This window comes from Procambarus clarkii, chromosome 5 (assembly GCF_040958095.1).
Source record: "Procambarus clarkii isolate CNS0578487 chromosome 5, FALCON_Pclarkii_2.0, whole genome shotgun sequence".
Taxonomy (NCBI): Eukaryota; Metazoa; Arthropoda; class Malacostraca; order Decapoda; family Cambaridae; genus Procambarus; species Procambarus clarkii.
The window spans coordinates 18,031,876-18,176,054 of record NC_091154.1 but is presented as its reverse complement, the minus strand read 5'-3'; the positions used below and the strand labels follow the sequence as shown (position 1 = coordinate 18,176,054).

General features: G+C 44.3%; 1 protein-coding gene and 1 non-coding gene across 2 annotated transcripts; one reads left to right on the top strand and one right to left on the bottom strand.

Moving 5' to 3' along the window:
- The first annotated feature begins 40,229 nt into the window (after positions 1–40,229).
- LOC123763947 (uncharacterized) lies at positions 40,230–100,431 on the top strand. Its single transcript, XR_011231190.1, has 2 exons — positions 40,230–40,367; positions 98,368–100,431. It is a non-coding gene; the product is annotated as an uncharacterized protein (transcript).
- Positions 100,432–103,642: 3,211 nt separating this feature from the next.
- LOC138351224 (uncharacterized) lies at positions 103,643–104,017 on the bottom strand. The gene has a single exon (XM_069302862.1). The coding sequence runs from the start codon at positions 104,015–104,017 to the stop codon at positions 103,643–103,645; it is 375 nt and encodes a 124-aa protein (XP_069158963.1).
- Between the last annotated feature and the right edge of the window lie 40,162 nt (positions 104,018–144,179).

Sequence of the window (144,179 nt, the reverse complement as noted above, 5' to 3'; positions counted from 1 at the left end):
TAGTATAAAGTTTTAGTCTTAGTGTTTTTCCTGCCCGAAACGCTTCGCGTAATAGTGGCTTTAGGCATTTTATGTACGAGCTCTATCTATAAATCCATCAACTTTTGTATCGTACCTTGCATGTATGTACTTTATCTGAATAAAAATTTGTATTTGTATTTTAATAAAGGATGTGAGAATAATTTTGAAAAGGGAATCTTTTCGGAGGGTGTGCGAATAATTTTCTTGATACAGTTTACATTTGGTCAGGTCTACATCAGTAGGTAATGAAAATTCCAATAGATACTTGTAACCGAGTCTAAGCCGAGCAGTAGTAACATCTAGAAGTCTGCTGATTTTATTAGATGATCCATAGATGTGTGGCTCCTCTTGCATGATAGTATGATGAGAGATGGAATTACTGGTGTCGATTTCACTTTGCCTCAGATTTACAAGATCTTGTTGAAGTTCTCGGTGTACTGCTGCTCTCAGATGGCTCGTTGACAATCCAAGGTTACACTCAACGGCTCCTTTAAAGGCAGGTTCTTTGGCTAACTCATCAGCTCTATCATGCATTCGGAGGCCAACATGAGATGGAGACCACATCCACATAAGAGGTTGTTCTGGAAACTGGAAAATATTGGAGGGGTGACAGGTAAGCTGATGATGATACTACCCTTATCTACTCTAACCCCAACCCACATACACTAAATAATGTTGTTAATAATGAACTAAAAAAAGTCCAGTTATGGATGTCAACCAACAAACTAACACTTAACATAGAAAAGACCTACTACATCTTATTTGGAAGCAAATCTACAAATGCAATTCAGCCTCAGATAGACAATGTAAACATTAGCAATAAAAATGAGGGAAAGTTTCTCGGCCTATTCCTAGACAAGAGACTCAACTTCAGTACCCACACACAACACATAACTAAGAAAGTCTCTAAAACAGTTGGTATACTCTCCAAAATCAGATATTATGTACCTAACTCTGCTCTCATCTCTCTACATTATGCACTAATCTATCCCTATCTTAATTATGGAATCTGCGCATGGGGTTCAACCACTGCAAACCACCTCAAGTCCATCATCACTCAGCAAAAATCTGCTATCAGAATAATAACAAATTCTGCTTTCAGACAACACTCAGCCCCTTTATTTAACTCCCTAAACATGCTAAATATAATCTAACTCCACAAATTCTCTTGTGTCAACTACATTTACAAAACCCTGTTCTTAAATGCAAATCCTGCTCTGAAACTCTCCCTGGACAGATGTAATAGGACCCATTATCACCACACCAGAAATAAATATCTCTTTGATATCCCCAGAGTCAAACTTAATTTGTGCAAACACTCTATGCAAATAAAGGGACCCAGTCTATGGAACTCACTCCCTATTGAATTGAAAAGCTGTCCAACTTTTGCGTCATTCAAAAACAATACTAAAAAATACCTAATTTCATCTTCATAGTTTTTAACCTATTGCTTTAAAATTGTACTGTATCTATTGCTACCCAATCTCCCAATCTTTATGTACCCAATCTGAACATCTTTATCATTGTGATCATTGCTGTCTTCTTATATGTGCTGTCAATCTGTTGTATGGTGTCTATTAATCTTGTTTAAATTACCAATGAAGCTGTCAATGTAATCAATCAGAGCTTTAATATACCAATGTGCTTTATTACTTACTATTCTCTCTCATCTCATTTTTTTCTTGCAATGTATTTGTTATCATTTTATTAATTCTGAGAATTTACCTACTTAAAATTATCTGTTAGATTAAGGACCTGCCCGAAACGCTGCGCGTACTAGTGGCTTTACAAGAGTGTAATTACTGTACTATCCAATGTATTCTCACAAACCCAATGTACCTTCTTGTATATAAATAAATAAAATAAAATAAAATAAAATAAAATAAAATAAAAAAAAATAAAATAAAATAAAATAAAAATGGATGAAAAATTTTCTGACTGATAGAAAAATGAGGGCCGTAATCAGAGGCAAGGTATCGGGTTGGAGGAATGTTACGAGTGGAGTACCACAGGGTTCAGTTCTTGCACCAGTGATGTTTATTGTCTACATAAATGATTTACCAGTTGGTATACAGAATTATATGAAGATGTTTGCTGATGATGCTAAGATAATAGGAAGGAAAAGAAACTTAGATGATTGTCATGCCCTTCAAGATGACCTGGACAAAATAAGTATATGGAGCACCACTTGGCAAATGGAATTTAATTTTAATAAATGCCATGTTATGGAATGTGGAATAGGAGAACATAGACCCCACACAACCTATATATTATGTGAGAAATCTTTAAAGAATTCTGATTAAGAAAGAGATCTAGGGGTGGTTCTAGATAGAAAACTGTCACCTGAGGACCACATAAAGAATATTGTGCGAGGAGCCTATGCCACACTTTCTAACTTCAGAATTGCTTTTAAATACATGGATGGCGATATACTAAAGAAATTGTTCACGACTTTTGTTAGGCCAAAGTTAGAATATGCAGCGGTTGTGTGGTGTCCATATCTTAAGAAGCACATCAATAAACTGGAAAAGGTGTAAAGACATGCTACTAAGTGGCTCCCAGAACTGAAGGGCAAGAGCTACGAGGAGAGGTTAGAGGCATTAAATATGCCAAAACTAGAAGACAGAAGAAAAAGAGGTGATATGATCACTATATACAAAATAGTAATAGGAATTGATAAAATCGATAGGGAAGATTTCCTGAGACCTGGAACTTTAAGAACAAGAGGTCATAGATATAAACTAGCTAAACACAGATGCCGAAGAAATATAAGAAAATTCACTTTCGCAAACAGAGTGGTAGACGGTTGGAACAAGTTAGGTGAGAAGGTGGTGGAGGCCAAGACCGTCAGTAGTTTCAAAGCGTTATATGACAAAGAGTGCTGGGAAGACGGGACACCACGAGCGTAGCTCTCATCCTTGTAACTACACTTAGGTAATTACACTTAGGTAATTACATGAAATGGACTCTGTTACCATCCTTAATAATTTTGTTGTATTTGTGTCTAGCTTCGGATACGAGCATGTTTCAGTTATGTCTTAAAGAGTTGAGAGCATTTAAGGATGATAAGGAGTCACTTACAATTAATGTATCAAGTTTGGAGACTTGTACACATTTCAGTGCAAAGAGCAAGGCAAATAGTTCAGTTTGAAGGGTAGAGGCCCAGTTGTTTATACGGACTCCCCACTCAAAGTACAAGCCATCGCCCATTGTCAGAACAACTGCACTTCCACCTGCACCCGTGGTGCGGTGTAGGGAACCATCAGTGTATATAATTTGAGAGAGAGAATGCTCTGTGGACAGAGCATCAATATGGCTTAAGGCGTTGAGCTTTGCCTCAAGACGAAGCTTCGGCTGATCTCTAATTTGCTTCTTGGGTGGAAAGGGGGGGATTAAAACTGGAAAGGGTGTAGCCTCCCACGGTGCAGGAAAGTGCCGTTGTTGTTTCTCTTGGTACAAATCATGAACCTGGTACATTCTGAGTTGAGTTCCAGTTTTTGTTGTCCATTTGGAACAATGCTGATCTTCAATAAAGAAATTCTGGAGGGCTTCTGTGCAAGGGTTAGGATGAGTTAGCCTAAGCATTTTTATACCAGTTTGAGTTAATTTCAGTAACACGATCAACAACGCTCGGAATATTATGTTCCTTTCTCATATTAAGTATCTTTGTGGTACGAGGGCACCCAAGGATTATCCTCAAGACTTCGATCTGCAATTTTTCAAGCCCTCCAAGCTTTCTTTCAGGCATCAAAACAAGCAGAAGTGCAGCATAATCCACTAAAGATCTGATGTGTGCAAAGTACATCATTTTGACAATTCTGACATTGGCACCATAGCCTGAGTGATAACCTACATCAGCCTTGAGAGCTCGGAGCCTCTCTTTATACTGACGACAGAGTCTGAATACAACAGGACCATACAGTGGCACCTCAAGGCCAAGGTATTTGAATCTGTTTACATAGTCAAGCTGGGAGCCATCAGACAGTTACATCTTGCGAACAGCTCCTCCCTGCCTGGGTGGGCGCCGATTGTGTATCTTTGTTTTCTCTGCTGAGATAATTAAACCTAGGTCCTGACATGAGTCTAATACAGAGTTAAGAGTGTTCTGCGTGTTAGCATACCCAGTGGTGTGTATCATTATATCATCAGCATAGCTAATGATGTGGACGTTGGGTTTGCTCGGTATAGAGTTTAACAGCGTGTTTATTAAGATGTTAAATAAGGTAGGACTGAGGACACCACCCTGCGGGGTACCTAGTTCAAAGTCTCTTGTTACACTCCTATACCCCTGGAAAAATACAGATGACTTCCTGTTGGATAAGTAACCCCTGATCCAACAAAGAAGCCGACCACCAATGTTCATTCTTGCAAGCTCACTCAAGATAACATGTCTATTTGCAATATCAAAGGCAGACTTAAGATCTAAGAAGGTGATATATGACTTTTCAGTGTGCAGGGTAAGAAAAGTGGTGATGCAATGATACACACTCCTTCCATGCATGAAGCCATATATCTGGGGGGATAGCATGGTTCTTACTCTATGGAGGAGACGGTTTAGGACCATTCTCTCGAATGTTTTGCAAATGCAACTAGTAAGGGAAATTGGGCGGAAAGCATTCTCTTGATTTGGCTTGGGAATTGGAATGATTATACTGTTGGTCCAAGAGTTAGGAAGTTCCCCAGTAACATAGCTCATATTATACAGCTCAAGCAGGGGATTCCCTGGTACTAAAGGGAGCAGACGCAATATGTCATAAGTGATACCATCTTCACCGGGGGATGTGGCTTTACCTTTGTTTAGGGCCGAAAGCAACTCAAACTCAGTAAATGGCACGTTGCATTCATCTTCCTTATGGAGCATGAAGTCAACGAGCCTTTCTCGATCTCCGTAACCAGCATTTAATCTAAATCAACAACAACCTTCCAAATGCCTCCCAACACCTCAAACCAATTCTATTTGCTGACGACACAACCTTCATTTACTCCAGTCCTGACCCCCTTGGTCTAAATGCCACAGTAAATACTGAGCTAAATAAAGTCCATCTTTGGCTAACTGCCAACAAACTCACCCTTAACATTGACAAAACTTTCTATATTCTGTTTGGCAATAAATCCTCTAGTCAAATAAATCTCAAAATAAACAATACCCAAATTTGTAACAAATTAGATGGCAAATTCCTTGGCATTCTCATTGACCACAAGCTGAATTTCCAGGGACACATTCTAAATATATCAAAGAAAGTTTCAAAAACTGCTGGCATTCTTTCTAGGATCAGATATTATGTAAATAAATAAATGTTTATTTAGGTAAGGTACATACATACAAGAGATTTTACAAAGTTTGTTGGATTAATAGATAGAGCTAGTACATACAATGCCTAAAGCCACTATTCGCAAAGCGTTTCGGGCAGGAAAAACATTAATGACTAAAGCTTAATACTAATGGGTATAAAGAATAAAATGTGTCGAGAACAAATAAAATTAGAGGTAAAAGAGGAGGGAACATGACTGAAAAAGCAGCACAAATACCATTACAAATTGAAAAAGAACCCTTAGTCGCAAACTAGATCTTCGTCATGGATTTATCTACCAGGTTTCCAGCATACAATGCAGAGGAACCAGAATTTTGGTTCATGCAGATGGAGGCTATTTTCGACCACCACGAAATTACGACTGAGAAAGCCCGATATGCCTGTACCCTGCCAACACTTCCCTCGGAGGCTATTCACACTGCCTCCGCTGTCATCACCAGACACCAGGACGTACACCGCATTGAAGGCCGCTCTTCTACAGGCAGCGATGAAACGCCGAATTCAACAAAGGGACCAACTCCTCACTGACAAAAGATTAGCAGACAAAACACCAGCCCAGCTTCTGCGGCATATTCAATATGTGATGCATACTGCAACTGGCCCAGCCTCCAGCGAGATTGAAAGATCACTCTGGATACAACTCTGTCCAAAACACATTCAACCAGCCTTATTCAGTCTGGCTGACGACACCCATTAGCCTAGCTGGCTACACTGGCAGACCGGCTTCATACGACGTCTGATAACTCTATGCTGTCCCACCTCAGTGATACACAGCAGACTACAGACACCCAACAACTCGACGTCCTCCAGAACCTGCGTTACTTCCGCCCAGGGAGGACGTACCAAGCGAATCCAGTATCAGTCTCTAGGCGACAGCGAGAACATCGGGGAGAGCTTTGTTCTTACCACCAGAGGTTCGGACACCAAGCCCGCAACTGTAGGGCTCCTTGTTCCTGGTCGGGAAACTACTTCGGCGGGCACTGTTAACGGCCAGTGACCCCGCTATTTCAAACACTACACTGCTCTACATATCTGACACCATAAACCACGTCGTGACAAACCCAGCTCAGGTGGACTATTGTGTAATCAGTAAGGCCCAGCGGGAAGACCCTGATCTGCAGCGATTACGAACATCTGACACAACTCTCAGGTTCATCGAGATTCCCATGGAAGGTGGCGGTAGTATAATCTGTGACACCTCACGGACGGGAGCACTTAGGCCCTACATTACTGTCCAGTTTTGCTGGAAAACGTTCTCAGTATTTCACTCCCTAGCACACCCAGGAGTACGTGCTTCCCAGAAACTACTAACGGAGCGTGTCGTATGGCCAGGAATCAATGCCGATGTTATCGACACAAAGAACCCTCTTCAACAGTTCCCATTACCTTCAGACCGTTTCGAGGTGGTGCATGTAGACATCGTTGGACCATTACCGTCGGCAAGAGGATATTCTTATCTACTCACCTGCATCGATCGATTCTCCAGATGGCCGGAAGCAATCCCATTAATCAACATCTCAGCTGAGTCAGTGGTCCAGGCTTTCCTCTCTGGATGGGTCGCCCGTTTTGGCAGCCCCTCTGTCATCATCACCGACCAAGGACGACAGTTCGAGTCATATCTATGGAAGGAACTTATGGAATTCCTCGGTACCACACACAACCGAACCACAGCATACCACCCTGAGTCGAACGGAATGGTAGAACACTTTCATAGACAACTAAAAGCTGCCCTAAGAGCTCAAGCACGCCCTGATGATTGGATCGACAACCTTCCATTAGTCTTGCTTGGCATCCGTTCGGCCACGAAGGAGGGCAGTGGATTCTCGGCAGCAGACTTAGTATACGGATCTAGCCTGCGGCTTCCGGGCGAATTCTTAACCCCAACGCCACTTATCACCCCCCCAGACCCCACTTTTGTCCAGAAATTACGGGCGGCCATGACAAACATTTGGCCTACACCACCACGCCAACCGACAACTCGTGCTACATATGTGCCTCATGAGCTCCACACAACTGAACACGTGTTTGTAAGAGTCGACGCTGTTCGACGCCCTCTACAGTCACCTTACGAAGGACCATGTAAAGTGGTTTCTCGAACACCGAAGTTCTTCACCATTGAACGCCGAGGACAGCGGGTAAACATCTCCATCGGTCGCCTTAAACCAGCACACTGTGACGCTGCCCCAGACATCCCTCCAGAGACACATCCGCCGACTACGCAGTTCACTTTTCGACCACAGTTACCAGCTGCACCACCACCTGACCCTACGACGACGGACGACCCTGTACGACCTCCCACCCTACAACCCCAGTTACCAGCGGCACCACCACCTGACCCTACGACGACGGACGACCCTGTACGACCTCCCACCCTACAACCCCAGTTACCAGCGGCACCACCACCTGACCCTACGACGACGGACGACCCTGTACGACCTCCCACCCTACAACCCCAGTTACCAGCTGCACCACCACCTGATTATACGACGACGGACGACCCTGTACGACCTCCCACCCTACAACCCCAGTTACCAGCTGCACCACCACCTGATCATACGACGACGGACGACCCTGTACGACCTCCCACCCTACAACCCCAGTTACCAGCTGCACCACCACCTGATCATACGACGACGGACGACCCTGTACGACCTCCCACCCTACGACCCCAGTTAGATGACATCAGCGAAGAGGAGGAAGTTAACTTTGATGGTTATATAAGGCGAGCAGGGCGTACTGCTCGCTGGTTGTTACCAGCTGGTTACACCGACCAGCCAGGTTCCTTCATCAAGTATTTTTCCTTCCATCTCCTGGGAGGGGGAGTTCTGTAGCGAGTACATTATCCCAATAATATACTCGCTCCAAATGTATTGTTAAAATAAATAAATAAATAAATGTTTGTTTAGGTAAGGTTTGTATTTGTGTTTGTATTTCCTGTGTGAGCGTGCAGTATGACCTCCTGTGTGAGCGTGCAGTATGACCTCCTGTGTGAGCGTGCAGTATGACCTCCTGTGTGAGCGTGCAGTATGACCTCCTGTGTGAGCGTGCAGTATGACCTCCTGCTACTGGAGCCATTTCACCGAGTTCATGTTGAATATATATAATTATCTGCGATTTGCAACATGTCATCCAGCAAGAGTGGATAGGATGGAGCCGGTAAAGGTAAAAGGAACTTCCTTACCATGGATAAAAAGGTAGTTATTAGAGAGAGTAGATTATGGTGTGGCGAGCAAACGATTGGCAGAGTATGTTACACCTCACCGGGTTGCTCGGGCAACACCTCACCGGGTTGCTCGGGCAACACCTCACCGGGTTGCTCGGGCAACACCTCACCGGGTTGCTCGGGCAACACCTCACCGGGTTGCTCGGGCAACACCTCACCGGGCTGCTCGGGCAACACCTCGCCGGGCTGCTCGGGCAACACCTCGCCGGGTTGCTCGGGCAACACCTCACCGGGCTGCTCGGGCAACACCTCGCCGGGCTGCTCGGGCAACACCTCGCCGGGCTGCTCGGGCAACACCTCGCCGGGTTGCTCGGGCAACACCTCACCGGGTTGCTCGGGCAACACCTCACCGGGTTGCTCGGGCAACACCTCACCGGGTTGCTCGGGCAACACCTCACCGGGTTGCTCGGGCAACACCTCACCGGGTTGCTCGGGCAACACCTCACCGGGTTGCTCGGGCAACACCTCACCGGGTTGCTCGGGCAACACCTCACCGGGTTGCTCGGGCAACACCTCACCGGGTTGCTCGGGCAACACCTCACCGGGTTGCTCGGGCAACACCTCACCGGGTTGCTCGGGCAACACCTCACCGGGTTGCTCGGGCAACACCTCACCGGGTTGCTCGGGCAACACCTCATCGGGTTGCTCGGGCAATACCTCACCGGGTTGCTCGGGCAACACCTCACCGGGTTGCTCGGGCAACACCTCACCGGGTTGCCCGAGCAACCCGGTGAGCAACCCGGTGAGGTGTTGCCCGAGCAACCCGGTGAGGTGTTGCCCGAGCAGCCCGGTGAGGTGTTGCCCGAGCAACCCGGTGAGGTGTTGCCCGAGCAACCCGGTGAGGTGTTGCCCGAGCAACCCGGTGAGGTGTTGCCCGAGCAGCCCGGTGAGGTGTTGCCCGAGCAACCCGGTGAGGTGTTGCCCGAGCAACCCGGTGAGGTGTTGCCCGAGCAACCCGGTGAGGTGTTGCCCGAGCAACCCGGTGAGGTGTTGCCCGAGCAACCCGGTGAGGTGTTGCCCGAGCAACCCGGTGAGGTGTTGCCCGAGCAACCCGGTGAGGTGTTGCCCGAGCAACCCGGTGAGCAACCCGGTGAGGTGTTGCCCGAGCAACCCGGTGAGGTGTTGCCCGAGCAACCCGGTGAGGTGTTGCCCGAGCAGCCCGGTGAGGTGATGCCCGAGCAGCCCGGTGAGGTGTTGCCCGAGCAACCCGGTGAGGTGTTGCCCGAGCAACCCGGTGAGGTGTTGCCCGAGCAACCCGGTGAGGTATTGCCCGAGCAACCCGGTGAGGTGTTGCCCGAGCAACCCGGTGAGGTGTTGCCCGAGCAACCCGGTGAGGTGTTGCCCGAGCAACCCGGTGAGGTGTTGCCTGAGCAACCCGGTGAGGTGTTGCAGCAACATATATGCCTGTTGTAGATTTTCTAAATTCGGGAGATCCAAAAGCGGTTTTGCTTCGTTGCAGAGCCAGGTTTTGCATAGTTGGAGAGAAGTTCGATTCCTCGGGTGTTTGAGCTTTAACATCAACAGAAGCAGTAGAATCCATCAGCAGATGATAAGCGGAGGTCACGTAACGAGTAAGCTTTTTCTAGTACAGGAGAATTTTTCATTGAGTCAGTTGAGAGGTCATGCTGAAGAGGTATAGGATCATCTGGAGTGGCAGCTTGCAGAGGTGGTGCAGTTGTAGCAGGTTGCAGAGGTGGTGCAGTTGTAGCAGGTTGCAGAGGTGGTGCAGTTGTAGCAGGTTGCAGAGGTGGTGCAGTTGTAGCAGGTTGCAGAGGGTGGGCGTCAGCAGACAGGATATCTGTAAGTGCAGCTGGAGAGATGGTGATGTCAAAGGCTGAAGTCGTAGCGGTGGCATTGGCTGAAGCTGTAGTTGTGAAGAGTTCGTCAGGAACATTAAAATATTTGTAGACCATTGGCAGCATATGTTTAGAAGTCTTACGAATTCCTTGTAGTTTGTGTCTGCCATCATTTCAGCCAGACGTATGAGTCCAAAGATGATACTCTGATCGATGTTGATGGGACAGCAACTGGTGTGGTGAAGAGGAGGGTAAAGTTGATGATTAGCCAGAGAGAGAGGTACATAAAACAAAGGTAACTGCAGAAGGCCTATTGGCCCATACGAGGCAGCTCCTATCTATAACCACCCCAATCCCACTCATATAGATGTCCAACCCGCGCTTGAAACAATCGAGGGACCCCACTTCCACCACGTCACGCGGCAATTGGTTCCAGAAATCAACAACCCTGTTACTGAACCAGTATTTACCCAAGTCTTTCCTAAATCTAAACTTATCCAATTTATACCCATTGTTTCGTGTTCTGTCTTGTGTTGATACTTTTAATACCCTATTAATATCCCCTTTGTTATGTCCATTTCATCCACTTGTAAACCTCTATCATGTCACCCCTAACTCTTCGCCTTTCCAGTGAATGCAACTTAAGCTTTGTTATCTTTCTTCATGTGAAAGATTTCTAATTTGGGGAATTAACTTAGTCATCCTACGCTGGACACGTTCAAGTGAATTTATATCCATTCTATAATATGGCGACCAAAACTGAACTGCACAATCCAAACGGGGCCCAACCAGAGCAAGACATACGTTGAGAACCACACCAGGTGTCTTGTTACTAACGCTGCGATTAACAAATCCGAGTGTCCGATTTGTCTCACTACGAACATTTATGCATTGATCCTTTTGTTTTAAATTCTTACCAATCACAACTCCCAGATTCCTTTCGCAATCCGACTTCGCAATCTCAACACCACCCAGCCCGCATCTTGCAACTCCACCACCACCACCCAACTCCAGAGCTTTACTTTTATCAGCATTAAACTGCATCTGCCAATCCTTTGACCATTTCAAAACCCCATCTAGATCAACTTGAAGTGACAGTGAGTCCTCCTCCGAATTAATTTCCCTACCGATTTTCGTATCATCGGCAAATTTGCAAATGTTGCTACTCAAACCTGAATCTAAATCATTTATATATATTATAAACAACAGAGGTCCCAGGACAGAGCCTTGAGGAACACCACTTACAACATTTTCCCACTCTGACTTGACTCCATTTATACTAACTCTCTGTTTCCTTTGGTATAGCCACACCCTAATCCAGCTTAATATAGCACCCCCAATACCATGAGACTCTATCTTTTTAATCAGTCTTTCATGTGGCACTGTATCAAAAGCTTTGCTAAAGTCAAGGTACACAACATCACAATCCTTACCACTATCAACTGCCTCAACTATGCTAGAATAAAAAGATAACAAATTTGTTAAACATGAACGGCCATTTATAAAACCATGTTGCGACTCAATTATTAATTTATGTTTTTCAAGATGAAGACGAATTTTATTTGCTATTATAGATTCGAGTAACTTTCCCACAATAGACGTTAGGCTAATTGGTCGATAGTTACACGCAAGTGATCTATCTCCTTTCTTAAAAACTGGTATCAAATTAGCAACTTTCCAAAACTCTGGTACTCTGCCCGACTCTATTGATTTATTAAATATGGTTGACAGTGGGTCACAAAGCTCCTCTTTGCATTCTTTAAGCACCCTGGCAAACACTTCATCCGGCCCTGGGGATTTGTTTGGTTTGAGTTTTACTATTAGTTTAAGAACATCCTCCCTGGTAACTGATAAACTCGTCAACCTGTCCTCGTCAACCTTGATAAACATAAATTAATAATTGAGTTGCAACATGGTCTACTTTTCCCATGATTCACTGTTTGTTTCTTTATTTGTTCAGCTTAAATACAAGTACATTATATTACGGTCTTATTCTATTTCTTGTTCAGTTTCAGTTTGTCTGGTATTCACACCGCTATTTATTCTGTTTCCTAGCTTTGCTTACGCCCATGCCTTGCTTGCTGTTTTGGCTTCGCTATGTTATTATTTATTTAAGTTTACTAAAAATTATTTTGCTACTAGTCCAGCTCCAGTTATGTCCGGTATTTACTTAATAATACTGTTGCAGTGTTAAAGCAGTGTCCAATGCTTACGTTTTCACCTTTCCACAGTGGCGAGAAGCCGGATCACGCAGCAACTGCAACACGGAAGAGGGCTCGGGCGGCGTCGACGCGAGGACAACAGCGCAGTGGTGCAAGGACGCAGCCGGCCAGGGCCAGGACGAAGCCCGCCCGTTTAGCCTCCCCCTCCTCGGGGGGCTCCTCGGGCGGCTCGGATACGGACGGCGACCACACTTCCCAGAGGCCCACTGCCGGCAAAGCGGTGGGTGGCACAGCATCGCAGCCTCCACCCCTTTCGGCCGACGATTGGACGACGCTGCAGGCGCTCATCGCGCAGGCCCGGGGGCCCTCTCACGCCACAAGCCTTCCGGCCATGGGGACCTCCGAGGCCGACCCTGCCGCGGCTGCCACAGCCGCCCTGCCCCCCTTCACCGACCGTCGCCCATGGGCCAGGGCCAGGGGGCATACGTCGAGGCGACGTGCGAGCACCTCCAGTCCGTCCTCCTTCAATGAGTCCCCCGAGGAGAGAGCGCCCCCCACTTTTTCTAGCCCTTGACCGGGGCAACTCCGGGCGACCACGGGCTCCAGCATCCCACTCTTGGGCGTGCACGTCCCGCAAGCCCTTCGGGAGAAGGTCTGGGCAAACAAGTATGTGGACCTCGGGCACTTGCTTGCCTATGAGCGGGAATCAGGTTCTTTCGAGTCCCACTCTGCGACAATCCCTGATGCAAAGGCGGCTGGTAAGAAGCAGCCGCCCCTGACGCCGGACCAGTGGGCGCATGGCCTTGACATCTACGCCACTATCTACGTCGAGAAGCACCCAGCGGAGGCTCAGGCGCTGTTTACCTATGCGCGTTACGTGAAGACCATGAAGACGACCCTCAAAGGTGACTGGATGTGGTACGATAAGGCCTTCAGATGGGACAGGGAGAGGTCGGGCTGTTCTTGGTTGGACTACAGGCTGGACTTGGAATTTCGCTCGGTGCAACGCATCGCCCAGGCCGCTGCTCAGCCGACGAGGCAGGAGGCAGGGCGACCGGCAGCACTTACTCTCTCCAGCGCCTGGGCAGCTGGGCTCCCCCCGGGCTACTGCTTCGCCTACCAGATTCAGATTTCAGATTCAGATGTTTATTCAGGTAAGGTATATACATACAAGTGATGTTACATTAATGGATTGATATATAGATAGAGCTAGTACATACAATGCCTAAAGCCACTATTACGCAATGCGTTTCGGGCAAGAAAAACATTAATATCTAGAACTTAATACTAATTGATAAAGAATACATAAGTGTTACGATAAGTGATACATAATATGTATCACATATTATGTATCACAGTATGATAAGTGATACATAAAGAATAAAAAGTGTTGAGAACAAATACAAATAAAGATAAAAAAAAAAGGGGAACATGACTGAAAAAGCAGCACAAATACAATAGGTTGACAAACAGTGTTGATTAAAAAAAAAGAAAATAACAGACATGGGTTGACAATAGAGGAGTGAGGTAGATTACAGGGAATTTATTAGGTAGTGTTTAGTTTTTATCTTAAACTGGTTGAGAGAGGTACAGTCTTTAACATGGTTGGGAAGGTCATTCCACATTCTGGGCCCCTTGATTTGCAGAGCATTTCTAGTTAGATTAAGACGTACTCTAGGAATATCAAAACTGTATTTATTTCTGGTGTGGTGCTCATGGGTTCTGTTACAACCTTCTATGAAGCTTTTAAGATCAGGATTGGCATTATAGTTTAGCATTTTATATATGTATAATACACATGAGAGAATGTGCAGTGACTTAATATCTAACATATTCAGAGATTTGAGTAGGGGTACCGAGTGATGTCTGGGGCCAGAGTTGGATATTGTTCTAATAGCAGCTTTGTGTTGGGTAATTAGAGGACGTAAGTGATTTTGGGTAGTAGAACCCCAAGCACAAATACCATAGTTGAGATAAGGATAGATAAGGGAGTAATAGAGAGTCACCAGGGCAGGGCGTGGTACATAATATCTGATCTTAGAAAGAATGCCCACAGTTTTTGAAACTTTTTTTGATATATTTAGAATGTGTCCCTGGAAATTCAGCTTGTGGTCAATGAGAATGCCAAGGAATTTGCCATCTAATTTGTTACAAATTTGGGTATTGTTTATTTTGAGATTTATATGACTAGAGGATTTATTGCCAAACAGAATATAGAAAGTTTTGTCAATGTTAAGGGTGAGTTTGTTGGCAGTTAGCCAAAGATGGACTTTATTTAGCTCAGTATTTACTGTGGCATTTAGAGCAAGAGGGTCAGGACTGGAGTAAATGAAGGTTGTGTCGTCAGCAAATAGAATTGGTTTGAGGTGTTGGGAGGCATTTGGAAGGTCATTAATGTAGATGAGAAAGAGGAGAGGGCCAAGTATGCTGCCCTGAGGAACACCAATGTTGATGGGTAGGGTGGGAGAAATTGTATTATTCACAGAAACATATTGGAGCCTGTCAGTAAGGTAGGACTCGAGGTATTGTAGGGAGTGTCCTCTGACTCCATAATGATGTAATTTAAGAAGAAGGTTATGGTGGTTGACAGTATCAAAAGCTTTACGCAGGTCCACAAATAACCCAACAGGAACTCCTTTTTATCAAGAGCTGTATGAATCGAGTTAAGCATACTAATAAGTGCATCGTTAGTGCTTTTTTTGGGTCTGAAGCCATATTGGCAAGGGCTAAGTATATTGAGTTTGGCTAGATATGAGTAAAGCTGCTTATATATAAGTTTTTCAAAAATTTTTGACAAGTTTGGCAGGATTGATATAGGTCTGTAGTTGTTAACATCTGTGGGGTCACCACATTTGTGGACAGGCGTTACTCTCGCTTTTTTTAGAATATCTGGAAAGGTTTGGAGTTCAAGTGACTTGTTGAAGAGCAAAGCAATAGCAGGGGCTAAAGATCTGGAGGCTTTTTTGTAAATTAAAGTTGGTATCTCCTCAAGGGCACCAGACTTGGTTTTAAGGGAAAGGAATATCTCATTGACGTCAGTGGAGTTAATAGGCTTTAGGTACAGAGACTGTGGATAGTTACCTGTAAGATAGTCCTTAATGTCAGTACTGGAAGATGGAATATCATTTGCAAGGGATGAACCAATGGAAGAGAAGAACCTATTGAACTCAATAGCAGAATCAGAGGCTGAAAGCTGACCATCGTTATTAGACAGGAGAGTCGGTTTGTTATTTAAAGATTTCTTTGATCCCAATATTTGTGAAATTGTGCTCCAAGTTTGTTTAATGTTGCTCTTTATTTGAGTAAATTTATCTTCGTAGTATTTAGTTTTGGCACGTCTAATTATCTTAGATAGCAATAATGAGTAATTCTTTGAGAATTCTTTGGAGACAATTCCTAACCTATACTTCTTCTCAAGGTCGTGTTTTTTGTTAATGGATTTCAGTATTCCCTTTGTAAGCCAAGGATTGTTAAGCCTTTTGCTTGTGACTTGTTTTGTAAGCCTAGGACAGTGGGTGTTATAAAGGCTAAGAGTTGTTTGTAGAAAAGATTGCACTGCTAGGTTGATGTCCCCTATGTTACCTAACTCGGACTCCCAGTTGACATTATCAGCAGCAGTTATAAAATTGTTTATAGCAGTTTCATTGTGCAGCCTAAAGCTTAACTCCCTTGTTTCTAGAGGTGGTTTGCTAATGTTAGTTAAGAGAAATGTGGGGTAGTGGTCTGTAGTGCTATCGGTGATTATACCTGAAGTAAGCGGAGAGGTTATGTTGGTCCAGATGTGATCTAGAGTCGTGGCAGTGCTATCAGTGATTCTAGTAGGTCTAGTGATTAAGGGTATGAGGAAGCAGGAATTCATACAGTTGAGGAAGCTAACAGCAGTAGGGTGTACTGGCTCGCAGAGGTCAATATTAAAGTCCCCTGCGATAATTAGGTGGTTTTTGTTCAGTCTGTTATCAAGTATTAGATTTCTAAGGTTTGAGTTGAATACAGACACATCAGTGTTGGGAATTCTATAGACTGCACCCACAGACAGGACAGACTCGGCACCCTTGACTCTGAAGCTGGCGAAGATATACTCCCCATAGCAGTCTCTAGTTCTAATTTCTTTTAAGCATGTTAGTTCTTGGTGGTAGTAAAGAGCAGTGCCACCACCTCTCTGAAGTTGACGACAGTTGTGAATTGCTGAGTAGTTAGGCATGTTAAGGAGTTGAGTAGTATCCTCTTTCAACCATGTTTCAGTAAGTATAATAAAAGAGAATTTGTTGCCAATAGTTTCAATCAAGGCACTAACATCATCTAAGTGTTTACCTAGGGATCTAACGTTCAAATTGATTACAGAGATATTGTGATTATGAGTTAATACATTGTTGACATCATGTGCTGCAAAATATCTGCAATTTAGATCATTAAAGTGATTATTGTCATAGATAGTGGATAAGAGGTTAAGTTCTGGGTCTATACTTGACTGCATAAAAAAAGCTGATTGTAGAATCAGAAATAAGTAGAAATAAGCTATAAAATAGGGAAAAATATATACACAATACTGTACAAAACAAACACAAAAGGGGCTTACAGGGGTACAATGGAGTAAGGGAGTATGGCTAGGCTAGGCAACCTAGGCAATTAATGAGATTAAAGAAAAAACATGTAAACATGGACTATACAAAACACAAGATATAGAAATACAAAACAAAAAATATAAGCAAGACTAAGCAATACAAAAAAACAAATTGAGCAAAAATGAAAAAAAATGAAAAAATGAGGTAGATTGCTTACGAGTACTCTCAGGTACACTGTAAGTAACAATTTGCAATTTGAGATGCAGGCAAAGCCAGGGGTACAATGGAGTAAGGGAGCATGGCGAGGCTAGGCAACCTAGGTAATAAATGAAATCAAAGAAAAGTTGAATAATAAACATAGGCAAATTTAAGCTAATGATTAATAACTATAGATAGTTCAGTAATGACTGTATAATTAAAAAGACCTGAAGAACTACTTAATAACTCAATTAAATAATTTCGGTAAATGACTAGGTAAGAGTAAGTTAAAAATTAAGTCAGAAAATGAACCAAGGAGACTTAGGATACCTAGCCCCACTAGTTGACAGGGGGTTAATTAAGTTAATTCATTGGGAGTGATAATAAGGTGAGACAAACCACATTGGGAGAGGAAAGTGTTGAGGTTCTCTTCTTTAGTAATTGTAAACATTTTGCCCTCTGCGGTTTTTCTCACCTTTATCAGACCATCTCTAACGAAGCACTGATGAATCGCATCTGGGTTTTGTTGACGGATTTGACGCAGGCGGTAGAGGATTTGCTGTCTGTTCCTAGTCAAGCACTCGTTGATGTATAATCCCTTCCGTTGGGATGCAGCTGTCCGGACTAGATGGGATTTCGTGAACTGGGAAGACAGCTTCAGGCGAATTTTCCGTTGATTTAGACCTGATGGATTCTTTTTGCCTACTCTGTAGGCAGCAATAACGTCAGTTTTGTTTAGACTGAGCTGCAATTTGTTTTTTAAGAGATCCTGAGCTATTTCGACACAATTTTCACCTTCATGTTCCACAGGTATATCTTGGGACGACACGATAACAGAGTCTAGCAGCTTTTGCTGGTCTTGTTCCTCCTGGGAGACGGAACGTTGAGCTGAAAATGTACTGATACATGCAGTCATTTTGCTGAGAGCTTCCTCCTGTTTTTTTTAAGGCTTCATCAGTTTTCCGAAGGTTGTTTTCCTCATGGAGATCATTCAAATCATGCTGTAGTTGGTCTTGGCTAGCCTTGTAGTTTCTAATATCCTCGCGGAGGAGGGTTATTTCTTGTTGTTGTTGTTGGAGATTAGCGCGGTTCGCTAGATTCTCGTTGAGAAGACTCAAGATGATAGTATTTTGTGACTCGAGGACTAGGCACAACTTTTTGAACCACTGATTCTCGGTCCAGTTAGTGAATTCCGGTGAGGGACCGGAAGCTCGCTTGAGTTGCTTATACTGGGATGCTAGCATGTTCATAGGAGAGGGTTGAGAGGACTCTGCTCCCTTGCTCAATGGGGTGGAGGGGAGGGCAGCCCCGCCACCCCGGACCCCAGAGCTTCCAGACGGAGAAACACGGATATTGTTAGAGTTGGCCGGGATGGATGTCTTGTTAAGGGGTTTGTTGCCCTTATTTCCCTGCACAGTCACATTTTTAGGAGACATGATTGGTTAGAATGGACTGGGGGTATATGTTGAGAAGAAACTTGCGTCAGGCAGCGCGGTGGCGGCAGCATGCACTGGTACTCACACCGTAGAGGATTGTTTTGAAATTTATTTGAGATGGAATGAGTTGATTTTGGTCGGTTACTTTGGTTTTGCTATAACATGCTTGGACTCCATGTACTTAGCTGCCTGTGGGTGGTGGTCTACATCATCTGGCGTAAGTTTAAGGGCTGATATACAGCTTAGAGTGAGGAGCGTAGCGTGCACGTATACTACGTATCGTCACCCACGTCGTCGTACCACTCGAGGGGACCCGGCTGCACTTTCACCTCGTGTTCATTCAAGCACTACTGCCCGCGCTGCCGAAGGAGGCACCCTTCCTACAACCCATGCCCTCCAGCACGGCCTCGCGACGAACCCACACAGGAGTAGCGCCCACGTCGCCACCCGCAAGTTACGGCTTCGAGGAGCTAGGCTGGGCTCCAACTGGTTACGCCCCTCTCTTTCTGGACTAGGCGGGGCCCTCAGCCGCCTCTAGAAGGGCTTGCCGAACAGTACTATCGCGGTCGGCAGGTGGGAGAGTGACGTTTCCTTCCCAGTTCGGTAGCTGTAGTTGCTCTGCCACCCTGAGGTTTCCCTCGCGGCCAGCGGGCACTCGCCCTTCTGGGGGGGGGGGGGTCCGGCCTGCTGGCCTGCGGGGTGGGGGTGCAGCGCCCGTCCCCAAGTGTTCCGCTGTCCGCAGCTACTACTTTGACTTTACAGCCATTCTACTAGTAAGCCCAACCTTGTCAGGTAATTCCTTCTTCCTTGGCGGCTCGGCCTCTGGCCTGGGGTTATTTTCTTCTCCAAATACATATCAGGCTTCCCCAGTCACTATGTATTATCTGCCGCCTGATTATTCTCCAGCTAGGGTTTCCCTTATGTTATGTTGTTCACTTTGGTGTCCTGTTATACTTAGAATTAGATTTGTTACATTCGCCTCACTGCTAATTCTAGACATTAGGACATTAGGTTTCTGCAGAGTTTGTTACTAGGCTATAAGATTATGTTATTTTACTACGGGTGTACAATTTAAGATGTTTTGTGTACTTTGAGTTAGCCACGGCTATGTTATACATTTGTTAAGTCCTATTTAGAAGCCTGTTTTACTTCTGCAGAATTATTTATCCTGTCTAATAAATTTACGCCCCCATGTGTTGGTGTCTTCCTTCCCCTGATCAGAAAATATAGTTGCTTTGTGCTTCCTTGCTGTTCTCCTACTGGCTTTTTCCCACCTTTGCTCCTAGCAAAGGTACTTCGCCCTTCCGTTTGCTGGAAGATTCTTAGAATTGTTAGCCCCCTTCTTTGCTACAGTATAGTTATTCGGAAAACTCTTATTCATCCAGGATTGTTTAATTGAGGAATCTCTTAATTCCTGCTGCTGGGCCCCCTCCCCCCGTTTTTCGTCTCCGTATTGATTCAGCTAGGGTTTACCTCTCGTCTGTGCTCTTGCCTGTCACGATAACACTGCATGCCGCTTCTGCCCACCCTTACTGCCTTATATCTTTCAGCCCAGGGGAGGTGATCTACGCGACAAAAAGTCGACGCACACTCCGACTGGACTAGGTATCGTTTACATGGTCAGGAATCAACAATCTTCGGATCCTACAAGCACAGCGCAGGACGCACGCATACCCTAGCCCAGCGAGCGCCCCCCCCCCTCCCCGACAAGTTCTACCCGGCCCGTGCCCCAGTGAACAGGCAACACTTTTTTTTTTTGAGATATATACAAGAGTTGTTACATTCTTGTACTTCTCCAGGGCGCTTAATTCGCGCCGCCCTCGCAGAGCTAGGCTCGTCTCCAGCCGACCACGCCCTCTTACCTTTAGAATTGGCAGGGCCACTCATCTCTCTTGACGGGCTCGCCAACGGAGATAATGGCGGGTCCAGCAACCAGCTGGAACCCCCAGCTGACTACGTCCGGGACGTTGTTGCTCTGCCACTCTGAGGCCTCCTTGCGGCCAGCGGGCCTCGCCCTTCGGGGGGGGGGGGGGGGGTCCGGCCAGCTGGCCTGCGGTGGGGGTGCATCAGAAATATCCCCATCAGAAATATCCCCGCTTGCGATCAAGCAGTGACCATTTTCTGATCAGGGGGAGAAAGATACTGGCAGTATGGGGCTTTAAATTTATTGAAGATTAAATTCTGCAGAACATGTAAATATATAAAGTTTCAAATATATAAAGTAAGTAAATATATAAAGTTTATATTAAACACGGTTTATATTATAGACTTATAACAAAGTTTATATTATATTAAACTTAATATTGAACATGTAAATATATAAAGTTTCAAATATATAAAGTAAGTAAATATATAAAGTTTATATTAAAATATATAAAGTAAATATATAAAGTAAGAATTAACAGTAACAATTCCAAGTCCGAGGACTAGATTTAACTTAAAAGGTACACCCGTAGTAAGTATGAGACCTTAGCCTATAGTGACGTGGAAAGTACTAATTCTGCAGAAACCTAAAGGTTAACTGGTACTAGAATTAAGGCCGAGTGCAAATGTGTAGTAATTATATAACACTAGGATATAACAGGCAGGACACAAAGAATAACTAATAAGTGAGAGACCACATAACACGTAATGTACCCGGCCAAGAGGCCGTAAAAGACCTAATGAATAAGGAGAAGGGGTGTGACTACAAGTAGGGCTTACTAGCACCTAGACTGGGCAAAGTATTAGCTGCGGACAGCGGGACACTTGGGGACCGGCGCTGCACCCCCACCGCAGGCCAGCGGCCGGACCCCCCCCCCCCCCCCAAGGGCGAGTGCCAGCTGGCCGCGTGAGGCACTCAAAGTGGCAGAGCAACAACGTCCCGTCTGACGTAGGATGTGAGAGCACTACTCTTCCACCTGCCGACTGCCATTATTTCTGATGTGGCGAGCCCGTCCCGAGACAGCTGGGTGGCCCTGCCAATACGGAAGGAATGCGACGCGTAGTCATCTGGAGGCAGCCTAGCGCCGAGAGGGCAGTGCGTAGGATCCTGGAGAAAACTCGCCTGGTTGACAGGAGCGCCTGCGGCGTGTTTGAATATGGGCCCCGGGCCCAGGCCCCTGTAATTAAAGTATTTAGACAGAGCACGGACCGGGCGGTACTTGCTGGAAGGGTTCGCTCTCAGGGAGAGGGTGGGCGTGCGACCTGCGCTGTGCTTGTAGGTGTTGAAGACGATATCTATTCCTGCCGTCGTAAGTGATACCTGCTTAAGGTTGAGCGTGTGTCGTCCATGCTCCACGTAGACCGCCTCACCCGGGCGTAGGCAGGCGTGGAAAGCCAGGGAGAAGAGCGCCCTGTAGCAAGACTTCTCATAGGCGGAGTTACATACGCCTCCCAGTGCCCGCAGCAGGCGATGCAGGGAGCTCCTCGTCACAGGGAGACGCCGTGCAGGGGCCCGCTGTGCGGAGTTACGTGCCCCTTGAGGAGTTGGGTGACCAGGAACTGCCGAGTTGGGTCCCTCCTACCGTGTAGCTTGCGGACGAAGGCGATGGCCGCTAGATAGGCGTGCAGAGAGCGGTAAGCCAGGCCCCGCGAGGGCAGAGATTGCAGGAAGTTCACCAGAGTCGAAGGTGCAGCATCGAAGGGGCATTCTCCTCGCCGTCCTGCCGAGACGTAGGCGGCGTACTCCACCCACTTAGCCCTGTAAGTACGCCTCGCCGCTGGCTGCGGGGAGTTGAATAGGGTCCTCACTGTTGCAGGGTGAAGTTGCAGGGCAGGAGGTGCGCGGGAACTGTTGTCGGCGTCTCGGCGAGGCCTGCTTCTCGCAGGAACAAGGGCGGCAGCGTCACTGCACTGTTGTCCGATGTCACTGCACCTCCTCCGTCGCGGTGACCTGAGCCCGAGGAGGGCCCACGTGCTTGCGCAATGAGGGCCTGCAGCGTCGTCCAATCGTCTGCTGAAAAGGTGGGAGTTGTGTCACTGTGCCACCCGTTGCTTTGTCCGAATTGTCCAGCTGAGGTGTGCGCCCGGTGTCCGTGTCCGAGCCAGCCGAGGAGGGCTCTGTAGAGGGGGAGGCAAAGCGTGCGGGCTTGGTCCGCGCCCTGGCCGGCTGTGTCCGTGCTCCACTACGTTGCTGTCCTCGCGTTGACGCCGCCCGTGCCCTCTTCCGTGTTGGGTGCAGATGTTGGGTGGTCCGGCTTCTCGCCACTGCGGAAAGAGGGAACGTTAGTGACAGCCTGACTAACCTGGCGACAGGCAGGGGGGGAATAAACCCGGCTGCCGCGCCTGCTAGCATAACATACGCCGCCCCAACTAACAGTAATTAAGACACGTTGCCGAGGATAAAAACAGAATCCTGCAGGCACGAAGGAGGGGGGGGGATGGTAAGACAAGCAGACGTAGGAGGAACCAAGGAGACGTTTCCCACAGGCGTGCCTGCACGGCTGGGGGGGGGGGGGGCGGAAATAACAGTGGGCCGAAGAGAAGATAACGTCGCCGAGGCGCGCTGGACGGCACACAACCCGGTCTGAGAGGGGCATAGGCCCTAAAGCGAGAGGCGATAACGTAGAATGGGATGGAAGAATGCGGAAGTAAGAGGGCGAGACCGAGTAAACAGGGAACCAGGGGGGGGGGGCAACCGATAAGCCGCGGCTCGCGCACCGCTGGCCATACCTAAACATACCCAGACAGGAAGGGGAGAAGCATAAAAGTAACCCAGCAAAAGAGACAAGCAGCTGTCAAAACATAGCCTGCAGGAGGCGAATGACTGGGGAAGGCTGACGAACAGGCCCCAATAACTTCAGATGTTTATTCAGGTAAGGTATATACATACAAGTGATGTTACATTAAAGGATTGATATATAGATAGAGCTAGTACATACAATGCCTAAAGCCACTATTACGCAATGCGTTTCGGGCAAGAAAAAACATTAATATCTAGAACTTAATACTAATTGGGCATAAAGAATAAAAGATGTTGAGAACAAATACAAATAAAGATAAAAAAAAAGGGGGAACATGACTGAAAAAGCAGCACAAATACAATAGGTTGACAAACAGTGTTGATTAAAAAAAAAAGAAAAAAAAAAAAAGAAAATAACAGACATGGGTTGACAATAGAGGAGTGAGGTAGATTACAGGGAATTTATTAGGTAGTGTTTAGTTTTTATCTTAAACTGGTTGAGAGAGGTACAGTCTTTAACATGGTTGGGAAGGTCATTCCACATTCTGGGCCCCTTGATTTGCAGAGCATTTCTAGTTTGATTAAGACGTACTCTAGGAATATCAAAACTGTATTTATTTCTGGTGTGGTGCTCATGGGTTCTGTTACAACCTTCTATGAAGCTTTTAAGATCAGGATTGGCATTATAGTTTAGCGTTTTAAATATGTATAATACACATGAGAGAATGTGCAGTGACTTAATATCTAACATATTAAGAGATTTGAGTAGGGGTACCGAGTGATGTCTGGGGCCAGAGTTGGATATTGTTCTAATAGCGGCTTTGTGTTGGGTAATTAGAGGACGTAAGTGATTTTGGGTAGTAGAACCCCAAGCACAAATACCATAGTTGAGATAAGGATAGATAAGGGAGTAATAGAGAGTCACCAGAGCAGGGCGTGGTACATAATATCTGATCTTAGAAAGAATGCCCACAGTTTTTGAAACTTTTTTTGATATATTTAGAATGTGTCCCTGGAAATTCAGCTTGTGGTCAATGAGAATGCCAAGGAATTTGCCATCTAATTTGTTACAAATTTGGGTATTGTTTATTTTGAGATTTATAAGACTAGAGGATTTATTGCCAAACAGAATATAGAAGGTTTTGTCAATGTTAAGGGTGAGTTTGTTGGCAGTTAGCCAAAGATGGACTTTATTTAGCTCAGTATTTACTGTGGCATTTAGAGCAAGAGGGTCAGGACTGGAGTAAATGAAGGTTGTGTCGTCAGCAAATAGAATTGGTTTGAGGTGTTGGGAGGCATTTGGAAGGTCATTAATGTAGATGAGAAAGAGGAGAGGGCCAAGTATGCTGCCCTGAGGAACACCAATGTTGATGGGTAGGGTGGGAGAAATTGTATTATTCACAGAAACATATTGGAGCCTGTCAGTAAGGTAGGACTCGAGGTATTGTAGGGAGTGTCCTCTGACTCCATAATGATGTAGTTTAAGAAGAAGGTTTTGGTGGTTGACAGTATCAAAAGCTTTACGCAGGTCCACAAATAACCCAACAGGGAGCTCCTTTTTATCAAGAGCTGTATGAATCGAGTTAAGCATACTAATAAGTGCATCGTTAGTGCTTTTTTTGGGTCTGAAGCCATATTGGCAAGGGCTAAGTATATTGAGTTTGGCTAGATATGAGTAAAGCTGCTTGTATATAAGTTTTTCAAAAAATTTTGACAAGTTTGGCAGGATTGATATAGGTCTGTAGTTGTTAACATCTGTGGGGTCACCACATTTGTGGACAGGCGTTACTCTCGCTTTTTTTAGAATATCTGGAAAGGTTTGGAGTTCAAGTGACTTGTTGAAGAGCAAAGCAATAGCAGGGGCTAAAGATCTGGAGGCTTTTTTGTAAATTAAAGTTGGTATCTCCTCAAGGGCACCAGACTTGGTTTTAAGGGAAAGGATTATCTCATTGACGTCAGTGGAGTTAATAGGCTTTAGGTACAGAGACTGTGGATAGTTACCTGTAAGATAGTCCTTAATGTCAGTACTGGAAGATGGAATATCATTTGCAAGGGATGAACCAATGGAAGAGAAGAACCTATTGAACTCAATAGCAGAATCAGAGGCTGAAAGCTGACCATCGTTATTAGACAGGAGAGTCGGTTTGTTATTTAAAGATTTCTTTGATCCCAATATTTGTGAAATTGTGCTCCAAGTTTGTTTAATGTTGCTCTTTATTTGAGTAAATTTATCTTCGTAGTAATTAGTTTTGGCTCGTCTAATTATCTTAGTTAGCAATAATGAGTAATTCTTTGAGAATTCTTTGGAGACAATTCCTAACCTATACTTCTTCTCAAGGTCGTGTTTTTTGTTAATGGATTTCAGTATTCCCTTTGTAAGCCAAGGATTGTTAAGCCTTTTGCTTGTGACTTGTTTTGTAAGCCTAGGACAGTGGGTGTTATAAAGGCTAAGAGTTGTTTGTAGAAAAGATTGCACTGCTAGGTTGATGTCCCCTATGTTACCTAATTCGGACTCCCAGTTGACATTATCAGCAGCAGTTATAAAATTGTTTATAGCAGTTTCATTGTGCAGCCTAAAGCTTAACTCCCTTGTTTCTAGAGGTGGTTTGCTAATGTTAGTTAAGAGAAATGTGGGGTAGTGGTCTGTAGTGCTATCGGTGATTATACCTGAAGTAAGCGGAGAGGTTATGTTGGTCCAGATGTGATCTAGAGTCGTGGCAGTGCTATCAGTGATTCTAGTAGGTCTAGTGATTAAGGGTATGAGGAGGCAGGAATTCATACAGTTGAGGAAGCTAACAGCAGTAGGGTGTTCTGGCTCGCAGAGGTCAATATTAAAGTCCCCTGCGATAATTAGGTGGTTTTTGTTCAGTCTGTTATCAAGTATTAGATTTCTAAGGTTTGAGTTGAATACAGACACATCAGTGTTGGGAATTCTATAGACTGCACCCACAGACAGGACAGACTCGGCACCCTTGACTCTGAAGCTGGCGAAGATATACTCCCCATAGCAGTCTCTAGTTCTAATTTCTTTTAGGCATGTTAGTTCTTGGTGGTAGTAAAGAGCAGTGCCACCACCTCTCTGAAGTTGACGACAGTTGTGAATTGCTGAGTAGTTAGGCATGTTAAAGAGTTGAGTAGTATCCTCTTTCAACCATGTTTCAGTAAGTATAATAAAAGAGAATTTGTTGCCAATAGTTTCAATCAAGGCACTAACATCATCGAAGTGTTTACCTAGGGATCTAACGTTCAAATTGATTACAGAGACATTGTGATTATGAGTTAATACATTGTTTACATCATGAGCTGCAAAATATCTGCAATTTAGATCATTAAAGTGATTATTGTCATAGATAGTGGATAAGAGGTTAAGTTCTGGGTCTATACTTGACTTAAAGCAAGGGCAAGAGGCCCGTAACACAGCAACGAGCCCGACGCGTCGGAATTTACCCAAACCATAAAGGCAAAGCTCAGTAAACACCCGAAGGAGACCAAGAAAATATCTAGGCAACAGAAAGAAAGTTAACCAACCCAATGAAAAAACCCCAGAGAAGGGGGGAGAAAAGTAGCCTGAATAAACAAGCAAGAAGCAAGAGGCCCGCAACACCGATAGCAAGGCGAGCAGCAGACCTTACAGACGTAGTAGCAACAAGCGTAGTTGAACGACAGAGGAACCGGGGGAAGAACATAACTAACAGCGAGAGCTAGGCGTAAACGAGAATAAATGAAAGGAACCCAACAACTGCAGGGCCAGAAGCGTAAAGCTAGAGGCGAGTGCCCACAACTGCACCTCGCACATCCTGGCTGCCTTGAAAAACAACGGCGAAGGAAAGTGGACTACTAACTGTAGACACTGCCAAGGAAATAAACAAAAGATGGCAGAAACAAAATAACGTAAGGCAAATATAACATTTCACCCTACAGTAAAAATTGTTTATAACAAACATAAAGGATGCACGACACAAATGAACCAATTAAGTAACAGGGATTAAATAGTGGTAGGCGAATGGGACATTTCGCCCTATAATAAATAGATAACAAATTTAATGACAAACATAAAATGATGCACAGCACAAATGTTACCAAATAAGTAAGAGGTATTAAATTGTGGTAGGCTAAATGGAACATTTAATAAATAAATAAATAAATATGTTTATTCAGGTAAGGTACATACATACAAGTGATGTTACATTAATGGATTGATATATAGATAGAGCTAGTACATACAATGCCTAAAGCCACTATTACGCAATGCGTTTCGGGCAAGAAAAACATTAATATCTAGAACTTAATACTAATTGAGCATAAAGAATAAAAAGTGTTGAAAACAAATACAAATAAAGATAAAAAAAAGGGGAACATGACTGAAAAAGCAGCACAAATACAATAGGTTGACAAACAGTGTTGATTAAAAAAAAAAAAAAAAGTAATAATAATAAAATAAAATAACAGACATGGGTTGACAATAAAGGAGTGAGGTAGATTACAGGGAATTTATTAGGTAGTGTTTAGTTTTTATCTTAAACTGGTTGAGAGAGGTACAGTCTTTAACATGGTTGGGAAGGTCATTCCACATTCTGGGTCCCTTGATTTGTAGAGCATTTCTAGTTTGATTAAGACGTACTCTAGGAATATCAAAACTGTATTTATTCCTGGTGTGGTGCTCATGGGTTCTGTTACAACCTTCTATGAAGCTTTTGAGGTCAGGATTGGCATTACAGTTCAGCGTTTTATATATGTATAATACACAGGAGAGAATGTGCAGTGACTTAATATCTAACATATTCAGAGATTTGAGTAAGGGTACCGAGTGCTGTCTGGGGCCAGAGTTGGATATTGTCCTAATAGCAGCTTTGTGTTGGGTAATGAGAGGACGTAAATGATTTTGGGTAGTAGAACCCCAAGCACAAATACCATAGTTGAGGTATGGATAGATGAGGGAGTAATAGAGAGTAACCAGGGCAGGGCGGAGTACATAATATCTGATCTTAGAAAGAATGCCCACAGTTTTTGAAACTTTTTTTGATATATTTAGAATGTGACCCTGGAAATTCAGCTTGTGGTCGATGAGAACGCCAAGGAATTTGCCATCTAATTTGTTACAAATTTGGGTATTGTTTATTTTGAGATTTATCTGATTAGAGGATTTATTGCCAAACAGAATATAAAACGTTTTGTCAATGTTAAGGGTGAGTTTGTTGGCAGTTAGCCAAAGATGGACTTTCTCTAGCTCAGTATTTACTGTGGCATTTAGAGCAAGGGGGTCAGGACTGGAGTAAATGAAGGTTGTGTCGTCAGCAAATAGAATTGGTTTGAGGTGTTGGGAGGCATTTGGAAGGTCATTAATGTAGATGAGAAAGAGGAGAGGGCCAAGTATGCTGCCCTGAGGAACACCAATGTTGATGGGTAGGGTGGGAGAAATTGTATTATTCACAGAAACATACTGGAGCCTGTCAGTAAGATAAGATTTGAGGTATTGCAGGGAGTGTCCTCTGACTCCATAATGATGTAATTTAAGAAGAAGGTTTTGATGGTTGACAGTGTCAAAAGCCTTACGCAGGTCCACAAATAACCCAACAGGAAACTCCTTTTTATCAAGAGCTGCGTGAATTAAGTTAATTATACTAATAAGTGCATCGTTAGTACTTTTTTTGGGTCTGAAGCCATATTGACAAGAGCTAAGTATATTGTGTTTGGCTAGAAAAGAGTAAAGCTGCTTGTAGATTAGCTTTTCGAATATTTTTGACAAGTTAGGCAGGATTGATATAGGTCTGTAGTTGTTAACATCTGTGAGATCACCACATTTGTAGACAGGGGTTACCCTTGCTTTTTTTAGAATGTCAGGAAAGGTTTGGAGTTCAAGTGACTTGTTGAAGAGCAATGCAATAGCAGGGGCTAGAGATCTGGAGGCTTTTTTGTAAATTAAAGTTGGTATCTCCTCGAGGGCACTAGACTTGGTTTTAAGGGAAAGGATTATTTCAATGACATCAGTGGAACTAGTAGGCTTTAGGTACAGAGACTGTGGATAGTTACCTGTAAGATAGTCCTTAACATCAGTACAGGAAGATGGAATATCATTTGCAAGGGATGAACCAATGGAAGAGAAGAACCTATTGAACTCAATAGCAGAATCAGAGGCTGAAAGCTGACCAACGTTATTGGAAAGGAGTGTTGGTTTGTTATTTAAAATCTTCTTTGATCCCAATATTTGTGAAATTGTGCTCCAAGTTTTTTTAATGTTGCTCTTTATTTGGGTAAATTTATCTTCATAGTATTTAGTTTTGGCTCGTCTAATTATTTTAGATAGCAATAACGAGTAATTCTTTGAGAATTCTTTGGAGACTGTTCCTAGCCTATACTTCTTCTCAAGGTCGTGTTTTTTGTTAATGGATTTAAGTATTCCCTTTGTAAGCCAAGGATTGTTAAGTCTTTTGCTTGTGACTTGTTTTGTAAGCATAGGACAGTGGGTGTTATAAAGGCTAAGAGTTGTTTGTAGTTGTATTTCGCCCTAGAGTAAATAAAACCATTTTTATATTAAGAAAACGGAGGAGAAGCATAACATAAATATAACCATATAAGTAACGTGAATAAACTGCAAGAACTAAGCATAAACTACTGTGACTACCGATGAAACTAGGCAAAAGTGCAGGGCCAGGAAACGGGAAGCTAAAAGGGGGGGGCCCGCGAATACTGCAAATAGCCCAGCCTGTCTGACTTTACTTAATAATTTACTTAGGAACTCTGCAAATAGCACATCCTGGCTGACTTTACTTAATAATCTTAGTAACTCTGCAAATAGCACATCCTGGCTGACTTTACTTAATAATTTACTTAGGAACTCTGCAAATAGCACATCCTGGCTGACTTTACTTAATAATTTACTTAGTAGCTGCAAATAGCACATCCTGGCTGACTTTACTTAATAATTTACTTAGTAGCTGCAAATAGCACATCCTGGCTGACTTTACTTAATAGTTTACTTAGTAACTCTGCAAATAGCACATCCTGGCTGACTTTACTTAATAATTTACTTAGGAACTCTGCAAATAGCACATCCTGGCTGACTTTACTTAATAATTTACTTAGTAACTCTGCAAATAGCACATCCTGGCTGACTTTACTTAATAATTTACTTAGGAACTCTGCAAATAGCACATCCTGGCTGACTTTACTTAATAATTTACTTAGTAACTCTGCAAATAGCACATCCTGGCTGACTTTACTTAATAATTTACTTAGGAACTCTGCAAATAGCACATCCTGGCTGACTTTACTTAGTAATTTACTTAGTAACTCTGCAAATAGCACATCCTGGCTGACTTTACTTAATGACGTAAGGCAAGGAAAAATGAGAAACGTACTGAACACAGCAACGCAAAATTAAACATGCGACATGAGCAAAGCATCAACTGTCGGAGTAAATTAAGGTAGGCTGTTTGGGAAAAAGAATCCGTGGTAATCTGAAAGCAGGAGGCATGTTAGTGCTGAAATGTGGAACATAATTAAGAGTAAGGGCTAGGCATGTCGCGAGATGTTTGCAAGTACAAAATAAGAAACCTTCCATATAAAATGTGTGAAAATCTTAATTTACATTGTCTTAGGAAGGCAAAGAACGGGTTATCATTAAATATACGACGTTCCCGACGACGCTTCGACGCCGCCATCTGCTGGAGGGTACCGTGCCCCAGGCAACGTGGGGGCCCCCCCCTGTCCAGGGCACCTGAATAGGGGCAAGGCATGGCACGTGATATCTGCAAGTACAAAATAAGGGTATACAATCGGCGTGCATATATAACCATTTTTACATTAAGAGAACGGAGGTGAAGCATAACATAAATATAACCAAATAAGTAACGTGAATAAACTGCAAGAGCCAAGCGTAAATACTGTAACCACTGAGGAAACGTAAATACCAAGCGTAAATACCAAGATATTCCATCTTCCTGTACTGATGTTAAGGACTATCTTACAGGTAACTATCCACAGTCTCTGTACCTAAAGCCTACTAGTTCCACTGATGTCAATGAAATAATCCTTTCCCTTAAAACCAAGTCTAGTGCCCTCGAGGAGATACCAACTTTAATTTACAAAAAAGCCTCCAGATCTCTAGCCCCTGCTATTGCATTGCTCTTCAACAAGTCACTTGAACTCCAAACCTTTCCTGACATTCTAAAAAAAGCAAGAGTAACCCCTGTCTACAAATGTGGTGATCTCACTGATGTTAACAACTATAGACCTATATCAATCCTGCCTAACTTGTCAAAAATATTCGAAAAGCTAATCTACAAGCAGCTTTACTCTTTTCTAGCCAAACACAATATACTTAGCTCTTGTCAATATGGCTTCAGACCCAAAAAAAGCACTAACGATGCACTTATTAGTATGATTAACGTAATTCACGCAGCTCTTGATAAAAAGGAGTTTCCTGTTGGGTTATTTGTGGACCTGCGTAAGGCTTTTGACACTGTCAACCATCAAAACCTTCTTCTTAAATTACATCATTATGGAGTCAGAGGACACTCCCTGCAATACCTCAAATCTTATCTTACTGACAGGCTCCAGTATGTTTCTGTGAATAATACAATTTCTCCCACCCTACCCATCAACATTGGTGTTCCTCAGGGCAGCATACTTGGCCCTCTCCTCTTTCTCATCTACATTAATGACCTTCCAAATGCCTCCCAACACCTCAAACCAATTCTATTTGCTGACGACACAACCTTCATTTACTCCAGTCCTGACCCCCTTGCTCTAAATGCCACAGTAAATACTGAGCTAGAGAAAGTCCATCTTTGGCTAACTGCCAACAAACTCACCCTTAACATTGACAAAACGTTTTATATTCTGTTTGGCAATAAATCCTCTAATCAGATAAATCTCAAAATAAACAATACCCAAATTTGTAACAAATTAGATGGCAAATTCCTTGGCGTTCTCATCGACCACAAGCTGAATTTCCAGGGTCACATTCTAAATATATCAAAAAAAGTTTCAAAAACTGTTGGCATTCTTTCTAAGATCAGATATTATGTACCCCGCCCTGCTCTGGTTACTCTCTATTACTCCCTCATCTATCCATACCTCAACTATGGTATTTGTGCTTGGGGTTCTACTACCCAAAATCATTTACGTCCTCTCATTACCCAACACAAAGCTGCTATTAGGACAATAACCAACTCTGGCCCCAGACATCACTCGGTACCCTTACTCAAATCTCTGAATATGTTAGATATTAAGTCACTGCACATTCTCTCTTGTGTATTATACATATATAAAACGCTGAACTGTAATGCCAATCCTGACCTCAAAAGCTTCATTGAAGGTTGTAACAGAACCCATGAGCACCACACCAGGAATAAATACAGTTTTGATATTCCTAGAGTACGACTTAATCAAACTAGAAATGCTCTACAAATCAAGGGACCCAGAATGTGGAATGACCTTCCCAACCATGTTAAAGACTGTACCTCTCTCAACCAGTTTAAGATAAAAACTAAACAATACCTAATAAATTCCCTGTAACCCACCTCACTCCTTTATTGTCAACCCATGTCTGTTATTTTATTTTATTATTATTATATTTTTTTTTAATCAACACTGTTTGTCAACCTATTGTATTTGTGCTGCTTTTTCAGTCATGTTCCCCCTTTTTTTATCTTTATTTGTATTTGTTTTCAACACTTTTTATTCTTTATGCTCAATTAGTATTAAGTTCTAGATATTAATGTTTTTCTTGCCCGAAACGCATTGCGTAATAGTGGCTTTAGGCATTGTATGTACTAGCTCTATCTATATATCAATCCATTAATGTAACATCACTTGTATGTATGTACCTTACCTGAATAAACATATTTATTTATTTATTTAAACTAGGCCAAAATGCAGGGCCAGGGAACGTAAAGCAAAATAAGGGCCCGCGAATACTGCAAATAGCACCTCCTGGCTGACTTTACTTAATAAATTACTTATAACTCTGCAAATAGGACATCCTGGCTGACTTTACTTAATGACGTAAGACAAGGAAAAGTGAACAAACACACTGTAGCACAGCGAACGCAAAAATTGAACATGCGACATGCGCGAGGCAACGAATGAAGGAGTACATTAAGTTAGGCTGTTGGCAAAAGGAATCCGTGGTGACCTGAAAGCAGAGGCATGTCAGTGCTGAAATGTAGAACATAATTATGAATAAGGGCAAGGCATGTCGCGAGATGTCTGCAAGTACAAAATAAGAAACCTTCCATATAAAGTGTGTGAAAATCTTAATTTACATTGTCTTAGAAAGGCAAAGAATGGGATATCATTAAATATACGACGTTCCCGACGACGCTTCGACGCCGCCATCTGCTGGGGGGTACCGTGCCCCAGGCAACATGGGGGCCACCCCCCTGTCCAGGGCACTGCCCCTGGAACTGTACGCCGAGGACTTAACGAACACCGAGGGAGACGAGTCATCCTGGATTGCCGGCGGCAACGCCGAATCCAGGGCCTGTGGTGCATACCGTTAGACGTAAACCTGCAGACGTCGTCGTGCTGATCTCGGGTCCGTGCTTACAACGCCAGCGTCTCCCTCCGACGGTGAAGAACAACCGACGACACAAGGCGGACGAACGCTGAACTTGCAACGTAGGAGGAATCCCTGCTACAACGGACGGGCAGGGCGCTTAAGACAAACACACCGGGCTACACCGGTCAGGCGGGAACGCCTGGGAACCAACCTGCCGGTCGGCACCGGCCGGACGGAGGACATGGAGTAACGGTCCTGGCTACCCCCCAGGCAAGCAGGACACGTGCCTGAGGGCCTGGGCGACGGAAAGCTTTAAATAACACACCGGGCTACACCGGCCAGACGAACGTCTGGGTACCACATGCCGGTCTTACACCAGGCAGACGGACGTCTGGGGACAACTTGATCGGCGACAACTCCGGGGAAGACGTACCTGGGGACTCCGGGACTCCAAAGGGGCCTGGGACTAACTCCCCGGGCAACACGGCCGGGCGAGACGTCCGAGGGCGACGTGCCTAGCTGAGAACACACCACACACTCCAAGGACCCCGTGGCCTACCAACCACGCGCTGCCACACGGCATGCTCAGGGCCTAGTCGAAAGGGAGGGGGGGGGGGTTTCCGCACACAGGCGCGCCCGTACGGGCGCAAGACAGCCCGAGCCCCGACGTGGGAAAGCCGTGGCGCAAAGCCACGTGGATTAGCACCCAAATAAGGGAACAGGAAGGGCAGAACACAGCCCAGCCGTGCGCTCCGCGGAGCGCCGTGCCACGTGGCAGCACGACCAGGCGTGTGCCCCATAGCAGGCCCGGGCGAAGGGCCGGAACCTGGCCACGAGTCGTCGCCAGAGCGACGCTTGTCCGCACAGGGAGACCCGACCCCTGGGGACAGCCCAGGGAAACCGGCAGACCGGCAACAGGGAACACCCGAGGGAAACAGGAAAGTCGCAGAAGCACGCCCTGCCGGCCAGGCACGTGACTCCCCGGCAAGGCATGGGCCCCAAGGCGGGGCCCGCCAGAGGGCCGCCCACGCCTGGCCACGTGTCGCCGCCGCCAAGAACAAGCGCCCCGGGCGTAGGACCAAACCTGGCCACAAGCCGTCGCCGACGGCGACACATGTCCTCGGACAAGGGGAAAACCTGGCCCCCTGGGCCGGCCCAGGGAACCCGGCGGGCCGGCAGCGGGGAGCCCGAAGGAAAGGCGGGAAAGACGCCGACGCACGCCCAAACGACCAGACACGTGGTCGATGGCGGCGAGGCATGGGCCCCAAGGCAGAGCACGAAGGGCGTAGGGCCCTTCACGCCTGGCCACGTGGCGACGCCGGCAAGGGCACGCCTGGCCGCCGACGGGGCCCCGGGCAGGGCGCGCGCCTGGGCACGCCACGCTGCGGGGCCCCCTGGACACGTACGGGCGCGGCTGGACGGTGCCCCACCTGAAAGGAGACCGAACGCAGGCCCCTAGGGACGCGGCCCGGCGCACGCCGACCCTAAGCCAGCCACGCGACCTGCACGGCACAGGGGCACCAGACACGGGGCCAAGAAGGGCACCCCAGCTCTCCCGGGAACTAGCAGCAGAGAGCCCAAAGGACTAACTAAGTCGGCACACACGTACCGCGAGGGGATGGCGCTTGGCACACGCCGCACTGGGGAGGTCCTGACTAGAATTGAACAGAAAACCTCACCTTGGGGTTAAAAGTGTAGGGCAGGAGGCCCCTGCCGGAACGGTCTGGGGTGTCGAGGGCCCCATGATGTCCGTGAGAGAGAGGCCAGGTACCGAGGCAGCTGGCGTGATGTCCATCTCGTGCGAAGTCGGGCGGCCGGGGAGTGGTTGCGAGGGCAGCGGCGGGGGCAGGCGGAGTGAGGGCAGAGCCCCTCTGTGCCCCCGTATTTATACGCGCCCCAGACTGCCCGCGCAACGCCGCGGGACGCGCTGCGCAAATGTTTCTTTCTCCCCCATCAGAAACATCCCCGCTTGCGATCAAGCAGTGGCCATTTAATTTAACCTCATCTATCATTAGGTTAGGGGCCCTTACCTCCAACTGCTATTCCTTCCCCTGCGCTCTGCCCGCTTGGCGCACAACGTCGGCTTCTTCTGTTCCCCTTTTTCGCAGCCACGACAAGCCGGAACTCCCCCCCCCCCCCTCCTCACCCTACTGCGGCGAGGAAGAGAACGCGAGCCGGATATTCCTCTTATCACCATTACAACGCACGCAGCGGTGCCGGGTTGCAGCCGCCCAGGGCCTACGTTAATACTATTATCTTCCCTTATTTGCTGGGCTATATGGTAGTATTAATATTATTCCGTATCGTTACTGTCATTCCAGTATTATTTTATTAAAAATATAAATTGTTATTATGGTTTGGCGTTGCTTTCTTAATTTCTTCCATTCTGCGGCACTTGCCGTCATCGGTTATTTACGATATTACATTGTATTCTTACATTGTACGATTATTTACGACATTGTATTCTTATTATTATCCTTATTACAGTTACTGAATGGCAGCTCCCTGCCGTCGATTTCACTTTGCTCTTGTTCTAAAGATGTTGCCGAAGTTCACGGCGTACTAGCTGCGGCTTGCAGACGCTCATTGACAACACAAGACTACACTCAGCGGCCACTTAAGGCAGACTCCTTGGCTTCTATCCAGCCCTATCACCCGTCTGGAGGCAGAGATGGGATGGAGACCAAGGGTAATGTTCCCCGCTCACATTCTACATCCGCTTAGGACACAAGCATGTTATAGATTTGGCTTTAAGAATTGGTTCTTATACCATTTTATTGTTTATGTATATATTGCTTTGTTGTATATACCCGTTCTTGGTATATGTATTGTTTATATTCAAGATTTATAGTGTTTCGTATTATCCCTGTTTATAGTTGCTTTGTGCTTCTTTGCTGTTCTCCTACTGGCTTTCTCCCACCTTTGCTCTTAGCAAAGGTACTTCCCCCTTCCGTTTGCTGGAAGATTCTTAGAATGGTTAGCCCCCTTCATTGCTACAGTATAATTATTCGGAAAACTCTTTATTCATCCAGGATTGTTAATTAAGGAATCTCTTAATTCCTGTGCCGGGCTCCCTCCCCCCGTTTTTCGTCTCCGTATTGATTCAGCTAGGGTTTCCCTCTCGTCTGTGCCCTTGCCTGTCACGATAACACTGAATGCCGCTTCTGCCCACCCTTACTGCCTTATATCTTTCAGCCCGGGGGAGGTGATCTACGCGACAAAAAATCGACGCACGCTCCGACTGGACCAGGTATTGCTTACATGGTCAGGAATCAACACTCTTCAGATCCTACAAGCGCAGTGCAGGACGCACGCATACCCTAGCCCAGCGAGCGCCCCCCGGCAAGTTCTACCCGGCCCGTGCCCAGTGAACAGGCAACACTTCTTCAGGGCGATTAATTCGCGCCGCCCTCGCAGAGCTAGGCTCGCCTTCAGCCGTCCACGCCCTCTTACCTTTAGAATTGACAGGGCCACTCGGCTCTTTTGACGGGCTAGCCATCGGAGTTAACGGCGGGTCCAGCAACCAGCTGGAACACCCAGCTGACTACGTCCGGGACGTTGTTGCACTGCCACTCTGAGGCCTCCTTGCGTCCAGCGGGCCTCGCCCTTCGGGGGGGGGGGGAAGGGTCCGGCCAGCTGGCCTGCGGTGGGGGTGCAGCGCCGGTCCCCAAGTGTCCCGCTGTCCGCAGCTAATCCTTTGCCCAGTCTAGGTGCTAGTAAGAGTAAGGAACCCCTTCTCCTTAATCCTTCTCCCGCTGGCCCTCCCGGGATTGGGGGTGCTCCGCCGGAACCCCCAAAGTGATAAGCCTGCAGATAGCTAAGAAATATTCCCATGAATTGTAATTAGTCTAATTAAATTAATGCAACTTTCATTTACTACCTATGGATGTAGTTATTAATTGTAATTGATCTCTACTTTATCATTAAGGATTATTCATTATAATTATTCCTTAATACTTTATTGTTATGCACTAGTCAATAATTATTTATCATTCATCCTAATTAGCTATTTGATTCATTAAAAATAATTGCTTATCATTATACTATTTGTTATTATTATTATTTACTATATAATAATAATTTTATTATTTATTTATTTATTATTTATTAATTTATATAATAAATTAATTTATTATATATTAATTTATTATATATTAATTTATTATATATTTATTATTTACCATTATAAAATAAACAAGTCCCCAATCTGAGCACGTTTTCTTCCAACCTCAGAAAAATAAAATTAACTTTCGCAAACAGATGATCTGCTACCAGAAATTTTAGCCAAATATCCCCAGTTTGCTAACTGTAGGTAGTAACTAAGTGATTGTAACCTATCCACCGCTGCTCACTGGATAGGGGGCGGTGTGCAGGACAAACATATAAATTGTGACACTAGCTCTCCACATATGTCAGTTGCTTAATTTAGAACCTGTACTTGAGGTCGATCTCGAACCCATCGTTGATGTAACGACTTATATTGAATTTTGTAACTAGCTCATCAAGATTGTAACTTGCTTAGCTAAAGGAATTGTGGGGTTCTGTCCCTGAGCCCATTATGTGCCTCTGTAACCCTTTCCACTACCGCCCACAAGATGGGTATGTGGTGCATAATAAATGAACTAAACTAACTAACGCAAACAGAGTGGTAGACGGTTGGAACAAGTTAGGGGAGAATGTGGTGGAGGCCAAGACCGTCAGTAGTTTCAAAGCGTTATATGACAAAGAGTGCTGGAAAGACGGGACACCACGAGCGTAGCTCTCATCCTGTAACTACACTTAGGTAATTACACTTAGATAATTACAGTAATTACACTCTTGTAAAGCCACTAGTACGCGCAGCGTTTCGGGCAGGTCCTTAATCTAACAGATAATTTTAAGTAGATAAATTCTCAGAATTAATAAAATGATAACAAATACATTGCAAGAAAAAAAAATGAGATGAGAGATTAGTAAGTATATTAAAGCACATTGGTATATTAAAGCTCTGATTGATTACAATGACAGCTCGATTGGTAATTTAAACAAGATTAATAGACACCATACAGCAGATTGACAGTACATATAAGAAGACAGCAATGATCACAATGATAAAGATGTTCAGATTGGGTACATAAAGATTGGGAGATTGGGTAGCAATAGATACAGTACAATTTTAAAGCAAAAGGTAAAAAACTATGAAAATGAAATTAGGTACTTTTTAGTGAATATGTTAGATATTAAGTCACTGCACATCCTCTCATGTGTATTTTATATATATAAAACGTTGAACTGTAATGTCAATCCTGACCTTAAAAGCTTCCTAGAAGGTTGTAACAGATCCCATGAGCACCACACCAGATACAAATACCTATTTGATATTCCAAGAGTACGACTTAGTCAAACTAGAAATGTTCTACAAATCAAGAGACCCAGAATGTGGTATGACCTTCCCAATTATGTTAAAGACTGTACCTCTCTCAACCAGTTTAAGATAAAAACTAAGTGCTACCTAATTAACTCAATGGTGTTACTAGTGGCTGTACAAGAATGTAACAACTCTTGTATATATCTCAATGTAACCTTACCTTACCCCTAAATGTCAACCCATGTCTACTATTTTAAACAATGCTGTTTGTTGACCAAATTGTATTTTTGCTTTTTTTCTGCCATGTTCCCCCCCCCCCCCTTTTTCATTTTTTTTCTCAACACAATTTATACTCTAATCTCAATTAGTATTAAGTTTTAGTCTTAGTTTTTTTTTTTGAGATATATACAAGAGTTGTTACATTCTTGTACACTAGTACGCGTAGCGTTTCGGGCAAGTCCTTAATCCTATGGTCCCTGGAATACGATCCCCTGCCGCGAAGAATCGTTTTTTCATCCAAGTACACATTTTACTGTTGCGTTAAACAGAGGCTACAGTTAAGGAATTGCGCCCAGTAAATCCTCCCCGGCCAGGATACGAACCCATGACATAGCGCTCGCGGAACGCCAGGCGAGTGTCTTACCACTACACCACGGAGACTGCTTAGTGTTTTTCCTGCCCGAAACGCTTTGCGTAATAGTGGCTTTAGGCATTGTATGTACTAACTCTATCTATAAATCCATCAACTTTTGTATCTCACCTTGTATGTATGTACTTTACCTGAATAAATATTTGTATTTGTATTTGTTGTTGCATTAAAAATAATTCGAAGTTCCCCATAGTGACCTCTCTGTGTAGCTAAGCCAGTTATTGAGTCATACTTGTGGTCTGTGTGCATATGTTGTCTTTGTATATTCTACAGGCTGCGACAGTGCGACCTGTTGACATTTAACTAAATATAAATATAAATTAACTAAATATAAATATAATTGAGTGCGCATGGCAGCTGTCACCTGCTCCCCGACGGCCATCTTGATCCAGCCGACCTCAGTGTCAACAAACACGGCCAATCAGTCTCGCCCTCTTCTCTTACGGAGACGTGAATGGGCACTCTAAGTCGTGTTCACGCACACTGCACGCAACGTAAGTAAGAAGGAGAAAACTTGTCACACTCCGTGAGCGCCGTGCTGCATCAAGACGCTGAGTTGCGCCGATAAGAGATGCGAGATGAGAGCGGCGTCGCGTCCTGGGGTGAGCTCTCATCTTCCTTGCTCTGGCCGTGGAAGGTTTGGGTATATTATTGGACGGTATACAGTTTTGCCAGTAGGTAAATGATACACCGGGGTCCTTGGCAGGTGTTGGTTGCTGTTGCTCGTGGCATCGCAGATGTAGATGCAGGTGTTGGTGTCCACTGCTGGCATCTGAGGTGTTGATACAGGTGTTGGGGGTTACTGCTACCAGTATCTAAGGAAGTGCTGATGCAGGTGTTGGAGCTGGGAGTTTCCAGCATCTTTGGTGTTGATGCAGGTGTTTGAGGCGGTTGCTTCCAGTGTCTGAAGTGGTGTTGATGCAGATGTTTGAGGCAGCTGCTTTCAGTGTCTGAAGTGTGTTGACGCAGGTGTTAGGGGATCTGGGGCAGTGTTAATGTTCCGAACCTTAATGGAATCTGACCCATATATCAATCAGGTCAACCCATGTGTTGCGTTTCCAAAAGGGTCGCCCATGTTAGAATCGGTGAACGCCCTAGTAATATTGTTGAAAACATCTAAATAACTTATTAAACCAAAGGTCTTTTTATGTCAGAAGAACGGCAGAAACTGGATCTATATATGAAAACTCTTTCAGGACAAAATTTAAAGTAAAACTGAAGATATTTGTAGTTGTATAAAAGTTGCATTTTTCATCGGTCGTAGAGCTGGAAATCCGCAATATTCATCTCAGAACAATGCTTATTTCACTCAGAATCGTTAATAAACGTAAGAGTTTTATACGTCTCAAGAAAGATAGAAACATAATCTTCATTTTAAATGCATTACCATGGGCATATTTGTATTTAAAGCGAAGATACGTGTATTTTTATAATCGGCGAGCTCCGATCCCGCACAGATCGAGCAACGGAGTAACTCTCTCTCAGAACAATGCTTATTTCACGTAAATTCGTTAATAAACACAAATGTTTTATATGCCTTATGAAAGATAGAAATATAAGCTTCATTTTAACTACTTTACCATAGAAATATATAAAGTTCTAATGAAGATTCATGTGTTTTAATAATCACCGAGTTCTGACCCCGCACAAACTGATCGACAGAGCAACTCTCTCAGAACAATGCTTATTTCACGTAAATTCGTTAATAAACACATATGTTTTATGTCTTCAGAAAGATATAAATATAAGCTTCATTTTAAATACTTTACCATAGACATATATAAAGCTCAAGTGAAGATGCATACGGTTTTATAGTGGCATTCAGTGGCTTGTCGGTCATGGAGTGCAGAAGCCTACGCACTTGCCAATATAGTGTGTAATTAACAAAGATATGCTTATAAAGCCTAAAATATTATATGCCTTCAGAAAGACAGAGATATGCTCGTTAGTGTGAGTGCACCAAAAGAAATATATCTTGTTGGAGGACAAAGATATATCAATTCTAAAATAAGTTTCGACTCTCGCCCGGGCGAGAGATAGCGCGACTCTCGCCCCATCTATTGGAGATTCTGTTCACCTAATGACCCAAAGCTACTCAAAGCCTCCTAGCATTACTTAAATAATGAAGAAATATGGTATATTTATTCACTATAATAGTGGTGCTTAATGCAGAACACGAGAAAACATATATCTACTATGAAATAATATACTTTCATTATGAAATAAGTAAATATGTGGCCTCACAGGAAGTCAACGGTCCAGGTGTTAATGTTGTGGAGCGACTTATCCAAGATATATTGTTGTCTGGAAAGTGTTTGTTGGCATATCAACCTTCTGTACACAGTGATCCAGTCGTCGCAAGTAAATACCTACTTTATGGAATACTTCTCTCCTTAAATGAACACAAATTTAATTTATTATATTAACAATTAGAATACGTATTTCTAATAATATCTAACATAACTAGCCAGAAAACATTTAAGACTTATTGAACAATATATGTCTGGAAGTTAAATCAACTTCATAGAACAATAGTGTTGATCTATAGATACTAATCGTTATTCGTTAGTATGCGTTTGCTACTTAAAACATTTACTGTACTGATGTAAAATCTCCCATGTCTCTTCGCACATGGAACACCGAACCCTACACACTCTCTGATATATTGTTTAATTAATAGAGATTCACTAATAAAGCTTATAATTGTATATGTTATCAAAAAGGCATAGATAAAGTTGTTCTTACGTTTTAGTCACAGAGATTAGATATTTGTAAAGTTCATTTTATTCACGAAAGTACATAAATAGTCGATTTACAAACATAATATTGGATTTATAAATAGAGCTAGTACATACAATACCTAAAGCCACTAGTACGCATAGCGTTTCGGGCATATTATTGAGAGAGGAAAGATATTTATATTTAAACAAAAATTTTTTTTTGGCTGACGCTCTCCCTATTTATGGGAACTACAACCTAATGAAGAACAATGTTAATTTTATGTAGATACTGTAATAAACGAAAGTTTTAATGTCAAAAGAAAAACAGAAATATAGGCAAATTTTAAATCCCTTGTCATAAATATAACTGAAGTGAAAGCAAAGATATATGCATTTTGATAGTTACTTGATGGCTAGCATGGAGTGTGTGAAGCTCTGCACTCCAGTTAATAAATTTTGTAATTTGCATATATGTTAATTAACCTTAAAAATCTATGTGTCAGAAAAACGACAGAGGTAAACGTTAATGTGACAAAATTTCAAGGAATATATAGGGGGGTACCACCACTGGTGCAATTATAGGGACCCACAGCCTCAGAGAAGGGAACACAGAGCATTCAGGGAAAAACTTGCCATTTAACTCTGAATACGAAAGAGTGTTCGCTTCTACCACCCCCCTTTTTTTTTTATTATGGTGTACACTTTATTATGCAAGGTTATACAGTTACATATCTGATTTTATACAAAAAATGAACATTAAGAGGACACAAGAGTATATATATATACTCTATTCCTCTATACTCTATTCCTCTATATATATATATTTATATATATATATATATATATATATATATATATATATATATATATTTATATATATATATATATATATATATATATATATATATATATATTTATATATATATATATTTATATATAATATATATATTTATATATAATATATATATATATATATATATATATATATATATATATATATATATATATATATATATATATATATATGTCGTACCTAATAGCCAGAACGCACTTCTCAGCCTACTATTCAAGGCCCGATTTGCCTAATAAGCCAAGTTTTCATGAATTAATGTTTTTTCGTCTACCTAACCTACCTAACCTAACCTAGCTTTTTTTGGCTACCTAACCTAACCTTACCTATAAATATAGGTTAGGTTAGGTTAGGTAGGGTTGGTTAGGTTCGGTCATATATCTACGTTAATTTTAACTCCAATAACATAAAATTGACCTCATACATAGAGAAAAGGGTTGCTTTATCATTTCATAAGAAAAAAAATATAGTAAATATATTAATTCAGGAAAACTTGGCTTATTAGGCAAATCGGGCCTTGAATAGTAGGCTGAGAAGTGAGTTCTGGCTACTAGGTACGACATATATATATATATATATATATATATATATATATATATATATATATATATATATATATATATATATATATAAATATATATATATATATATATATATATATATATATATATATATATATATATATATAACAATGTCAGACCACTGAGGAAAATGAAACAGGAATTTCCTTAAGTACTTTCGTATATTAAATACATCTTCAGAAGGAATGATTTTACAGATCGAGTGATGGGTATAAATAGGCAGGAAAGAGTGGTGAAGTAAGGTGAGGTACAATACTTGGACAACGCAGACGGCCCATTGGCCCATCAGATGCACCTAATTGGCCCATCCAATGTAGCCCAAATAGCAATGTAGCGATGTAGCACCTATAACAGAAACATAATTGAATCTGCTTTGATACAGATCACCAAAGAAAGTAATTTGAATATTAGCAGTGGTCTATATAACTTAGATCCATTTCTAATAGATCAGCTAAAGGGCGATTTAAGTAGGATCATTGGAAAACATTTGTCTCACTAATTCATTGTATATATTTACCTCTTTATGTTATAATTACCTATGTATTGTGCTTGTATGTCTGCGGTATCAGATGGGCCATTTTGCTACATTGGATGGGCCAATTAGGTGCATCTGATGGGCCAATGGGCCGTCTGCGTTGTCCAAGTATTGTACCTCACCTTACTTCACCACTCTTTCCTGCCTATTTATACCCATCACTCGATCTGTAAAATCATTCCTTCTGAAGATGTATTTAATATACGAAAGTACTTAAGGAAATTCCTGTTTCCTTTTCCTCCGTGGTCTGACATTGTCACATTCTTAATCACGTGTTTATTTTCATGATATACACACACATATATATATATATATATATATATATATATATATATATATATATATATATATATATATATATATATATATGAATGAAAAACTCACACCCCAGAAGTGACTCGAACCCATACTCCCAGAAGCAACGCAACTGGTAACTACAGGGCGCCTTAATCCGCTTGACCATCACGGCCGTCAAAAGGAAGTGATAGCCTTTTGACGGCCGTGATGGTCAAGCGGATTAAGGCGCCCTGTAGTTACCAGTTGCGTTGCTTCTGGGAGTATGGGTTCGAGTCACTTCTGGGGTGTGAGTTTTCATTCGCATATAGTCCTGGGGACCATTCAGGCTTGTTCGCATATATATATATATTAGTATATTTTGGTAGCAGTCTTTCCTGTAGACATATATTATTAAATATGACCGAAAAAGTAAGATTAATAATTCTAACACGAATTTTCTCAATCTTTCGTACATTTCTTTTCACTGTTGGAGGTAAATCAAAAATCAATTCTCCAAAATTCATTTTTATTTCTAGTCTGACGCGACACGAGCGCGTTTCGTAAAACTTATTACATTTTCAAAGACTTTACTTTACAAATACACAACTGAATAGAACTTAGGCATCTCCGATTTTATATCTACATTTGAGAGAGGTGGATGGGGTGAGGTGGCATTAATAGGGTATTAATTTCATCAACACAAGACAGAACAAGAGGTGGTATTAATAGGGTATTAATTTCATCAACACAAGACAGAACACGAAACAATGGGTATTGAATAGAAGTGATTGTAGAAAGCCTATTGGTCCATATTTCTTGATGCTTCTATATTGGAACGGAGTCTTGAGGTGGGTAGAATATAGTTGTGCATTAATTGGCTGTTGATTGCTGGTGTTGACTTCTTGATGTGTAGTGCCTCGCAAACGTCAAGCCGCCTGCTATCGCTGTATCTATCGATACAGCGATAGATACAGCGATAGATACAATTTAATCCGTTGCATGTTCGTCATGCGAAACGGACGTCATACAAAACGAGTGTCTCCCATGTAACCAGTGTGATGCACTGTGTTTATTGTGAAATTTCCCTAGTGTGCATGACATCAAATGTTCCCCAAAATATAATTTTTCTTTGTAAAATGATAAATTACCGTCCCTGAACATGTCTATGTAAAGATAATTACCAAATTCCACTTACTTTGGCTGTGAGGGCGTGGACAAGGTGCGCTGTGACGTCATCAGGGGCTGGTCGCCCGAGTGTGAAGCTCCCAGACACGGTCGCGCAGGCCATTCAAGCACCGCGTGTTGCCACAAATATATTTTCAAATATTTTTTCTATGCATTTCCAATGCGGTTTTATTTGTTTCATTTATCGTATATGATGCATATTTGTGACCTTTACAATATGTATACAGTAGAATGTTCATAATTTTCCATGAAACTGTGATACATGTGTCAGTAATGTGTCCACAATAAATGTTTATTGTCACAATATTACGTGGTAAAAATTCACTAATATTACAATATGTACAGTTTCACATACTATTTACACAGTAACACACTGTATTACACACTCAGTACTTTGGAGGTGCATAATAGTCAACGAAGTAGTCCATGGTACACAGCGCGACTTAGCTCTCCTTGCACCAGCTACAGATAGATTTTTGTTTCCTGTTTCATCGTTCTGTGTGCTTGCAAATAATGCACTCGCGTGCACCCTTGGGTTTAGTACTTGTAGGTGGTATGTAGCCAAGCTTGTAAAGCATAAAGTAGTATTGAAACGATTATAGGAAAAGCTCAATTTGTAAGGTAGTCTTGAAAAGATCGCTTTGTAAGGTCCCACACAGGAAGAGATTCAGCTAGCCTCAAAGAGTGTTCATCAGTCAGGAAGAGATTCAGCTAGCCTCAAAGAGTGTCCATCAGTCAGGAAAAGATTTAGGTATTCTTAAAAATATCAATGAACACCTCCACCAAGGAAGCCGCTAACACTGTTAATCTATGCTACTTGTATCAGATGCATCATCACTGAACGCAGAAAACGATTCATCTATGTATCATCTATATACATTAGAGATGGCAAGGGTGGGGCTCAGAGCTACACCTGGATACGCTCGCTGTATCATCCTCATAGGTGCTGTATCACAGGCATCCGACCGTTGTGTTAAGCCCTTATTGCGCCTAGCTTCACCAATGTTATGACCCTTATGTTCTTCAAACAATAGGGTCTGAATTGCACTGACTGAGTACAGTCTTTCAACACCGTGTGGGACAGGTGTTTGAGAGCCAGAGGCACGTGTGCTACAAATGGTTGCTCACGCACTACTAACCCAGCCAGCAGCCCTTGTCTTTCATATTCGTTATAGCAAAAGGTTCGTTCAGTGTTTGTTGGGTAGGCTGCTCCATTATGACAATCTTTCTTTGTTTCAAATGTGTTCCATTTGTTTTGAATTTATCACTTACGTCTCAATAATGGAGCAGCCTACCCGACAAACACTGAACGAACCTTTATGACATTTGTCCATTTTCCAAATTGTTTCAACAGTTTTTATTTTTTATTTTTTTTTTTTTTTAAGAAACATGGAGCAGTCGACCTGTAGACCACCGAACGAACCTTTTTGACATTTGTACTGGTTTTCAATATTCTTCATTTTTTTTATTATTTACGTTTTTTGTATGTAAGAAACATGGAGCAGCCTACCTGCCGACCACCGAACGAACCTTTTGCTATAAGGCAAATGAAAAATAAATATTGAACACATTTGAAGAAAGGAAAATGTCATAATGGTTTATTCAGTGTATGTAAGGTAGGCTTCTCCATTATTGAGACGTAAATGACAAATAAAAAACAAATGGAACACATTTGAAACAAAGAAAGATTGTTATAATGGAGCAGCCTACCTGCCGAACACCGAACGAACTTTTTTGACATTTGTTGTATATCAGATATTTCAATTCTTTTTTCCTACAAAAACGTCAATGCTTTGCAACATCTCAGCAGTCACCCTTTTATATCCCAGCATCATTAGCATCTTTAAACAAGAACAACATAATTTATGTGCATCGTCGGAGGCGTCTAAGAATGTGCAAGCAGCAGCGCGACCCCACCATGTGGTGTTGACGTTACTCAAACCAGCGTTCGTCATACGGGACGATTTGACGCCGATCGGGCCGTTCGTTACCCAAAATATTCGTCTTTTGGGGCAATCGTTATGCGAGGTACCACTGTATTTCTATATATTTCTATATATTTCTATATATTATATATATATATATATATATATATATATATATATATATATATATATATATATATATATATATATATATATATATATATATATATATATATAGCTAGCTATGTGTGTGTGTGTATGTATAGATATATATAGATATATATATTATATTTATATAGGGCATATGTTTTTGCATTTTTCCTGATTTGGCAGTAACTAATAAGTATCCAACTTATTTGGATCATGATTATCTTCTTCTCAACAATGAGAGTGTTGTTTGGGCAAAGAGAAACAGAGACAATAGAGGGTTTTCGTGGTGAAAAACAAAGCCAGGATGATGCTTTGGTAAAGGGTGATCGAGTCTCCAGATAGAATTTTTGTGCAAGGACTAAGTTACAGGAAAGTTGCAAAATACATTGAGGAGCCCATATTATGCATGAAGTGTTCTCGTTGGGAACATATTGGCTTGGAAATGCCAGTTTGACCCCAGGTGTTGATAATGTGGTAAGAAACACAACTCTCGAGAGTGTAGTTAAGATTAAAAACGGTGAAAAAATAGTACCATCTTGTGGCAATTGGCTGCAATGCTGGTTCCTATCTATGTCGCATGAAGCCTCATCTGAGAGACTCTAGGATGGGTGCTACAGGTAGGATAGATGTATCCTCGAAAGAAGGAAAGATTGTGCAGCAGGAACATAGAAGGAACAGCTGGAAGCCAATGGCAGTGCCTATGAACAATGTGTGTGAGAAAAGAGCGGAGACAATTAAGGCGAGCCTAGGGAAAGTAGGAAACGCAGCTGAAAAAATTAAACCTTGTGGAAACAAGGTTCAGGACAGTATAGTGAACTCGGCCGGAGGTTGGTACTCAAATATTGGAATATCTAAAAAAAAAAAAAACTCGACAAGAAGATCGAGACATTAGAAAAATTAGCTATGGAGGATAGACGGGGTGAAGATGGTGGTGAAACAGGACGTGAAATGGAAAGTGAAACGTGTGTAGAAGAAAGTAAGGAAGAACATGACGTATTGATGATAGAGGATAGTCAGGAAAAGGCACTTTCTAGTAGTGTTAGCGGTGTTCAACCTTCTGTAGTGACAGATGTTGAAACAAAGGTTAAAGTAAAATGGTATACAGAATTAAAAAAAATAGATATGAATAATATTACTTTTGATGTTAGAAGATGTTGTGCAAGTGAGGAGAAAGCAAAAATGTTACGGTGATGGAAGAGTGTCTAAGAAAAACTCGTATCCCATGGAATGTGACGGACAGGGCAATGGTAGTTTTATTATTAATCATTAAGTAGAGTGAGGATATTATCTTGGAACGTTAATGGGTTAAAATCTAGTGCGGTGGATGTACAGTATTACACTCTTAGCGAGTACTATATTAACCTGAAATGTTAAATGGGATTCTTGTATATTGTGATTTGTGTATTTGTACTCATAGAATTGTGCGCCCCTTGGTAGGGGGGGGGGGACGAGATATTACGCATTAAGGGGATTAAGGATAAATCGGTCATAGGTGTGGATTAGCGACTCCGAGGTCCATCATCCCCCCCCCCCCCCCGGTACATGGAATTAATGACGTTAGCCAGTTAGAACTGAGGGTGGGAATTTATTTTATTATTCCCTTCTGCCCTCCTAGGGAGATAGGGGAAACAAGAATTTTCCTTGTACTCACCTAGTTGTACTTGCGGGGGTTGAGCTCTGGCTCTTTGGTCCCGCCTCTCAACCGTCAATCAACAGGTGTACAGGTTCCTGAGCCTATTGGGCTCTATCATATCTACACTTGAAACTGTGTATGGAGTCAGCCTCCACCACATTGCTTCCTAATGCATTCCATTTGTCAACCACTCTGACACTAAAAAAGTTCTTTCTAATATCTCTGTGGCTCATTTGGGCACTCAGTTTCCACCTGTGTCCCCTAGTGCGTGTGCCCCTTGTGTTAAATACCCTGTCGATTCTCTTGAGAATCTTGAATGTGGTGATCATGTCCCCCCTAACTCTTCTGTCTTCCAACGAAGTGAGGTTCAATTTCCGTAGTACTCTCCTCGTAGCTCATACCTCTCAGCTCGGGTACTAGTCAGGTGGCAAACCTTTGAACCTTTTCCAGTTTAGTCTTATGCTTGACTAGATATGGACTCCATGCTGGAGCCGCATACTCCAGGATTGGTCTGACATATGTGGTATATAATGTTCTGAAAGATTCCTTACACAAGTTTCTAAAGGCCGTTCTTATGTTAGCCAACCTGGCATATGCTGCTGATATTATCCTCTTGATATGAGCTTCAGGGGACAGGTCTGGCGTGATATCAACCCCCAGGTCTTTCTCTCTCTCTGACTCTTGAAGTATTTCATCTCCCAAGTGATACCTTGTATCTGGTCTCCTGCTTCCTACCCCTATCTTCATTACATTACATTTGCTTGGGTTAAACTCTAACAACCATTTGTTCGACCATTCCTGCAGCTTGTCCAGGTCTTCTTGAAGCCTCAAGCTGTCCTCCTCTGTCTTAATACTTCTCATAATTTTGGCGTCGTCAGCAAACATTTAGAGGAATGAGTCTATACCCTCTGGGAGATCATTTACGTATATCAGAAACAGGATAGGTCCAAGCACAGAGCCCTGTGGGACTCCACTGGTGACTTCACGCCATTCTGAGGTCTCACCCCTCACTATTAACTCTCTGCTTCCTATTGCTTAGGTACTCCCTTATCCACTGGAGCGCCCTACCAGTTACTCCTGCCTGTTTCTCCAGCTTATGCATCAACCTTTTATGGGGTACTGTGTCAAAGGCTTTCCGACAGTCCAAAAAAATGCAGTCCGCCCATCCTTCTCTTTCTTGCTTAATCATCACAAAAGACAGAGAGTGTGGAGTAAATCGACTATTTTTGTACTTTCCTGAATAAAATGAACTTTACTAATATCTAATCTCTGTGACTAAAGCGTAAGAACGACTTTATCTATGCCTTTTTTATAACATATACAATTATAAGCTTTATTAGTGAAGCTCTATTAATTAAACAATATATCAGAGAGTGTGTAGGGTTCGGTGTTCCATGTGCGAAGAGACATGAGAGATTTTACATCAGTACAGTAAATGTTTTAAGTAGCGAACGCATACTAACGAATAACGATTAGTATCTATAGACCAACACTATTGTTCTATGAAGTCGATTTAACTTCCTGACATGTATTTTTCAATAAGTCTTAAATGTTTTCTGGCTAGTTATGTTAGATATGCCGGAACAACCGTGGACATCTTCAAGAGAAAACTGGACGGTTTTCTAAGAGAAGTTCCGGATCAGCCGGGCTGTGGTGGGTACGTGGCCCTGCGGGCCGCTCCAAGCAACAGCCTGGTGGACCAAACTCTCACAAGTCGAGCCTGGCCTCGGGCCGGGCTTGGGGAGTAGAAGAACTCCCAGAACCCCATCAACCAGGTATCAACCAGGTATATTAGATATTATACTGGTGGGTAGCAAGTGTTGTTTGTCCCTGGTGGGTAGCAAGTGTTGTTTGTCCTTAGTGGGTAGCAAGTGTTGTTTGTCCTTAGTGGGTAGCAAGTGTTGTTTGTCCTTAGTGGGTAGCAAGTGTTGTTTGTCCCTGGTGGGTAGCAAGTGTTGTTTGTCCTTGGTGGGTAGCAAGTGTTGTTTGTCCTTGGTGGGTAGCAAGTGTTGTTTGTCCTTAGTGGGTAGCAAGTGTTGTTTGTCCCTGGTGGGTAGCAAGTGTTGTTTGTCCCTGGTGGGTAGCAAGTGTTGTTTGTCCTTGGTGGGCAGCAAGTGTTGTTTGTCCCTTGTGGGTAGCAAGTGTTGTTTGTCCTTGGTGGGTAGCAAGTGTTGTTTGTCCTTGGTGGGTAGCAAGTGTTGTTTGTCCCTGGTGGGTAGTGTTCTAATCAAAGATGGGGTGGGGGGGCTTTGTACATACAGGGGTACCTCGGTTTAAGAGTTTAATCCGTTCCTGGAGACAGATCGTAACCTGAAAACGCGTAACCCGAAGCTAATTTCTCAATAAGAAATACAGTGGTACCTCGGAATGCGAGTGTCCCTGTATGCGAGTTTTTCGGAAGACGAGCAGGATTTACTCCAAAAATATGTCTCGGAAGGCGAGGGTTACCTCGGGACGCGAGTTTGTTGATACGTGTACAGGCCGACTGGCGCGTGGTGGCATGGCGATCGCGCCACAGTTTACCAGTGTCTCGTGTCCAGTGACTATCCCACCTGAATTCTTCACAAGGATTTACAGTTTTTTATCGTTTTTTTGGCCATTTGAGCATAAAAGTTGTCATTATATATCTTGCCATGGGTCTCAAGAAAGCCATTGGTAAGGTTCAACCTAAGAAAATAGCTGTGAGTAGAGGCAGTAGAGGATGTCCCTTCTTGATTAAGAAAATGTGTGAAGTATGGGAAGAACTGCAAAGTTTTGTTGAAAAAACTCAACCAGATAAAGCTGTAGCAGGCCGTTGCATTGACCTTTTAAATGACAATGTGATGTCTTACTACAGACAAGTGTTAAAATGTAGGGAAAAACAAGTGTCTTTAGACAAATTCTTAGTAAAACAAGCAAGTCCTAGTGGTATGCAGGCAAAATGTGCCAGAGTGTGCATACCAGTGAAGTCCTCACTGCCTGATGTGATAATGGAAGGGGACTCCCCTTCCAAACAGTAACTCCTCTCTTCCTCCCACCTCCTCACCATCTTCCATACGCCTACAGCATTCAACAGCAAGGTAAGTAATAACTTGAACATAGTTTTGTAGGTTTATTTAGATGAATTAGGTATAAAAATTTAGTTTGATGTGGGGTTTTTGGGGTAGTCAGGAACGGATTAATTCATTTCCCTTTATTTCTTATGGGGAAATTAGCTTCGGAATGCGAGTTTTCGGAATACGAGGCGTCTCCAGGAACCAATTAAACTCTTAAACTGAGGTATGCCTGTAATGGGAAATGAATTAATCCGTTCCTGACTACCCAAAAACCTCACTTCAAACTAAATTTTATACCTAATTCATCAAAATCTACATTACAAAACTATGTTCAAGTTATTACTTACCCTTGCTAATGACTGCTGTAGGCGTATGGAAGATGGTGATCAGGGGGGAGGAGGAGAGGTGTTACTGTTTGGAAGGGGAGTCCCCTTCCATTATAACATCAGGCAGTGAGGACTTCTCTGGTGTGCGCACACTGGCACATTTTGCCTGCATACCACTAAGACTTGCTTGTCTTACTAAGAATCTGTCTAAAGACACTTGTTTTTCCCTACAATTTAACACTTGTCTGTAGTAAGACATCACATTATCATTTAAAAGGTCAATACAACGGCCTGCTACAGCTTTATCTGGGTGAGTTTTTTTCAACAAAACTTTGCAGTTCTTCCTATACTTCACACATTTTCTTAATGAGGAAGGGACATCCTCAACTCACAGCTATTTTCTTAGGTTGAACCTTACCACTGGCTTTCTTGGGATCCATTGTGAGATATATAATAACAACTCTTATGTTCAAATGGCCAAATATCCAACAAAACACTGTAAATCCTGGTGAAGAATTGAGGTGGGATAGTCACTGGCTGCGAGGCACTGGTAAACTGAGCGGCGATCGCCGTGCCACCACGTGCTAGTCACCCAGTACGCGTATCAGCACCCTCGTATCCTGATACAGTACAAATTTTCCAAGCAAATCCTGCTTGTAACCCTAAAAACTCGTAACCAGGAGCGCTCGTAAGCCGAGGTACCACTGTACAATGAAACATTGGTTATTTGAACCACCCTGATACAGTATTTGCTTATTGTTGAACAGAGACCCCCAACCACTTCCTGACAGAACACACAGCCGACCTTGGTAGCCACACTCCCGCTACCGTCGATTGACCAGCAATGGACACTGAAGTGCTTGCAATTATTTGGGAGATCACCGTGGTAAGCGTCTGATTCTGGGAGAGGGGTTCATAGTCACCTTTATTGAGGGGTACGGCTCACACTGCCTAGTTGTCATGAGTACACACCCGCTCTCCAGCTGCCGTGATTCCCCGCACTCTCCTTACTGTGGGATGAGCTCTCAATACCCCTTAGTTGTAGTCCACTACCACTCAAGTTATAGCCATGTCTTTCTCTCTCAAGCTAGGAAGCCTCACCAGGACTAGAGCAAAAACCAGCCAACATATGTGACATTTAATACACATAAGTACATAAACACACATACATATAAACACATACAGTATGTATGTACACACACACACACACACACGCACGCACGCACGCACGCACACGTGAAAAGTGAAGGTGAACTGGAGGAGGCAGGAGTCACACTGCAGCAAGCTCCTGGAAATATCGAATTACCTAAGTGTTGGGAGCAGGTTAAGGGCTACAGTGGTGTCCTGGGTTACATAAAGGTTCAGGGAAGCATAAAAGCAAATAAAATACAATAAACAAGTAAAAGTGAGTGAAAATAGCTGAGTGGAAAAGTTTGTTTTGGTCTAGAACAAAAACAAAGATGGCTGCCGCCACCACCCCCACTGAGAATGTAGACACACCAACAGATGATGGTTTCAAAGGATTCTCACTACAAGATATAAGGAAAGGAGGTGTTCTTGGCAGGTTAGAGATAATTGAGGATATGCAAAAGAAGTATGAAGAAAAAGTGCTTAAATTGGAAGAGGACAATGGAGCTCTTTTTAATGAGCTTTGCACTCTAAAAGGGAGTATGCTTCAACAAGGTAAGATTATTACTGCATTAACAGACAAGGTAACAAATCAGGAGGAGCAAATCAAGGAACTAGTGAAAGAAAATGAGGCATGGAAAGTGAAGTGTGGTGACTTTGAAGAAATAAACAAGAAAATAGACTCGTATGGTGAACAACTCCAAGCAAACCTAAGGGCTAACATAGAGTTAGGTAAGGATCTCCAACTGGAAACTTCACTGACAACTCACATAGAGGAGGTGAATAAAGAACTAGAAAAGTATAAAGAAGAAATAAAAGCGACATATGCTCAAGTTGTAAAAGAGAAAGAGACTATCAAAGAAGTGTGTTCGGAAGTCAAAACCAGAAATGACCAACAAGAAGCAGAAATTAGGCAAGCAATTAGGAAAGAACTGGTTACCAACAGTAAACTGGTACAAAACACTGCAGACAGAACTAAGTCCATAATCATTTTTGGATGTTTAGAGAAGGAAATTTCATCTAGGGTGGACCGAGCGGCAGAAGAGATGAAAATCATAGAGAAAATAGTAGGTTTAGGAGAAGGCTCAAAGGAAAATGTCAGTGATTTTAGAAGAATAGGAAAATATGAGAAAGAAAAGAACCGCCCCTTAAGGGTGACGTTTAATGGAGTGAAAAACATGATGGATGTGCTAAGAAATGCCAGGAAATTGCAGAGTGATGAGGTTGGCAAACTTTGGTCAATAAGACAAGACCTCTCCAAGGAAGACAGAGAAAAGCTGAAAATGAACCTAATTGAGGCAAAACGTCTAAATGGGGATAGAAATGAAGAAGACAGAAATTATTTTTTTTTACAAAGTGACAGGGACTGGAAAGCTTGTGAAATGGTACATAAAAACAAAGCAACAAGATCAGTAGTGGAAGTGGGAGTAAAGAGCAAAGGAAAAGGGAACATGTTCTTGAAAATTGTATATACCAACATAGATGGAGTGAGGTCAAAAGCTTTGGAGTTGCAAGATATAATCCAGCTTAGGGTTCCAGATATTGTCGCATTATCAGAGACAAAACTTGAAGGAAATATAATAAATGAAGTCATATTCCCAAGGGGCTATTCAGTTTGGAGACGTGACAGGAAAACTAGGAAGGGAGGAGGAGTGGCTGTACTGGTGAAAAAACACCTGAAGGTAAGAGAGTTAATATTTGAAAACCCTCGAGATATTGACATAATGGCATTGCAGGTCTGGAATCAGGATGATAAGCTGATAATTGTAAATGCCTACAGCCCACCAGCAAGCAACACATGGACAAAGGAAGAACTAGATGACAAACGAGAGGACCTCATAATGGTCATGAGAGATATTATTGCACAAGCAGATAAAGATAAATCACGACTGTTGATACTGGGTGACTTCAACTTTAAAGCAATAGACTGGGAGGCCTATGAAGCAAGAACGGAGGACTTTTGGACATGCAGATTTGTGAACCTCATTCTGGAGACATTCTTGTATCAACACATAAAGCAGGCCACAAGAATGAGGGAAGGAGATGTACCGTCAGTACTGGATCTAGTATTCACCAGGAAAGAAGAAGAGATATTTGACATCCAGTACCTTCCTCCCTTGGGAAAGAGTGATCACGTCCTGTTAGACATTGATTATGCTTTAAGATGTCATCTAGAAGAAAATGGGGACATTGAAACAGTTGATAAACTCGATTTAAGGAGAGGACACTATGGGGAACTTCAAAATTTTTTTAATGAGTGTAATTGGACAGAATTGTTGCTAGGCAGGGAAGTAAATGAAATGTATGCCAAATTTTTAAAAATATACGAGGAAGGCACACAAACATTCATACCAAAACAGAGGTGCAGGGCCAGAAAACAGGATTGGTTCGACAGAAATTGTGAGAGGGCAAGAGACCAAAAGACACAAAAATGGAATCAGTATAGGAAGAGGCCAAACCCTCAAACATACCAGCGATACAAAGATGCGAGAAACAACTATACGGCAGTAAGGAGAGAGGCAGAAAGAAATTTTGAAAAGGGGATAGCGGATAAATGTAAAACAGAACCGGGCCTATTCTACAAATTCATAAACAACAAATTGCAGGTAAAGGATAATATCCAGAGGTTGAAAATGGGAAACAGATTCATGGAAAATGAAAAGGAAATGTGTGAAACATTAAATGAAAAGTTCCAAAGTGTGTTTGTACAAAATGAAATCTTCAGAGAACCAGACACAATAAGAATTCCAGAGCACAACATAGAGCGGATAGAGGTGTCTAGAGATGAAGTGGAAAATATGCTCAAGGAGCTCAGTAAGAACAAAGCAGCTGGCCCAGATGGAGTTTCACCATGGCTTCTGAGAGAATGTGCATCTGAGCTCAGCATTCCAATTCACCTGATCTTTCAGGCATCCCTGTGTACAGGAATCGTAGCAGACGTGTGGAAACAGGCTAACATAGTTCCAATCTACAAAAATGGCAGCAGGGAAGACCCCCTCAATTATAGACCTGTATCATTGACAAGTGTTATAGTGAAAGTATTGGAAAAACTAATCAAAACTAAATGGGTAGAACACCTAGAGAGAAATGATATAATATCAGACAGACAGTATGGTTATCGATCTGGAAGATCCTGTGTATCGAATTTACTCAGTTTCTATGATCGAGCCACAGAGATATTACAGGAAAGAGATGGTTGGGTTGACTGCATCTATCTGGACCTAAAAAAGGCTTTCGACAGAGTTCCACATAAGAGGTTGTTCTGGAAACTGGAAAATATTGGAGGGGTGACAGGTAAGCTTCTAACATGGATGATAAATTTTCTGACTGATAGAAAAATGAGGGCAGTAATCAGAGGCAATGTATCGGAATGGAGAAATGTCACAAGTGGAGTACCACAGGGTTCAGTTCTTGCACCAGTGATGTTTATTGTCTACATAAATGATCTACCAGTTGGTATACAGAATTATATGAACATGTTTGCTGATGATGCTAAGATAATAGGAAGGATAAGAAATTTAGATGACTGTCATGCCCTTCAAGAAGACCTGGACAAAATAAGTAAATGGAGCACCACTTGGCAAATGGAATTTAATGTTAATAAATGTCATGTTATGGAATGTGGAATAGGAGAACATAGACCCCACACAACCTACATATTATGTGAGAAATCTTTAAAGAATTCTGATAAAGAGAGAGATCTAGGAGTGGTTCTAGATAGAAAACTATCACCTGAGGACCACATAAAGAATATTGTGCAAGGAGCCTATGCAATGCTTTCTAACTTCAGAATTGCATTTAAATACATGGATGGCGATATACTAAAGAAATTGTTCATGACTTTTGTTAGGCCAAAGCTAGAATATGCAGCTGTTGTGTGGTGCCCATATCTTAAGAAGCACATCAACAAACTGGAAAAGATGCAAAGACATGCTACTAAGTGGCTCCCAGAACTGAAGGGCAAGAGCTACGAGGAGAGGTTAGAAGCATTAAATATGCCAAAACTAGAAGACAGAAGAAAAAGAGGTGATATGATCACTACGTACAAAATAGTAACAGGAATTGATAAAATCGACAGGGAAGACTTCCTGAGACCTGGAACTTCAAGAACAAGAGGTCATAGATTTAAACTAGCTAAACACAGATGCCGAAAAAATATAAGAAAATTCACCTTCGCAAATAGAGTGGTAGACGGTTGGAACAAGTTAAGTGAGAAGGTGGTGGAGGCCAAGACCGTCAGTAGTTTCAAAGCGTTATATGACAAAGAGTGCTGGGAAGACGGGACACCACGAGCGTAGCTCTCATCCTGTAACTACACTTAGGTAATTACACAGAGAGAGAGAGAGAGAGAGAGAGAGAGACAGACAGACAGACAGACAGACAGACAGACAGACAGACAGACAGACAGACAGACAGACAGACAGACAGACAGACAGACAGACAGACACCGACACCGACACCGACACCGACACTGTGAAAACGGTGACACCCCCTAGGGTCAACACTTGCAGCAGAGGAGCTCCAGCATATTTCAACAATCCTAAGTATTGTAGTACAGGTTGATGGTAGTGAGTGGTGTCCCAGAGAACATAAAGGTATAGTGCTCTTGAAAAATAGGTGAGATAACAGGAAAGTGCCAAGGGAAGTGAAAAATCGGATGAGGAAAAGTTGCCCTAGTGTTTACAGTGCAGAGAAGAACATTCAAGATGGCCACTGGCAAGGGGAAAAACAAAACAGAGCTTGATTTTGAGGGATTCAATGAAGAAAGCATTGATATTAGCAGTCTACATAACAAGTTGGTAAATTTAGATACTATAGTGAACTCTCATGTAGAAATAATTAGTAAATTGAAAGAAAGTAGTGACCATTTGAATAGCAAAGTTTTATGTCTTGAGGGTTTAGTGAAAGACTTGCGCAAGGATAAGAATCAATTGGAAACAAATTGCAAAGCCATGGAAGAAGAAAATAAACTCTTAAAAATAGCTTTGGAAGAAGTTAAAGTAAATTTAAACATAAATGACTACAATAAGTTAGGCAAGGAATTTCAACAGGAGAAACAGCTTTTGTCAGCACAGATGGAGGAAGTTACACAGGGAATAGAACAGTGCAAGAAAGATATGCAACTCACTTATGCACAAGTGGCCAAGGAGAAGGAAAAAATAGGAGAAGCAGTAAAGGAAGTCAAACACTGCAGCAACCAAGATAAAACAAACATTAGGCTGGAAGTGAGAAAAGAATTGGCATCTAACCCGAAGTTGGTGCAAAACACAGTTGATCGGAGTAAGTCCCTGATCATTTTTGGCTGCAAAGAAAAGGCGATAACATCTAGGTCAGAAAGAGCTGTAGAAGAAGCTAAAGTAGATAAAATTGTTGGCCTCGTGGAAGGTCTTACAACCATAGAGAATGTGTGCGACTACAGGAGAATAGGCAGGTACGTAAAAGGGAAAGATCGACCTTTGAGGATCACCCTAAACGGTGCCAAACAGATGGAAGAAGTACTAAGGAATGCTAGAAAATTGCAAAGTGATGAGGATGGGAAAGGGTGGTCGTTAAGACGAGATCTTTCAAAAGAAGATAGGGAGAAGCTGAAACTGAACCTCGCCGAGGCAAAACATTTAAATGAGAGCAGGAATGAAGAAGAAATAAATTCTTTTTTCTACAAAGTGATAGGGGTAGACAAACCAGTAAAGTGGTACATAAAGGCAAACCAACAAAATCAATAGAGAGAGGGGGAGTGAAGAATAAGGAGAGGGGGAACAAGTTCCTGAAGATTGCATACACCAACATAGATGGAGTGAGATCGAAGATACTGGAGTTAAGTGATGTAATACAGCTGCAGACACCAGACATTGTTGCACTCACGGAGACAAAACTTGAAGATGTAATTTTAAATGAGGTCATATTCCCAAGGGGCTACTCAATTTGGAGACGGGACAGAAAAATTAGGAAAGGCGGTGGCGTTGCTGTGCTGGTAAAAGAACACCTAAAGGTGAACGAAATAATGACTGCCAATCCACAAGAAGTTGACATAATAGCACTAGAGATCTGCCATGAGGATGATAAACTAATGATAATAAATGCATATAGTCCACTGCCAAGCAGCACATGGTCAAAGGAGGAGCTAGATAGTAAACGTGAAGGTCTTATAACAATAATGAGAGAGATTATAGCGAGAGCGGATAACGATAGATCACGACTGTTGATAGTCGGTGACTTCAACTTGAAATCCATAGACTGGGAAGCATATGAAGCTAAAACAGAAGATTTTTGGACCTGTAAATTTGAAGACCTCATCCTGGAAACATTCTTGTATCAACATGTTAAACAAGCTACGAGGATGAGGGAAGGGGACGTTCCCTCCATGCTAGATTTGATATTTACCAGGAAGGAGGAAAAGATATTTGACATTCAGTACCTTCCTCCCTTGGGTAAAAGTGACCATGTCTTTTTGGGAATAAAGTGTAGCGAGTAGATTATCCCAATAATATACTCGCTCCAAATGCATTGTTAATATTCCTGTCAACCTTTGGAGATGAATGAGGTGAGGCGTTGCCCGGGCAACACGGTGAGGTGTTGCCTGAGCATATAAGCAGCAGAATAGCAAACATTAACCAGAGTCTACTTTCAAGTGTGGTCTACAGCAGACACTTGCGAGATACTGTACCGACGCTCAGTGCGCTCAACTCACACTAAAGTATCACCTGTGTACTTCTGTATATTCGACCAAATATATATATAGTATCTTAGTGTCTGTGTTTATTTGTCACCATACTTTACGTAACAATAGAACCGTTACATTGGTGACCCCAGAGAGTTTCGACGATACCCAGCCACGATGGACTACAACATGGACTCTCACTGGACCTCTACTGCTACTGTTTGCTGTGATGGAACACTGCCAACACCCTTGCCACAGCTATGATTTTCATCGCGTCCATCTCTGCATTTTCATCTACTACGGCTTGCTGCTCCACGATCGTTACTCACTCATCTGACAGCCTCATCAATGATTACATCATGTTGGATCTACAGCTTGTCCTGCCGACTCTCCGTCGCTGCCAGGGCACTGCTTGTTCTACAGGGGCGCCCACGAAAGCTGCTCTTTCGTCAGATTCATCTACACGTTCACTGCATTCTGATACTCTGCCAACTCAAGCACTTTGCGCAGTACAGGACTTGCAGCTTGCGTTTCCGACTCTTCGTCGCTTCCAGGACAATTCAGCTCTAGCAGTGATTCCCTCGTTGTCCTAACTACGTGCCTACATTACCTCCTATTGTCCTGGTGCCCGAGCCCATCCGCCCCGGATCTAAATGCTCCACCAACAACCCTAGACGCTACAGCTTCGACACAGAGCAGACAGCAGACTACGACCGCATCGAGCCGCCACGCTCTTGCTCCCCGAGTTCAGACACTCATAATTCTCAATCGAGCCGCCACGCTCTCCCACATAGAGCTCCACGACTCCGGCCTCACTCAGCTCTCTGCTCTGCTCCAGGCTTCGTCTCAAACGTCTGCGACACTGCTAAATCCAGAGACACATCCGCCGACTACGCAGTTCACTTTTCGACCACAGTTACCAGCAGCACCGCCACCTACGACAACGGACGATCCTGTACGACCTCCCACCCTACGACCCCAGTTAGATGACATCAGCGAAGAGGAGGAAGTTAACTTTGATGGTTATGTAACGCGAGCAGGGCGTACAATTCACCGACCAGCTAAGTTCCTTGATCAAGTATTTTTCCTTTCATCCCCTGGGAGGGGGAGTTCTGTAGCGAGTAGATTATCCCAATAATATACTCGCTCCAAATGCATTGTTAATATTCCTGTCAACCTTTGGAGATGAATGAGGTGAGGCGTTGCCCGGGCAACACGGTGAGGTGTTGCCCGAGCATATAAGCAGCAGAATAGCAAACATTAACCAGAGTCTACTTTCAAGTGTGGTCTAGAGCAGACACTTGCGAGATACTGTACCGACGCTCAGTGCGCTCAACTCACACCAAAGTATCACCTGTGTACTTCTGTATATTCGACCAAATATATATATAGTATCTTAGTGTCTGTGTTTATTTGTCACCATACTTTGTTATCTTATCTTGAGAGGTTATCTTGAGATGATTTCGGGGCTTCTTAGTGTCCCCGCGGCCCGGTCCTCGACCAGGCCTCCACCTCCAGGAAGCAGCCCGTGACAGCTGACTAACACTCAGGTACCTATTTTACTGCTAGGTAACAGGGGCATAGGGTGAAAGAAACTCTGCCCATTGTTTCTCGCCGGCGCCCGGGATCGAACCCGGGACCACAGGATCACAAGCCCAGTGTGCTGTCCGCTCGGCCGACCGGCTCCAATAATGTAACAATAGAACCGTTACAAAAGTATGCAATGCGTTATAAGCTGGAAGAAAATAAGGAGGTTGAAGCAGTTGAAAAACCAGACTTCAGGAGAGGACATTATATTGACCTTAGAAATTTTTTTAGTGAGTATAATTGGACAGACTTGATGCTAGGCAAGGAAGTGAATTAGATGTATGTCAAGTTTTGTGAAATATATGATAAAGGCACAAAAAAATTTATACCAAAACAGAGATGCAGAACTAGGAAACAGGATTGGTTCAATAGAAATTGCGAGAGGGCTAGAGACCAAAAGACACAAAAATGGAATCAATACAGGAAGAGGCCGAACCCCCAAACATACCAGCGATACAAAGATGCGAGAAACAACTACACGGCAGTGAGGAGAGAGGCAGAAAGAAATTTTGAAAAAGGGATTGCAGACAAATGTAAAACAGAACCAGGTTTATTCTATAAATTCATAAACAAAAAATTGCAGGTAAAGGATAATATTCAGAGGTTGAAAATGGGAAATAGATTCACGGAAGATGAAAAGGAAATGTGTGAAACACTAAACAAAAAGTTCCAAAGTGTTTGTACAAAATGAAATCTTTAGGGAACCTGATACAATAAGAATTCCAGAGAACAACGTAGAGCACATAGAGGTGTCTAGAGACGAAGTGAAAAAAATGCTCAAGGAGCTCGGTAAGAACAAAGCAGCTGGCCCAGATGGCGTTTCACCATGGGTTCTGAGAGAATGTGCATCTGAGCTCAGCATTCCACTTCACCTGATCTTTCAGGCATCCCTGTGTACAGGAATCGTAGCAGACGTGTGGAAACAGGCTAACATAGTTCCAATCTACAAAAGTGGCAGCAGGGAAGACCCCCTCAATTATAGACCTGTATCATTGACAAGTGTAATAGTGAAAGTATTGGAAAAACTAATCAAAACTAAATGGGTAGAACACCTAGAGAGAAATGATATAATATCAGACACAGTATGGTTTTCGATCTGGAAGATCCTGTGTATCGAATTTACTCAGATTCTATGATCGAGCCACAGAGATATTACAGGAAAGAGATGGTTGGGTTGACTGCATCTATCTGGACCTAAAAAAGGCTTTCGACAGAGTTCCACATAAGAGGTTGTTCTGGAAACTGGAAAATATTGAAGGGGTGACAGGTAAGCTTCTATCATGGATGAAAAGTTTCCTGACTGATAGAAAAATGAGGGCAGTAATCAGAGGCAATGTATCGGAATAGAGAGATGTCACAAGTGGAGTACCACAGGGTTCAGTTCTTGCACCAGTGATGTTTATTGTCTACATAAATGATCTACCAGTTGGTATACAGAATTATATGAACATGTTTGCTGATGATGCTAAGATAATAGGAAGGATAAGAAATTTAGATGATTGTCATGCCCTTCAAGAAGACCTGGACAAAATAAGTAGATGGAGCACCACTTGGCAAATGGAATTTAATGTTAATAAATGTCATGATATGGAATGTGGAATAGGAGAACATAGACCCCACACAACCTATATATTATGTGAGAAATCTTTAAAGAATTCTGATAAAGAAAGAGATCTAGGGGTGGTTCTAGATAGAAAACTATCACCTGAGGACCACATAAAGAATATTGTGCAAGGAGCCTATGCTATGCTTTCTAACTGCAGAATTGCATTTAAATACATGGATGGCGATATACTAAAGAAGTTGTTCATGACTTTTGTTAGGCCAAAGCTAGAATATGCAGCTGTTGTGTGGTGCCCATATCTTAAGAAGCACATCAACAAACTGGAAAAGGTGCAAAGACATGCTACTAAGTGGCTCCCAGAACTGAAGGGTAAGAGCTACGAGGAGAGGTTAGAAGCATTAAACATGCCAAAACTAGAAGACAGAAGAAAAAGAGGTGATATGATCACTACATACAAAATAGTAACAGGAATTGATAAAATCGACAGGGAAGATTTTCTGAGACCTGGCACTTCAAGAACAAGAGGTCATAGATTTAAACTAGCTAAACACAGATGCCGAAGAAATATAAGAAAATTCACCTTCGCAAATAGAGTAGTAGACGGTTGGAACAAGTTAAGTGAGAAGGTGGTGGAGGCCAAGACCGTCAGTAGTTTCAAAGCGTTATATGACAAAGAGTGCTGGGAAGACGGGACACCACGAGCCTAGCTCTCATCCTGTAACTACACTTAGGTAATTACACTTAGGTAATTACACACACACACACACGCACGCACGCGCGCGAAAAAAAGGCTAACATAGTTCCAATCTTCAAAAGTGGAAGCAGGGAAGACCCTTTAATTATAGACCGGTATCATTGACAAGTGTAATAGTCAAAATATTGGAAAAAATAATTAAAACTGAATGGGTAGAACACCTGGAGAGAAATGATATAATATCAGACAGACAGTATGGTTTTCGATCTGGAAGATCCTGTGTATCGAATTTACTCAGTTTCTATGATCGAGCAACAGAGATATTACAGGAAAGAGATGGTTGGGTTGACTGCATCTATCTGGACCTAAAAAAGGCTTTCGACAGAGTTCCACATAAGAGGTTGTTCTGGAAACTGGAAAATATTGGAGGGGTGACAGGTAAGCTTCTAACATGGATGAAAAATTTTCTGACTGATAGAAAAATGAGGGCAGTGATCAGAGGCAATGTATCGGACTGGAGAAATGTCACAGGTGGAGTACCACAGGGTTCAGTTCTTGCACCAGTGATGTTTATTGTCTACATAAATGATCTACCAGTTGGTATATAGAATTATATGAACATGTTTGCTGATGATGCTAAGATAATAGTAACGATAAGAAACTTAGATGATTGTCATGCCCTTCAAGATGACCTGGACAAAATAAGTATATGGAGCACCACTTGGCAAATGGAATTTAATGTTAATAAATGCCATGTTATGGAGTGTGGAATAGGAGAACATAGACCCCACACAACCTATATATTATGTGAGAAATCTTTAAAGAATTCTGATAAAGAAAGAGATCTTGGGGTGGTTCTAGATAGAAAACTATCACCTGAGGACCACATAAAGAATATTGTGCAAGGAGCCTATGCCACGCTTTCTAACTTCAGAATTGCTTTTAAATACAAGGATGGCGATATACTAAAGAAATTGTTCACGACTTTTGTTAGGCCAAAGCTAGAATATGCAGAGGTTGTGTGGTGCCCATATCTTAAGAAGCACATCAACAAACTGGAACAGGTGCAAAGACATGCTACTAAGTGGCTCCCAGAACTGAAGGGCAAGAGCTACGAAGAGAGGTTAGAGGCATTAAATATGCCAAAACTGGAAGACAGAAGAAAAAGAGGTGATATGATCACTATATACAAAATAATAACAGGAATTGATAAAATCGATAGGGAAGATTTCGTGAGACATGGAACTTTAAGAACAAGAGGTCATAGATTTAAACTAGCTAAACACAGATGCTGAAGAAATATAAGAAAATTCACTTTCGCAAACAGAGTGGTAGACGGTTGGAACAAGTTAGGTGAGAAGGTGGTGGAGGCCAAGACCGTCAGTAGTTTCAAAGCGTTATATGACGAAGAGTGCTGGGAAGACGGGACACCACAAGTGTAGCTCTCATCCTGTAACTACACTTAGGTAATTACACTTAGGTAATTACACATACACTTCAGCACATCAAGGATCCAACAAGAATGAGAGGAGAAGATGAACCAGCAATGCTTGATCTGATATTTACCCTAAATGAGTGGGATATAAGAGAAGTCAAGATGGAGCACCCTTGGGAATGAGTGATCACAGTGTATTGAACTTTGAGTACCTGGTAAAGCTAGGAATTATCCCCCCCCCCCCCCCCCCCCCCGAAAAAGAACTAGGAAACAAAAGGCTGGCATACCGAAAGGGAAATTATGAATAGATGAGAAGCTTCCTAAGGGAAATACCTTGGGACACAGACCTCAGAGCTAAGTCTGTACAAGATATGATGGACTATGTCACCCAAAAGTGTCAGGAGGCAGTAAGCAGATACATCCCGGCCCAAAAGAAAAAATCCGAGAAGCAAAAGAAGAATCCATGGTATAATAGGGCATGTATGGAAGCAAAGAAACTGAACAAAAGGGCGTGGAGGAACTTTCGGAATAACAGAACACCAGAAAGCTGAGAGAGATACCAGAGAACCAGGAATGAGTATGTCAGGGTGAGAAGAGAAGCAGAGAAAAGTTATGAAAATGATGTAGCAAACAAAGCCAAGACCGAACCAAAGCTACTCCATAGTCACATCAGAAGGAAAACAACAGTGAAAGAACAGGTAGTGAAACTTAGAACAGGCGAGGACAGGTATACAGAGAATGACAAAGAAGTGTGTGATGAACTCAACAAGAGGTTCCAAGAGGTCTTCACAACAGAACAAGGTGAGGTCACTGTGCTAGGAGAAAGGGAAGTAAACCAGGCGGCCTTAGAAGAGTTCAAAATTACGAGAGAGGAGGTCAAGAGACACCTGCTGGATCTGGATATTAGAAACGCTGTTGGTCCAGACGGGATCTCGCCATGGGTACTGAAAGAGTGTGCAGAGGCACTTTGCTTGCCACTCTCCATAGTGTATAGTAGGTCACTGGAGACGGGAGACCTACCAGAAATATGGAAAATGGCGAATGTGGTCCCAATATACAAAAAGGGCGACAGGCAAGAGGCACTGAACTACAGGCCAGTGTCCTTGACTTGTATACCATGCAAGGTGATGGAGAAGATAGTGAGAAAAAACCTGGTAGCACATCTGGAGAGAAGGGACTTCGTGACAAATCTCCAACATGGGTTCAGGGAGCGTAAATCTTGCCTGACTGCCTTAGTAGAATTCTGCGACCAGGTGACAAAGATTAAGCAAGAAAGAGAGGACTGGGCGGACTGCATTTTCTTGGATTGTCGGAAAGCCTTTGATACAATACTGCATAAGAGGCTGATACATAAGCTGGAGAGACAGGCAGGTGTAGCTGGTAAGGTGCTCCAGTGGATAAGGGAGTACCTAAGCAATAGGAAGCAGAGAGTTACGGTGAGGGGTGAGGCCTCCAATTGGCATGAAGTCACCAGTGGAGTCCCACAGGGCTCTGTACTTAGTCCTATCTTGTTTCTGATATATGTAAATGATCTCCCGGAAGGTATAGATTCATTTCTCTCAATGTTTGCGGATGATGCCGAAATTATGAGAAGGATTGAGACAGAAGAGGACTGTTTAAGGCTTCAAGAAGACCTAGACAAACTGAAGGAATGGTCGAACAAATGGTTGTTAGAGTTTAACCCAACCAAATGTAATGTAATGAAGATAGGTGTAGGGAGCAGGAGGCCAAATACAAAGTATCATCGGGGAGAGGAAATTCTTCAGGAGTCAGAAAAAGAAAAAGACTTGGGAGTTGATATCACGCCAGACCTGTCTCCTGCAGCCCAAATCAAGAAGATAACATCAGCGTCATATGCCAGGCTGGCCAACATATGAACGGCATTCAGAAACTTGTGTAAAGAATCATTCAGAACTTTGTATGCCACATATGTCAGGCCAATCCTGGAGTATGCAGCCCCAGCATGCAGTCCATATCTAGTCAAGGATAAGACTAAACTGGAAACGGTTCAAAGGTTTGCCACCAGACTAGTACCCGAGCTGAGAGGTATGAGCTACGAGGAGAGACTACGGGAATTAAACCTCACTTCGCTGGAAGACAGAAGAGTTAGGGGGGGACATGATCACCACATTCAAGATTCTCAAGGGAATTGATAGAGTAGATAAAGACAGGCTATTTAACACAAGGGGCGCACGCACTAGGGGACACAGGTGGAAACTGAGCGCCCAAATGAGCCACAGAGATATTAGAAAACTTTTTTAGTGTCAGAGTGGTTGACAAATGGAATGCATTAGGAGGTGATGTGGTGGAGGCTGACTCCATACACAGTTTCAAGTGTAGATATGATAGAGCCCAATAGGCTCAGGAATCTGTACACCTGTTGATTGAAGGTTGAGAGGCGGGACCAAAGAGCCAGAGCTCAACCCCCGCAAACACTACTAGGTGAGTACACACTACAGGGATGGTCACAAGTGGAGTACCACAGGATTCAGTTCTTGCACCAGTGATGTTTATTGTCTACATAAATGATCTACCAGTTGGTATACAGAATTATATGAACATGTTTGCTGATGATGCTAAGATAATAGGAAGGATAAGAAATTTAGATGATTGTCATGCCCTTCAAGAAGACCTGGACAAAATAGGTATATGGAGCACCACTTGGCAAATGGAATTTAATGTTAATAAATGCCATGTTATGGAATGTGGAATAGGAGAACATAGACCCCACACAACATATATATTATGTGAGAAATCTTTAAAGAATTTGACAGTCTCTGTGGTGTAGTGGTAAGACACTCGCCTGGCGTTCCGCGAGCGCTATGTCATGGGTTCGTATCCTGGCCGGGGAGGATTTACTGGGCGTAAATCCTTAACTGTAGCCTCTGTTTAACGCAACAGTAAAATGTGTACTTGGATGAAAAAACGATTCTTCGCGGCAGGGGATCGTATTCCAGGGACCTGCCCGAAACGCTACGCGTACTAGTGGCTGTACAAGAATGTAACAACTCTTGTATATATCTCAAAAAAAAAAAAAAAAAAAATTCTGATAAAGAAAGAGATCTTGGGGTGGTTCTAGATAGAAAACTATCACCTGAGGACCACATAAAGAATATTGTGCAAGGAGCCTATGCTACGCTTTCTAACTTCAGAATTGCTTTTAAATACATGGATGGTGATATACTAAAGAAATTGTTCATGACTTTTGTTAGGCCAAAGCTAGAATATGCAGCTGTTGTGTGGTGCTCATATCTTGAGAAGCACATCAAACTGGAAAAGGGTGCAAAGACATGCTACTAAGTGGCTCCCAGAACTGAAAGGCAAGAGCTACGAGGAGAGGTTAGAGGCATTAAATATGCCAAAACTAGAAGACAGAAGAAAAAGAGGTGATATGATCACTACATACAAAATAGTAACAGGAATTGATAAAATCGACAGGGAAGATTTCCTGAGACCAGGAACTTCAAGAACAAGAGGTCATAGATTTAAACTAGCTAAACACAGATGCCGAAGAAATATAAGAAAATTCACTTTCGCAAATAGAATGGTAGACGGTTGAAACATGTTAAGTGAGAAGGTGGTGGAGGCCAAGACCGTCAGTAGTTTCTAAGCGTTATATGACAGAGTGCTGGGAAGACGGGACACCACGAGTGTAGCTCTCATCCTGTAACTATTTAGGTAATTACACGCACGCGCACACGTTCTTACGTTCTTGGAGTATCATCACACTGACAAGTCACACTGCTGCAGGCTCCAGAATAATTCAAATTATCTAAGCGTCAGGAGTAGGGTGAAGGTTTCAAGTGGTGTCCCTGGATACATGAAGGTGTAGGGAATTTGAAAATATCATAAGAGATAAGAAATAAGTGTTAGTGAATGAAAAATCTTGGGTAGAAAAGGTGATATTTCAAAACAGCAGAAGGTAAACAAAAATGGCCACCACCACAGGGGAGGACAGTACCTCAGCAAAGGGACCTTTTGCAGGTTTCTCACAACAAGATGCAATGAAAGGTGGTTTTCTTGGCAGGTTAGTGATCATTGAGGACTTCCTAAAGAATTATGAAGAAAAAGTTATTAAATTGGAACAAGAAAATGAAGGTCTCAAGATAGTTTTGTAATTTTAAAAGGAAGTATTTTCCAGCAAGGTAAGGAGATATCCAGCTTGACTGATAAGGTAAGGATGCAGGAGGAACACATCAAGGAACTAGTAAAGGATAATTAGGCATGGAAAGTGAAGAGTAGGGAATTTGAAGAAATTAACAAGAAAATACTCATATGGTGAACAACTCGAAGGGAGCCTGAGGGCTAACATGGAGTTAGGCAAGAAAATGCAATGAGAAACTTCATTGGCAAATCAAATAGAGGAAGCTAATAAAGAACTAGAAAAATATAAAGAAGAAATATAGGCAACATATGCTCAAGTTGTAAAAGAGAGAGACTATCAAGGAAGTGTGTTCGGAAGTCAAAAACATAAATGACCAACAAGAAGCAGAAATTAGGCAAGCAATTAGGAAATAACTGGTTACCAACAGTAAACTAGTACAAAACACTGTAGATAGAAGTAAGTCCATAATAATTTTTGGATGTTTAGAGAAGGAAATTTCATCTAGGGTGGACCGAGCAACAGAAGAGATGAAAATCATAGAGAAAATAGTAAGTTTAGGAGAAGGCTCAAAGGAAAATGTCAGTGATTTTAACCCTCAAACCGCACATATATATAAATGATATCAGTGACAAAACCGAAACCGCGCACATCATTTATATATGATTTCGTGTCTAGCGCTATAATTTAAACTCCCCGCCTGGGATAGGGGCAGCTATAGTACAGCCACGACCAATAGTTGCCAGATGCCACCTAGAAAAAAAATCCAGGCCAACATTCTTGGGTGTGAGAGCGTCAGTATTGAGCAAGCCACCAAGGCTGGCGCACGCAGCACGAGCTCACAGCACCGCTGTTCAGCTTGTGACCACAGCATCGCCTACAAATACCATAATATATATGATACTGCTATTATTTAGCAGTGAGAGTATTACTGAAGCCCCCTGACTGTGATAAAACTGACCAGGATTCTGATAAGAGCAGGATTGTGGTGATATTTAGCGCTGTGCTCCATGGAGGGAGGCGTAATGCTGTGGGAGGGAGGGTTGTGGCGTCGTCTTCTGACTGTGTGTGGCCACCATTTATTGACTGCACTCACCATACCAGCTTAGTGGTTCGATATGGTGAACACAAATGTAGATACTTATATATAACGTGTGTATATAGGGTATAAACAGCAAGAGGAGTAGGTTGGGAGCCGCCATTTTGGTGAGGGCGGTGGCGTCGTCTGCACGACTTATCATGTTGTTTACTGGTGACCACAATAGTCTTTGGGCACCATACCAGCTTATTTGTTCAGGTATGGTGAATAAAACAGGTAGATACTTATATATAATATGTGTATATAGCGTAATAACACCACAAAGAGTATTGTTGAAGGACAAATATTAGTGCGTCTGGCCGCCGATCAGCTGAGTGTGTGAGTAGCTACATCTTTGTGGCCTTTACTCACCATACAAGCTTGGATGTACAGTTATGGTGAACAAAACATGTAAATACGTATATATAACGTCTGTGTATAGTGAATAAATACAGAAAGAGTATTGTAGGAGGTGAATGAGGTGGTGTTGAGGGAGGGAGTGGCAGTGAGTGGCTCGCTGGTGTTTGACGGTCACTCCTCGTTGCTTTTTGACTCACAAGACCAACTTAGTAGTTCGTTATGGTGTACAAAACATGCAAATACTTATATATAACCTGTGTATATAGTGTAACAACAGCAAAACTATTTGTTTATTGTTTTATGAACATAATAATTGAATCACTAATATGCACACCATAATTTTGAGTACAGCGATGGTTCACACATTTTATAATATAAATATACCACAATTCACTGTATGGAATAATATTACTGCAAAAAAACTAAGAAAAAATCAGAGACATTGAAATAATTAGGTAATAATATATTTGTGGCAACTGCCGTCTGACAGCTCGGGCGGAGTAGACCTCATCTGGCGAAGGCTCTGCCAACGCCCCTTTTTTGCCACACTTCCCTACCCTATTGCGGCTAAAATATGCCACCTACGATTTTTTTGTTATTTTTTCTGTGATCAGGGAACAAAAATGAACACTTCTATAAGACGAAAGAATTTTTTGGAATTTTTTTTTTTGTTGCGCCTGTGGGTGTGAATTCCATTTGGGCCCCTAGCGGTTTGAGGGTTAAAAGACTAGGAAAATATGAGAAAGACAAGAACCGCCCCTTAAGGGTGACGTTTAATGGAGTGAAAATCATGATGGAAGTGCTTAGAAATGCCAGGAAACTGCAGAGTGATGAGGTTGGCAAACTTTGGTCAATAAGACAAGACCTCTCAAAAGAAGACAGAGAAAAGCTGAAAATGAACCTAATTGCAGCAAAACGTCTAAATGGGGATAGAAATGAAGAAGACAGAAATTCTTTTTTCTACAAAGTGTCAGGGACTGGAAAGCTTGTGAAATGGTACATAAAAACAAAGCAACAAAATCAGTAGTGGAAGTGGGAGTAAAGAGCAAAGGAAAAGGGAACATGTTCCTGAAAATTGTATATACCAACATAGATGGAGTGAGGTCAAAAACTTTGGAGTTGCAAGATATAATTCAGCTTAGGGTCCCAGATATTGTCTCATTATCAGAGACGAAACTTGAAGGAAATATATTAAATGAAGTCATATTCCCAAGGGGCTATTCAATTTGGAGATGTGACAGGAAAACTAGGAAGGGAGGAGGAGTGGCTGTGCTGGTGAAAGAACACCTGATGGTAAGAGAGTTAATATTTGAAAACCCTCGAGATATTGACATAATGGCATTGCAGGTCTGGAATTGGGATGATAAGCTGATAATTTTAAATGCCTACAGCCCACCAGCAAGCATGGACAAAGGAAGAACTGGATGACAAACGAGAGGGCCTCATAATGGTCATGAGAGATATTATTGTACAAGCAGATAAAGATAAATCATGACTGTTGATACTGAGAGGACTTCAACTCTAAAGCAATAAACTGGGAGGCCTATGAAGCAAGAACAGAGGACTTTTGGCAGCCCGTCCTCCAAAGATCCAAAAGTGATTCCATGCACCCGCGAAACCCCCTGTTTATGAATGAAAAGCGGTTTACACACGACTCACAACTGCTGACGTTCGAACATATCCGGAACAAGTGCTTCACTGACGAATTTTGTTTGAATCACAATGCTATAAATGCTTCACCCACGTACTACAAATACAAATAATTGCCAACAGAACCTAAACACCTAACCTAACCTATCCTATGCCTATATATGCACAATATGCTAATATATTATAATATTAATTTATACTAGAGAAAATTCCCGTTTTGAATGAACAGCAAGTTAAAATTTATGAATGCGTCTGTGGGGTTGACCGCTGGATGTAATGGACTTGAGTCGAGGACGGGTTGACTTTTGGACATGCAGATTTGTGAACCTCATTCTGGAGACATTCTTGTATCAACACATAAAGCAGGCCACAAGAATGAGGGAAGGAGATGTACCGTCAGTACTGGATCTAGTATTCACCAGGAAAGAAGAAGAGATATTTGACATCCAGTACCTTGCTTCCTTGCGAAAGTGATCACGTCCTGTTAGACATTAAATATGCTTTAAGATATCATCTAGAAGAAAATGGGATTAAATATGCTTTAAGATATCATCTAGAAGAAAATGGGGACAGTGAAACAGATGATAAACTCGATTTAAGGAGAGGTCACTATGGGGAACTACAAAAAATTTTTAATGAGTGTAATTGGACAGACTTGTTGCTAGGCAGGGAAGAAAATGAAATGTATGCCAAATTTTGCAAAATATACGATGAAGGCACACAAACATTCATACCAAAACAGAGATGCAGAGCCAGAAAACAGTATTGGTTCAACAGAAATTGCAGGAGGGCCAGAGACCAAAAGACACAAAAATGGAATCGGTATAGGAAGAGGCCAAACCCCCAAACATACCAGCAATACAAAGATGCGAGAAAGAATTATACGGCAGTAAGGAGAGAGGCAGAAAGGAATTTTGAAAAAGGGATAGCGGATAAATGTAAAACAGAACCGGGCCTATTCTACAAATTCATAAACAACAAATTGCAGGTAAAGGATAATATCCAGAGGTTGAAAATGGGAAACAGATTCACGGAAAATGAAGAGGAAATGTGTGAAACATTAAATGAAAAGTTCCAAAGTGTGTTTGTACAAAATGAAATCTTCAGAGAACCAGATATGATAAGAATTCCAGAGAACAACATAGAGCGTATAGAGGTGTCTAGAGATGAAATGGAAAATATGCTAAAGGAGCTCAGTAAGAACAAAGCAGCTGTCCCAGATGGAGTTTCACCATGGGTTCTGAGAGAATGTGCATCTGAGCTCAGCATTCCACTTCACCTGATCTTTCAGGCATCCCTGTGTACAGGAGTCGAAGCAGACGTGTGGAAACAGGCTAACGTAGTTCCAATATACAAAAGTGGCAGCAGGGAAGACCCCTTCAATTATAGACCTGTATCATTGACTAGTGTAATAGTGAAAGTATTGGAAAAACTAATCAAAACTAAATGGATAGAACACCTGGAGAGAAATTATATAATATCAGACAGACAGTATGGTTTTTGATCTGGAAGATCCTGTGTATCAAATTTACTCAGTTTCTATGATCGAGCCTCAGAGATTTTACAGGAAAGAGATGGTTGGGTTAACTGCATCTATCTGGACCTAAAAAAGGCTTTTGACAGAGTTCCACATAAAATGTTGTTCTGGAAACTGGAACATATTGGAGGAGTGACAGGTAAGCTACTAACATGGATGAAAAATTTCCTGACAGAAAAATGAGGGCCGTAATCAGAGGCAATGTATCGGATTGGAGGAATGTCACGAGTGGAGTACCACAGGGTTCAGTTCTTGCACTGGTAATGTTCATTGTCTACATAAACGATCTACCAGTGGGAATACAGAATTACATGAACATGTTTGCTGATGATGCTAAGATAATAGGGAAGATAAGAAACCTAGATGATTGTCATGCCCTTCGAGAAGACCTGGACAAAATAAGTATATGGAGCAACACTTGGCAAATGGAATTTAATGTGAATAAATGCCATGTTATGGAATGTGGAATAGGAGAACATAGACTCCACACAACCTATATATTATGTGAGAAATCTTTAAAGAATTCTGACAAAGAAAGGGATTTAGGGGTGGTTCTAGATAGAAAACTGTCACCTGAGGACCACATTAACCCTTAACATGCTCGGGGTCTAATATCCTGCTATCCACACAGGCACATGTCATTTTGAAAAAAAAAAAAATTTTTTTTTTTTGCTAATCTGTTAAGTTCTGTTCACTGATCACGGGAAAAATAAAAAAAAAATTCTATTGTACTTACTTTTGTTGCAATAGAGCCGAGAAGCTCTGCGATGACGTCACAATCTGCATGGTCGCTCATGCAGTACACGCCCGGGAGATGTTGCGCGCGGTCCTCAAACAGCCAGAGTTGCCACAAATATATTTTCGCGCTATTTATTTACAATGTCTAAGCGCATTTTATCTAATTTTTTTTCACTAATTGTGTTTCAAATACTGTTTGAACATATTTTGTATCAATAATTGTTGCATATTTGAGTATACACAGGCGCACACAAATGTTTTCAATTACGGCAATATAATATGTCATTACAGTCTATTATATTATATGTTCTGCTTATATGTTTACATATTTACACACTCGCACACGCTATACACACTTTGAAGCACACTTAGAAGATTTCTAGACTGTGGTAGTCATTGAAGCAGTCGACAGCACATAATGGGATACCACACGTTTCACACCATGTTTGCACAAGCTTCCGTTTCTTGTCTCTACGTGTCGTTGTTTTACACACCAAGCAATCACGTTGGGCTATTGCACGCTTCACACCAGGTGGCAAATACTTAAGTTTGTGTGCTAGGAAGCCTTCAGTGTGAGCGAGGCGTGGAGTACCAGCATGCTGCAACAGTGGGTTTATGATGGGCCGCTGAATACCTGGGACATCTTTTGCAAACTTTCCTAATAACTGTATTGCAGCATCAAATACAAAGTCACGGAAAGTGGGCTTACGTCCAGTTCTCACAAGGTACATGTTGAAACAGTTCAGCATGCTCATGTCCACAAGATGGAAGAACACTTTTTTCGTCCACCTACATGTCTTCCGCACACACTCTGCAGTGCCAATCATCATGTCTGATTTATCAATCAACCGCATGTTGATATTATAGTCTAAAACACAGTCTGGCTTATATAGTGGTGCGTTTGTTTTATGGCTCACTTTCCCACTGTTCACCATTGTTCCATCATGAATTGTTGTCAACAAGTTCACCTCTCTTTTGTCTTTCCACCGAACTGACAGAATGTTATCACTTTTCCTTCTCTGACACTCACCAACTGCAATGTCGTTGTCAAACACAGGCATTTCCCTTCGTTGTGGCTTTACTGTACCAACCAATCCGGTTCTATTTTCTAGCAAGAACCGAGCTAGCAAGGGACTTATATAGTAATTATCTGTGTATAAAATGTGTCCCTTGTTCATCCACGGAGCCATGATGGTCTTCACTACACTCCCCGAGAATCCATGTTCGTCGTTACCGGGAATGTCTACATCACTAGCCGAGTACAGAATCATGTGTAACACGTATCCTGTCTCACAATCACAAAGAACAAAAAATTTCAGGCCAAATCGGTTTCGTTTTGAGGGAATGTACTGTTTGAATGGAACACGTCCCTTGAAAAGTATGAGAGATTCATCAACCACCAGCTTCTGTGCTGGTACGTAAAAATCTCTGAATTTTCCAATAACATCGTTCATGTAGTGCCTCACTCGCCACAGTCTATCATCAGGTGTTCGGTCCTGAACACTTCCAAAATGTAGACACCTGAGGAGTATCTGAAACCTGTCTCGTGACATATATTTCCCGAATAAAGGTGTTGGTATTGTCTTGTCCTTGCTCCAATAGTCATTTATTGCATGTTTGTGACAGTGCTTCATCAACAAACAGAGTGCCAAAAACACATACATTTCCGCCACTGTGGTATTTTTCCAACGCTGCAGTCGTGAAAATTCTGTGATTTCCCTCTCAATCAGGTAAGCAGCATGCAGGTTCGTTTGGTGTACAATGTATTCCATGAGTGGTTCATCATAGAATGCTGTAAAATATTCCATCTCAGCCATGTCCTCACCTTGATTAGGGAAAAGGTTTGTAATCCCTACATCTTTATCGTCAAAGTGAGGAATATTAGGAATAAAATCGTCACCATCACTCCACTCAAGTACACCAGGCGTCCTGCGAGATGCAGAGGAAAGACGGCGAGGAAGCGATGCATACCGGCGACCAGGAGCTGAATACCGTCTGCGAGAAGCACGGCGGCTACGTGCACGTGAGGTGGGTGCACGTGAACACGAGGGTCTTGGTCCCTCATGTGGTGCTATGCGGTGGCGCTTGGCTGGGCGAGATGCTGCTGACGCGACAATTTCTCGCCCAGTTACACCACTGGTACCAGCCACAGGCTCAATAAAACTTTGATCTGAGTCACTAAACCCAGAAAAGGAGTCACCTCCCTCTGACTCGTCACCCTCAAACAGAAAATATCCACAGGAACTGTGAGGTCGTGGTAGAATTGGGGTAGAAAATGGGCGAGGAGGCATGGGAGAGCGTATAGGCCTCGCCATGGCATGGCGGTCATTCTCACTTTCACTGCTGCTGCTACTATCTCCCGACAACTGTGTATAATCCTCATCGTTGTCTGAATCGTCAAACACACTTTCTTCACCTTCAGAGAATAATTCGTGGGCTATTTGCTCTGGGGTGAGGGACTGAGTGATGCGTGCTCGTAAGGCGTTTGACCGTGCGCTCGCCATGGTGACTCTCGCTAAACTGAGGCCTCCCATGCCATCGGAGCGTGAGCTGGATTTTTTTTCAAAATGGCCGCTGTTTACTAGAGCCCCTGGGCAGCGTATGGGACCCCCAGCTACACCGCGGGCCATTCAAATCGTGCGCGGTACCCATACACTTCATATGAAGTGAAGCGCAGTTGACTGGTAAAACGATTTACACTTCATATGAAGTGATGCGCACTTTAAGGGTTAAGAACATTGTGCGAGGAGCCTATGCTACACTTTCTAACCTCAGAACTGCTTTTAAATACATGGATGGAGAAATACTAAAGAAATTGTTCACGACTTTTATTAGACCAAAGCTGGAATATGCATCGGTTGTATGGTGCCCATATCTTAAGAAGCACATCAACAAACTGGAAAAGGTGCAACGACATGCCACTAAGTGGCTCCCAGAACTGAAGGACAAGAGCTATGAGGAGACGTTAGAGGCATTAGATATGCAAAAACTAGATGATAGAAGAAAAAGAGGCGATATGATCACTACATTCAAAATAGTAACAGGCATCGATAAAATTGATGGGGAGGAATTCCTGAGAACCGGAACTTCAAGAACAAGAGGTCATAGATTTAAACTAACAAAACAAAGCAGCCGGAGAAATATACGAAAATTCACTTTTGTAAACACAGTGGTAGATGGTTGGAACAAGTTAAGTGAAAGTTAAGTGGTGGAGGAGGCCAAAACCGTCAGTAATTTCAAAGCATTATATGACAAAGAGTGCTGGGGAGATGGGACAAAACGAGCGTAGCTCTCATCCTGTAACTACACTTAGGTAATTACACTTAGGTAGTTACACACACACACACACACACACACACACACACACACACACACACACACACACACACACACACACTGTTGATACTGGGGGACTTCAACTTTAGAGCAATAGACTGGGAGGCCTATGAAGCAAGAACGGAGGACTTTTGGACATGCAGATTTGTGAACCTCATTCTGGAGACATTCTTGTATCAACACATAAAGCAAGCCACAAGAATGAGGGAAGGAGATGTACCGTCAGTACTGGATCTAGTATTCACCAGGAAAGAAGAAGAGATTTTTGACATCCAGTACCTTCCTCCCTTGGGAAAGAGTGATCACGTCCTGTTAGACATTAAATATGCTTTAAGATATCATCTAGAAGAAAATGGGGACATTGAAACAGTTGATAAACTCAATTTAAAGCGAGGCAACTATGGGGAACTTCGAAATTTTTTTAATGAGTGTAATTGGACAGAATTGTTGCTAGGCAGGGAAGTAAATGAAATGTATGCCAAATTTTTAAAACTATACGAGGAAGGCACGCAAACATTCATACCAAAACAGAGATGCAGGACCAGAAAACAGGATTGGTTCGACAGAAATTGTGAGAGGGCAAGAGACCAAAAGACACAAAAATGGAATCAGTATAGGAAGAGGCCAAACCCCCAAACATACCAGCGATACAAAGATGCGAGAAACAACTATACAGCAGTAAGGAGAGAGGCAGAAAGAAATTTTGAAAAAGGGATAGCAGATAAATGTAAAACAGAACCGGGCCTATTCTACAAATTCATAAACAACAAATTGCAGGTAAAGGATAATATTCAGAGGTTGAAAATGGGAAATAGATTCACGGAAGATGAAAAGGAAATGTGTGAAACACTAAACGAAAAGTTCCAAAGTGTGTTTGTACAAAATGAAATCTTTAGGGAACCAGATACAATAAGAATTCCAGAGAACAACATAGAACACATAGAGGTGTCTAGAGACGAAGTGGAAAAAATGCTCAAGGAGCTCGGTAAGAACAAAGCAGCTGGCCCAGATGGCGTTTCACCATGGGTTCTGAGAGAATGTGCATCTGAGCTCAGCATTCCACTTCACCTGATCTTTCAGGCATCCCTGTGTACAGGAATCGTAGCAGACGGGTGGAAACAGGCTAACATAGTTCCAATCTACAAAAGTGGCAGCAGGGAAGACCCCCTCAATTATAGACCTGTATCATTGACAAGTGTAATAGTGAAAGTATTGGAAAAACTAATCAAAACTAAATGGGTAGAACACCTAGAGAGAAATGATATAATATCAGACAGACAGTATGGTTTTCGATCTGGAAGATCCTGTGTATCGAATTTACTCAGTTTCTATGATCGAGCCACAGAGATATTACAGGAAAGAGATGGTTGGGTTGACTGCATCTATCTGGACCTAAAAAAGGCTTTCGACAGAGTTCCACATAAGAGGTTGTTCTGGAAACTGGAAAATATTGGAGGGGTGACAGGTAAGCTTCTATCATGGATGAAAAATTTTCTGACTGATAGAAAAATGAGGGCAGTAATCAGAGGCAATGTATCGGAATGGAGAAATGTCACAAGTGGAGTACCACAGGGTTCAGTTCTTGCACCAGTGATGTTTATTGTGTACATAAATGATCTACCAGTTGGTATACAGAATTATATGAACATGTTTGCTGATGATGCTAAGATAATAGGAAGGATAAGAAATTTAGATGACTGTCATGCCCTTCAAGAAGACCTGGACAAAATAAGTATATGGAGCACCACTTGGCAAATGGAATTTAATGTTAATAAATGTCATGTTATGGAATGTGGAATAGGAGAACATAGACCCCACACAACCTATATATTATGTGAGAAATCTTTAAAGAATTCTGATAAAGAAAGAGATCTAGGAGTGGTTCTAGATAGAAAACTATCACCTGAGGACCACATAAAGAATATTGTGCAAGGAGCCTATGCTATGCTTTCTAACTTCAGAATTGCATTTAAATACATGGATGGCGATATACTAAAGAAATTGTTCATGACTTTTGTTAGGCCAAAGCTAGAATATGCAGTTGTTGTGTGGTGCCCATATCTTAAGAAGCACATCAACAAGCTGGAAAAGGTGCAAAGACATGCTACGAAGTGGCTCCCAGAACTGAAGGGCAAGAGCTACGAGGAGAGGTTGGAAGCATTAAACATGCCAAAACTAGAAGACAGAAGAAAAAGAGGTGATATGATCACTACGTACAAAATAGTAACAGGAATTGATAAAATCGACAGGGAAGACTTCCTGAGACCTGGAATTTCAAGAACAAGAGGTCATAGATTTAAACTAGCTAAACACAGATGCCGAAGAAATATAAGAAAATTCACCTTCGCAAATAGAGTGGTAGACGGTTGGAACAAGTTAAGTGAGAAGGTGGTGGAGGCCAAGACCGTCAGTAGTTTCAAAGCGTTATATGACAAAGAGTGCTGGGAAGACGGGACACCACGAGCGTAGCTCTCATCCTGTAACTACACTTAGGTAATTACACTTAGGTAATTACACACACACACACACACACACACACATTAAAAAAAAAATAGTAATATTACTATGCAACTCCTTAGGCTGCTATCAACTGATAACACTCCAACATTTCCCTAAGTCTTCATCCTATAACCGTACTAGATTGCTGCTCACTCCTCAGTTCACAACCTATTGCATTCTTCACTGCTTTGGACTGAAATACAGGGTACAAAAATATTCATATACATCCTACTTTAAAATAAACATGAACCCCTAACCTTGCACTGAACCTTTCACGCCAAAAAACGCAACCAAGCACTCCCTTAAACCTCAAAATGTCCGGTCCTCTGTTCTATTCCTCGAGGTCCACTATCAAATACATCTGTCTGGGTCCTCAAAATCAGGTTAGGTACTCCATACAGTTCCTCCAATCTGCTGCATCTGAAGTCCTCGAATGTCAATGAAGCTCTCTCACACGGCTTCGCGCAAAGGACGTGTAGCACTCTACACTACTTGAAGATTCACTATGTCACTGGAGTTCCACTCCGCAACTCCTGCATCACCTTGCAGTTCAGCTTATACTCCTCCTCCGGTATGAAGTTCTCTCACTAACTTCTCCCACACAAACGTTGCAGTTCTCCCACACAAACATTGCAGTTCTCCCACACAAACGTTGCAGTTCTCCCACACAAACGTTGCAGTTCTCCCACACAAGCGTTGTAGTTCTCTCACACAAACGTTGCAGTTCTCTCACACAAACGTTGCAGTTCTCTCACACAAACGTTGCAGTTCTCTCACACAAACGTTGCAGTTCTCCCACACAAACATTGCAGTTCTCCCACACAAACGTTGCAGTTCTCCCACACAAACGGTGCAGTTCTCTCACACAAACGTTGCAGTTCTCCCACACAAACGTTGCAGTTCTCCCACACAAACGTTGCAGTTCTCCCACACAAACGTTGCAGTTCTCCCACACAAACGTTGCAGTTCTCCCACACAAACGTTGCAGTTCTCCCACACAAACGTTGCAGTTCTCCCACACAAACGTTGCAGTTCTCCCACACAAACGTTGCAGTTCTCCCACACAAACGTTGCAGTTCTCCCACACAAACGTTGCAGTTCTCCCACACAAACGTTGCAGTTCTCCCACACAAACGTTGCAGTTCTCCCACACAAACGGTGTAGTTCTCTCACACAAACGTTGCAGTTCTCTCACACAAACGTTGCAGTTCTCTCACACAAACGTTGCAGTTCTCCAACACAAACGTTGCAGTTCTCTCACACAAACGTTGCAGTTCTCCAACACAAACGTTGCAGTTCTCTCTCACAAACGTTGCAGTTCTCTCACACAAACGTTGCAGTTCTCCAACACAAACCTGCAAATTCATCATCATGCCATAATAAAGGTTTTTAAATATTTTCCTAACAAAACATAATTATATGTATTCACAGAAAATAAACTCCTCTACCCGACATCTCTTTAACCCTTAAATTGCGCATGGCGTATTTATATGCCCTAAGTAACATATCCCACCGTGCGCATGGCATATATATACGTCATTAGGTGCTGGGCATGATTCAAATGGCCGCGGCTACACAGGGTTCACATTAGCCTCCTCAGGGCTCATGTAAATAGACGCCATGTTAAAAAAAATCGTGGGCAATATTCCCCGGTGTGAGAGCCACAGTACCATGGGAGCAACCAAGGCTGGCTCACGCAACATGAGCTAACAGCATTGCTGTTCAGCTTGTGACCACAGCATCGCCTAAAAGGTCAAAATAAATATGTAACTGCTATTGTTTAGCGATGACAGTATTACAGATGACTCCTGACTGTGATAAAATTACCAGGATTGTGATAATAGCAGGATTGTTGTGATAATTAATGCTATGTGGTAGGAGTAATGCTGAGGGAGGGAGGGAAGGAGGGAGAGAGTGTCGTTTACTGACTGTGTGGCCACCTGTTATTGTCTGCATTCACCATACCAGCTCAGTGGTTCTCTATGGTGAACACAAATGTAGATACTTATATATAATGTGTGTATTAGTGTAATAACAGCAAAAGGATTATGTTGAGAGGAGCCATTTGGGTTTCGGAGGTGGCATCGTCTGCATGAATTGTCTAGCTGTGTAGAGGGTGGCTGCTATGCTCTTTGGGCACCCTACAAGCTTAAGTGTACAGTTACTGTGCATACAACATGTAGATACTTTTATATAATGTGTGTATATAGTTTAATAACACTACAAACAGTATTGTTGGGGGAGAAATTTTAGTGCGTCTGACCTTGAATGTGTGAGGGAGGCAGCAGCCAGCTGACTGTGTGTAGCGACGTCTCTTAGTGCCTAAACTAACTATAGCAGCTTAGTTGTACAGTTGTGGTGAACAAAACATGTAGATACTTATATTTAATGTCTGTACATAGTGAAGAATATAAAAAACAGGATGGTGGGAGGAGAATGTGGGAGAGTGAAATGATGATGTTGAGGGAGGGAGTGGTGGAGAGTGGCTGACTGATGTGTGGCGGTCACTCCTTGCTGTTGTTTGACTCAAAATACCAACTTAGTGGTTTGTTATGGTGAACAAAACATGCAGATACTTATATATAACCTGTGTATAGAGTGTAATAACAGCAAAATTATTTGTTTATTGGTTTATGAACATAATAATTGAATTACTAATATGCACACCATACTCTTGGGTATAGCCATGATTCACCCATTTTATTATATAAATATATCCACACTACACACTATTTAATAATACTGCAAAAAAAAAAAAAGAAAAAATCAGAGACATTGAAATAATTAGGTAATAATATCTTTGTGGCAACTTCCACCTGACAGCTTGGGTGACGCTGACCGCCACTGACAACTGCTCTGTCAACGCTCACATTTTGCCAGACTTCCTCGACCTATTGTGGCCAAAATATGTCGCCTATGATTTTTTTCCCCCATGCTCAGGGAACACAAATTAACATTTTTAGAAGATGAAAAAGTTTTTTAGATTTTTTTATTCTTGCACACAGGGGTGTAAATCTCCTCAGGACCCCTTAGCAGCTTAAGGGTTAAACAATATGGCATCACTGCAAGGTGGATCCTCCCCCATCCTGGATGGGTCCACATAGGAACATGTCTTGATGCGTCGCTGGGGGCCTCCTTCCGTCACTGGGGCTGCTGTCCCTCAGTCGCTCACCAAACACGGGAGAGTGAGGTATGCTGCTATTGCCTCCAGCATATCCACTCAACTTAAATTTCCTATTTCAGCTTAGTGTCTCAATAAAATTTCTACCCTATATATACAAAAGATACATATGTTCACTATGATTGCTGAGCACATGATCAAACACTGGTTGCTAATCTAACAAACTATTAAACAGGCTTACTGCAGGGATATATGACGTAGGGGATCTCGAGCCCTGGTCCTCAACAATGGCGCTCACTCAGGCCGCCCCCAAAAAACGCTATAGGACTGCTTCACAAGGCTTCTTCAAGTCCTGACTTGAGTACACGGAGTCGCCCAGCAGGCTTCACAACAGAAACGCCTGCTTGCTTCCTTCCTTTTGAAGAAGAACGCAATTAGAGTTCCACAACGGCTCGACAGACACACACTTCCAGGTCGTTTCTAATTTATCAAAATCAGAGAGAAATGGTGCACAAAGTCCCCAACAGCTTCCACACACTTGGAAACAAGCAGCCTTCACTCCACCACTAACACAGGGAACTATATTCTTCCTTCTTCCAGGAGAATCGACAAAGTACAACCCGTCTCTGACGACTGCCGTAGCTCAAGTGAGGTCACGACCTCCTGCTAGTAAATGATCATCCGCTGCTTATATTTTTAAATTATTCACTGATGATTATTATATATTTAATGTATACCTCTTTCCTCTGACTTCTCAATCAGGTCTGAAAGGCAGAATAACTCTCACTGGGGTACACTCATTCCACCCCAGGCTCCACGGGGTCATAACAGTACCCATTCAAAATGCACGTGCTGTAGTTTGTGTACGGAATGGAGTTTTGGGACCTCCAGTGACAGGCAGCCATCTTGGAAAAAATTCCCAGAATGTCCAAGGGCTGCTGGCCGGCTTAGTTCCCAGTGAGCAACCGTGCATGCACCATGGTTTGGGAGCCATGGTGCACGTACCTCTGGCTCCCAAACACCTGTCCGATACAGTGTTGAAATATCGTTCTCTGTCGGTGAAATTCAGACCTTATTGAAGAACATAAGGGTCATGATATTGATGAAGCTAGGCACAATAAGGACCTAACACAAGGGTCAGATGCAAGTGATAAAGCATCGATGAGGATGATACAACGAGCGTATCCAGAAGTAGCTGAGCGCCACCCATGACCATCCTGTGTTATCTCCAATTTTTATAGACGATACATAGATGAATCATTTTCTGGGTTCAGTGATGATGCATCTGATAAAAGTAGCATAGATGAACAGTGTTAGCAGCTTCCATGGTGGTGGTTTCCATAGATCTTTTCAAGAATAGCTGAATCTCTTTCAGAATAGCTTAATCTCTTCCAGAATACCTTACAACGCGATCTTTTCAAGACTACCTTACAAATTGATCTTTCCCTATAATCTTTTCAAGACTACAGTACCTTACACTTCACAAGCTTGGCTACATAACACCTACAGGTACTGAAGCCAAGGGTGTACGTGAGTGCATTATTTGCAAGCACATAGAACGAAGAAACAGGAAGTGAAAATCTGTTGTACCTGGTGGAACGAGAGCGAAGTCACCATGTGTACCATGGACTGATTCGTTGATTATCACTCGCTTCCAAAGTACTGAGTGTATAATACAGTATGTTACTGTGTAAATAGTTTGTGAAATTGTACATACAATATTGTAATTTTAGTGAATTTTTAACAAGTAATATTGCGACAATAAACATTTATTGTGGAGACATTTCTGACACATGTATCACAGTTCCATGGAACATTATGAACGTTCTACTGTATACATATCTTAAATGACACAAACGTGCATCATGTACGATAAAAAACTAATTATAACGCATTGAAAATACATAGACAAACTAATTGTAAATATATTGGTGGCAACTCGCAAGGCAGGTTGAGTGACCCGCGTGACCACATCTGAGGGCTTCATGCACGAGTGACCAGCCCGTGATGACGTCCCCACAGCCAAAGTAAGTAGAATTTGATAATTTTTTTACATGTACAGTACATGTTTAGAGAAGGGAATTTATCATTTTACAAATAATTTTTTTTTCTAATACAGTACAACCTCGATTCAACATACCCTGATTCAACGATCTCTCGCTAGTTCGCACACTTTTTAGGCCGGATTTACTCACCTGGTTTGCCGAACAATGGTTCGTCGAAGCGGGGGATGTTCGGATTTGCTTACTAGGTCGAGACAGAGTTCACAGACTGACGGAAAACTTTCCCATTATATCACAGATTGCAATTAATAATTCGCTCATATGAGAAGTTCGATCCCACAAGTGGACCACACAAGTGGTCCTCAAGCTTACAATGTTGGGACAGAGTTCACAAAGTGGTGGAAAACTTTCCCATTCCATCACAGGTTACAATTAATAATTCCTTCATATGACAAGTTGGATCACACAAGTGAACCACAAGTGGTCCACAAGCTTACGATGTTGGGACAGAGTTCACAGAGTGGTGGAAAACTGTCTCATTCTATCTACAATTAATAATTCCTTCATAAGCCAAGTTGGATCACACAAATGGACCACACAACAAGTGAACCATATGAATCAAACACAAGCCAGAATGGTTCACTCAATAAGTAAAGCATATTAACCAAACACCAGCCAGAGTGGTCCACACAAGTGAACGACTGAGTTTCAATGACTTTCGTTCACTGATTTGTGGCACACGCATCTTTGTAAATTAATTTAAAGGCTGAAGCGTGAATAGCTAGCTAATGTGTTGAAAATCTTCTTATATACATTTTCTGTTATGAAAGAAGATGAGTGAGGGTGAACAGATAAGGGAATACTGTACTGTAAACCTCATTTTACAGTGAGGTTTCACTCACTTTCGTCTGTGTCGTTATAGTTCAGTAACCCATGACTTTGAACGTTTCAGATTAATAAATCATTTCTAAAACTGGTGTTTTAATTACTTTATTATCCTAATTAAACTAAACTAAAGAAAACCAAAAATATACTGTAACATGATAGATATCTCCTATTTGAGAAATTATTCATGTTATTGGCAGCTCACAAGTCCAGTGCGAGTGGACAGGTCTAATCCGTGTGCACACACTATGCTTGTTTTGTTCGATTTCGTCGCTATAGTTCAGTGACCTACGGCTTCAAAATAATAAAATGAATAAATTGGTTCTAAAATAAGTATTTTTTATAGCTCTTATTATCGTAATAATGTTGCTAAACTAAATATATAACCCAAAATTATATAATTTGATGTAAATCGAATATTTGAGAGAAATTTATGTTACTGGATCTGGCTTAAACACCAGCCTACTGTAGGGTGTACGTATAAACCTAGTCTGCGTTCGTACAGTATGCGCCCAATGCCAATAGTTTTGTCTGCGATTAACATACAGTATTTAACTGCCGGTGGAAAAATAATTGTGGAATTTACCATTTTTGGACTACAGCTGTATTGTTATACAACAAAATGTCTCAGGGGCTTACTAATAGTGCCTTATTAATGCCAAAAATGAAGCAATATTTTGCAAGAACTTGTAGCAGAAAATCAACCAGCACGAGAACAGCTGTACCCAGCATGAGAACAGCTGTACCCAGCACGAGAACAGCTGTACCCAGCACGAGAACAGCCGTACCCAGCACGAGAACAGCCATGCCCAGCACGAGAACAGCCATGCCCAGCACGAGAACAGCCATACCCAGCACGAGAACAGCCATACCCAGCACGAGAACAGCCATACCCAGCACGAGAACAGCCATACCCAGCACGAGAACAGCCGTACCCAGCACGAGAACAGCCATGCCCAGCACGAGAACAGCCATACCCAGCACAAGCACAGTTGTACCCAGCACTGGTACAACAGCCATACCCAGCACTGGTACAACAGCAGCCAGCACCAGCTCAGAAGCAGCTGAAGCCACAACAGCAGCAAGCACCAGCAAAGCTGATGCAAACATCTAAAAACATTGTATGTGATGTGAACAGACAGAACAAGTGTTAAATTTAAGTGTGTACATAGTGTTAAAATTAAAGTTGCAGTAATTTTAGTGTACAATAGTTTTCATAAACTGTATTGTAGTACTCAACATACAGCAGAACTACTTAATCAACACAGTGTTAACGGTACAGGCATACCTCAGTTTAACCACCGTGCTGCGCGGAGTTTATTGAGAAATTTCCCCAGTGCGCATGAAATGAAGTGTTCCCAAAAAATTCTTTTTTCTTCGTAAAATGGTAAATTCCCTTCCCTGAACATGTCTATGTAAAAATAAGTACCAATTTCCACTTACTTTGGCTGTAGGGACGTGGACAAGATGCGCTGTGACGTCATCAGGGCCTGGTCGCCCATGCGTGACTCGCCCAGATACGGTCGCGCGGGCTATTCAAGCACCGGGTGTTGCCACAAATATATTTTAAATTATTTGCTTTATGTATTTCCAATGCGGTTTTATTTGTTTTTTTTATCGTATATGATGCATATTTGTGTCCTTTACAGTATGTATACAGTAGAACGTTCATAATGTTCCATGGAACTGTGATACATTGTCAGTAATGTGTCCACAATAAATGTTTATTGTCACAATATTACTTGTTAAAAAATCACTAAAATTACAATATGTACAGTTTCACACTGTATTACACACTCAGTACTTCGGAAGTGAGTAATAATCAACGAAGTAGCCCATGGTACACAGCGCGACTTCGCTCTCAGTGCACCAGGTTCAGATAAATTTTCGCTTCCTGTTTCTTCATTCTGTGTGCTTGCAAATAACGCACTTGTAACAGTGCAAGTATTTTGCACTCTTTCATGTATAATTGCGAATCATAATTGTGAGTTGTAATTGTGTGTGTGTGTATGCGTATGTGCGTGTTTGGATGGTGCGAGATGGTAGTGGAAGAGTGAGCCGGCCTGGCTTGTGCTGACGGGAGTACTATTGAACAAAGAGGGCCTTGTGTACTGCAGGACCTGCCTGGGTCCTATAAGGGTTAGTTTTGCTTCTCAGGCCTTATTTGGGCATGAGGAAGAGAGTACACAGCTTCCCCCACGTTGGGGATGGCTGGTAGGTTCAGTTAGCAACCGCCTTGCACAGAGAGAGGGTGACCGGCCAGCTTCCTCACCCTGACGGGTGACACTCCAGGCACCCTCAGGGTGTATCCGTCTGAGTTGTGAGGTAAGAGTGTCAGTAATGCATTGTCTTGATTGGGTGTCTTAGTGTTGACGAGCTAGTGGAGTCTGAACCATTTAGCCATGTATGGTGTGGGCATGTATGGAGTGGGTGATCCCCCCCCCCTTTTTAATTTGGTCAATATTGTGTTAAATAGTAGGATGTCAAAGAGTTAATTGGAATAATTTGAGAAAATTGGATTCAATAAATATCGGTGTAGAATAACAAACTTGACTTTTGTTTAGTCCTCTTTTTGAATCAATGTCCCCACAAGTAAGAGTTAAGGCTAGAGAGATATCTAGATGAAAAAGTGAGAGATAACTAAATTAAGCAGTGTTCCTGTCGCATTGTTTAAGTGGAAGTGAATTTAGATTCAATGACAGGTGGTGGCAGCAAACAACAGAACATCTTAGAATAATAACATCATAGAGTATAGATAGAATAACAATCAGGCACTCTCCCCTACTCTTCTTATTCTTCCTACATCACTCTACTCTTCCTCCTTCATTCTCTCCCGCCTGCCTCCCCTCTTCCCGGTCGCTCCCCGTTTTCTATTCCCGCTCGCCTCTTCTCCACCTCAGTTCCTGCCTCAACCTCCCCCATGTTCTATCCACCCATCCCCTCTCTTCTCTTCCCTCCTCCTCTCACCTTCTTCCTTTTACTTTGTTTTTTGATTTTCTACACAATTCAACAATCCAACAACTCCCCTCCCACCCCGTTACAATGGTGCCAGCGGTTTAGGATATTAATTATCCTCGACTCACGTGTCTTGAGCTCAGACCAGCTACTAGTAGAGAAACTTAGTGACTTGAATATTGGCGATTTTCGCGATTTTAATTTGGCGAGTTTTATATTGGCGATTTTCATTTTAATTCGCGAGTTTGGCGATTTTGTTAAATTTTTGTGTGCCATACATTAAAATGTAGAGTAATTTTCATTGAAATTAAAGAATCATTATAAGTTTTTGGTTAAACTTAGTGGTAATTTTGAGATTATCATTCTGTAAGAGGCTGCTTGTGTATGAGGCAGTCTAGTGAGGCGGTGTTGGTGACACTGGCCTTGCTGTGTATACTTGTGTATATAATTAAGTGTAGGGAATAAGCGTAGGACTAAGCGGGCTCGCGATTCGTTGCTCGGAGCCACACGTATTTTAAGTGTTATGATTAGTGCGACATACGGGAAACTAGATGAAAGTTTGGGGTATACGCTTCGCTCTGAAATCTATGGACAGAAATTAGTTCTCGTTTCTCTTCATAGCTTCCAGGGGTGTACAACCCAGTTATAGGTTGTACAGCAATCTGTTCGGCAGGTTGTCTGGGAAATTATCAGTGAAGGACGCTTACTGATACATTTCTGAGGTACATGGAGTTGCCTCGAGTTCTAGATCTTAACGATAAGGCCACAGACGGTGCTCCGTCACCTAGAGTGTAGCTGAGTTATCATCATAGAGGGGGTCATGTTGGCAGCGAGACTGACCTCAAACATTCTGGTCGTGAATTGTGTCTTAGGGAGGACGGCTGCTAGTGTTGGATGTTTTTCCCCAAGGGCGGGTCAGACGTAGTTACCAGTCGTAGCTTACCGAGGAACAATCGTAGTTTTAATCACCACGAGAGTTAATCTTAAATTGAATTAGAATAGTCTCTAGATTAACCATCTAGCATTAGAAACCTAGAAATTAAATGCCAGGCTAAGATTTTTCATAGTGTAAGGGATTTATTGTGTATTTTGTTAAATGTGGAAGAAGTTCAGAGCTAGAGGTGTAGCTTTTGTGGAGTTAATTTTCATTATGTTAGGTTTTAAAGATTAGTCAGTCCAGTGCTCGACTATACTTGGCTTGGGGAAGACTATGCTCGTGTTAGCACATTTAATTATTGACACCTGGTCCTGGACAGCATACTGTGGCTCTTACACTCTTTTCTCAGGTTGGAGTGGAGGAGTTATGTTTGAAGACTTCCAGGGGAGGAGGAGAGTGTTGACTACCAACAACCTCCGCGACCACCAGGGCGGAGCAGTACTCTCTCTCAAGGTCATCCCTCATGCAGACGTCCACCAACCAGCTGTGGACCAGTGGTGGGGCACTACAGGTCCAGACGGACCCCGGGACGACCTTCGGGTCGTTCCCCACACAGAGGCTTCAAGAGTGACACCTTCAGTCACGCCTCAAGTACGACCCCAGTCTGCACTCATGGAGGATAAGCCTCTCAGGCTGTCCTCAGTAGACCCCAATATCACCGGGGTACCCAAAATTGGACCCCAGATGACGAGGTTCCACTACCATCAGGACCCCAGCAGTTCCCAGGTTGTCTTGTCGACGACCCCACTGGTTGCGGAAGAAGAACGACCCCAGTCCGGTCCATTACCATCGGTTCATCAACAACGGACCCCAGTGAACCCCATGTTGCCTGTCATCCTCGCACGGCAACCTCCAGTGGACCCCAAGCTGACTACGGTGGACTCTGGTTGTCTGTTACTATTAAGGCAACCCCATTGGACCCCATGTTGCCGGTTACCAACTTTAGGCGACCCCGTTGGACCCCAGTGGACCCCCAGGTTGTCCTGTCGACGACCCCACTGGATGAAGGAGAAAGAAGGAAGAAGAGAGAAGAAAGAAGAAGATGCATGGGCCACCGCATACGACCAGCCTGTGACGGTTGACGCCCGGCCCCTAGTGATGGTCATTGGTCACTAGCGGGGCCCAAGAAGATGCTCACACTTGGCACTTAGTCTGGTGCTTGGTGTTGGGAGCACTACACGCAAGGACGCTGTGTCAAGACCAGCTTGGTTGCCTTCATTGGCTGCCACTTGCTGGCAGACACATCATCTTGTGGCCGTGTGTGAGACAGCGTGACAGTACAACCCGAAGACTCCGTCGAGGGATGTGGGTTGAAGGACGTCGCTGGAAGAGCAGCGCGGGTCTGTAGTTTGGGAGTGAAAATTGCCGCCCCAATGGTCGCTCCAGGACCCCAAAAACGCTGGCCAGTAGATGCTCGGCGTGGGCTGACCCTGACGTGACGGGGGCTGCCGAGTAAGCGGTATAGTGCACCTAGTAGGCTCTTGGCTCTGACCCCGGTTACTAGTGTTGTTGTGGCGCCTGAAGGAGCAGCATCCGGAAGCTGATGAATCAGGAAGCATTGTTACGACCTTCATTCCTGCCTGCGAATCGTGTCTCCCAGTGCCACATCTTCAGAGACTTTTAACAGACATTTTAGGCTCCTGGAAAATGTTGAAATAACAATTTGTTAAACCAAGTAAAAATTGAACTGAAATATTTTAGCTAGGATTTTGTCATTATTTTTTTTACTTAGGATGTATTTTCTTGTATTTTTTTATGCACCTTGTTGATATGTTTATTCTTACTTTTTTATTTTATGTCTCCACTAAATGAAGTTTTCGAGTGTGATTCAATCTTGATTGGATCCCACTACAAAAAGCTTCATTTTGGGGGAGATAGGGGGATATGTAACAGTGCAAGTATTTTGCACTCTTTCATGTATAACTGTGAATTATAATTGTGAGTTGTAATTGTGTGTGTGTGTGTGTGTGTGTGTATGCGTATGTGCGTGTTGGGATGGTGCGAGATGGTAGTGGAAGAGTGAGCCGGCCTGGCTTGTGCTGACAGGAGTACTATTGAACAAAGAGGGCCTTGTGTACTGCAGGACCTGCCTGGGTCCTATAAGGGTTAGTTTTGCTTCTCAGGCCTTATTTGGGCATGAGGAAGAGAGTACACAGCTTCCCCCACATTGGGGATGGCTGGTAGATTCAGTTAGCAACCGCCTTGCACAGAGAGAGGGGTGACCGGCCAGCTTCCTCACCCTGACGGGTGACACTCCAGGCACCCTCAGGGTGTATCCGTCTGAGCTGTGAGGTAAGAGTGTCAGTAATGCATTGTCTTGATTGGGTGTCTTAGTGTTGATGAGCTAGTGGAGTCTGAACCATTTAGCCATGTATGGTGTGGGCAGTGTATGGAGTGGGTGATCCCCCCCCCCCCTTTTTAATTTGGTCAATATTGTGTTAAATAGTAGGATGTCAAAGAGTTAATTGGAATAATTTGAGAAAATTGGATTCAATAAATATCGGTGTAGAATAACAAACTTGACTTTTGTTTAGTCCTCTTTTTGAATCAATGTCCCCACAAGTAAGAGTTAAGGCTAGAGAGATATCTAGATGAAAAAGTGAGACATAACTAAATTAAGCAGTGTTCCTGTCGCATTGTTTAAGTGGAAGTGAATTTAGATTCAATGACAGGTGGTGGCAGCAAACAACAGAACATCTTAGAATAATAACATCATAGAGTATAGATAGAATAACAATCAGGCACTCTCCCCTACTCTTCTTATTCCTCCTACATCAATCTTCTCCTCCTCCTTCATTCTCTCCCCCCTGCCTCCCCTCTTCCCGTTCGCTCCCCGTTTTCTATGCCCGCTCGCCTCTTCTCCACCTCAGTTCCTGCCTCAACCTCCCCCATGTTCTATCCACCCATCCCCTCTCTTCTCTTCCCTCCTCCTCTCTCCTTCTTCCTTTACTTTGTTCTGATTTTCTACACAATCCAACAAAATCCCCCCCCCCCCCCCGTTACACACTCACGTACACCCTTGGCGTTAGAACTTGTAGGTTGTATGTAACCAAGCTTGTAAAGCATAAGGTAGTATTGAAAAGATTATAGGAAAAGATCAATTTGTAAGGTGGTCTTGAAAAGATCACTTTGTATGGTCCCACACAGGAAGAGATTCAGCTTACCTCAAGAGTGTCCGTCAGTCAGGAAGAGATTCAGCTAGCCTCAAGAGTGTCCGTCAGTTGGGAAGAGATTCAGGTATTCTTGAAAATATCTATGGAAAACACCACCATGGAAGCCGCTAACACTGTTCATCTATGCTATTTGTATCAGATGCATCATCACTGAACGCAGAAAACGATTCATCTAAGTATCATCTAAATAAATAGCATAGGATTGCAAAGGTGATGCTCAGAGCTACAACTGGATACGCTTGCTATATCGTCCTCATAGGTGCTGTATCACTTGCATCCGACCTTTGTGATAGGTCCTTATTGCGCCTGACTTCCCCAATATTATGACCCTTATGTTCTTCAAACAATAAGGTTTGAATTTCACCGACAGAGCATTATCTTTCAACACCGCATCCGACAGGTGTTTGGGAGCCAGAGGCGTGTGCGCCACCCATGGTTGCTCATTCAGTACTAACCCAGCCAGCAGCCCTAGGGCATTCTGGGATTTTTTTCCAAGATGGCTGCCTCTCACTGGAGGTCCTAAGAGTCTATTTCGTACACAACCAACCTCATACACATTTAGAATTGGTTACGAAAAATCAAAACGAGTTTTCTCGGTTGGCGCAGTTTCCCGCTGACCGAGAAAACTCGGTTGGCGCAGTTAAGTGGTTAAGAGTTTAATTCGTTCCTGGAGACGGCTCGTATTCTGAAAACTCGTATTCCGAAGCTAATTTCCCCAAGAAATAATGGGAAATGAATTAATCCGTTCCTGACTACCCCAAAAACCCCACATCAAACTAAATTTTTATACCTAATTCATCTAAATAAACCTACAAAACTATGTTCAAGTTATTACTTACCTTGCTGTCGAATGCTGTAGGCATATGGAAGATGGTGGGGAGAGGGGAGGAGGAGAGGAGTTACTGTTTGGAAGGGGAGTCCCCTTCCATTATCACATCAGGCAGTGAGGACCTTTCTGGTGTGCTCTCCCTGGGACGTTTTATCTGAGTGCCACTAGGTCCTGGTTGAGGCTCACTGCTCGATTTCCTCACCTCAAATCTGTCCATGGAAGCTTGCTTTTTCCTTCTTCGCAAGCTGTCTCTGTAGTAAGGCATCACATTGTCATTGAAAAGATTAAGGCAATAGCCTACTACAGCTTTCTCTGGGTGAGTCTTTTCAACAATTGTTTGAATCTCTTCCCACATCTGACACACCTTCTTAATTACTGCAGAAGGGACATTCGCTACTGCCTCATCCTCCTCCACTGTAGAATCATCCTCTGCGTTGTCTTGCTGTTCCTGTTGAAGGGCTAGGAGTTCTTTGGTGGTCAGTTCTTTGTTGTGTTCTTCCACCAACTCCTCCACATCATCACCATCCAATTCCAAGCCCATTTGCTGGCCTAGAGTAACAATTTCCTCAACAATAGGCGCATCAATAACAATAGTTCTCTCACATTCAGGCCACAATTTTCTCTAGCCAGAGATCAGGGTTCTTTGAGTCACTTCTTGCCAGGCTGTGTCAACGAGTTTTAAAGCACTACAAATGTTAAAATGGTGTTTCCAGAACTCTTTGAGGGTGAGGTTTGTGGCTTCAGTCACTTCAAAACGTTTCCGGAAAAGTGCCCTTTCATAAAGTTTCTTAAAATTCGCTATGATTTTCTGGTCCATAGGCTGAATTAGAGGAGTGGTGTTAGGAGGAAGGAATTTAACTGTGAGGAATTTATTGTATCTGGGCAACAAATCATCTTCCAAGCCTGGAGGATGAGCAGGAGCATTGGCGAGGAGAAGCACGGCTTTGAGTGGCAAATGTTTCTCCTGCAGATATTTTTCTTTGGCAGGGCACACCACTTCATTCACCCACCCTGAAAAAATAAGCCTAGTCACCCACGCTTTTTTATTAGCCTTTCACATCACTCACAAATGGGTTTTCTGCACTTTATATTGTTTGAAAACCCTTGGATTTTCAGAATGATACACTAGCAAGGGTTTAATTTTCAAATCGCCACTCGCATTTGAACATAGCACAAGCGTAAACCTATCTTTCATAGGTTTGTGTCCGGGCAAGGATTTTTCCTCCTTGGTAATGTATGTCCTCTTAGGCATTCTTTTCCAAAACAGTCCTGTTTCGTCACAATTAAACACTTGTTGCAGTAGGTATCCCTCAGCCTCTGCAAACTCTTTAAATTCGTCAATAAATCGTCCAGCGGCTGGTTTGTCTGAGCTGGCTGCCTCCCCATGCCTTGTAACACTATGGATACCACTTCTCCTTCTAAATTTTTCAAACCAGCCCCTGCTTGCCTTAAACTCTTTCGTATCTGCATCACTCGTTGCAGGGGTCTTCTTTAGAAGGTCTTCGTGCAACACCCTGGCTTTCTCACAAATAATGGCCTCCGAAACACTGTCACCCCTTAACTCCTTGTCGTGTATCCAAATTAATAACAACTTTTCCACTTCTTCAAGTATTTGTGGTCTTTGTTTCGTTATTGTTCTTACTCCTTTTGCCACTTTAGCACCCATAATCTCATTTTTCTTCTTAAGTATAGTGCATATTGTTGATATGGCTTTGTTGTACTGCCTACAAAGTTCAACAACACGTGTACCGTTCTCATGCTTCCGAATGATCTCTTGTTTCTCCTCTATTGTTATCCTCACATTGGCTTTCTGGCCTTTATCCTTACCACTGGCTTTCTTGGGACCCATGGTGAGATATATAATAACAAATTGTATAGACAAATCACCAAAAATCCAACAAAACACTCAAAATCCGGGTGAAGAATTGATGTGGGGTAGTCACTGGGCGCGAGACAATGGTAAACTGAGAAGCGGAGGGGCAGAGGGGCGACGATCGCCGAACCACCATGCGCTAGGTCGCCCTGTACGCGTATCAACAAACTCGCGTCCCGAGGTAACCCTCGCCTTCCGAGACATATTTTCCGAGGAAATCCTGCTCATATTCCGAAAAACTCGCATTCAGGGACACTCGCATTCCGAGGTACCACTGTATAATATACTACAGTACGTATTTACTGTACCAACCTGTCCTCTTAAAAAAAACGTCGCTTTTGGCCGTTTGCCCGTATGGCTGAATATGGACGTAATTTGAAAATGAAAAAAAATGAAAATAAATTTGGGATTTTTTTTTCAACAACAGTAAGTTAAGGGTCCTCTGATAGGTTAGGTGGGCGGGAAATCCTCATAAAGTTTCAAAACGTTATGAAAAACGTTAATGAAAAGTTTCCTTTTCTAAGCTTGCCGAGTAAGCCGGACGACTCAAACAGAAAACGGAACAGTACGTCGCTTTTGTGAGTCGATTTCATTTCAAATTACGTACAAATTTGGCCATAGCGCGCATACCAGCCAAAAGTGACGTTATTTTTAAGAGGACGGGTTGAGTGTACAGCATTCACAACTCCATGAGACTTCAAGATGGACATAACTCCAACAATAAGGTAAATAACAAATGTAACACAGTATTTTTTAGTAGGGTAATAATATATAGGTACTGTATATAATATGATAATACATTTTTATTGTGTACAAGAAAAAAAAAGACACTGATGCAAACGCCCCCTGAAGGTCACCTCTTGCAACGAATCCAACGCTCCAACGCACTGGGGTTGGTCCCATATAGTATGTTGAATCGAGGTTGTACTGTACTTGATTTTCGGCGCACAAGGAGAATTTCACAATAAATGTGACGCATCACAGAGATTAAACATTGTTTATGTATTGAAAAAGAATGTTCTTAGTACTGTATTCCTGATTGATTATGAGGTTCTAACAGCACATTAGAAACATCCATTACATCTCAAATGAGTTTGAACTTATTCCTTTTTATTAGTTAGTTCTTTCATTTACAGATTCATCTCTGCACCGGATGTACAAATGCAGTGCCAGCACACAGTGCCACATACAGTTCTCGTGTTGCAGAACTACCAGTACGTGTTGGGTAACAAAAACATGTCAGAAGATACTTTGGTGTTACATCAAGCAGTGTGAAGCTCCTCTCAAGAGTCCGAGCGTATTTCACTCATCAGATCCTAATTCATTAATGTGCTACATTGGCACCGCCGAAGTAAATATTGACCAGTTCATCAGAAGTACTTTATAGCCCTGGTTACTAGTGTAGTTAAGTTTTATCTTGTAGAACATGCAATGTTTCTCACTGGAAACAAACCATTGTCTATCTCTAGATTTTTCAAATAAATTTGATTTTGTAATACAAGTGAGAGCTCGTTCAGAAGACTTTTGTGGTTATTTAATCCTTGAATGTCTAGAAGGGGTCCATTTAACATTAAGGCAAATTTGCTCCAGAAACAGGAAGGCTCTTAGTTGTAAACAATATTCAGTATATGACATGTTACAGATATCTATTGAGCACATGATTTCATTGTAGAGAGAAGAAAATCTTGGTACTCAGTGTGAGAAATTTTGGAATGAAATCAAATTTATAAAGATGTATCTTCTACTAAATTATTTTTAATTTTAACATAGTATCATATTTAGTAAATATACATGTATCATACGGATACTGTACTTATTTGGTAGTGCATGTTTCTGGGGCCTTGTTCTATCCCATTGTATAACCTCAAAATATTTTCATAGATTCATCAGGGTATTGTGATTTGTGCATGCTCTATTAAGTTCAGTAAGCAGGTAACATCAGCCAAACAGCTGTTGTGTAATACCCATTTCATACATCTAAGAAGAAATATGAGTGTTCACTCAGAAGGAAAACTATATCAATGTTCAATGTGTCTGAAAGACTTCAAACATAAATCTTCTCTAGTATCACATACGAAAATTCATTCTGGACTGAAACCTCATCGATGCTCAGTGTGTCAAAAGGACTTTACACGAAAAAATAATTTAGTAAGGCACTCGAGAGTTCATGCAGAAGAGAAGCCTTTTCAGTGTTCCAAGTGTCTAAAAGACTTTAAACATAAATCTGTTCTAGATTCACATATGAAAATTCATTTAGGAAAGAAACCACATCAGTGTTCAGTATGTGAAAGGTGTTTTTTGCATAAGCATAATCTCGTTACACATTCAAGAATTCATACTGGAGAGAGGCCTTATGAGTGTTCATTGTGTAAGAAAAACTTTTCAAATAAAAGTAATCTAAAAATACACATGAGAATTCATACTGGAGAGAGACCTTATCAATGTTCAGTATGTCTAAAAGATTTTTCAGATCGTTCTACCTTGACTAAACATATAGTAATACACACAGGGAAGAAACGTTACCATTGTTCAAAGTGTCCAAGAAGCTTTTCATTTAAATGTAATCTAGTAGTGCATATGAGATCTCACACAATAGAGAAACCATCTCAGTGTTCAGAGTATCCAACTGGCCTCTCGGAGAAATCTATTGTTGCTAACCATAAGGAAGTTTCTGCACGTCAAAAACCTTTTCAGTGTCAAGAATGCTTAAAAGCTTTTTCACAAAAAGGACATTTAGTATTACATGGTAGAACTCATACAGGAGAGAAACCATTTAAATGTGCAGAGTGTCTAAGAAGTTTTTCATATAAAAACAACCTAGCAACACATATGCGGATTCATACAGGAGAAAGACCTTATCAGTGTTCACAGTGTCCAAAAAACTTTGCAGATCTAACTTCTCTAATAAGGCATAAGAGAGTTCATACAGGAAATAAATCTTGTCAGTCTAATGGATGTCCAAATGGTCTTTTAACAACTACTCAATAGATGTGGAAATAAATAAATTTATGCTAAAGCCTCAAAACAAATAAAAAATTGTCTTCCCAGTGATTGTAGTGTGTTTACAGTGTAAGAAAGGTTGTTTTGTGAGCTGTCACCACAACCCTCCACCCTCAATTTTGACCTTCCTTATATTCTAATTTGTTAAATTCTATTCAAAATCACTTAGTCATTTAAAGATTAAATTTAATAGAATGATACTATGTTATTGAAATTTAATAACCCATCATCCAAAAATTTCTATTTATAGCAACTGTGTGGAGTATACAAAAATGGACTGTTCTACTCAAAAAGTTGAAGTTTTGTACTATTGACACAAGAGACCAGAAGGCATGGCAGGATGTGCAGAATATCCCCGTTGAAAAGCAGAGGTGCAACAGGTACTCTGAGAGAGAACTCTTATCAACATCAGAGGCCCGAGACTGTTCAACACGCTTCCATTACACATGAGGGGCATAACTGGCCGACCCCTCACAGTGTTCAAGAGAGAACTGGATAAGAACCTCCAAAGGATACCAGATCAACCAGGCTGTGATTCATACGTCAGGCTGCGAGCAGCCGCGTCCAACAGCCTGGTTGACCAATCCAGCAATCAGGAGGCCTGGTCGACGACCATGCCGCAGGGGATGCTAAGCCCCGGAAGCACCTCAAGGTAACCTCAAGGTATTGGAATACTGTACTGTGTTGGATATATACAGGAGCTGGGTGGATATAAATAAGAGCTGCCTCGTATGAGCCAATAGGCCTTCTGCAGTTACCTTCATTCTTATGTTTTTATATAGGCCTGCAGGCTGCTCCATGCAACAACCTGTTGGACAAAGCTCTCATAAGTCAAGCCTTATTATATTGGGGATTATAAGAACTCCCCCCAGGTACAATCCTGGAGTACGGACATGAATAATTGGAACAATAACTATATGAACCTAACTTAACCTAGGATTAAATAATAAACTCTTATTCCAAATTTATACTGTCTCAAGCCTTACTGTATATACATGTGCTATACTAAGCTTAGGTAAGTTTGTATTTGGTTGTCGCTTTCTTTCACTGGCCCTCTACAAAATGTATAGTACAAACCAGTCATTTTGTGCAAAAATTCACATGAGGTGAGGGCGAGTGATTTGTGCATGTAGGAGTGTGCGTGTGTGTGCAGTGTGTGGTTGTTGCGTGAGTGTGTGATTTGTACTTGTGAAGGGGTGGATGGTAAGTGTGTGTGGCAGGAGGTGGTTATCTTCTTGCGGTTATCTTGAGATGATTTTGAGGCTTAGCATCCCCGTGGCCCAGTCCTCAACCAGGCCTCATTTTTGTTACACACATCCCCAGGAAACAGCCCATAGCATCGGGGTGAAAGAAACTCTGCCCATTTGTTTCCGCCTCCACCGGGGATCGAACCCAGAACCTTAGGACTGCGAATCTAAAGTTCTGTCCACTAAGCTGTCAGGCCCCTGGATGGTGGTGGTGGTTGTTGTTGTGGTAAATTCAACTACCCGGAACATTAGTTCCAAGTTGCACAGGCTATGGTAAGCCCGTAATGGACTTTGGGTGGATGGTTGGTGTGCGTGTGGGTGTATATGGGAGTGTGTGAGAGGGTGAATGGTTGGTGTGTGTGTAATTACTGTACCTAAGTGTAGTTACAGGATGACAGCTACGCTTGTACTCACCTAGTTGTGTTTGCGGGGGTTGAGCTCTGGCTCTTTGGTCCCGCCTCTCAACCGTCAATCAACAGGTGTACAGATTCCTGAGCCTATCGGGCTCTGTCATATCTACACTTGAAACTGTGTATGGAGTCAGCCTCCACCACATCATCCCCTAATGCATTCCATTTGTCAACCACTCTGACACTAAAAAAGTTCTTTCTAATATCTCTGTTGCTCATTTGGGCACTCAGTTTCCACCTGTGTCCCCTTGTGCGTGTTCCCCTTGTGTTAAATAGACTGTCTTTATCTACCCTATCAATCCCCTTCAGAATCTTGAATGTGGTGATCATGTCCCCCCTAACTCTTCTGTCTTCCAGCGAAGTGAGGTTTAATTCCCGTAGTCTCTCCTCGTAGCTCATACCTCTCAGCTCGGGTACTAGTCTGGTGGCAAACCTTTGAACCTTTTCCAGTTTAGTCTTATCCTTGACTAGATATGGACTCCATGCTGGGGCTGCATACTCCAGGATTGGCCTGACATATGTGGTATACAAAGTTCTGAATGATTCTTTACACAAGTTTCTGAATGCCGTTCGTATGTTGGCCAGCCTGGCATATGCCGCTGATGTTATCCGCTTGATATGTGCTGCAGGAGACAGGTTTGGCGTGATATCAACCCCCAGGTCTTTTTCCTTCTCTGACTCCTGAAGAATTTCCTCTCCCAGATGATACCTTGTATCTGGCCTCCTGCTCCCTACACCTATCTTCATTACATTACATTTGGTTGGGTTAAACTCTAACAACCATTTGTTCGACCATTCCTTCAGCTTGTCTAGGTCTTCTTGAAGCCTCAAACAGTCCTCTTCTGTTTTAATCCTTCTCATAATTTTAGCATCGTCCGCAAACATTGAGAGAAATGAATCGATACCCTCCGGGAGATCATTTACATATATCAGAAACAAGATAGGACCGAGTACAGAGCCCTGTGGGACTCCACTGGTGACTTCACGCCAACCGGAGGTCTCACCCCTCACCGTAACTCTCTGCTTCCTATTGCTTAGATACTCCCTTATCCACTGGAGCACCTTACCAGCTACACCTGCCTGTCTCTCCAGCTTATGTACCAGCTTGTGGTGTCCTGTCTTCCCAGTACTCTGTCAAATTTGTCGTATTCACCTATTTATGTGCTTTTGAGATTTGGGCACCATACAACTGCTGCATATTCCAATTTTGGTCTCACAGAAGTCAGGAACAGTTTCTTTAGTATTTTGCCATCCTTATAATTAAAAGCAAGTCTGAAGTTGGAAAGCGACACATATGCTCCTCTCACAGTGTTCTTTGTGTTCCTCCGGCTTACTATCCAAAACCACCTTTGCTGGTGCCTGACAGCTGAGTGGACAGCGCTCTGGATTAAGGTTCTAAGGTTCTGGGTTTGATCGCCGGCGGAGGCAGAAACAAATCGGCAGAATTTCTTTCACCTTGATGCCCCCCATTCACCTAGCAGTAAATAGGTACCTGGGAGTTACAGCTGCTATGAGCTGCTTCCTGGGAATATGTAACTAAAAGGAAGCCTGGTCGAGGACCGGGCCATGGGGGGAGTGCTAAAAGGAAGCCTGGTCGAGGACTGGGCCATGGGGGGAGTGCTAAAAGGAAGCCTGGTCGAGGACCGGGCCATGGGGGGAGTGCTAAAAGGAAGCCTGGTCGAGGACCGGGCCATGGGGGGAGTGCTAAGCCCCAAAATCCTCTCAAGAGGATAACCCCTAGGTGTCGTTCTTTATTAGAGTTCTGTAATTCCTTTCCACATAATTTGTAAGCTGTGTGGTCTATTTTCTCTGATTCCACATTCCATAACATGGCGTTTATTCACATTGAATTCCAACTGCCACTTGTCGTTCCAAGCACTTATTTTATCTAGATCAATTTGAAGGGCTCTACAATCATCTGCATTGCCTTTTTTCCCCAGTATCTTAGCATCATCTGCAAACATGTTCATATAATTGTGTATTCCTTCTGGTAGATCATTTATGTAGACAATGAACATTTCTGGTGCAAGAAGTGAACCCTGTAGTACTCCACCAGTAACACTCCTCCAGTCAGATACATTACCTCTGATTACTGCCCTCATCTGTCTGTCAGAAAATTTTTCATCCATGTCAGAAGTTTCTCTATCACCCCTCCAGCATGTTCCAGTTTCCAGAACAGTCTCTTGTGTCGGTCTCGACCAAAAGCCTTTCCTGTGGGGAAGCCCTGTTGTCTCCCTGAATCTATCAACTGATATAGTGCTATATTGGTTTGGGGTCCACAGTCACAGGAGTCCTTATGCCTACCAGTGGGACCACAAGCTAAAACCTAGCCCCCCTCAAAGAGGTGCAGGGAGCAAGGCCTATGAGTACTTTACATTTAAAGTACAGTGGCTCCTTGGTTTACGAATTTAATTCCTTTCAAGAGACGGTTCGTACACCGTAAATTGGTAAACCGAAACTAACTTTCCCCATAAGAAATAATGTAAATTGAGTTAATCCATTCCACGCACCCAAAAATATTAACTTAAAAATTACATTTTATTCAGAATACAGTACTCATATTTTTGTTACTATACAGGTACCTAACCTTTATTGAGGACTCTTGTTTGCATATGGAAGACAGTGAGGAGAGGGGGAAGGAGGAGAGGTTTTAGTGTTTGGAAGGGGAGTCCCCTTCCATTATAACAGCAGTGATGACATTTCTGAGGTGCGCACTCACGTTTTGCAGGCATACCACTAGGACCTGGTTGTGGCTCAATGCTTCTTTCTTGTCTTGCTAAGAATCTGTCTAAAGACACTTGTTTTCTCTATATTTTAACACGTGTGTAGTGAGACATCACATTGTCATTAAAAAGGTTAATGCAACAGCCTGTACAGCTGTATCTGGGTGAGTTTTTTCAGCAAAACTTTGCAGTTCTTCCCATACTTCACACATTTTCTTAATGAGGAAGGGACATCATCTACTACTTGACTCACAACTAATTTTCTTAGGTTGAACTTTACCACTGACTTTCTTGGGACCCATGGCATGACATATAATAAGAACTTTTATGTTCAGAAACCAAAAAAAGCAGAAAAACAATGAAATTCTTAACAAAGAATTCTAGCGCGATCGTCACTAGGTGGGATACACTGTTAAACTGAGCTTGCCTCGCCCCGCGCCCAACAATACCCACGCACTCGTCGACCCATTCATGTATCAACAAACTAGTAATCTAAGGCAAACCTCGTACACTGAGTCAAATTTCATAAGGAAATTGACTTCGTATACCGAAAAATTTGTGAAGAGGGGCAATTATAAACTGAGGTTCCAATGTATGTCATAATTTCCAATGACCTGGGAAGGTACCCAGAAAGATAGGCAAATGAAACAGACCACAATCTGGTGAAAATTGCAACTTATGTCCAAAATGAGCAAAAGAATTCCCCCAGAAAGAAAAACAAGCAACACTTCATCTAACTAGCACTCCCACTCATTAGCACAAACCCCCCCTCCCCTCCCCTCCTAAAGGGGTGAGGGGGGGTGGGGGGCTGGCTCAAGCGAGCTGGCAGCCCACCACTCCATTTCTTGAACGACGATGACCTCTGAACGGAGGGAGGCAGGGTGTCAGGAAGCCTCTGGGGCTTGCCTAGAAAATGGTGTTTCATTGCATTCCATGCTGGTTTTCTGTGGAGGATCCCTGTCAGCTCCCTTAAGCTAACTTCCCACAGATAAGTGAAAACCGGGGACTTACATGGGAGGCAGCAGCTCCTCAGGTCTCAAGGCGAAGTAGAGATTAACGGCTGCGACAGGCACCCCAATGCAACATAAGGCCGTAGAGGGCCTGGGAAATACACGAGATACGTACCTGGCCGCCAGGTATCTCGTGTAGCTTCATGACATACAGTAGTTCGGATAGCTTCAGGGAGCCTCCGGGGCTCGCACAGAAAATGGCGTATTATTACATTCAACACTGGTTTTTATTGTCCATATCGACCCAAATACTGCTTTCCTGCATGTAGTATCTTTGTGGCTCTATCATAAAAACTAAGTAGATTTGTTACACAGGATCTTCCTGTTTGAAAACCATACTATATGTCCATTTTTATGTCATTACTCTCTAGGTGTTCAACTCATTTGACTTTTAACTATTGTTTCTAATGTTTTGACTACCACACTTTTTAACGATACGGGTCTATAACTTTAGAGGTTTAGCTTAGACTTTAGACCTTTAGATAACTTTAGACCTTTAGATAACTTTAGACTTTAGAGGTTCCTCTCGACTACCATTTTTATAGACTGGTACTATGTTTGCCTTTTCCATTATATCTACTAAGATTCCTGTGCACAAGGATGTCTGGAATATTAATTGGAGTGGAAGGCTCAGCTCAGTTACACATTTTCACAGCACCCAGGGGGAACTCCATCAGGTCCAATCGCTTTATTTCTTTCTAGCCTCTTGAGTAATTTTTCCACTTCGTCTTGAGATTTAGTACAACCTCAATTCAATGTACCCCGATTTGGCGAATCTCTGGCTATCTTGAGGTTATCTTGAGATGATTTCGGGGCTTTAGTGTCCCCGCGGCCCGGTCCTCGACCAGGCCTCCACCCCCAGGAAGCAGCCCGTGACAGCTGACTAACACCCAGGTACCTATTGTACTGCTAGGTGACAGGGGCATAGGGTGAAAGAAACTCTGCCCATTGTTTCTCGCCGGCGCCTGGGATCGAACCCAGGACCACAGGATCACAAGTCCATCGTGCTGTCCGCTTGGCCGACCGGCTCCCAAGGTCACACATTTTTCAGGTCGGATTTACTCACCCGTTTCGATGTACAGTGGTACCTCAGAATACGAGTTTTTCGGAATATGAACAGGATTTGCTCGGAAAATTTGCCTCGGAAGGCGAGGGTTGCCTCGGAACACAAGTTTGTTGATACACGTACAGGCCGACTAGCATGTGGTGGCACGGCGATCGCGCCTCAGTTTACCAGTGTCTCCCGCCCAGTGACTATCTCGCCTGAATTCTTCACAAGGATTTACAGTTTTTTGTCGTTTTTTTGACCATTTGAGCATAAAAGTTGTTGTTATATATCTCGCCATGGGTCTCAAGAAAGCCATTGATAAGGTTCAACCTAAGAAAATAGCTGTGAGTAGAGGCAGTAGAGGATGTCCCTTCTTGATTAAGAATATGTGTGATGTATGGGAAGAACTGCAAAGTTTTGTTGAAAAAACTCACCCAGATAAAGCTGTAGCAGGCCGTTGCATTGACCTTTTAAATAACACTGTGATGTCTTACTACAGACAAGTGTTAAAATGTAGGGAAAACAAGTGTCTTTAGACAGATTCTTAGTAAGACAAGCAAGTCCTAGTGGTATGCAGGCAAAACGTGCCAGTGTGTGCATACCAGTGAAGTCCTCACTGCCTGATGTGATAATGGAAGGGGACTTCCCTTCCAAACAGTAACACCTCTCCTCCTCCCCCCTCCTCACCATCTTCCATACGCCAACAGCAGTCATCAGCAAGGGTAAGTAATAACTTGAACATAGTTTTGTAGGTTTATTTAGATGAATTAGGTATAAAATTTAGTTCGAAGTGAGGTTTTTGGGTAGTCAGGAACGGATTAATTCATTTCCCATTATTTCTTATGGGGAAATTAGCTTCGGATTACGAGTTTTCGGAATGCGAGCTGTCTCCAGGAACGATTTAAACTCGTAAACCAAGGTACCACTGTACTCTGGGTCGCTGAAGCAGGAGATGTGCGGATTTGCTTACGATATTGGGACAGTTCACAGACTGGTGGAAAACTTTCCCATTCTATCACAGGTTACAATTAATAATTCCTTCAGATAACAAGTTGGATCACACAAGCTGACAAGTGAACCACACAACAAGTGAACCATATTAACTAAACACCAGCCAGAGTGGTCCACACAATAAGTGAGCCATATTAACCAAACACCAGCCAGAGTGGTCCACACAATAAGTGAGCCATATTAACCAAACACCAGCCAGAGTGGTGCACACAAGAAGTGAACGACCGAGTTTCCATGATTTTCGTTCACCGACTTTTGGCACACGTATCTTTGTAAATTAATTTAAAGGCTGAAGTGGGAGAAGCTAGCTACATGTGGTGAAATTTTCTTTTCCATTTTTTTTTCCATGATTTCCATGATTTTTCCATGAAATTTTCCATGATACATCTGCTATTTAAGAAATTATTTGTTATTCGCTCAACAACTCCAGCGCGAGTAGATGGGGTCTAATCCGTGCACACACAGCACCATGCATGTTTTGTTTGATTTCGTCGCCACAGTTCAGTAACCTATGACTTCAAAATAATTAAATTAACAAATCAGTTCTAGAATAAGTATTTTTTATATCTCTTATTATCGTAATAATGTTGCTGAACTAAATATATAACCCAAAACTATATACAGAGGAACCTCGTGTGATGAGCAGCCCCATCTACGAGCATTTCAGGTAATGAGTGAGCCATTCACAGAAAATTTGTTTCAATTGACGAGCTTCCGCTCGGTTAACGAGAAACCACGTGGTGCTTCCTAGCATTCCCGCTGGTTCTTGGATGCCTCCGACGATAGTGGTGTTGTTGTTTCGCAAGACGGGCGTTTCACCTAACGAGCTCAGTGCCGGAATGGATTAAATTCATTAATTGAGGCTCCTCTGTGATTTGATGTAAATCAAGTATTTGAGAGAAATTTATGTTTTTGGATCGGGCTTACCAGCCTACTGTAGGGTGTATAGACCCAGTCTGCGTTCATACAGTAGGCACCGAACGACGTTAGCTCTGTCTGCGAGTGACGTGTTTGTTCACCGGTGGAAGAATAGTCGTGGAATTTACCATTTTTTGAGTACACCTGTATTGTTTTACAACAAGGTGTCTCAGGGACTTGTTAATACTGTCTCCACTCGATCATCTGGACTATATGGGAAGGACCCCCAGCTGGATTATCACGTGTTCCAGATAATGGTACTTTTTCACCTACAAGTCCAAAAGTGACCATTTCCAACTATTTTTATACTACAAACAACATAATTTGAATTGCCTTGCCACATATAATTATTAAATATTCAACTTGAAACCTCAACTTACCTTGTTGGTGTTCGTCTTCTTGATTGATGCCACACATCTTGAAGTTAAGAATTCTTAACAATTTATGTAACCTATACTAACACAACACTAAAATTAACACTTAAAATTACTGTACAGTTCATTAAGCAAAGTTAGTTTTGACTGCCAGCTGCTGAAGCCTCACTGGTTGAAGGCATTTGAGTTGCTTGTGAGGCCTCACTTGTTGAAGGCACTTACTTGCGCCTCACTTGTTAAAGGCACTTGGCTTGCCTATGAAGCCTCACTGGTTGAAGGCATTTGAGTTGCTTGTGAAGCCTCACTTGTTGAAGGCGCTTACTTGCGCCTCACTTGTTAAAGGCACTTGGCTTGCCTATGAAGCCTCACTTGTTGAAGGCATTTGGCTTGCCTGTGAAGCCTCACTTGTTAAAGGCACTTGGCTTGCCTATGAAGCCTCATTTGTTGAAGACATTTGGCTTGCCTGTGAAGCCTCACTTGTTAAAGGCACTTGCTTGCGCCTCACTTGTTGAAGGTGCTTGACTTGCCTGTGGCACCTCACTTGTTGAAGGCATTTGGCTTGCCTGTGGCACCTCACTTGTTGAAGGCATTTGGCTTGCCTGTGACGCCTCACTTGTTGAAGGCGCTTGGCTTGCCTGTGACGCCTCACTTGTTGAAGGCATTTGGCTTGCCTGTGACGCCTCACTTGTTGAAGGCGCTTGGCTTGCCTGTGACGCCTCACTTGTTGAAGGCATTTGGCTTGCCTGTGACGCCTCACTTGTTGAAGGCGCTTGGCTTGCCTGTGACGCCTCACTTGTTGAAGGCGCTTGGCTTGCCTGTGACGCCTCACTTGTTGAAGGCGCTTGGCTTGCCTGTGACGCCTCACTTGTTGAAGGTGCTTGGCTTGCCTGTGACGCCTCACTTGTTGAAGGCATTTGGCTTGCCTGTGACGCCTCACTTGTTGAAGGTGCTTGGCTTGCCTGTGAAGCCTCACTTGTTGAAGGCATTTGGCTTGCCTATGAAGCCTCACTTGTTGAAGGCATTTGGCTTGCCTGTGATACCTCACTGGTTGAGGTGTATAACATGTAACATGTCTTTAATTGCTAGGACAACCTTCTTCCTCTTAACACCTCCAGAACAATTGATGCTGCTACCAGACATAGTCTTGGCCAAAAATGTTTAAAGTTACTATGAAAATTAAAAAGTTATTTAAAAAAATATTTCACTTTTGGCGCGACATTGTAGTATAACACGAGGGACGGGAGCACATGGATTGACCAGTGTTGGACGGGTCCACTTGGGGCAGCTATAGTACGTTACGTAGGCCGCCAGGAGGAAAAAACTCCCAATATTTTTTAAGGAAACTTCAGCCTGTGCACATTGTTTTTAGGAAACTTATTTATTTGTTATTACATAATTACTAGTACTTATTTAATTTGTTTTTGGCTATGATGAATTGTTCTAAAATAATGGTAATTCCTGTACCCAGGTGGTCCCTCCCGACGCTCCCCTCCCACCCTCCCGACACAACCCACCCACCCCACCCCTCCTCCACCATGCGTCTTGAGCCACAGGCATACAGGATTAATACGGTACGGCCTGCCCCATGGCTTTCATATCCAGCAATGATTATCCGGCTGACTGTCTCGATAGTGTAACATCGGCAGCAAGTTATCCGGCTAAACCAGCTTTTATCCGGCTCCCATGGCCATTTTAGCTGGATATTGAGATAACTTTATACGGTCACGATTTTGGCCGTATAAGGGCATTTTCAGGATGTTCGAATCCCGGATAATCGCGTGGTTACAGTACTTGCTAATCTTATTAGTGCTGAAAATGAGTTAATATTTTGCAAGAACTAGTAGCAGGAAATCAACCAGCACAGCTGTACCCAGCATGAGCACAGCCGTACCCAGCATGAGCACAGCCGTACCCAGCATGAGCACAGCCATACCCAGCATGAGCACAGCCGTACCTAGCACGAGCACAGCCATACCCAACATGGATATACGTGTGTGTACGTACGGCTGTGCTGGTTGATTTTCTGCTACTAGTTCTTGCAAAATATTGACTCATTTTCGGTACTAATAAGGCTCTACTAGCAAGCCCCTGAGACATCTTGTATAACAATACAGTTGTAGTCAAAAAATGGTAAATTCCATGATTATTCTTCCACCGGCAGACAAAGATGTCACTTGCAGACAAAGCTAATGGTACTGGATGCCTACTGTATGAACGCAGACTAGGTCTATATACACCCTACAGTAGGCTGGTGTTTAAGCCAGATCCAGTAACATAAATTTCTTTAAATATTGGATTTACATCAAATTATATATTTTTGGGTTATATACAGGGATATCTCAGTTTTCGTAGTTAATCTGTTCTCAAAGACAGTACGAAAACCAAAAAATTTCAAAAACCAAAACAAATTTTCCCATAAGAAATGTAAATTGAATTAATCCGTTTCACACACCCCAGATATATTAACTAAAATATACATTTTTAATACTCTTAGATACCTTAACTTTATTGAGGACTCTTGTTGGCATATGGAAGACAGCGAGGAAGGGGGAGGAGGAGAGGTGTTAGTGTTTGGAAGGGAAGTCCCCTTCCATTATAACAGCAGTGATGACATTTATAGGGAACTCTCTTACGTTTTGCAGGCATACCACTAGGACCTGGTTGTGGCTCAATGCTTGCTTGTCTTGCTAAGAATCTATCCATAGACACGTTTTCCCTATGTTTTAACACTTGTCTGTAGTAAGACATCACATTGTCTCACTATGAATGATCTCTTGTTTTTCCTTTATTGTCATCCTCACAACTATTTTCTTAGGTTGAACATTACCACTGACTTCTATGGGAACCCATGGCATGATATATAACAAGAACTTTTATTTTCAGAAACCAAAAAAGCACAAAAACAATGAAATTCTTCACAAAGAAGTCAAGCGCGATCATCACTAGACGGGAGACACTGGTAAACTGAAGCGCCACACTTGTTGTGGATGCATACGTGTATGAACAAACTCCTAAAACCGAGGCAAACAACGAGTACTGAATCAAATTTTTCAGATAAATTGAGTACTGTACTGTACGAGTACTGAAAAATACGAGAACCGAGGTTCAACTGTACTGTCTCCACTCGATTATCCAGACTATATGGGAAGGACCCCCCCAGCCGGATAATCATGTTTTCCGGATAAGAGTACTTTTTCACTTCTGAGTCCAAAGGGGACCATTTCCAACAATTTTTATACCACACTCATGATTTGAATTTATTTGTGGGGCTGGGTGGGTGGTTAGCTGCCTAGCTGGTAGGTGGGGCTGGGTGGGTGGTTAGCTGCCTAGCTGGTAGGTGGGGCTGGGTGGGTGGTTAGCTGCCTAGCTGGTAGGTGGGGCAGGGAAAGTGGGTGGGCAGGCAGGTGGGTGGGTGGGCAGGCAGAGATAGGTGGGTTCATTCAGGTTGAGTTTTGAATGGGTGGATGGCAAGCAGATGGGCTTGGTGGGTTAACAGGTTTGAGCAGGCAGCTGGGTGAACAGGTGGGTGGGTAGGCAGGCAGGCAGATGGGTGAACAGATAGCTGGGTTGGCAGGTGGGCAGGGAAGTGGGTGAACAGGTGGGTAAGTGGGTGTGCGGGCAGGTGGGTGAACAAGTGGGTGGGTGGGTGAAGTGAAGTGAGTGAAACCTCACTGTAAAGGGAAGTTTACAGTACAGTATTCCCTTATCTGTCCACCCTCACTCATCTTGTTTCATCACAGAAAATGTATATAAGATCTCAACACATTAGTTAGCTATTCACACTTCAGTCATTAAATTAATCTACAAAGATACATGTGCCACAAATCGGTGAACGAAGATCATGGAAGCACAGTCGTTCACTTGTGTGGACCACTCTGGCTGGTGTTTGGTTAATATGCTTCACTTGTGTGGACCATTCTGGCTGGTGTTTGGTTAATATGCTTCACTTGTGTGGACCATTCTGGCTGGTGTTTGGTTAATATGCTTCACTTGTGTGGACCACTCTGGCTGGTGTTTGGTTAATATGCTTCACTTGTGTGGACCACTCTGGCTGGTGTTTGGTTAATATGCTTCACTTGTGTGGACCACTCTGGCTGGTGTTTGGTTAATATGCTTCACTTGTGTGGACCACTCTGGCTGGTGTTTGGTTAATATGCTTCACTTGTGTGGACCATTCTGGCTGGTGTTTGGTTAATATGCTTCACTTGTGTGGACCACTCTGGCTGGTGTTTGGTTAATATGCTTCACTTGTGTGGACCACTCTGGCTGGTGTTTGGTTAATATGCTTCACTTGTGTGGACCACTCTGGCTGGTGTTTGGTTAATATGCTTCACTTGTGTGGACCACTCTGGCTGGTGTTTGGTTAATATGCTTCACTTGTGTGGACCACTCTGGCTGGTGTTTGGTTAATATGCTTCACTTGTGTGGACCACTCTGGCTGGTGTTTGGTTAATATGCTTCACTTGTGTGGACCACTCTGGCTGGTGTTTGGTTAATATGCTTCACTTGTGTGGACCACTCTGGCTGGTGTTTGGTTAATATGCTTCACTTGTGTGGACCACTCTGGCTGGTGTTTGGTTAATATGCTTCACTTGTGTGGACCATTCTGGCTGGTGTTTGGTTAATATGCTTCACTTGTGTGGACCACTCTGGCTGGTGTTTGGTTAATATGCTTCACTTGTGTGGACCACTCTGGCTGGTGTTTGGTTAATATGCTTCACTTGTGTGGACCACTCTGGCTGGTGTTTGGTTAATATGCTTCACTTGTGTGGACCACTCTGGCTGGTGTTTGGTTAATATGTTTCACTTGTGTGGACCATTCTGGCTGGTGTTTGGTTAATATGCTTCACTTGTGTGGACCACTCTGGCTGGTGTTTGGTTAATATGCTTCACTTGTGTGGACCACTCTGGCTGGTGTTTGGTTAATATGCTTCACTTGTGTGGACCACTCTGGCTGGTGTTTGGTTAATATGCTTCACTTGTGTGGACCATTCTGGCTGGTGTTTGGTTAATATGCTTCACTTGTGTGGACCACTCTGGCTGGTGTTTGGTTAATATGCTTCACTTGTGTGGACCACTCTGGCTGGTGTTTGGTTAATATGCTTCACTTGTGTGGACCACTCTGGCTGGTGTTTGGTTAATATGCTTCACTTGTGTGGACCACTCTGGCTGGTGTTTGGTTAATATGTTTCACTTGTGTGGACCACTCTGGCTGGTGTTTGGTTAATATGCTTCACTTGTGTGGACCACTCTGGCTGGTGTTTGGTTAATATGTTTCACTTGTGTGGACCATTCTGGCTGGTGTTTGGTTCATATGGTTCACTTTGTGTGTGGTCCACTTGTGTGATCTAAGTTGTTATATGAAGGAATTATTAATTGTAACCTTTGATAGAATGGGAAAATTTTCCACCAGTCTGTTAATTCTGTTCTAACATCATATGTTTGTGGACCACTTGTAGACCACTTTTGTGATCCACTTGCCTACTTGTGTGTGATCCAACTTGTCATATGAAGGAATTATTAATTGTAAACTGTGATAGCCAACTTGTCATATGAAGGAATTATTAATTGTAACCTGTGATAAAATGGGAAAGTTTTCCACCAGTCTGTGAACTCTGTCCCAACATTGTTAGCAAATCCATACATCCCCTGCTTCGGCAAACCATTGTTCGTCGAAACAAGTGAGTAAATCTGGTCTGAAAAGTGTGACCTAGCCAGAGATGCAGTGATTCGGGGTGCATTGAATCGAGGTTGTACGGTACAGTACTGTACAATATTCACAACTCACGTAATGAGTTGTAATGTGATGTATTTACGTAATGAGAATTCAAGATGGACATAACTCCAACAATAAGGTAAATAAAAACTGTAACACAGTAATTTTTAGTAGAGTAGTAATAGATAGGTACAGTATATAATATGATGATGCATTTTTATTGTGTACGAGACAATAAAAGACACTGACACAAACACCTCCTGAAGGTCACCTCTTGCAACGAATCCATTCCCGCAATGAACTGGGGTTGGTCCCATATAGTGCGCCGAATCAAGATTGTATTGTACCTCTATGTTCTCTGGCATGCTCTGGAATTGGTACAGCTCTCTGAAATCCTCATTTTGTAAAAACACACTTTGGAACTGTTCATTTAGCATTTTACACATTTTTTTTTCTTTCTCAGTAGTCCTGTTCCCCATTTTCAATCTCTGGATTTTATCTCTTACATGCAGCTTGCTTTTAATGAATTTATAGAAAAGGATTTGATCTGTTTTATATTTGTCCACTATACTTTTCTCAAAGTTCCTTTCTGCCTCTCTTCTCACTGCTGTGTAATTGTTTCTTCCTTGTTTGCATTGCTGGTATGTTTGTGGGTTAGGTTTCTTCCAATATTGAATCCATTTTCTTGTCTTTTCTTCTCTTGCCCTCTCACAATTTCTGTTGAACAAATCCTGTTTTCGTATGAATGTTTGTGTGACTTCATCATATATTTCACAAAATTTGACATTTACTTCCTTGCCTAGCAACAAGTCATTAAACTTATTAAAGAATTTTCTAAGTTCCCTATAGTGTTCTCGCTTGAAATTGAGTTTATCAACTATTGCAATGCCCCCATTCTCGTCTAGATTATATCGCAAAGCATATTTAATTTCCAACATGACATGGTCACTCTTTCCAAAGGGAGGAATGTACTGGATGTCAATTATCTTCTCTTCTTTCCAGGTGAATATTAGCTCCAATCACCCAGCAATTATCTAAGTGTAATTACCTAAGTATAGTTACAGGATGAGAGCTATGCTCATGGTGTGAGCTATGCTATGCATATGTCCGCTCATGGAGCGGACAGCACGCTGGACTTGTGATCCTGTGGTCCTGGGTTCGATCCCAGGCGCCGGCGAGAAACAATAGGCAGAGTTTCTTTCACCCTATGCCCCTGTTACCTAGCAGTAAATAGGTACCTGGGTGTTAGTCAGCTGTCACGGGCTGCTTCATGGGGGTGGAGGCCTGGTCGAGGACCGGGCCGTGGGGACACTAAAAAAAGCCCCGAAATCATCTCAAGATAACCTCAAGATGGTGTCCCGTCTTCCTAGCACTCTTTGTTATGTAATGCTTTGAAACTACTGACAGTCTTGGCCTCCACCATCTTCTCACCTAACTTGTTTAAACCGTCTACCACTCTGTGAAAGTGAATTTTCTTATATTTCTTCAGCATCCTTGTTAAGTTAGTTTAAATCTATGACCTCTTGTTCTTGAAGTTCCAGGTCTCAGGAAATCTTCCCTATCAATTTTATCAATTCCTGTTACTATTTTGTACGTAGTAATCATATCGCCTCTTTTTCTTCTGTCTTTTAGTTTTGGCATATTTAATGCCTCTAACTCTCCTCGTAGCTCTTGCCCTTCAGTTCTGGGAGCCACTTAGTAGCATGCCTTTGCACCTTTTCCAGTTTGTTGATGTGCTTCTTAAGATATGGGCACCACACACACCGCTGCATATTCTAGCTTTGGCTTAACAAAAGTGTGAACAATTTCCTTAGTATTTTGCCATCCGTGTATTTAAAAGCAATTCTGAAGTTAGAAAGCATAGGATAGGCTCCTCGCACAACGTTCTTTATGTGGTCCTCAGATGATAGTTTTCTATCTAGAACCACCCCTAGAGCTCTTTCTGAATCAGAATTCTTTAAAGATTTCTCACATAATATGTACAGGTTGTGTGGAGTCTATGTTCTCCAATTCCACATTCCATAACATGGCATTTATTCACATTAAATTCCATTTGCCAAGTGTTGCTCCATATACTTATTTTGTCCAGGTCTTCTTGAAGGGCATGACAATCATCTAGGTTTCTTATCAAACATGTTCATATAATTCTGTATACCAACTGGTAGATCATTTATGTAGACAATGAACATCAGTTGTGCAAGAACTGAACCCTTGAGGTGATCTTGAGATGATTTCGGGGCTTTTTAGTGTCCCCCCGGCCCGGTCCTCGACCAGGCCTCCATGGAGTACCCTGTGGTACTCTACTTGTGACATTTCTCCAGTCCGATACATTGTCTCTGATTACTGCCCTCATTTTTCTGTTAGAAAATTCTTCATTCGTGTTAGAAGCCTACTTGTCACTTCTCTAGTATGTTCCAGTTTCCAGAACAACCTCTTGTGTGGGACTGTGTCAAAAAGCCCTTTTTTAGGTCTAGATAAATGCAGTCAACCCAAACATTTTTTTCTTGTACAGTCTCTGTGGCTTAATCATAGAAACTAAGTAGAACTATTACACAGGAACTTTACAGATAAAAAACCATACTGTTATTAAAGTATATTATTTTTTTCCAGGTGTTCTACCAATTTGGTTTTTATTAGTTTTGTATAATATTTTGACTACTGTGCTTGTTAGTGATACAGATCGTCTTCCCTGCTGCCACTTTTGTAGATTTGAACTATGTTGGCCTTTTTCTTTATCTGCCAGGACTGCAGATATTCACAGAGATGCCTGAAAAATCAGTTGAAGTGGAGTGCTGAGCTCAGATGCACATTCTCTCAGAACCCATAATGAAACTCCATCTGGGCCAACTTCTTTGTTCCTACTTAGGTCCTTGAGCACTTTTTCAAATTTCTTCTCTTGACACCTCTATGTGCTCTATGTTGTTCTCTGGAAATCTTATTGTGACTGTTCTCTGAAAGTTTCATGTTGCACAAACACAGTTTAATAGTGTTTGTTAGTGCTTCACACATTTTCTTTACATTTTCCATGAATTTGTTTCCAATTTTACACCTCTGAATGTTATTCTTTACCTGCAATTTGATTTTAATGAATTAATAGAATAGGCCTGGTTCTGCCAGTGTTGATATTTCCATGGGTTTATAACCCTATGAGGGGAAAATGCATCTCCTGTTTTCTGACCTACATTGTGGCTTGAGCTTGAAACCATTGCTCTTTGTTTTATATATGACCTTTTATAGTAGTGTTCTGGGTTATACACTCCAACTACTGTTGGAGTGTATTAATGTAGTTCATTATTTTAAAAGTCTCAAATGGACTGTGAGAGTAGAGCAGAACACCACAAATTGAAGTTAGGTGATTTGTAAATTGTTATGCATTATGGCTTTATCTTGATAAAAGATTCAGTGATGCAGGAGTCCTATTGCATTTTTTTTCTGATTTGATACTTTATTGAAATCCAAGGACAACATTCTCTGAAATGCCTTGTGATTTACTCTTTTGGAGGTACTGTAATAGGAAATGTGAGCCTTCACCATTGCAGCTTTAGTGATAATGTACCACATTGTCTTGTAGCACTCTAATGCTCTCTTGATGACCCTCATCAAATCATGACTTGTACGCCTTGCCTGTGTCTTGTCCTCGCTATGTTATATCACTGGCAGTTCACCCTTATTTTGTTTTGCTTTTTTTCTGGGGGGAGCCCCGTCGGCTCCCCAGAGCTTTACCAGGCTGATATGCTAATGTCAGACTTTGGCATCAGTCATGTGTATGGAGTTCTAGGGCCTACCGGGGACCACGGCCAGAACCAGGCCCCCTCAGAGAGGCAAGGGGAGCAATGGCCTATAGAAACCCCCGTGTGGTAGGAAGCATTCTATGTCTGCCATCGACCGGGTCAAGCATCCAGAAAGGTAAGCATTCCAAAACAAACCCCTATTCTGGTTAAAATTGCTACCTAAAGCCGAACTAGTGGATAGAACTCCCCAATAGAAAAACAAGCAAACTAGTATGATGTCACACGTCACTGCACCGCTGTCTGCGCAGCTCCCCCCTCCCCGGGAGGGGGAAGGGGGAGCCCCAGACCTCCCACGCCGGCTATCCACCCATCAGTTCTTTGGCTGATGCTATAGGCACCGGTTATGTGCTCCGGCTCCAGTAGTTGTTTCAGCACTGTACCTAGAGTGTGGTGTCTGTCTTCTAGGTGGTGCGTGAGCCGGGAGTGATTCTCCAGTACTCGGGCTGCATGCGCCTAGGGTTCCCTTCCCTAGGTGCCCTGTAAGTACTGCCCTTGGGGCTTGGGGCCATCTTCCACAAGTTCCTTGGGTCCTGCCCCTGCTAGTCCGTTTACTGCTTGGTTTTCGGCCGCTCTTTGTGTGCTCGGGTGTTCTGTCTCCCTTGTTCGCCTTAGGGTAAGGGGTAGTTTTGCACTGGTGGGGCACAGGGTACTGTGCAGCTTGTCTTTACCATAGAGGCCGGTTCTGTTTCGCTTGGGTACGCTGTCCTCTTGCGGGGTTTTCTTTTTCTTTTTGATTATCTACCTGGTGGGGGGGGGGTCTGCTTTCGTTCATGCCCCTTGTGTCCCTTGTGTTCTGAGTATTTTCTGGTGGTACCCCCTGCTAGGTCCCCGTGAGTGTACACGTCCCGGGGGTTCAGCTCTTAGATAGTTGTTTGGTAGCTTTGGGTGCCGGTTAGCAGTACCCTGCCTGGGATTACCTGAGCGCGAGTCCTCTTATAGTAAATGCTCGGGACCCCTGGGAAACCCCTGGGGGTGCGTGGGTCCGATAGATGTGACCCCAGAGTCCCCCCTCGCTTCCAGCGAGTTTGAGGGTTGCTCTCAACCTTTGTCTCTGGGTGACTCTGTTTTGCCTCCGTCTGCCAGTTGTGCTGACTAAGCGGGTGTGGGCAGCAGGGGCGTTGCACTTTGAGCCTTGGTGGTGGCAACGCTCTCGTGGTTTACTCCCCGGGAGCCCTGGGGCTGCCCCGTTTTGGTTTGTATTTTTCCCCTGGATCCCCCTTCCTGCCTGCATCCGGTTCCTTACCGTCTGTAAGATCGGGGCGGGGTTTGATAGTGTTGAGACTCGGGCAGTCTCGGGGAATTCCCCTTCCGGGGTAGTGACGGGGGCATTGAGCCTGTTCCTCCAGCCGTGTTGTAAGAGTCTGCCAGTGGGCTCCCTTCCTTAGTGTTTTCGCGGCTGCCCCGGTTTTCTGGTACGGCTGGGGCTTTGGGGGGACGGCTCGGCCCCGGGGCCTGTCGTGTCGGTTCCTGGGGCTGGGGAGGGGCTGACTTGGGGGGCCCTTGGCCCCATAGGACCCCGTGGGTTTTTTTTCTCCCCCTCTAGGCGGGGCTTGTGGTTACACGAAGTGGGGTCTTTCCTCCCCACTCGCCGTACGTGCTGCTGGGCGTCGGCCCCTCCCCGGGCTCGGTTCCTTGCCCTTTGAGTCGGTTGGGTCCGTCCTGTGGGTGGATGCTTCTCCCCCTCACCTTTATGGGGACGGTGTCTTCGTCATATTTCCCCGTTCTTGGGGTTCTACGTGACTTCTGGTCTTGGGTGCGCCTGTGCCTTTGTATGCCTTCAGGATTAGTCTTCTGTGTTCTCGAGGGTTCGGGAAGGTTTTCGCTACTTCCTGCATTATTAGAACGTCTGTCGGCTCCTCGTCCGGGTCGCCGTTTTGGGCTACTTGTGGCCCGGTTGGGCTGCTTGTGGCCAGTGGCCCGGTTGGGCTGCTTGTTGGCCGGTTGGGCTACTTGTGGGCCGGTTGGACTACTTGTGGGCCGGTTGGGCTACTTGTGGGCCCTGTTGGGCTACTTGTGGCCCAGTTGGGTACCTTTATGGGCTCTGTCTTCGCTTCGTTGGCCGGTTTTGTTGTCCCTGCTTCCTCTTTTGGCTACTTTTCTAGTGCAGTAGTCCTGGTTGGCGCCTTCCCGCAGAGAGGGTTGTGCGGTTCGGCCAGCGTGTCATGCGCATGCGCCGTGGAGTTTGTTTTGGTCTGGGCAGTGTGTTTCAGTTCTGGTGTTTTGCGCCCTTTTTTCTCAGGTGCTTCGCCTCTCGCTCTTCTCCCTTGCTGCGGTATGTGCCCCTTCGCTCCGGGGGTATCCTGGTTTCCAGCTGTAGGGAGGACATCGAGGTTTTCCCTGTGTCATGGGTGTGGGCTGCCTCCTTCGCCTCTACCCTGCTCTCCTGCGGGTCCGGCTCTGGTGTCTTCACCTGGCGGTGCTCCCAGGATCTTCTGGGCACAGTTGAGTTGTGTCATGTTCGTGCCTCCATTCGACAGGTGAGTTTCTGCGGTCTGGCGTCTTTTGGCCGGGCGCTGGATGCGGAGATGTTTATATACCTGTCTTTATTTAGGTATATTTTTGTGCGACTGAGACCGTTCGCACACCAGTGACTGTCCCTTTTTCAACCCTTCCAGTCCCACTCATGTGCATGTCCAACCCATGGTAGAGTCATTCAGGGGACCCACCTTTTTTCGTGTTATGAGGTGTGTGGGTTGTGGTGCTGGTTATGTACTCACCTGGTAGGGGCTCTCCTGGTTGTGCTTGCAGAGTTTGAGCTCTGGCTCTTGGGTCCCGCCTATCTGGAAGAACTTGCGGGATAGTACCAGTGGAGTGCAGTGGTGCTATAGGCACATTCGGGGAACACTGTATAACCATCAGAGGTCTGCAGTTGTTACACGACCTACTTGCGAACATACGCCATATTGCCGGTACGTCCGTGGCCTTCCAGGACACACTAGCCTGTTTTCGACTAGAAGATCCGGCCCATCCTGGTTGTGGGGGGTATGTGGGCCTGCGGGCCGCTCCAAGCAGCTGCCTGGTGGGCCACCCTCTGGCCGGTCTAGCCTAGCCTCGGGCCGGGCTTGGGGTGTAAATGAGCTTCCAGTACCCCATCCAGCAGGTATCGAGCGGGGTTCTCCGCCGTCGGTCGCCTGGTGTGCAGTTTTCTGGGCCTGCTGGGTTCTGTCGTGTCTCCGTTGGCCCTGTCTGGGGTCACATGCACATTCGGGGAACACTGTATAACCATCAGAGGTCTGCGGTTGTTACACGACCTACTTGCGAACATACGCCATATTGCCGGTATGTCCGTGGCCTTCCAGGACACACTAGCCTGTTTTCGACTAGAAGATCCGGCCCATCCTGGTTGTGGGGGGTATGTGGGCCTGCGGGCCGCTCCAAGCAGCTGCCTGGTGGGCCACCCTCTGGCCGGTCTAGCCTAGCCTCGGGCCGGGCTTGGGGTGTAAATGAGCTTCCAGTACCCCATCCAGCAGGTATCGAGCGGGGTTCTCCGCCGTCGGTCGCCTGGTGTGCAGTTTTCTGGGCCTGCTGGGTTCTGTCGTGTCTCCGTTGGCCCTGTCTGGGGTCTGCCTGCTCCGTTCTCTGCCTTTGCAGAAGCGAGTTGCTATTTACATGTTGCATGTTGCGGTGGTGCCTGTTGCTGCTACTGCACGCGTGCATTGGTACCATGTTTCACGGTGGCGTGTCCTTGTTCCTGTGTCCGGTTGTGGGGTGGCACTTTGCGGCTGTTTTGTGCCCAGGGTTTGCGTATGGGGGTTTGCTTGTTGTTTTTCGTGGTCTTCAGGTCCCTTTCTTGGCCCTCTCATGTGCATGGGGGTTTTCTGTCCCTGCCTGATTGTCCACCCCTGGTTGTTTTCCTGGGGTTTTTGTGCTTCAGCTCATTCATCCTGCCTCTCCCCAGTCGTTTTCCTGGCATCTCCTTTGGTCGGTTTCCACCGCTTCATTTCCTTGTGCGTTCTCTTGTTTCCTCCTCTGCCGCAGGGGTGTTCGGCATGTGTTCCTTGGCTTCTTGGGCATTTTTTCGGCCTGTGTCCTGTGGTGTGCTTCTTTGTCTTGGTCTGTTGCAGTTGCTCGTACCCCTTGGTTCGGGTACTGTTCTGGTGGCAACCCTTCCGCCTTCTATGGTTTCCTAGCTAGCCCTGCCGGTTGGTTTTTCAGGGTCTTGCGATGTCTCGCGTCGGACCCGTCGTTTCTAAACTCCTGGCGGGCTTGCTTGCTTTGGGGAGTTTTTCTGTTTGGCAGACGTTCCATCTCCTTGTGCCGCCTGGGTTTCGGTGGTCGTGCCCGAGATCTTCCCGCGGCTCCGCCTTTTCCTGGGCTCGGAGGGGCCTTGTCGGGGCTGCTTACCTTCTGCCTCGCGGTCTTGCCTCCAGGTGGTGGTCGGGTGGCTTCGTGGTAGGTGTCCCACCTGCGTACTTCTCTTGGGGGCAGTATGGGTATTTTGGCGATCCTTCCTTTTCCTGTCCCTTCTTAGGTGGCTACTCTTGTTAGCGTCAGCTTGGTTTTCTGGTGGGGGTTGGGGGCCGTCATCTTGCCGCATACTGTTGCCTCTTTCGTGCGGCGCTGGCGGAGCCGCTTCGGCTTGGTTTCGGTCTTGGTGTTGCTTTTGCACCATTAGTAAGCTGTCTCGTGCGTCGTTTCACCTCCGGCCTGTTCGTGCGCCGCTTGCACCATCCTGGTCTCTGGTCAGCGTGCTCTGTCTTCTCCTCGGTTGGTAGTGCCCCTTTGGTTCTGGTTTGTTTTTTTGTCAGCTTTTTTTAATTTTGGCATTTGCCTCTGGGGGTCGGGTCGCTGAGTTTTCTTGCTCCTTCGGTTTTAGTGTTTTGGTTGTTCAGTGGCAGCAGTCTCCATCTTTTCTGGCGTGGGGTGGGGCTGCTGCGTTCTGGAGGGGTCCAGGGTTTGTTGGTGCTTTGTTGGTCGGGCCGGGGGGGTGTCATGTTTTGTGTTCAGTGGCGGGCCCTCCGCTGTTGTTTGCATGCCACGGCATCTGTGTCCAGAGCGCGTTTTGCGTTGATCCGGTTCTGTTCTTCCCGGTTCGCGGGTGATGGTGTCCCGGGTTGTCAGCCGTGTTCTTGCGGCTAAGCTGCCTGTGTTCTTCCCTCATGCCCGTGGCATTTGTGGCTTCAATGCTCTCGCTGCTGTCTGAGCGACGTGTCCTTGCGGTCATTCGGGCATGGCTCTTTGGTGTTTGTTTGGGGGCCTTGCTGCTCGTTCTCGTGTTGTTCCCGGGACTTTTCGGGGCTGTGGTGCCTTGGGTTGGCGTTTGCTGCCGGTTGTCTCGCTTCCGTGGGGGGGTGCGTGGTGTCCGCCTCCCGGTTCCGTCCCTTTGACCTTCCTCTGTGGGTAGTTAGCTCCAGGGAGCCGACGGGGCTCCCCCCAGAAACCCAGCGTTGAATGTAATGAAACGCCATTTTCTGGGTGAGACCCAGAGGCTCCCCGGCAACCCTCCCTCCCTCCGGTTGGCGGTTTTTGCGTGTTTTGACATCCAGCCTCAGAACTGATGGGTGGATAGCCAGCGTGGGAGGTCTGGGGCTCCCCCTTCCCTCTCCCGGGGAGGGGAGAGCTGCGTAGATAGCGGCGCTGTGACGTGTGAGGTCATACTAGTTTGCTTGTTTTTCTGTTGGGGAGTTCTATCCACTAGTTCGGCTTTAGGTAGCAATTTTCACCAGAATAGGGGTTTGTTTTGGAATGCTTACCTTTCTGGATGCTTGACCCGGTCGATGGCAGACATAGAATGCTTCCTACCACACGGGGGTTTCTATAGGCCATTGCTCCCCTTGCCTCTCTGAGGGGGCCAGGTTCTGGCCGTGGTCCCCGGTAGGCCCTAGAACTCCATACACATGACTTATGCCAAAGTCTGACATTAGCATATCAGCCCGGTAAAGCTCCGGGGAGCCTCCGGGTCTCACCCAAAAAATGGCGTTTCATTACATTCAACGCTGGATTTTTGTCAAGAGGCATGCTAGTTATGGTTATTCTTACAGAACAAAATGCACCATGTTGATCTGTCTGTACATATTGCAAGTGTAAATATTTGAATAATGATATTAATAATTACAAAACAAGGTAATTGTTGAGAGAAAGCACTAAGCCAGTATGAGAATATAGCTCTTGGAAGTGATATGAGGAGATGGGTCTGGTCTGAGATAGAGTGAGACAAAGAATGGTGTCCAACTACTTGGACCCTCAGGGATCGAATGCCAACCTGCAAGAAGAATGCAACAGACTATGTGGCTGTTGCTGTACAAATGTACCTGTATATATCAGTATACTATATACTGTAATGTTATCAGGCATTGTTAACCTCTCTTCAGGAGGAAGGTTTCTAATTCCTGTTATTTGGAAATAATGCAACACAATTGGAAAATAATAATAATCTTATCCTGAGGTTATCTTGAGATGATTTCGGGGCTTAGCCCTTAAACTGTACTCACCTAGTTGTACTCACCTAGTTGAGCTCTGGCTCTTTGGTCCCGCCTCTCAACCGTAATGACTGTGAATATGACAACCGAATATGACTGTGAAACACGTCATATGACGTATTGAGTAACTTACTGAAAAGTGCGCATCACGTCATGACGTGTAGGAGTACTACACGAGATTTAAACGACCCATTGGATACACGGAGTTCACCTCACCTTCATCAGGGCTCTTGTAAACAGATGCCATTTTAATTAACACTAAAAAAATTGTGGGCCACATTCCCGGGTGTGAGGTCCTCAGTACTGAGTGAGCCACCAAGGCTGGCGAATGCAGTACTGTATGAGCACAGCACTGCTGTTCAGCTTGTGACCACAGCATCATCTAAAAATGCCATAATATACATGTACATGCTATTATTTAGCAATGCTAGTATGACAGAAGACCCCTGACTGATAAAAATGACTAGGATTCTGTTAATAGCAGGATTGTTGTGATAATCAGCGCTGTAGTGGGAGTAGTAATCTTGGTGGGGGAGGGAGGTAGCATTGTCTGCTGACTCTGTGTGACCACCTTTTACTGTCTGGACTCAATATACCACCTTAGTTGTTTGCTATGGTGAACAAAACATGCAGATACTTATGTATAACATCTCTATATAGTGAATAAAAGCAAACACAGTATGGTGGGAGGAGAATTGTGGCGAGTCAGGTGAGGTGAGGGAGGGAGGGAGTGACAGCCAGTGGCAGGCTGCAACTGGCTGCCACTGCCACTCAGCATACCAACTTAGTTGTTCGTTATGGTGAACACAAATGTAGATACTTATATATAACGTGTATATATATAGAGTGTAATAACAGCAAAAGGAGTGTGGGGAGAAGCCATTTTGATGAGGGAGGTGGCGACATCTGCATGATTTGTCATGTTGGTAGGGATGGCCACTATACCAGCTTAGATGAACAGCTATGGTGAACAGAACATGTAAATACTAATATATAACATCTGTATATAATGAAAAAAGCAAAAACAGTATGGTGGGGGGAGGAGGATGTGGGCGAATGAGGAGTCATTGAGGGAGGGAGTGGCAGCGAGAGGCTGACAGGCAGATGTGGTGGCCGCACCTCGCTGCGTTTTGACTCGCAATATTAACTTAGTGGTTTGTTATGGTGAACAAAACATGCAGATACTTATATATAACCTCCCCCCTCCCTTTTCAGCTCGTTGTTGCCGTGAGGGAGGCTTGGTGGGCGGCTGCCGGAGTGTGATGCTCCTTCGGACAGTTCTCTGTCCTTCTGTAGCCTTGTGCTCCTGCTGCTCTCCTCTTTAATTGTGCTGAACGACTTTTCCTTTTCCTTCTGTTTGGTTTTTCTCCCCCCTCTTCTCCTATCAGCTTGTCGTTTCCTGCCGACCTTTTGCTTGTTTTGGTTATTCCTTTGGACTTCCTCTATTTTGACACCCGGGTGCTTGAGGACGCATATTCTTGCACCTGTAGAACTGTAGTACCCGACGTCTCGAGTGAGGGGAATCTTTTATTGTCAATTCCCCTTTCGTCACTGAACCCGATCTCGACGGACTGATGGTTCTTAAGGCGGCGTTTGTGGGGCGTATACTCACGACGCACCCCTAGGGGGGCCCCAGCATGATCGGCGATAGCTTCTTATTAGGTGTCCTGCCTCTAATTGTGGCTCCATGGTGGGTATGGGGGCACATTCTTGGATGAAATTGTCTCTTTCGTATTTATGTCATTGAATGTTTCTGTTGTACCCTCTCAGGCTCAAGGGGTGGGCGACCAAGCCCCCGAGTCGGTCTGTATTGGAAGACCGGCTCTGTAGCCCCCGCTGCGTTTGGCCCGGACCTTGCTCCTCCTTTGACCCTCTTGACTTCTTCCCTCAGCTCCCCTCCCTCCTCTGTGATTGGGTCGAGCCTCAAGCCCCCAATGGTGACCACTTCGTCCCCTGGTGCGGCTAAGTCTCTCGTTGTGACTACTGCGCCTTTTAACCCCCTCTCTCTCTGGGGGTTCTCAACGTTTCCGCGCCACGGGCGCACTTGCTCGATTCCTTCCCGTACTGATGCGTATTAGGCCTTGTTTGGTCCCGCTTCATGGGCCAAATTCTTTGATCGTCCTCTTGATTCTACGCCTCCTGACGATTTCTCCCTCCATCGGCATCTTATTGATTCCGTGTATGCCTCTGTTACTGTCAACCCCCACTCGTCTCGGTACACGTGTTGTTGCTGCTCCTTCTCAGGATGCTGCTTCCCGCTTGGCTGCCTTATCCTATCTTGGCGAGACCCCTGTTCGGGTCTCTAAGAACTCTCGGTTGAATGCCAGTGTTGACACTATTCTCCTCCCGCCCCATGTTGCAACCGGTGTTGGAATCTGCAGGACTGCCTCGATGATATTCGGCATATCCTTGATGCCCAAGGCCATTCTGTCCTCCAGGTAGACACGTTTACTCGTCCCCCTCGTGGTTGTCGCCATCAGCCCCTTCGGGTTGTGAAGATTACCTTTGATGGTAGGACCCTTCCACCCTCTGTCATTCTTGCTGGTGCCAGGTGCTCTGTCCAGGAGTACATTCCTTCTCGGCTCTGTAACAAGCGCTGGAGGTTTGGGCATGGTGCCCTCTGCTGCTCTGGGACTCTCTCTCTCTGTCCTTTGTGTGGGGGTGAAGGTCACTCTAAGTCGGAGTGCACTTCTCCCCAGGCTCGTTGCCTCAACTGCGGTGAGGCCCATCCTGCCTTCTCCTGTGCGTGTATCCATTACAAGCCTGAGGCAGCCGTCCTCAACTTGAAGCACCGAGAGCGTTTATCTTTTCCTGAGGCGAGGCGCCAGGTTCACCGGCTCCCGCCTTATGCAAATGTCTCTTATGCTCGCCTGTTGTGCTCTTCATCTCCTTGTCCTTCCCACCTTCTTCAGACTCACAACCGTTTCCGGGCCTTGGACCCTTATATGCCTACTGCCCCCTCCTCTGTTCCTTTGAGTTCTGTCCTGAAGGGTTCCCCGTCTGGGGTTCCCCTTCTTTCTACCCGGTCTGTCTTGCCTCCTGTGTCTTCCTCGTCTCCCTCCGATCCTCCTTCCCATCCTTCTCCTTCGTCTATTGACTCTCCCCGCTGCCTGTCAGTGCGGGCTGATGTCCATCTCTTTCCTAACAGCCGTCGTGTGTGCTCTCGTTCAGCTTCTCCTGTTGAGACGCTGGAATCCGTTGTCCAGTATGTAGTTGCTGGGACACCTGTCTCTTGAAGTCAGAAGCGTAAGCCTGGCTCCTCTCCTTCCTCCTCCCCGGTGAGTAAGAAGGCTTCGCTTTCTTCCTCGGCCCCTACTTCAGACACTCTCGCTCCCTCCCCTCCCATTTCGGTGGTTGTGCCCCCTGTTCCTGCTATGGAGGTTTCTTTGGCCCCCGCTTCCCTCTCGGTTGCTGCCCTTGCTGAGGTGCGCTTCCCTCTTTCTACTACCCTTCTTCCTGCTGCTGTCCTTGACTGCTCCTCTCGGCTGTCTCCTCCTCTCGGCTGTCTCCTCTTCTTCCTCCTCCTCCTCCGGACCCCGCCCGTCCACATCTGGTCTGTTTTCCTGCTTCCTTCCCTCCGTCTTTGCTCAGTTTACCCATGCCCCCTAACCCTGACTTTGCTGACTCTGATCCTGATCTTGATCTTCTTTAATGTGCTATGTTGCTGATGTTCTGATGTTCCCTTTGTCCCCTTACTTTTTCCTACGCCTCTCCATTGTTCTGCTGCTCGTTTCTTTGTGGAGAAAAGGTACACCATTTGTTCCAGTTATCTCCCCCGAGTGTCCCGCTTTCTCTACCTGATCTGAAACACCTATTGGACTCCTTGCCGGACACTGTGCTCCTGCTGGGTGATTTCAATTGTCGTCGTTCTCTTTGGGGTGACGTTCTGACGAACACCCGAGGTCGCCTTCTTGAGTCGTTTATCTTCTCTTCTTCCCTGTCTCTTCTGAATTCTGGTGAGCCCACGCATTTGGACTCTTGGACTCGCACCCTTTCCTGTCGTTCTCTCTCTTTGCTCGTCTTCTCTTTACTTAGATTTCACGTGGCAGGTTCTTGATGACCTCCATGGCAGTGACCATTTCCCCATCCTTGTTGCCTTTTTTTCTTTTCACCCTTCCCTCTCCTTCCCTAGGTGGCAGTTTGCTAAAGCGGACTGGAATCTATTTACCCTCAGTGCTGCTCTCTCTGACCTCTCCCTTCTGCCTCTCCCTCGCTCTCCTTCTTTTTCAACACTGTCTTCGTAGCTGCACTCCGCTCTATTCCTCGCTCTTCCTCTCGGGGTACACGAAAGTGCGTTTCCTGGTGGAATGCAGACTGTGCTCGGGCTGTCCACTGTAAGCGTGCAGCCTGGAAGAGACACCACCGTTGGCAGATGGCCGATTCTTTTCTTTCCTTTCGGAAGGCAAGTGCGGTGGCCCGTAGGGCCATCCGTACAGCTAAACGTGAATGTTGGGCATCTTATGTCAAAACCATTACATCCGAAACTCCCCTGCCACAGATCTGGAAGCGTATCCGCAAGATAGCGGGTAAGTTCGTTCCCGATGTTTCACCGGTCCTTCACCTCCGTGGTACTCTTGTGGCGGACCCGTTGCAGGTCACTACCAAACTGTGTTCCCACTTTTCTTCTGTTAGCTCTGGTCTTCATCTTCCCCAATCTTTCCTTCTTTGTAAACCTGTCCATGAATCTCGTCATTTAGATTTCTGCACTCGTCTTTGACTTCCCTATAACGATCCCTTCTCTCTCTCTGAACTTCGTTCTGCCCTGGCCCTCTGCGGTTCTACGGCGGCGGGCTCCGATGGTATTCATTATGAGATGCTTCGCCATCGCCCTCCGTTCACGTCTCGGTATTTACTGAGTCTGTATAATCGGATCTGGGAGTCGTCGTCAGTCCCTGAGGACTGGCTCGATGCCGTTGTCCTCCCTGTTCGCAAACCAGGGTTTCTGGGTACTTCCCCTAAGGACTTGCGCCCTATTGCTCTCACAAGTTGTGTCTGCAACCTCTTTGAACATATGGGGAGATACCAGCAGCACTTAAATCTGCGGATATAGCTCCGTTGCACAAGGGGGGGATTAAAGCCTTGGCAAAAAGTTATAGGCCAGTTGCACTAACATCACACATAATAAAAGTGTTTGAAAGTGATTAGGAATCAAATTTCTAGTTTTATGGAAAACAATGAATTGAACAATCCAGGACAACATGGATTAAGAGCGGGAAGATCCTGTCTGTCACAGTTACTCAACCACTATGACAAAATCACAGAAGCCCTAGAAGAAAAGCAAAATGCAGATGTTGTATACACAGACTTTGCAAAGGCGTTCGACAAATGTGACCATGGGGTGATAGCTCACAAAATGAGGTCAATGGGAATACTGTACTGGAAAAGTAGGACGCTGGATACTGAATTTCCTGTCGAACAGAACACAAAGAGTAACAGTCAATCAGATAAAATCGAGTCCAAGCGATGTTAAAAGCTCTGTACCTCAAGGTACAGTCCTTGCACTGCTACTGTTCCTTATTCTCATATCTGATATAGACAAAAATACACGTCACAGCTTCGTGTCGTCCTTTGCAGATGACACAAAAATCAGCATGAAATCTGCTGAAGACATTGAAAAACTACAAGCAGATGTCAACAAAGTTTTTGATTGGGCAGCAGAAAATAACATGTTTAACAGTGATAAATTTCAGGTACTCAGGTAAAGCAAAAATGAGGATCTGAAACATAATACAGGGTACAAAACACAATCGAATCTTCCCATAGTAGAAAAACAGCATGTCAAGGATTTGGGAATAATGATGTCCGACGATCAAACGTTTAGGGAGTATAACGAAGCAAATATCACGTCAGCCAGAAAAATTATCAGATGGATTACGAGAACTTTCAAATCCAGGGATCTCATCACAATGGTTGTACTCTTCAAGTCACTTGTGTTGACCCGTCTCGAGTACTGCTCAGTACTCACTTCCCCCTTCAGAGCAGGAGAGATTGCTGAAATAGAGGGAATACAGAGAACATAAACGGCACGCATAGATGAGATAAAACACCTAAATTATTAGGATCGTCTCAAAGCTCTCCAAATGTACTCTCTAGAAAGGAGACGAGATACCAAATAATATACACATGGAAAATACTGGAGGGCCAGGTCCCAAATCTACACAGTAAAATAACAATGTACTGGAGTGAACGATATGGAAGAAAATGCAAGATTGAACCAGTGAAGAGCAGAGGTGCCATAGGCACAATCAGAGAGCACTGTATAAACATCAGAGGTCCGCGGTTATTCAACGTTCTCCCAGCGACTATAAGAAATATTGCCGGAACAACCGTGGACATCTTCAAGAGAAAACTGGACTGTTTTCTAAGAGAAGTTCCGGATCACCCGGGCTGTGGTGGGTATATGGCCCTGCGGGCTGCTCCAAGCAACAGTCTGGTGGACCAAACTCTCACAAGTCGAGCCTGGCCTCGGGCCGGGCTTGGGGAGTAGAAGAACTCCCAGAACCCCATCAAGCAGGTATGCTTAACGTTCATCTGATGTGGTTCCTGGAACACCATCACCTCCTCTCCCCTTCTCAATTTGGTTTCTGCAAGTGCCACAGCACAACAGATGTTCTGGTGAACGTGGAGGTCTATATTCATACTGCTTTTGCTGCGAGGACCTCCGTTGTTGCCGTCCTTTTTGACCTGGAAAAGGCTTACAACACCACTTGGCGATATATTCTATCCCAGCTTCATTCTTTTGGCCTTCGTGGTCATCTCCGTCTCTTTCTCCGCATCTTTCTCTCACGTCGTTCCTTTCGGGTGAGGCTTGGTACCGCTCTCTATGCCTCTTTTTCAACAATACGAAGGAGTGCCCCAGGGTAGTGTTCTGCAACCCGTTCTCGCACTTTCGTATAGTCAATATTGACTTATTAAATACGTGCATATGTGACATACTTAACATAATAGTTTACCTTGAAAAGCTTCATAGAAAACACCGACCTTACCTAACCTTCTTAGTATGTTAAGATAAGCATCTTATTGCTTCGTAATTACAATTATTACTTAACCTATTATAGGTATAGGTTTTATAGGTATAGGTTAATAATATAAATTATTACTTAACCTATTATAGGTATAGGTTAAGTAATAATTGTAATTGTGAAGCAATAAGATGCTTATCTTAACATCCTAAGAAGGTTAGGTAAGGTTGGTGTTTTCTATGAAGCTTTTCAAGGTAAACTAGTATGTTTAGTATGTCACATATGCACGTATTTAATAAGTCAATATTGACTGTAAGAAAGTGCGAGAACAGGTTGTGTTCTGAGCACTACTCTTTTTCTGGTTGCCCTCAGTGGTCTTCTTTCCTCTCTTCAGGCATCTTCTCCGCTCTCTATGTCGATGATCTTACCCTTTGCTGTCAGGGTGAAGATTCACCTCTCCTTCAACGCCGGCTTCAACTTGCGATTGATGCCGTGTCGTATTGGGCCACCGATCATGGTTTCAAGTTCTCTTCTACTAAGACTTGTGCCATGACTTCTACTCAGAAACGGGTCATTCTTCATCCCTCTTTGTCACTTTATGGTCATCCCCTTGAGTACAAAGATTCCGCGAAGCTTTTGGGGTTATTCCTTGACACTCGTTTGTCTTGGTCTCCCCATATCTCTTACCTCCGTGTTGAGTGCTCTAAGGCCCTTACCCTCCTTCGGGTCTTGTCCCATACTTCTTGGGGGGCAGATAGGCGCACTCTCCTTGCTTTACATTCCTCTCTCATTCTGTCTAAGCTCGATTATGGTTGCTCTGCTTACTTGTCTGCTTCTCCTTCTACTCTTCGCCGTCTTGATGTTTTGCACCATACTGGGTTGCACCTCAGTTCTGGTGCCTTTCGTTCAACTCCCGTCCTCAGCTTGTATGTCGACACTGGGTTCCTGTCTCTCCAGGACCGCCGTGATCGCTACTGCCTTCGCTATCTTGCACGATCCTTGCAATATCCTTCCTCTCGCCTCTGTCGTGCTTTAACTTTTACCCCTCCTGCAGTTCCTGTTCCTCTTCACCACCTCCCTCTTTCTGTCCGGTTATCTCGCTTACAGGATTCTCTTTCCGTTAGTCTTTCTAATATTTCTCCTCGTGTTGTTCTTTCTTTGCCCCCGTGGAGAGTCCCCCTTCCGCAGTTATAAGGCTTTTACCCCTCCTACGGTTCTAAAATGCCTTTTTCTTGAGCACTTTTCTTCTCACTCGCACTCCATTTCCGTCATTACCGATGGGTCTAAGTCTGCGAACGGTGTTGGCTACTGTCGGGGTGCGTGTGGCTGTCTCTCTCTCTCTCTCTAGCCAATCACCACCAAGTATTAGTAGTGGTAATCGTTACTTACGGTAGCCCCCACAGGTCTGCACTCGATCCTCACGGTGCCACTGTTCACCAGGAGAGTCTCTCAGTCTGTCTCCGGCTGGCCTCGTAGCCTAAAGACGAGTGAGAACACGATCACTTCACTTGATCATGTTCCCGTCTCGACAGAGGGCTCTACCACTCACTAAAGGTCGCCAATGGGCGTTTTCCGTGTCCAGTAACACCTCAGTGGAATAGTAGTAATATAGTAGTAGTAGTGGCCCAAGGCCCTAATCAATTTGGTAACAGGTAAGTATATGTTTACATCATTCACTCTCAGTAGCAACAAGGTAATGGAGGGTTGACACAAACACGGCGGTGGTTTTGTAGTTTACTTAAAAGATTAAACCCACTCCCCGCTCAGCTCGTTGTCGCCGTGTGGGGGCTTAGTGGGCGGCTGCCGGAGTGTGATGCTCCTTGGGACAGTCCTCTGTCCTTTTCTAGCCTTGTGCTCCTGCTGCCGTCCTCTCCAATTCTGCTGGGCATCTTTTCCTTTTCCTTCTGTTTCGTTTTTCTCCCCCCTCTTCTATCTGCTTGCCGTTTCCTGCCGACCTTTTGCTCGTTCTGGTTCTTCCCTTGGACTTCTTCTATTTTGACGCCCGGGTGCTTGAGGAGGCATACTCTTGCACCCATAGAACTGCAGTACCCTACGTCGAGAGCGAGGGGAACCTTTTATTGTCAATCCCCATTTCGTCACTGAACCCGATCTCGACGGACTGTCTGTTTCTTAAGGTGGCGTTTGTGGGGCGTATACTCACGACGCACCCCTAGGAGGCCCCGGCAAGATCGGCGATAGCTTCTTGTTGGGTGTCCTGCCTCTAATTGTGGCTCCGTGGTGGGTGTGGGGGCACATTCGTGAATGAATTCTTCTTTTCGTCATGATGATAAACCCTGTTTCGGCTGCTTCTGGTTTACCTTCTCAGGCTCGTGGGGTGGGCGACCAAGCCCCCGGGTCGGTCCGTATTGGAAGACCGGGCTCTGTAGCCTCCGCTGCATTGGGCCCCGACCTTGCTCCTCCTTTGGCCTCTCTGACTCCTTCCCCTGGCTCCCCTCCCTCCTCTGTGGTTGGGTCGAGCCCCAAGCCCCCAGTGGGGACTACCTCGTCTCCTGGCGCGGCTCCTTCTCTAGTTGTAACTACTGCGCCTTTTAACCCCTCTCTCTCTGGGGGTTCTCACCGCCGTCCTCGTCACGGCCGCCCTCGCTCGATTCCTTCCAGTTCTGCTACCTATCAAGCCTTGTTTGGTCCCGCTTCATGGGCCAAATATTTTGATCTCCTCCCTCTTGATTCTGCGCCTCCTGACGATTTCTCCCTCCATCGACATCTCGTTGATTCTGTGGATGCCTCCATTACTTTCAACCCCACTCGTCTCAGTACACGTGTTGTTGCTGCTCCTTCTCAGGATGCTGCTTCCCGCTTGGCTGCCTTATCCTGCCTTGGCGAGACCCCTGTTCGGGTCTCGAAGAACGCTCAGTTGAATGCCAGTGTTGGCACTATTTTGCTCCCGCCCCATGTTGCGACCGGTGTTCGGGACCTGCGCGACTGCCACGACGATATTCAACATATCCTTGCTGCCCAGGGCCATTCTATTCTCCAGGTGGACACGTTTACTCGTCCCCCTCGTGGTAGTCGTCGTCAACCCCTCCGGGTTGTGAAGATTACCTTTGATGGTAGGACCCTTCCACCCTCTGTCATTCTTGCTGGTGCCAGGTGCTCTGTCCAGGAGTACATTCCTTCTCCTTGGCTCTGCAACAAGTGCTGGAGGTTTGGGCATGGTGCCCTCCGCTGCTCCGGGACTGTCTCTCTCTGTCCTTTGTGTGGTGGCGAAGGTCACTCTAAGTCGGTGGGCACTTCTCCCCAGGCTCGTTGCCTCAACTGAGGTGAGGCCCATCCTACCTTCTCCCGTGCTTGCCGTGCTTGTCCATTACAAGCTTGAGGCGGCCGTCCTCAACTTGAAGCACCGGGAGCGTTTATCTTTTCCTGAGGCGAGACGCCAGGTTCGCCGGCTCCCGCCTTATGCTAATATCTCTTATGCTCGCGTGTTGCGCTCTTCCTCTTCTCATCCTTCCCACCTTCTTCAGACTCGCAACCATTTTCGGGCCTTGGACCCTGATACGCCCACTGCCCCCTCCTCTGTTCCTTTGAGTTCTGTCCCGAAGGATCCACCTCCTGGTCCTCTGTCTGGGGTTCCCCTCCTTTCTACTCGGTCTGTCTTGTCTCCTGTGTCTTCTTCCTCGTCTCCCTCCGTTCCTCCTTCCCATCCTTTCCCTCCGTCTCTTGACTCTCCCCGCCACCTGTCGGTGCGGGCTGATGTCCATCGCTCTCCAAACGGCCGTCATGTGTGCTCTCGTTCAGCTTCTCCTGTTGAGACACTAGAATCCTTTGCCCAGTACGTGGTTGCTGGGACAACTGTGTCTTTAAGTCAGAAGCGTAAGCCTGGCTCCTCTCCTTCCTCCTCCCCGGCAGGTAAAAAGGTTTTGCTTTCTTCCTCGGCCCCTACTTCTGCCTCTCTCGCTCCTTCCCCTCCCATTTCGGTGGTTGCGCCCCCTGTTCCTGCTATGGAGGTTTCTTTAGCTCCCGCTTCCCTCTCGGTTGCTGCCCTTGCTGAGGTGTGCTCCCCTCTTTCTACCCCCCCCCCTCTTCCTGCTGCTGTCCTTGACTGCTCCCCTCTGTTGTCTCCTCCTCTTCCTCCTCCGGACAAAGCCCGCCCACCTCTGGTCTGTTCTCCCGTTTCCTTCCCTCCGTCTTTACTCAGTTTACCCATGCACCCTAACCCTGACTTTGCTGACCCTGATCCCGACCCTGATATTCTTTAACGTGCTCTGTTGCTCTTTCGCCTTTGTTTCTTCCTTGTTCTCTGTTTTTGTCCTTTCTCTTCTCGTCGTTGTCCATTCTTCAATGGAACGTTCGAGGTTATTACGCCAATTTCCTCGAACTCCAACTTCTGATTTCACGGTTTTCGCCCCTTTGTGTCTGTCTCCAGGAGCCGATGCTTGGTGCTCGTCCTGCTCGTTTTCGTGGCTATTCCTTTCTCTCCCCCCCCCCCCCCAGCCGTTGCTGGGGCTTCTAATTCTTCTGCTCTGTTGATTCGTGCTGATTTTCCCTTTGTTCCTTTGCTTTTTCCTTCGCCTCTCCATTGTTCTGCTGCTCGTATCTTTGTGGGGAAATGGTACACAGTTTGTTCTATTTATCTCCCCCCGAGTGTCCCGCTTTCTCTTCCTGATTTGAAACACCACCTTGACTCCTTGCCGGAGCCTGTGCTCCTGCTGGGTGACTTCAATTGTTGTCATTCTCTTTGGGGTGACGTTCTGACGAATACCCGGGGTCGCCTTCTTGAGCCGTTTCTCCTCTCTTCTTCCCTGTCTCTTTGGAATTCTGGTGAGCCCACTCATTTGGACTCTCGGACTCGCACCCTTTCTTGTCTTGATCTTTCTCTCTGCTCTTCTTCTCTTTACTTAGATTTCACGTGGCAGGTTCTTGATGACCTCCATGGAAGTGATCATTTCCCCATCCTTGTTTCCTTTTTCTCTTTTCGCCCTTCCCTCTCTTTCCCTAGGTGGCAGTTTGCTAAGGCGGACTGGACCCTATTTACCCTCAGTGCTACTCTCTCTGACCTCTCCCTTCTGCCTCTCTCTCGCGCTCTCCTCCTTTTTCATGACACTGTCTTCAACGCTGCCCTCCGCTCTATCCCTCGCTCTTCCTCTCGGGGTCCACGGAAGTGCGTTCCCTGGTGGAATGCGGACTGTGCTCGAGCTGTCCGCTGTAAGCGTGCAGCCTGGAAGAGGCACCGCCGTAGGCAGACGACCAATTCTTTTCTTTTCTTTCGGAAAGCGAGTGCGGTGGCCCGTAGGGCCATCCGTACGGCTAAACGTGAATGTTGGGCATCTTATGTCTCGACAATTACATCCGAAACTCCTCTGGCCCAGATCTGGAAGCGTATCCGCAAGATAGCGGGTAAGTTCGTTCCTGGTGTTTCACCGGTCCTTCACCTCCATGATACTCTTGTGGCGGACCCATTGCAGGTCGCTTCCGTACTGGGTTCCCACTTTTCTTCTGTTAGCTCTGGTCTTCATCTTCCCCAATCTTTTCTTCTTCGTAAACCTGTCCTTGAGTCTCGTCCTTTAGATTTCTGCACTCGTCTTCAGCTTCCCTATAATGATCCCTTCTCTCTCTCTGAACTTCGTTCTGTCCTGGCCCTCTGCGGTTCTACGGCGGCGGGCTACGATGGTATTCATTATGAGATACTTCGCTATCTCCCTCCGTGCATGTCTCAGTATTTACCGAGTCTGTATAATCGGATCTGGGAGTCGTCGTCAGTCCCTGAGGACTGGCTCGATGCCGTTGTCCTCCCTGTTCGCAAACCAGGGTCTCTGGGTACTTCCCCTAAGGACTTTCGCCCTATTGCTCTCACAAGTTGTGTCTGCAAACTCTTTGAACGTATGGTTAACGTTCGTCTGATGTGCTTCCTGGAACACCATCACCTCCTCTCCCCTTCTCAATTTGGTTTCCGCAAGTGCCGCAGCACGACAGATGTCCTGGTGAACTTGGAGGTCTATATTCGTACTGCTTTTGCTGCGAAGACCTCCATTGTTGCCATCCTTTTTGACCTGGAAAAGGCTTACGACACCACTTGGTGATATCATATTCTATCTCAACTTCATTCTTTTGGCCTTCGTGGTCATCTCCCTCTCTTTCTCCGCAGCTTCCTCTCCCGTCGTTCCTTTCGGGTGCGCCTTGGTACCGCTCTCTCTGCCTCTTTTCAGCAATACGAAGGTGTGCCCCAGGGTAGTGTTCTGAGCACTACTCTTTTTCTGGTTGCCCTCAATGGTCTTCTTTCCTCTCTTCCTTCAGGTGTCTTCTCCGCTCTCTATGTCGATGATCTTACCCTTTGCTGTCAGGGTGATGATTCGCCTCTCCTTCAGCGCCGGCTTGAACTTGCAATTGATGCCGTGTCGTCTTGGGCCACCGATCATGGCTTCAAGTTCTCTACTTCTAAGACTTGTGCCATGACTTTTACGCGGAAATGGGTTGTTCTTCGTCCCTCTTTGTCACTTTATGGTCATCCCCTTGAATACAAAGTTTCCACGAAGCTTTTGGGGTTATTCCTTGACACTCGTTTGTCTTGGTCTCCACATATCTCTTACCTCCGTGTTGAGTGCTCTAAGGCCCTTACCCTCCTTCGGGTCTTGTCCCATACTTCTTGGGGGGCAGATAGGCGCACTCTCCTTGCTTTACATTCCTCTCTCGTCCTGTCTAAGCTCGATTATGGTTACCCTGCTTACTCGTCTGCTTCTCCTCCTACTCTTCGCCGTCTTGATGCTTTGCACCATACTGGGTTGCGCCTCAGTTCCCGAAACGCCAGAAACGCCCCGAATATGCCCGAAACGCTTTGCGTAATAGTGGCTTTAGGCATTGTATGTACTAGCTCTACCTATAAGTCAACCAATCTTTGTAAAAATTTATTGTATGTATGTACCTTACCTAAATAAACATTTTCATTTTCAGTTCTGGTGCCTTTCGTTCGACTCCCGTCCTTAGCTTGTATGTTGACACTGGCTTCCTGTCTCTCCAGGACCGCTGTGATCGCTACTGTCTTCGCTATCTTGCACGGTCCTTACAACATCCTTCCTCTCACCTCTGTCGTGCTTTAACTTTTATCCCTCCTGCGGTTCCTGTTCCTCTTCACCACCTCCCTCTTTCTGTCCGGTTATCTCGCCTCCAGGATTCTCTTTCCGTTCGTATTTCTAATGTTTCTCCTCGTGTTGTTCCTTCTTTGCCCCCATGGAGAGTCCCTCTTCCGCGGTTTTGTACTTCCTTGACCCGTATCACTAAAGCTTTTACCCCTCCTACGGTTCTAAAACGCCTTTTTCTTGAGCACTTTTCTTCTCACTCCCGCTCCGTTTCTGTCTTCACCGATGGGTCAAAGTCGGCAGACGGTGTTGGCTACTCTGTTGTTTTTCCTGATCGCACTTATATGTGTCGCTTACCTCCGGAGACAAGCATCTTTACAGCGGAACTTTATGCTATTCTCTATGCTCTTCGTCTCCTGCTTTCTCGTTGTCATCCTTTGTAGTTGTTGTTGACTCTCGTAGTGCCCTCATGGCTCTCGGGTCCTTTAATCCGGTTCATCCAGTAGTTGTCAAGATCCAGCATTGGCTGTTTCTTGTTCACAGTAAATTTAAGTCGGTTGAGTTTTGTTGGGTTCCCAGCCATATTGGTGTGTCTTTAAATGAGCGTGTTGATGCTGCCGCCAAGGAAGCTGTCCGCTCTTGTCCCATCTCTCGTAAAGTCATTCCGTATTCCGACTTTTACCCGGTTATCCATTCCTCAGTCCTTACCCATTGGCAGGCTTCTTGGTTGTCTGTTACTGGTAACAAGCTATGTACTCTTAAATGTTGTGTTTCCTCGTGGCCGTCCTCCTTCCACCGTAACCGGCGGTGGGAAACAGCTCTGGCGAGGTTGCGTATTGGCCATACTCGCTTAACCCATGGTCACTTGATGGAGCGCCGCCCTGCTCCTTATTGTCCTAGTTGCATTGTCCCTCTTACGGTCGTGCATGTCCTTCTTGAATGTCCTGACTTCCAGGACGAGCGTGTGTCTTGCTTTCCGACCGCCCCTCGTGGTCACCTGTCCCTCAATAGAATTCTTGGTGACTCGGATACTTTTGATATCGTTCGCCTTATGCGTTTTTGTTCTCGTATTGGCATCCTTGGTGATATTTAGCGCCCTCTGATTATTTTGCGCATTTAATGGTGCTACATAGCCTTCCCGGTTTGGTGCCTTCTTTTGATAATTACTTATTTACTTTTGGCCTTCGTGGTCATCTCCCTTTCTTTCTTCGCAGCTTCCTCTCTCGTCGTAACTTTCGGGTCAGGTTTGGTGCCACTCTCTCTGCCTCTTTTCAGCAATACGAAGGTGTGCCCCAGGATAGTGTTCTGAGCACTACTCTTTTTCTGGTTGCCCTCAGTGGTCTTCTTTCCTCTCTTCCTTCAGGTGTCTTCTCCGCTCTCTATGTCGATGATCTTACCCTTTGCTGTCAGGGTGATGATTCGCCTCTCCTTCAGCACCGGCTTCAACTTGCAATTGATGCCGTGTCGTCTTGGGCCACCGATCATGGCTTCAAGTTCTCTACTTCTAAGACTTGTGCCATGACTTTTACACGGAAACGGGTCGTTCTTCGTCCCTCTTTGTCACTTTATGGTCATCCCGTTGAGTACAAAGATTCCGCCAAGCTTTTAGGGTTATTCCTTGACACTCGTTTGTCTTGGTCTCCCCATATCTCTTACCTCCGTGTTGAGTACTCTAAGGCCCTTACCCTCCTTGGGTCTTGTCCCATACTTCTTGGGGGGCAGATAGGCGCACTCTCCTTGCTTTACATTCTTCTCTCGTCCTGTCTAAGCTCGATTATGGTTGCCCGGCTTACTCGTCTGCTTCTCCTTCTACTCTTCGCCGTCTTGATGCTTTGCACCATACTGGGTTGCACCTCAGTTCTGGTGCCTTTCGTTCGACTCCCGTCCTTAGCTTGTATGTTGACACTGGCTTCCTGTCTCTCCAAGACCGCCGTGATCGCTACTGTCTTCGCTATCTTGCGCGGTCCTTACAACATCCTTCCTCTCGCCTCTGTCGTGCTTTAACTTTTACCCCTCCTGTGGTTCCTGTTCCTCTTCACCACCTCCCTCTTTCTGTCTGGTTACCTCGCCTACAGGACTCTCTTTCCGTTCGTATTTCTAATGTTTCTCCTCATGTTGTTCCTTCTTTTTCCCCATGGAGAGTCCCCCTTCAGCTGTTTTGTACATCCTTGACCCGCATCACTAAAGCTTTTACCCCTTTTACGGTTCTAAAACGCCTTTTCCTTGAGCACTTTTTTTCTCACTCCGGCTCCGTTTCTGTCTTCACCGATGGGTCTAAGTCTGCGGACGGTGTTGGCTACTCTGTTGTTTTTCCTGATCGCACTTATATGTGTCGCTTACCTCCGGAGACTAGCATCTTTACAGCGGAGCTTTATGCTATTCTCTATGCTCTTCGTCTCCTGCTTTCTCGTTGTCAGTCTTCCTTTGTAGTTGTTGTTGACTCTCTTAGTGCCCTCATGGCTCTCGGGTCCTTTAATACAGTTTATCCAGTAATTGTCGAGATCCAGCATTGACTGTTTCTTGTTCACAGTAAATTTAAGTCGGTTGAGTTTTGTTGGGTTCCCAGCCATATTGGTGTCTTTAAATGAGCGTGCGGATGCTGCCGCCAAGGAAGCTGTCCGCTCTTGTCCCATCTCTCGTAAAGGTATTCCATATTCCGACTTTTATCCGGTTATCCATTCCTCCATCCTTACCCGTTAGCAGGCTTCTTTGTCGTCTGTTACTGGTAACAAACTACGTACTCTTAAATGTTGTGTTTCCTCGGGCCGTCCTCCTAGCACCGTCCTCCTCCCTAGGGGGAGGGGAGAGAAAAGAATAGCCACGGAAGCGACCAGGACGAGAACCAAGCATCGGCTCCTGGAGACAGACACAAAGGGGCGAAAACTGTGAAATGAGAAGTTGGAGGTCAAGGAAATTGGCGTAATATCCACGGATGTTCCATTGAAGAAAAGACATCAGCAAAGAGAGAGAGGAGAGCAACAGAGAGCAAAGAAGAAACAAAGGTGAAGAAGGAACACAGCACGCTAAAAAAGCACAGTCAGGCTCAGGGTCAGCGAAGTCAGGGTTAGGGGTGCATGGGTAAACTGAGTAAAGAAGGAGGGCAAGAAGCAGGAGGATGGACCAAAGGTGGACGAGCAGGGTCTGGAGGAGAAGGAAGGGGAGGAGGGGGGGGAGCAGAAAGAGGAGAGTGCACCTCAGCAAGGGCAGTAACCGAGATGGAAGCAGGGGCTAAAGAAACCCCCACAGTAAGAACAGGGGGCACCACCACCGAAGCAGGAGGGGAAGGATTGATAGAATCAGAGAGAGGGGGTGAAGAAGAAAGCGAAGCTTTCTTACCGACGGGAGGAGGAAGGAGAGGAGCCAGGTTTCTGCTTCTGACTCAAAGATACAGGCATCCCAGCAGCAACGTACTGGGCAACAGACTCCAGCGTCTCAATAGGAGAAGAAGATCGAGAGCGAGCAACACAACCATCAGGAGAGCAATGGACGTCGGCCCGCACAGTCAGGCGGCGTGGAGAGCCAGGAGACAGAGGAGAAGGACGGGAAGGAGGACTAGGAGGAGAGGAAATAGAAGACACAGGAGACGTGACAGACTGGGTAGAAAGGAGGGGAGCCCTAGACAGAGAACCAGGAGGGGGACCCTTCGGGACAGAACGGAGGGAAACAGGGGAGGTGGTGGTGGATGTGTCCGGGTCTAAGGCTCGGAAACGGTTGTGAGACTGAGGAAGGCGGGAAGGACGAGGAGAGGAAGAGCGCACCACTTGAGCATAGGAGACACCGGCGAAAGAGGGGAGACGATGAACTTGGCGCCGAGCCTCAGGAAAAGACAAACGGTCCCGGTGCTTCAAGTTGAGGACGGCCGCCTCAAGTTTGTAACAAATACACGCACGGGAGAAGGTAGGGTGGGTGAAAGGAGAAGGTAGGGTGGGTTTCACCACAATTGAGGCAGCGGGCATGGGGAGAAGTGCACTCCAACTTAGAGTGACCCTCGCTTCCACACAGGGGACAGAGAGAGACAGGACTAGAGCATTTGAGGGTACCATGCCCAAACTTCCAGCACTTACCGCAGAGCCTCGGAGAGGGAATATATTCCTGAACGGAGCATCTGACACCAGCAAGAATAAGAGGATGGAAGGGTCCTACCATCAAAGGTAACCTTCACAACCCGAAGAGGCAGACGGCGATGACCACAAGGGGGACGAGTAAATGTATCCACCTGGAGGACAGAATGACCCTGGGCCTCGAGGATATACTTGATATCCTCGTGGCAGTCCTTGAGATCCCTAACACCGGTCGCAACATGGTGCGGGAGGAGAACTGTGCCCACACTGGCATTCAACTGGGCGATCTTCGAGACCCGAACAGGGGTTTCGTAAAGGCAGGATAAGGCGGCCAAGCGAGTGGCCGCATCTTGAGAAGGAGCAGCAACGACACGGGTAACAAGACGAGTGGGGTTGAAGGTGACAGGGGCATCCACGGAGTCGACAAGATGCCTATGAAGGGAAAAATCATCAGGAGGAGTTGAGTCCAAAGGTTGGAGGTCAAAGTATTTAGTCCATGTTGCAGGACCAAACAAAGCATGGAACGAAGGAGGATGGGAAGGGAGCATACGAGAGCGGCCGTGGCGGGTACGGCGATGAGAACCCGTAGAGAGAGACGGGTTGAAAGGTTTAGTAGTCGCAAGAAGAGATGGAGCCGTGCAAGGGGATGAGACGGTCACCACAGCAGGCTTGGGGCTCGACCCAACCACAGAGGAGGGAGGGGAGCAGGGAGGAAGAGTCCAGTCTGGGCCTAAACCGGGCTCTGTAGTGGAGGCTACAGATCCCAGTCTTCCAGGTTGGTCCGACTCAGGGGCCTGGTCGCCCACCCCATGAGCCTGGTTAGGAGTAGTCAAGTCATCATCCATATAGCAAACCAACACAAAAGGGATGGGACCCGGAACCAAGGGATACCACCTACCAGGGCAGCCAGGGAGGCCGAGCGCGGGCCAGTGCAGGAAGGGTGTGTCGTCCCCAACGGTGCTTCCCCTTTTCAACAGGGAAGTCCTACTACTTCGTTCATTCTCCCACACTGGTGCTAAGACCCCAGTCCCCCTATCGCCCTAGCCTGGACACCCAACCATCCACTCAGGGCGGCCTCTCACAAGCGACCCCTCCAGCGGGTGGTCCGATGGCTCACAAGGCCCCTACATGGTGCCCTTCAGCACGTACACCACCCAAAGAGGGGGCACAGGCAACCCACACCCGTCCCAGGGAGGTGTACGTGAGCCCCTCACCACGGCAAGGAGG

What these genes read in the sequence shown, in the direction of transcription:
- LOC138351224 (XM_069302862.1), bottom strand. Translation starts at nt 104,017, where the DNA reads ATGGATGAAAAATTTTCTGACAGACAGATGAGGGCAGTAATCAGAGGT.